At 35.5% G+C, this 123,949-nt stretch overlaps 3 protein-coding genes across 18 annotated transcripts in view; 1 reads left to right on the top strand and 2 right to left on the bottom strand.

Moving 5' to 3' along the window:
* Positions 1-2,241, bottom strand: part of LOC141398278 (rhomboid-related protein 2-like) — an 18,469-nt gene extending 16,228 nt beyond the window's left edge. Inside the window, exon 1 of the mRNA XM_073975559.1 lies at positions 2,095-2,241. Within this exon, the coding sequence (XP_073831660.1) occupies positions 2,095-2,241 (147 nt within the window). The remainder of the gene's footprint in view (positions 1-2,094) is intronic.
* A 19,839-nt stretch (positions 2,242-22,080) lies between these two features.
* On the bottom strand, positions 22,081-42,621 carry LOC141397502 (rhomboid-related protein 2-like). Its single transcript, XM_073973862.1, has 4 exons — positions 42,036-42,621; positions 26,455-26,816; positions 23,227-23,569; positions 22,081-23,159 (listed from the first exon to the last, which is right to left on the bottom strand). Exons 1-4 carry the CDS (start codon positions 42,201-42,203, stop codon positions 22,851-22,853), a joined length of 1,182 nt encoding a protein of 393 aa, XP_073829963.1. The 5' UTR covers positions 42,204-42,621; the 3' UTR covers positions 22,081-22,850.
* Positions 42,622-60,872: 18,251 nt separating this feature from the next.
* Pfrx (6-phosphofructo-2-kinase/fructose-2,6-biphosphatase) lies at positions 60,873-118,337 on the top strand. Of its 16 annotated transcripts, none has more exons than XM_073973906.1 (3): positions 87,837-87,974; positions 88,409-88,635; positions 114,573-118,337. In XM_073973906.1, exon 3 carries the CDS (start codon positions 115,148-115,150, stop codon positions 117,845-117,847), a length of 2,700 nt encoding a protein of 899 aa, XP_073830007.1. In that variant the 5' UTR covers positions 87,837-87,974; positions 88,409-88,635; positions 114,573-115,147; the 3' UTR covers positions 117,848-118,337. The 16 variants fall into 16 exon arrangements, with proteins under 16 accessions (XP_073830022.1, XP_073830020.1, XP_073830009.1 ...); XM_073973907.1 differs by having other exon boundaries at positions 87,910-88,291; XM_073973911.1 differs by having other exon boundaries at positions 87,914-87,974; positions 114,800-118,337.
* Positions 118,338-123,949: the final 5,612 nt, after the last annotated feature.

Genomic DNA, 123,949 nt, shown 5'->3' on the forward strand with positions numbered 1-123,949 from the left:
GGTTCTTAATGATCAATAAACTTCTCCACCATAAATTATGGACATGGTTCGCTTTATTCATCTTATAACAGTTCCGCGCGATGTCAGGTATTTTGAGGGTTTTGGCTACATTTAGACCGAATTTCCTAAAATTTGACATTTAGGGTTATCAGTGATCAAGAAACTTATCCATTAAAAAATTATGGACACGTTTTATTAAAGCCCCATACAACGCACAGAGGGGAAATTTGTATTAAAAGTTGATCAAAAGCCCTAGAAAGCTCATTTATAGTCGGATTGATATAAAATTTTGCATAAATCATATATTCTGTACAAGGATTAATCCTATAGAAAATAATGAAAATCGGTCCAGATTTGGATGCAGCTTCCATATATATTCGCATCTGATTTGAGATAAAAATGCACCAAAATCACTGAAATTTGACACATGCAACCTGAACTAGCCTAAACAAAAATTCAGCCAATTTTCAAACAAATCGGTACAGACTTTTTCACTATTGAAATTGTAGTAATCTTACAAATTATCATAAAAATTTTTCATAAAGAGGATATTTAGCACCATTATTAAAGAGCAATGATGTAAAATCTATCTGAAAATTTTAAATGCTAATCTTGTTCGGAGACTGTACAAAAACAATAAATCTTGAAAAATATAAATTTTCGCGAAAATAATGTAATTTTAATGTTCACCTAATTTCTTAGTTTTCGAAAATTTACTTTTTGTTTTCAGTATGGCTGAGTTCAATCGACTGCTGCATTGGATTGGTTAATCTTACAAAGTCGAGGATGGTTATAGCAAATGCAGAAAAGAGACTGGTTGTCGTTTATGAACATTTTTTCCATAACAAACGATTTTCATATTTTGAGTTTTGAGCAACTTTAGGCCTATGTTTCCCCCCTTTGCAACGGTACCATAAGATTTCGGGCATTTTTACGGTTTTGGCTACATTTTTAGACTGATGTAGCTATAAATTGGCATTTTGGGTTCGTAGTCGTCAAAAAAACTTCTCTAGACAAACCAAAAATGTTGACATACATATGTACATCGGTTCATGGTTGATATAACCATCATATAACGATAATTATTAAGTTTTAGCTTACCGTTTAGCTAAAATTAGCTATTCGGGATTCCCAATGGTCAAGTAAATTCACCTAAAATTGTGGGCATAGTAGTACCTAACAGAAAGAAAACTAATTAGTCCATATTAACTCAGAATATTTCATCGTGGTGGATGGCGTAAAGCTTTTTTTCTTGTTTTTACTTTTGTTGTTGTAATAAAAATCTCAACATTATGGATTCATTTGCCTTAAAATAAGCACAAGAAAAATTCTGTAAGTTTTGCGGTTTTCGAACAGTTTCTTGGCTGCTAAAAGTATTATTCAATTTATAATAATTATGTATTTATTTTTTAATTATAAATTAAGCATTGAATATGAATAACTTTTTTAAGCTCGAAAAAAAAACAAATATTCACATTTAATACCAAATAGAAGGTAGAAAAAATCAAATACAATATGATAAATTAAGCAATATATGGCCACATAACATATTCTAATAAACTCCAATTATTTATTTAGAGGAGCTCAACTGATGTAGTAGGCAATTTGATTGAACCATTATGAAATTTTTTGCTGGATTATGTGTGGGACAGATCGATCATACTTTTAGTACAGCAAAGCAAAATAAAAAAAATTCTAATGGACCAAAATCAGCCTCCTGTCGTCAGTGATAATGATTATGTTGCCATACTTCTATCAACGTGGTAAGCCGGGACGTTCCCCTGTAGAATAGCACCCAGGAAGATATTGCATTGGCAGCGTAGAACATTAATCCTCCGGACATTAAGACGTGTATTTTACCCAACAAAAATATGTATTATATTTCCAATCTCTAAAAATGTTTAAATCCAAAAGCAGTTGCCCATTTGCCCCAGGAAATTTCCCTTTTTCAAACAAAGACGAATCATTGCGTTGTTATCAATGAATCATCTCAATGTCAGGGAAAACACCATGCCCATAACACACACACAAGCAAAGCTATGGGTATATGAATGAATGATGAAAACATCACGAAATTGGAAAAAAAGTTCTTACCCGTTCAAAGAAATCTCTGATTTTGCAACGATCCTCTGGTTCTTGTTTAGGAATTTCATGCAATGGTATTTCTTCCAGATCAACAGTACCCTGTCGTGTTGGCGATGACAGACTATTCTTCACACCTTGTTGACTTTGTGTTGACATTATTGTTGTTATTGGACTTTCTGATTCACAAAAAAACAAATCTCATTTGGCGGCACCTGGCGAAAAAAAATATCCTTAAACGAACTAGTTAGTCTTCAACGACAAATGCCAAATTTGGCTACAAATGTCGGGAACTAAACTAGGAATAAGCCTATGCCGCTAAAGGAAGACACGCATTAACAAATAATTACAACAACAAAAAATCACTTTTCGTTTCATTGGCCGTTACATTTAAAGACAAAAACACTTGATTGAATTCTTTTAAATCTGTTTTCGTTTTTCTTCTTTTTTTGTCGTTTTTTGGCTCAAAGATATATTATAGCCAATCACCGATTTTTTTTAAGATCGTAAATGTAAAAAATTCTCATTCAGTAGTTTTTAACAATTATTAATGTGTTTTTGTTAGCCTAAAACTTAACGAAATTATATTTGTTTACAGCGAAATCTTGCAAAGCGAACGTCTCGCATTCGAGTCCTACCCAATGAACGCTAACAAATGAAACCATTCCCGTACCAATCATACCCAGTCATTTTTTCTAAATCCGAAATAAACCAAAACCACAAACATTTCAACTGAAGATGAACAAAAACGATACAATTGCTGAAAAGCTTTGCAAAACTGTGAAATTTGACAAAAACAAGTAAAAAGCGTTAAGTTCGACCGGGCCGAACTTTGTTTACCCTACACCATAAAATATTCTGATCTAAAACGGAATAATTATTTTCTTTCCTCTCCACAATTTTATGCGGAGATATTTTTTGACCACTGATACCAAAATAAGATAAAAAATTCATATCAAAAAACTTCAATCGGTCGCCACCTTTATACGGGACTATATCAAAGTGTGGACTATTTTAGGTGGAGAAGTTTTGTGGGGACTTCAAACGGCAAACTAGAGGTAGTTCGTTCCTCTAAATACCGAAAATCGGGAGGTACCGTTATTGGCAGTTTTGGTCGAGTAGTTTTGTTACCACAGGGAACCTCAAATGTCAAATTTCAGATAGTTCGGTTAAAAAGTGTTGCTACGAGAGGAACCGTTTTATTGGAGCTGTACCGAAACATGGACTTGTGTTCACAGTTTTTGTTAGAGATGTTTTGTGATCACTAGGAACTTCAACTGTCAAATTATTAAAAATTGCAGCTAAAATCCTCAAACTACCGAAAATCGGGAGGTACCGATATAGGGAGGCTATAGCAAAACATGGACCTATGTTCACAGTTTTTGGTGAGATGTTTGTTGATCACTGGGAACCTCAAATGTCAAATTACAGGTAGTTCGGTTCAAAACTGTGGCTAAAATCCTCAAAATACCGAAATCGGGAGGTACCATTATATGGGGGCCGTACCAAAATATGGATCTATATTGACAGTTTTTGGTGGAGATGTTTTGTGACCACTAGGAACCTAAACTGTTAAATTACAGGTAGTTCGGTTAAAAAATGTGTAGATAAATACTCAAAATACCGAAAACCGGGTGGTATCGTTATATGGGGGCTATACGAAAACGTGAACTTATGTTCACAGAGGGTATAAAAATGTCTAAATATACCAATTTGGGGGAGAGGAAGCGATACCACCCATTACTACGTGGGTAGTAGGAACCATCAGATCTATAATCTATAAAACAAGTAAAAAAGGATCAGTCGGCTTTGCCGACAGAGATATACCCTCAGCCTGTGTATATTGAAACAAATTTTTCCCAAAATACATATGTATTTAGAGCGTTTTAAAAATTTTGGGCGTTTGAACCGACGAAAATGTTGATTAGGATTAAAGATCAAAAGTTTTGCAGAGGAGATACTAAAAGGAATGGATCGACATTGACCGTTATGGAAGTGGATCTCCAGCCACAACATATGGTACCATAGGGGGTTTTTACACTCTTCGGGCTGTTTGCTCAAGAAGTATGGACTTGCCACTAAAAAAACTTTTGCCATCGTAATTGAGGCAGTGAATGCAAGTTGCTTGAACAAAAATCAAAGTGATTCGATATCAGGTCTTAAAGTGAACTTATCGGAAATTTTGTGTGGGAGGTAACGGATGGAGTGGACAAATATAGCCCATATTTCAACCTGATCTATATCTGGTAGATATATTAGGATGTGTAAAGTATAGACCAATTCGGCCACTCCCTTCAAGAGTTACCGTACGAACAATTTTTCCGAACATGTTTGAAATTTTGTGGTGGAGGTACCTGAAGGAGTGGACCGATATGAGTTATGTTCAAACTTAAACTATGTTTGGACATATTTTGGACCGAATCGGCAGATTCGTTCGAGAGTTATCTTTCGCTCCAACCACCTCACACGGTGTCATAGGGGTTTTTTGCAAGTTTCATGCTATTTTCTCAGGAAGTATGGACTTGCCCCTGATGAAACTTGTACCGTCGTATGGAGGGCAGTGAATACAAGTTGCTAAAACAAAAATCAAAGCGATTCGAGAGATGGCCCTAAACTGAACTTTTCCGAAATTTTGTGTGGGAGGTACCCGAAGGAGTGGACCTATTGAGACCATATTGGAACCTCATATTACTCTGGTAGAAAGTTTACGCTATACAAAAAATGGACCAAATCGGTCACTCCCTTAAAGAGTTATCGTGCGCACAAACTTTCCGAACATTTTCGAACTTTTGTGGGGGAGGTACCGGAAGGAGTGGACCGATGTAGCTCATCTTCGAACTTAAACCAAGTTTGGGCAAAATATTACGAAAGCCAAAATTTTAACCGAATCGGTTCTTCAGTTCGAGAGTTATCGTGCGCTCCAGCCAGCAGGACAGACAGACAGACGGACGGACATGGCTAGATCGACTCCAAATTGTCTGAAACACATTTCGTCCAAACATACTTGGGGTCTAAAACCATTATTTCGATGAGGCACATTTTCATCGTATCAAAGTGTATATACCCTCCTTAGCCTAAAGGCTGAGGGTATAAAAAGTGTAGCTAAATACTCAAAATACCGAAAACCGGGTGGTATCGTTATATGGGGGCTATACGAAAACGTGAACTTATGTTCACAGTTTTTGTATAGCCCAAAATACCGAAAACCGGGTGGTATCGTTATATGGGGGCTATACGAAAACGTGAACTTATGTTCACAGTTTTTGTATAGCCCCCATATAACGATACCACCCGGTTTTCGGTATTTTGAGTATTTAGCTACACGCAAAAAAAATCGGCCTCTCTAACATATGTCCCAAACATATTTTGCAGCAAACATATATATGTTTGCAACAGTCCCAAACATAATATGTGTTTGGGTCTGCAAACAAATATATGTTTGGGTGGAAACTAATATATGTTTGGGTGCAAACATATATATGTTTGGGTGCAAACATATATATGTTTGGGTGCAAACATATATATGTTTGGGTGCAAACAATTTTATGTTTGGGTGGAAACAATTTTATGTTTGGGTGCAAACATTTTATATGTTTGGGTGCAAACATTTTATATGTTTGGGTGCAAAAAAAATACAAACCCAAAAGGCACAAAAAAACAAACACATGCACCAGTGAGCGCTTACTAAGAGCAAGGGAGCGTAAAATTCAATGTAAAACACTTTAAAATGTGTGCTCACTTGCTCTCAGTAAGAACTCACTGGCTATCTCCATAGTATACACACAAATGTTGAGGTTGTTTATTGGAAGGCAAAAGAACAACAAACACATAGGTACATACAAAATTCCAAAGAAATACATAACACAATTTAATAAAAGAAAAACTGATTAAAATAATTTGTAAATAGTCACACTTTTAAAAAGAAAAAATATATAGAAACGTAGTTGAACGCTTCTCCTTTGTTGTGAAATAAAACAAATTGTCCTCATAGTTGAAATCATCAGCGGGGAATCGGCATCTAGAATCAAATGATTATGTAATGTAATAAATAAATATGGATATGCCATATTTCAAATATACATAAGTATGTATGTAATTACCAATATTAAATGCGATTTCTTCCTTGTCCAATAAAATAATTCCATTCAACTTTCCGATTCAATTATAAAATGTATTGGGCATTTAATTTACTAAAAAGCACAATTTTTTTAAGAAAACACAAAACACTGATTTATTCACTCACTTTACCGTCTTGACTCTACAAAGGTATCTAAAACACTGAAGAAAGAAATAAAATAGAATTCATATAATTTCTTCATTTCTTCTTCTCCTCCTAAGTTGGTTAACAACAACAAAACAAGAAACACACGGGTTTGTCACATACACGCCACCAAAGCCCCCTTCTTCGCTTCTACGTCTTCTATTATACAATACACTCAACTCTTCATTATAAAACAGCAATCCACAGCCGCGAGAGCACTGTTATTACTCTCGTTGACAAAGATCCTCTCTCCACCCATGAAAAAAATTTTCTAACATAAAAAATATGTTGGTACCCAAACATAGCAAATTGAGATATGTTACAAAATGTTGCAAACATATATTTGTTTGGACCCAAACATATTATGTTTGGATCCAAACATTAATTTGTTTGCAACCGGTCCCAAACATATATTTGTTTGGATCCAAACATATTTCTAACATAAATTTTTCTGCGTGTACACATTTTTTAACCGAACTACCTGTAATTTAACAGTTTAGGTTCCTAGTGGTCACAAAACATCTCCACCAAAAACTGTCAATATAGATCCATATTTTGGTACGGCCCCCATATAATGGTACCTCCCGATTTCGGTATTTTAAGGATTTTAGCCACAGTTTTGAACCGAACTACCTGTAATTTGACATTTGAGGTTCCCAGTGATCAACAAACATCTCACCAAAAACTGTGAACATAGGTCCATGTTTTGCTATAGCCTCCCTATATTGGTACCTCCCGATTTTCGGTAGTTTGAGGATTTTAGCTGCAATTTTTAATAATTTGACAGTTGAAGTACCTAGTGATCACAAAACATCTCTAACAAAAACTGTGAACACAAGTCCATGTTTCGGTACAGCTCCAATAAAACGGTTCCTCTCGTAGCTACACTTTTTAACCGAACTATCTGAAATTTGACATTTGAGGTTCCCTGTGGTAACAAAACTACTCGACCAAAACTGCCAATAACGGTACCTCCCGATTTTCGGTATTTAGAGGAACGAACTACCTCTAGTTTGCCGTTTGAAGTCCCCACAAAACTTCTCCACCTAAAATAGTCCACACTTTGATATAGTCCCGTATAAAGGTGGCGACCGATTGAAGTTTTTTATATGCATTTTTTATCTTATTTTGGTATCAGTGGTCAAAAAATATCTCCGCATAAAATTGTGGAGAGGAAAGAAAATAATTATTCCGTTTTAGATCAGAATATTTTATGGTGTAGGGTAAACAAAGTTCGGCCCGGTCGAACTTAACGCTTTTTACTTGTTTTTGTCAAATTTCACAGTTTTGCAAAGCTTTTCAGCAATTGTATCGTTTTTGTTCATCTTCAGTTGAAATGTTTGTGGTTTTGGTTTATTTCGGATTTAGAAAAAATGACTGGGTATGATTGGTACGGGAATGGTTTCATTTGTTAGCGTTCATTGGGTAGGACTCGAATGCGAGACGTTCGCTTTGCAAGGTTTCGCTGTAAACAAATATAATTTCGTTAAGTTTTAGGCTAACAAAAAAACATTAATAATTGTTAAAAACTACTGAATGAGAATTTTTTACATTTACGATCTTAAACAAAATCAGTGATTGGCTATAATATATCTTTGAGCCAAAAAACGACAAAAAAAAGAAAAACAAAAACAGATTTAAAAGAATTCAATCAAGTGTTTTTTGTCTTTAAATGTAACGGCCAATGAAACGAAAAGTGATTTTTTGTTGTTGTAATTATTTGTTAATGCGTGTCTTCCTTTAGCGGCATAGGCTTATTCCTAGTTTAGTTCCCGACATTTGTAGCCAAATTTGGCATTTGTCGTTGAAGACTAACTAGTTCGTTTAAGGATATTTTTGAGGCTGATAGACTTTGCAGCTGCAAAAAACATGGTAGTTAGCAGTACCAGATTTAATCATCTCGATATTCATAAGGGCACCTGACTGTCTCCAGATCAAAGAACAAGTAATCAAATTGATCATGTTGTGATAGATGGAAGACATTCATCCAGCGTGTTGGATGTACGATCGTTCCGAGGCGCAAACATTGATTCGGACCACTACCTTGTTGCAGCAAAGGTACGTACCCGTCTAAACGTTGCAAATAAAGCACGAACAGACACAACGCGGAAGTTGGACATCGATAGGCTGCAAACACAACAGATGGCCACAGCATATTCCACTCAACTAGCCCAATTGCTTAACGCGAGCACTCCTTGTCCCGATAACATAACAGCACAATGGCAAAATACTGCCCACTCCATACAAACAGCCGCAAAATCCATACTTGGATTCCAGAGACCTTCACAAAGGAATTCATGGTATGACCAGGAGTGTCATACCTGCTGCTACCGAAGTTAAAAATGTAGCGCACGAGAGAGATATCGGGAGAAAAGGAGAGAAGAGAAACGTCTTTTCCGCAAGAAAAATAGAGAAATGGAAAAGCGGGAGTGTGAAAAAATCGAGATGTACAGGAGCCAGAATGAAGTCCGAAAATTCTACCAAAGAGTGAAACATCAAACAGATGGCTTTGGTACAGGCACATCCTCCTGTAGAGACCAGCAAGGTAATCTGGTAACAGACACAGATAGCGTGCTCAGGATATGGAAAGAACATTTCTCCAATCTGCTGGTATCCAATAGTAGCGAAGACGATGATACCACAGATCCAATCCCAGAAGATGGTATAGAATGTATACCACCCAGCCAAGATGAGGTAAAGGCAGCAATCAACCGGCTGAAGAATAATAAAGCAGCAGGAGCCGATGGCTTACCAGCCGAGCTGTTTAAAACCGGAGGCGACGCGCTGATAAGGTGTATGCATCAGCTAGTTAGCACCATCTGGCAGGAAGAACGCGTACCCGACGATTGGAACCTGAGCATCCTACGTCCCGTTCACAAGAAAGGAGATAAGACTGTATTCTCCAACTATAGGGGCATAAGTCTTCTCCCTATTGCCTATAAGATATTGTCAGGGATATTGTGCGAACGACTAAAGCCAATGGTCAACGAAATAATTGGACCATACCAATGTGGCTTTAGACCTGGCAAGTCCACCATTGACCAGATATTTACCCTGCGGCAAACCCTAGAGAAGACCCAAGAGATGCAGATCGACACATTTCACCTTTTTGTCGATTATAAAGCAGCATTCGACAGTCCCCTCCGATCAAAGGTATTCCATGCAATGTCTGAATTTGGTATCCCCGCAAAGCTCATCCGGCTTTGTAAGATGACTTTAACTGATACTAGGTCCTCAGTTAAAATTGGAAAGAACCTCTCCGAAGAATTTTGTACCAAAAGAGGTTTCAGACAAGGAGACAGCCTTTCGTGTGACCTATTCAACATTTTGCTGGAAAAGGTAATACGAGATGCAAATGTCAAAAGAAATGGCACAATTTACACCAATAGCCACATGTTGCTTGCCTATGCTCATGACATAGACATCATGGGACGATCAGTAAAGGAAGTAACTGATACCTTTAGGAAGGTCGAAGCAGAGTCTGCGAAAGTGGGTCTGGCGGTAAACGGCGAAAAGACCAAATTGATGGTGTCGACGCGCAAAGCGTCCATAGAGCTCGGACCAAGTTGTGGAAGTTGGACCTACAATTTTGAGGTAGTTAAAGGCTACGTCTACCTCGGCACTGCCATAAACACAACAAACAACATCAGTTGTGAAATAAGAAAAAGAATTGTATTGGCCAACAGATGCTACTATGGTCTAAGTAAGCAATTTAAAAACAAAGCCACATCTCGTCAAACAAAAATAACACTATACAAAACGCTGATACTACCCGTGCTAATGTATGGCTCCGAAGCATGGGTACTTGCGCAAGCAGATAAGGCAGTGCTTGGTGAGTTTGAGAGGAAAATTCTTCGAAAGATCTACGGGCCGATTTGCGTTGACGGTGAATATCGACGTCGTATGAACCACGAGCTATATAAGCTATACAAAGTCATGAATATAGTTAAACGTATCAAGATGCAACGATTGCGTTGGCTAGGCCATATCATGAGAATGAGCGATGATGAACCCGCTAAAAAGGCGTATGAATACATGCCACATGGCGGTGCACGCAGAATCGGCAGGCCTAAGCTTCGATGAAGAAATGGAATGAAGAAATGGAAAGGCGCGGTATTACAAAAAGTCAAGCGAAAAACAGAGAGGAATGGAGATCTTTTCTTAGTTCGGTCTATGGAACAAATGTTCTGTAATGGGCCAACTAAGTAAGTAAGTAAGTATGTCAGGAGGATTAATGTTCTACGCTGTCAGTGCAATATCTTCCAGGGTGCTATTCTACAGGGGAACGTCCCGGCTTACCACGTTGATAGAAGTATGGCAATAGAATCATTATCACTGACGACAGGAGGCTGCTTTTGGTCCATTAGATTTTTTTTTTTGATTTTGCTTTGCTGTACTAAAAGTATGATCGATCTGTCCCACACACAATCCAGCAAAAAATTTCATAATGGTTCAATCAAATTGCCTACTCCATCAGTTGAGCTCCTCTAAATAAGTAATTGGATATTATTAGAATATGTTATGGGGCCATATATTGCTTAATTTATCATATTGTTTTTGATTTTTTCTACCTTCTATTTGGTATTAAATATGAATATTTGTTTTTTCGAGCTTGAAAAAATTATTCATATTCAATGCTTAATTTATAATTAAAAAATAAATACATAATTATTATAAATTGAATAATACTTTTAGCAGCCAAGAAACTGTTCGAAAACCGCAAAAATTACAGAATTTTTCTTGTGCTTATTTTAAGGCTAATGAATCCATAATGTTGAGATTTTTATTACAACAAAAAAAGTAATAACAAGAAAAAAGCTTTACGCCATCCACCACGATGAAATATTCTGAGTTAATTTGGACTAATTAGTTTTCTTTCTGTTAGTAGAACCTATGCCCACAATTTTAGGTGAATTTACTTGACCATTGGGAATCCCGAATAGCTAATTTTAGCTAAACGGTAAGCTAAAAACCTAATAATTATCGTTATATGATGGTTATATCAACCATGAACCGATGTACAAATGTATGTCAACATTTTTGGTTTGTCTAGAGAAGTTTTTTTGACGACTACGAACCCAAAATGCCAATTTAAAGCTACATCAGTCTAAAAATGTAGCCAAAACCGTAGAAATGCCCGAAATCTTATGGTACCGTTGTATGGGGCTATAATAACACGTGGAACTATGTCCATAATTATACCCTACACCACTATGCACAGTGGATCCACCCATTGGCCAAAAATAAAAAAATGAATGTCAACATTTTGGTACAACATCTGGCAATTCTGACAGCTATGACATGGACCTTTTTAAAAATATATTAGTTTTTGTTTCATTCGCCCGCGATCTTCTGAAGAATAGCTTCAAAAGTCGGAACATTTGGTTGATATTTTTTGTTATGAGTACAAACTATATTTTAAGTGCAAAATATCGCGAAACTAATACGTATAGCAAAATATTATAGTGGATTTTGAAGGGGGAGGTAATAGCTTAGTTTTCATTAATAAATAGTGTTTTAGCGTGTTGTCGAATTCTAGTTAGCTGCATATTGTCTTAGTGTATTTTGTAATGCCAATTCGATCATATACTTAAATTTGACCTAAGGTTTTAGTCATGATGCCCACCAGTGCCCACCTCGGGAATAATTTTCCAAAGTAGCTCATGGGTTTAAGATTATTCATTATTAACATCAGCTGCCATCTAGTGCCAGACTATAAATGGTGGGCCGCTGACTAAAGCTGCCCTAGAATAGGGTTTCTATGGATATAATAGCTTATAACTTTGTTATATGACCACGTACATTAACATAATTGGTATCAGTGGCAAGATGAAGAAATCTTCTTCCAAATGTGTCTTACGTTAGCGGTACGTGCCTTCCGGGAAGAACGCTATAAGATCTATATTAAAAATTTTACCAATTTTCAGGCAAAAATGTTGATATTTTTAATCCGCTAAATTGGTGGGATTTTATGATGTTTTGGAGATTGTTTTGTTTCCCCAAGCCTATTTGTGCATCATAAGATAATCGGGACCTTTGTTCACGTCATTTTGTATTAATAGCATAAAACAATTCTTACCGTATACCCCCTCCAGAGGGGAAAGGGAGGAGAATGTTACGCTCCTGGTTTCTTAAAACAATCTTAGCAGCATCACAAAGCTGTAACCAGCGCATTAGCTTGATATTTAGACGGGAAATATTTTTGGCCACTTTCTCCATACAAGTGGATCCACTGTGCTATGTGGGGAGGGTATTATAAGTTGGTTTTGCCCAAAAAGTTTGTAACGCATCGAAATAATGGTCGTAGACCCATACTTATGTATACCAAAATGAATGTCTCGACGAGCTGAGTCGATCTGGCTATGTGTGTCCGTCCGTCTGTCCATCTAAACCTTGTAATCACGCTACAGGTCGCAATTTAGATCGGATCGTCACGAAATTTTGGGTGTTGATGAGGGTCCCGGAGGGGAAGAAGCCTATTGATTTGGTGATGGTCGGATAATGTTCAGGGGTCGGAATGGGCAAAAAACTTATGTGGATAAAAAGACAACGTTTTTTCCAAAGCGAATATCTCAGCTTCTATATGGGGTATACCAAAAGCAAGACCTGACAATAAAAGTAGAAAATATCTCCTTTCTAATGATGTAAAGTAAGTTCTCGTAGGTGATCAAACAACGGAGATATTACAATAGTGGTAAATATCACAGCTTTGGTTAGGGACTTTTCAAAAGGAAAGCCTGACTATGAAAGTAGAAGATCCCATCTTTACAATGATGCAAACTAGGGCGGCGCACAGTGTCACGACTGTGGCCAAAAATGGTAAAAACTAAATACTTCATTGAACAAATTTATTGATGGGGAGTGATAGAAAACATATTAATTAAGAATAATCTGAATTTTGGTACTGATACGTGAAGTAGTTTTTGCTATATGAGGATTTAAATCCCACAATTTTAGTTAATACCTACTTTTGTGTGTTTTTTTTCTGAAATTAATAAATTATATTATGCGTTAATATTTAAAATTTAAAAGTAGCGGTCGCTAAAAAAATGGTTCCTAAGTTCTCTTGGAATGTAATAAACTTGGCTACACCTTTGTTTGCATGTAAATATTAATCATATGGTATTTACATTTACCCAAACATGTATTACTAAGTTTATTAATTTTCTGAAGCAAATTTTAAATTGAGTGGAGTGGGAAAAAATTGTATAAAAGTGTATATCGATATTTTTTGCTATATGAGTAGTAAAAAGGGAGTACTTCAAATATATAAAGGTCCCAGCTGCAGAGGTTTGCAGACGAATGTGTCACTTCTCTTTTTCAGCGACCACCTCACTGAGAGGATACCCCCTTTTTTAACAAATCGTTTTGCGGTGTTGGCTATAGCCCGAAAACGAATGAACCGATCATCATATATTTTTGTGGCTTATTAAGTACCTAATAGTCTTGCTTTAAAACGAGAGAATTTTTAAAAAAATTGTGAACAGCGAAAATCAAAATTCGATTTTTTACAAAAAATTGATCGTTTTTTGACCACTAATCGGTCAAAAAATTGTTTAAAGGAAATTTCTCATATATAAAGACAAGAGTTTGATATATTCAATATGCTCAAAAACAATATGAAGACTAAACACCAAATTTCAGTCATATCGGGTGGATATTGAGGCCACAACACTCAAAACACCGAAAATGAGGAGGCACGGTTCTATGGGGGCTATAGGAAGACGAGGACCTATACGGACATATTTCTGGTGGAAGGTTATAAGTCCCCCAACGGAGACTTAATACCAATTTTCAGCCATTTCGGTGTGATAATCAGGCTAAAACCTCCAAAATACCGAAAATCGGGAGGTACCGTCCTATGGGGGCTATATGAAGGCGTGGACCTATGCAGACAAATTTCATGGTGAAGGTATAATGCCCCGTGCGAAGACTAAATACCAAATTTCAGCAATTTCGGTGTAATAATGAGGCTAAAATCTTCAAAATACCGATAATCGGGAGGTACCGTTATATGGGAGCTATATCAAAACGTGGACCTAAGCCCACAATTCTCTGTTGGAATGTTTGATACCTCTGCCGAAGACTAACCACAAAATTTGAATACTTTCGGTTGGTCATTGTGTCTTAAACATTCAAAATACCGAAAATCGGGATGTACGGTTCCATGGGGGCTATATCAAAACGTGGACCGACCAACCCAAATTTTTGTCCTGAAGATTGTAAGTCAATAATAGGTATGTGTACCAAAATTAATGCACCTACGACAACTCCTTCTATTTTTGGCCACAGTTAATATGAACTCGCGACATAGTGCGGCGTAGGTGACCAAATAACGGAGATATTGCAATAGTCGATATTACATCCCATTTTTCCACTTTTTTGGAAATCAGGCTACAGGTCGCAATTTTGATCGGATCGTCACGAAATTTTGGGTGTTGATGGGGTCCCGGAGCGGAAGAAGCCTGTTGATTTTGGTGATGGTCGGATAATAATTAGGGGTCGGAATGAGCAAAAAAGTTATTTGGTGAAAAAGTCTACATTTTATTCCAAAGCAAATATCTCAGCGTCTATATGGGGTATATAAAAAGCAAAACTTGGCAACGAAAGTAGAAAATATCGCCTTTGAAACGATGTAACGTAGGTTGTCGTAGGCGGTCACACAACGAAGATATCGCAATAGTCGCTAATAGAACCCAACTTTTCATTTTTGCGATTTTAGTTATAATGACGCATATTACACCTTTGGTTGGGGACCATCTAAAAGCATAGCCCGACTACGAAAGTAGAAAATCCCATCTTTAAAATTATGCAAAGTAGGTTGGCGTAGGTGGTCAAATAATAGAGATATCGCAATAGTCGGTAATACATCCCTTTTTTCCACTTTTTCTGTAATCACACTACAGGTCGGAATTTTGATCGGATCATCACGAAATTTTCTCACAGAGATAGAAGAATATTGAATATTGTCGATAGTAGTCCAATATAAAATTAAATATTAATTATTTTGGTTCAGTTCGCCTTAAGTCATTTGGTATAAAAGCCAGATAGGTGAAACTTTCGTATCTCCCTAAAAGAAATGTGGTGTAGGGTATCACATAGTCGGCCCAGTACCGACTATAGCCTTTTCTCACTTGTTTTTTAATGGATAAGTTTCTTGATCACTGATAACCCTAAATGTCAAGTTTTAGGAAATTCGGTCTATATGTAGCCAAAACCCTCAAAATACCTGACATCGCGCGGAACTGTTATACAATGACTAAAGCGAACCATGTCCATAATTTAGGGTGGAGAAGTTTATTGATCATTGAGAACCCTAAATGCCAATTTATAGCTAATTTGGTTTAAAAATGTAGCCAAACCGTCAAAATACCTGAAATCGCGCCGAATCGTTATATGATGACTATAACAAACCATGAATCTATGTCCATAATTTTGGGTGGAGAAGTTTTTTGATCACTGAGAATCCTAAATACCAATTTGTCGCTAAATTGGTTTGGAAATGTAGCTATGTCCACTCAACCTATGTCCACACTTTTTGGTATAGAAGTTTTTTGACCACTAGGAATTATTAATTTTTGGCGTAGAAGTTTCGTGATGACTGAGAACCCTAAATGCCAAATTATAGCCTGAGACAGCTAAGTCGACTTAAAATTTTACACTGATCAAGAAAATATACACTATGATGGATCTGAAATGATTATTTCGATGAGTTACAAGCGGAATGACAATCTTAATATACTCTTCATCTTACCAAACAAGTTGTGCTGCTAGCCAGACTGATACTGAAATTCATGTAGATTGAATATTTCTATGAGATCTATGGATGTTAGGCAGATAAAGAGCTTAAGCCTTAAGCTGTCATCCTTTATCACCCCACATGATAGTTATAGATCTGATGGTTCCTAATGGTTCCTACTATCCACGTAGTAATGGGTGGTATCGCTTCCTCTCCCCCAAATTGGTATTTTTAGACATTTTTATACCCTCATGCTAAATACGACAAAAATGTCAGAGGGCGGTTCGGAAACTTCTTAGCCTATCAATGAAAGAGAATAGTTAATTTTTCAAAAATATTTTTATTTTTCAATATAATCTCCTGAAACTTCAATACACTTAGTCCAACGCTTTTCTAGCAATTCTATCCCTTGATTAAAATAGTTTTCCTCAAGGTCTTCAAAATAGTGGTTTACAACTGTAATTACATCTTCATTTGAGGTAAAACGCTTGCCAGCAAGGAAATTTTTTAGATTTGGGAACAAGTAAAAGTCACTGGGAGCTAAATCAGGAGAATAAGGTGGGTGGTCAAGCAACTCGTACTTTAATTCGTTGATTTTAGCCATTGTTAAAACACTCTTGTGCGCTGGTGCGTTTTCTTGATGAAAAATTATTTTTTTGTGTTGTAAGCCAGGACGTTTTTCTCGAACTTGTACATTTAATTGATCCAAAAGTTTGCAATAGCACTCTGAATTTATTGTTTAACCCTTTTGCAGATAGTCAATCAATAAAATACCTTTGAAGTCCCAAAAAACCGTTGCCATAACCTTACCAGCCGATTGAATTGTTTTTGTCTTCTTTGGGGCACTTCCTCCAGCTTCAGTCCATTGTTTGGATTGTTCTTTTGTCTCTGGAGTATAGTGGTGGATCCATGTCTCATCAACAGTTATGAAACGACGCTTAAAATCCATTTTATTTCGCTTAAAACGAATCCAAACAAGCTTGAGAAATGTTCATACTATGCGTTTTTGATCGACTGTTAACAAATGCGGCACCCATCTTGCAGAAAGCTTTTTCATCTGTAGTTCTTCATGCAAAATTAAATGGACTCGATCATTTGAGATGCCCATGATATTAGCAATTTCACGCACATTTATTCGTCGATCATTTAATACCATATCATGCACTTTGGCTACAATTTCTGTTGTTGTTGCTATTTTTGGACGTCCACTACGTGGTTCATCTTCAATGCTTGTACGACCACGTTTAAATTCAGCAACCCAATTTTTTACTGTTGCATATGAAGGAGCACTTTCACCTAACACATTCACCATATCATTATGAATTTCTTGTCCCGATAAACCTTTTTTATGTATATATTTAATGACAGCACGCATTTCTAATTTTTCCATTGTAAAAAAATTCCGGATGCATCTTTTTTGAACACCTGTTTCTATATGAAGGAGTTGCCAGATCGAAACAAAATTTAACATGTGTTCATAACAGAGATGGCAGTTTCCAAACACTTAACTTTTTTCTGTTTATACCGCGCTTTTTGTGCTAGGCTAAGAAGTTTCCGAACTGCCCTCGTATATTTATGATACATATTTCCTAAATCTGGGGCCTAATTATGTGATTCGATATCGAGTTGTTTCGACCTGAGTACTCAAAGTTGGGATGACAACATTCGTTATCGAGTAAAATTATCGAGTAATTGAGCATAAATTTGCGAGTAATTTATCGAGGCCAAATTGCCTATCGTAAACAAATAAAATGAAAGATTTCTTATTGTCTTTTTGTTTAAAATGTAAAAATTGTTGTTTGTTGTCGTTTTATAGAAGAAAAACGATGTTAATAAATAATTGGCAGCATTTTTTAGACAATATAACAAGAGAAATTGGGAAAAGTCCTTTGCAGTCGTTTTTAGAAATTGTGATAAATTTAGAATCAAAATGCAAGCAATCATTAAACAAAAACTAGTTTTGCAGTTGTTAAAAAATAAATTGAAAAATAAACATTTCTGCAAAACAGAAAAAATATTTAATATTAATAGCCTTTATTTTATAAGTGAAGTACATTTTAAACATTTCATCCCCCGTTGTTTACCAAAGGAAATATTCTCTCAGAGAGGCTAATGCAAAACACCCACCAAACTCTCTCTCATTTATTTTGAGAGAGGATTATTAAGGTAGATGTATTAGCAATCCGTTACAACAATGTCAAAAAGATTTTGCAAGAATTAATAATTTTCTTATTTTCTTAGCACAACTTCATACCGAAATTATTATTCAATGTATTGTTCAAAAAATTCCACAAATATTTACATTTTTCATTCATAATTTTGTTTTTTTGGTTCTTGCTTTCAAAAAAAAACACCTTTTTTACATCTACCTTCATAATATTCCCTATAGTATACATAGGTTTTCATAGTTCGACTACCGGTTACTCTCGAAACATTCGATCAATGATTTCGATCGAATCTCGTCATGCCGCTTTTTTATCGTGTCGAAATCTTTTTCACGAGCAAATACTCGATCGAATCGAATCACGTAATTAGGCCCCTGACGTTATTACCAAATAACAACAGTAATCTTAATTCTAAATCTCACGAATCCAGGTCTATTCGTTAGTCCAATACAAAATTGTACCACGCATTGAACCATCTTCGTACCCCTAAGACTACCAAATCCTAATTGTACCAAATTTAGTACTTTTTGTAAACATAAGTACGAATTTCCAAGACAAAGTCCAACAGTAATCTCAATTCCAAATTTCAAGTTTACAGCTCTAGCCGTTCGCTCAAATCCAAATTTGGTACCATTTAGTACTATTCGTATCCAAAGTACGAATTTCTAAACCTACCTATATCAACACTCCAACATCAGTTTTAATTCCGAATTTCACGATTCCAAATGTATCCTATCACTGAAATCCAAATTGTACCAAATTTAGTACGATTTAGTGCTTTTCCTACCCATAACTAAAAATTTTCAAAACTTTATCAATCCTGCACTCCAACAGTACTCCTTATTCCAAATCTCGGGATTCCAGCTATATCCGTTCACCCAAATCCAAATTTTACCAAATTTGGTACCATTTCGTACTTTTCGTACCCATAAGTACAAATTTTCAAAACTACCTCCGTGCTATGTTCAAACAATAAGCTTAATTCCGAATTTCAGGATTCCAGATACATCCGATGACTCAAATTCAAATTTGGTACCATTTAGTACTATTCGTATCCAAAGTACGAATTTCCAAACCTACCTCTATCAACACTCCAACAGCACTTTTAATTCCGAATTTCACGATTCCAAATGTATCCTATCACTGAAATCCAAATTGTACCAAATTTAGTACCATTTAGTACTTTTCCTACCCATAACTAAAAATATCCAAAACTTTATCAATCCTACACTCCAACAGTACTCCTTATTCCAAATCTCGGGATTCCAGCTATATCCGTTCACCCAAATCCAAATTGTACCAAATTTGGTACTATTCGTACCCATGAGTACGAATTTCCACAATTACCTCAACCCTACACGCCAACAGTAATCTTAATTCCAAATTTCAGGATTACAGCTGCATCCGTCACTGTAATCCAAATTGTACCAAATTTAATACAATTTAGTACTTTTTGTTCCCATAGGTCCGAATTTCCAAACCTACTTCTATCCAACACTGCAACAGTAATCTGAATTTCGAATTTCAGGATTCCAAATGTATCCGATCACCTAAATCCAAATTGTACCAAATTTGGTACCATTTAGTACTTTTCGCAGCCATAAGTACGAATTTTCAAAAGTATCCCAATCCCACACTCCAATAGTAATCATAATTTCAAATTTCACTATTCCTGCTCTATCCGATCACTCAAATCCAAATTGTACAAGATTTGGTACCATTTAGTACTTTTCGTACCCATAACCAAATTTCCAAAACTACCTCAATCCTACACTCCAACAGTAATCTTAATTCCAAATTTCAGAATTCCTGCTATATCCGTTCACCAAAATCCAAATTGTACAAAATTTAGTACCACTCAGTACTTTTTGTACCCACAAGTACGAATTTAGTACTTTTCGTTGCCATAAGTACGAATTTCCAAAAGTATACCAATCCCACACTCCAATAGGAATCTTAATTCCAAATTTCACTATTCCAGCTCTATCCGAAATTTGGTACCATTTAGTACTTTTCGTACCCAAAAGTACGAATTTCCACAATATCTCTATCCTACACTCCGACAGTAATCGTAATTCTAAATTTCAGGATTCCAGCTCCATCCGTTCCCCCAAATCCAAATTGTACCGTATTTGGTACTATTTAGTACCTTTCGTACCCATATGTACGAATTTCGAAAACTACCTCCATATCTCAAACCTACACTCCAACAGTAACAGTAATTCCAAATTTCAGAATTCTAACTTTATCGGTTCGCCCAAATTCAAATTGTACCAAATTTAGTACCATTTAATACTATTCGTACACATTTTCAAAACCACCTTCTTATATCAACTCATCTTCTAAACCTTGATTTTCATTCCAAATTTCAAGATTTTACCTCTATCCGTTCATGTAATACCAAATGGTACTAAATTTAGTAACTTTTCGTACACTTATAGTTCGAATTTCCAAAAACCCTTTGGTACACCTTGCTAGCTCTCCATCAGTGACCCACGTTCCAAATTTCAGAATTCTAGTTCTTCGCATTTGTCTAATACAAAGGGTACCATATTTAGTACCTTTTAGTACTTTTCGTACCGTTCTAGTTCGAATTTCCAAAAATCCAGCCTTATCTGACACCTTCGGACCAAGAGTGACCCTCACCCAAAATTTCAAGATTCTAGCTTTAGCCGTTTAGTCTGGGCGTTGATTACACTGGTCAACAGGACTTTTGTTTCAACCGAAGTTGCAGTTGTTTCTAGATGAAATCGGCGAGTTATTTTCAAATCCGGTCCCGGTTTTTCTCCATCAGCTCTTGTTTTTGAGATATAGCTCAAAATCGGTTTTACGAGTTTAACCCAGACTTTCGTTATTTTCGGATACAAACAAATATTTTTTGTGGGTTTTTCGACATTAATATATTAAGGAGATGTTGTACGCTCGATACAAATCGTTTTTGAAATAGTTATGGTGAGTATATACCAGAAAAATATAGAAAATATACGACGGACCTTGTAAAAATTGCATATTTTGAGTACTTTAAGCTGTAATTACGTCATCGGGGGATGTCATAGGATCTTCATATGGTACTCCGGATATGCTTAGGGTGTCTACTATATAATCCAGTATTCAAATGTATAATATAAAGTTCATAGCCCCCATGATTCGGCCATAACCTAAAAATCGCCATGAAGACTGCTAAAGGGAAATAATGTACCAGTGATATCATTACCACACAAGCCATTTACTTTTCAATGGCAGTCTTCATGATGATTTTTAGGTTATGGCCGAATCATGGGCACTATGAACTTTATATTATATATTTGAATACTGGACTATATAGTAGACACCCTAAGCATATCCGCATTGCCATATGAATATCCTATGACTTCCCCCGATGATGTAATTACAGCTTAAAGTACTCAAAATAAGCAATTTTTACAAGGTCCGTCGTATATTTTCTATATTTTTTTGATATACAGTCACCATAACTATTTCAAAAAGGTTTGTATCGAGCGTACAACATCTCCTTAATATATTAATGTCGAAACCCCACAAAAAATATTTGTTTGTATCCGAAAATAACAAAAGTCTGGGTTAAACTCGTAAAAACCGATTTTGAGCTATATCTCAAAAACAAGAGCTGATGGAGAAAAACCGGGACCGGATTTGAAAATAACTTGCCGATTTCATCTAGAAACAACTGCAACTTCGTCTGAAACATTCAACTTTTTTAATTTTGTTGAGCAGTATTATCAGTCAGTCATCATTACTCAACTCTTTTATAAGTATAGAAATGAATTTGTTCATTTCATGTGGATATGTTTAAGTAATTCTAAATAGGACTATGATTTAGAAGATCCAATTCCCAATTCCATGTATTTTTTGGTTTTTTTACAAAAATAAATGTATTTAGAAAATAAATGTATTTAAAAAATAAATACAGGAGGGTAACATTTTGTGAAATTTTACAGAAATATAAATATATGACTAAAAAATATTCTTAAAGCTACAATGTCATACAGCGATGAAACGTAAATTGCAAATTAGAATTTACAGTTATAAAGTTAGCAAAGATTTATTTGTATAGCACAGAGCTTTTATAGGTAAGGTTTTTTCTCTTCCGATAAGAAGTATAAAGATTTCGTTGGGACCGACACTTTTATTTATTTTAGCAGTCCAAATTGTCATTCGTTGTTTAAATCCAAAGGCACTTTGGTTTTAAAGACATTCATTGGGATTATCGAATCTGTTCCGAAGCAATGGTAATATTTTTGTTCATTTTGTGTTTGGGTAATTTGGTATATAATCTCACACATTTCTTAACATTTGGAGATATTAGGAATCCATAAAAAATTATGCTTTTTCGATTTTGCCAATAAAAAATTGACTTCGGAACAGTTTCATTTAACTTAAAATGCTTTAGCTATTTGTAAATATTATGTATCAAAATATAATTTTATATAAATAGATATATCTGCGATGTACATTAATACATATGTATATTTCAATCTTATAATATAATGGTAAAAAATAAAATACATTTATATTTACTGTCGGGTTTTGCTTATAAATATTTAAATTTGTGCAGTGTTGTTGTTAAATAAATTAATTTATTATCTTAATAATACTCTTGTCGGGGAAAATAGTCCGGGAGAAATATATGTATCAGTGTGCCGGTCATCATTAGGGCAAAGAAGAATATAACAGCAATCCACCATAAAATACGTTCCCAACGGCGTACTTCAAGATTCCTTAGAACACCTATACCCACCAAAAGCCCGGCAATGGCACCCGATAAATGAGCCATATAACCAATCTGATCATGCTGATCGGTAATGTGACGATAAATCGATGTACCCAAATCGGTAAGACAAAAGATGAGAAAGACAAACAACTGTACAATGGCATATTCCATTTCATTCCAATTCTGAAAGGGGAAAAGTTCAAAAATTAGTTTTCTTTTTGAAAGTATTGAAAAAACGTTCACATCTTACCATAATTATAGTGGCAATATGCGCCGTGATCAAAGCATAAACACCACCCGATGCACCGGCCAAGAAAATGCGAGGACTTGTCAATGATGTACCCATAGAGCCGGCAACTACACCAGCTAAATATACCAAGGCCACACGCCACCAATGATGTACCAGCTCTAAAGCAACACCCAAGAAAATCTGTATAATCAAATTCATGAAGAGATGCATAAGGCCCACGTGAACAAACATATAGGTTACAAAGCGCCATGATTCGTAACGTTTGTATGGATTGTAGATGAATAAGGTGGCGGCAGGTCCATTAGTGTTCTCACCAATACGTCGATTATTGTCTGGATCATCCCTAAAAAAGAATAACGGAAATTAATAAACCTGAGCTCATTAAAAGTTGTTAGGATAAAAAGTCTAAGGGCCATTATTACATGTTCCCTTTTACTATTGGATGTCATTTAAGATTGGATACATTTCAGTTGTTGCTCCGGTTATATCATCTGTTATGTTGCGCTATTTTATTCCTCAACACTTCTTTATGTTTAGCAGCATCTTAATCCTCAAGAGAGAACGAAATTACTTCTCCGTCACATGCAGCAATCGTATCTGCGCTCCGAGTCCATCCATGTGGCCAGGAATTTCAAGTCGGATACAAATATATTTTTAAGATACTAATCTATATATATAAAAATGGTGTAAAAAATGTATAGTAATTCATAAAATGAGAACGGCTAGGCCGATTTCTGTAAAATTTTTTGTCAGTTATTCGTATTTCCGAGGAGAAGGTCTTTACGGAAGAAAATTTTGAAAAATCTCTCTGGAAAAGTCGGAAAATTGGAAAAATCGAAAATTGAGTTTTTGTATGAAATTTTATTCCTTAATAGCGAGACGAAGTTCGCCGGGTCCGCTAGTATTTTATAATTATCATCATGGAGTAGTTCAATTTGCAATTTAATTGTAATCGGCCCTAGAGCTTAAAATTGCATTATATGAAAGAAATAAAATAAAAAATAAATAAAATAAATATATCTTCGGAGCTCCTTTCATAGGTGAACAAAGTATAGCGTTAACTTTGACCGCTAATCTTTTAATCCGAACAGCCAAAATCTATCTGAGTAAAATTGAACATTCGGAAAACATGCTCGACACTCACATCAGCTTTAAAAATATCATAGTCAGCTGTTACCAGACACAAACAACAAAAGAACATGATCTGCAACCTATAGCAATTCCATCTGCTCGCTGCAAAGTATGCAGGGTTTCTAGTTTACAGAGGTGTAATCCACAGAAACATACAGTAGGATAGCTAGTAAAATGGTGCTAGATGGAGAAATGCACCACCCTTCACTTGAAAAAGGACCAGGGTCCTAACCCGCATGTTCCACATCTAACTTCTATAATCCCACGGCAGCGGGTTCTTTCGTACCATATGGTTTCGACAAACGGCTGCCAACCTAGCATCAAACCTATGCTTCTACGTAGGTTTCTGAGAAGACACCCCTCCGCACCCTCCAGATCATAATGTAAGCGGATGATTGTACGATCTTGGCGTCGGGTCTTATCGTTGATGGCATATGTTATAGGTTAAATGTCTACATAGCTGACTATCCGCCGCTAAATCCACTGGCACACTGTAAGGTATAAGGCTTCCACTGAAGATATTGGTCGATGGTGTATTGATTCCTACCACTAACTACCCCAAAATAGTGGGTGTAACTTTCGATAGCATGTTTAAGTAGTCCGCACAAGCCACAGCTATTTGCGATAAGATCAGAAGAAAGAACAAGGTCCTCAAGTCGCTGGCCGGCAGAACTTGGGTTGCTGACAAAGAAACCTTATTGTTACTACACCATTTTCACATGTAATTCGAATAATTTCAGTTGTAATTCGAAACATTTCACTTGTAATTTGAGAATTCCAATTGAATTTCGAATTATTTCAATTGTAATTTGAGAATTTCATTTGAAATTCGAATTATTTCATTTGTAATTTGAGAATTCCATTTGAAATTTGAATTATTTCATTTGTAATTTGATTTTTTTCATTTGTAATTCGAATTATTTCATTTGTAATTCGAATTCTTCCATTTGTAATTTGAATTTTTTTCATTTGAAATTCCAAATAAAAAACTTCGATTTACAAATAGAAAAATTCAAATTACAAATAGAAAAATTCGAATTACACATGAAATAATTCGAATTACAAATGAAAAAATTCAAATTACAAATGAAATAATTCGAATTTCAAATGGAATTCTCAAATTACAAATGAAATAATTCGAAATTCAATTGGAATTCTCAAATTACAAGTGAAATGTTTCGAATTTTAAATGAAATAATCAAATTACAACTGAAATTCTTCGAATTACATGTGAAAATGGTGTAGTTTTACTTAAATTTTTAAAATTTGTCACTACAATTTTTTTTCTTTATACCAGTGTAAAACGTTTGTTATTTTGTCAAGGCCGGAACCGTTAATCACAAAAATCTGTGATCACCACAGCAAAAAATAGAGGAAATCAAAAACCTCATTTGAAAGTGTCCAATTTCACTCAGAAATCCCCATACATACATATGTATGTCGATAGTCAGGCGGCCATATCCTTCCTGAACAAATGTAGTTTGTTTATGTGTGGTTTGTGGTTAAAATAAATTGAGGAGACACAGCTTGAAATCGTACTTAATCATCACAAAAAAATATTTTTTTACCTTCCAAATTCCAGCCAAATATCGTATCCCCATTTCCACAATATTTGAGTATGCCATTAAGGATTACCATTAATTATTCTTAATTCATGAAATTAAACAATTAAACCATTCCTCCTATTTGACAAAATGCACAATCTGACATGTACGTACATACACATATACTCATTGCGATCACGCAATTTTGTTTCAAATATTTATCTGATATTTGGTAGTAAATAAATATCGCAAAATTGCACCCGCACATGCCCCCTAAATGTAGAAAAACATTTTCTGTGCCTCCATTAAGATTCATTATCTTGTTGCTTACCTCCAAGCAATTCGAATTTGGACTCATAAAAAAACCAAACATTCACAGACAGACAAATGGCCAAAACAAAAAATAATTCAATGAACACCGCATGAATTCCTAATAAGATAAACAATACTCACAAAAAACTCGCAGTTATTCAATAACAAAAACAACAACAACAATGTACATTAAACAATAAATAAAAAATATTATAAATCTTTCTACAATCGTTTAACTTACTGAAAATGTATTACATCAATGAGAAACATTATAATTTCCACCAGCGAGAATATAACCATGGTCAATGGTGGCGGACATATGGACATTTGTTTCTCATAGGCTCCATCCAATTGATCACCTTCCAAGGGTTTTGGTGGAGGTACAACCATACGACAATATGATGCCAGCAGATTGCGTATCATCCATTTGTGACGTTTTGACATTGCATAGAATTCTTCGAAATCCAAATAACCATTATTATCATTATCGGACATTTTCAAAATCTGTTGGGCCACATTAGGTGGAATGTCACGACATAGACCGGCCTCAATTAGACCCTTTAGTTCGTGTATGCTAATTTTGCCATCAGCATCGGCATCATGCTGCAAAGAAAAAGAAAATCTAAATTAAAATCAAAACAAATATCGCATATGGGCAATGTTGATGAGTGTAAAGAGAACGAATGAATGGATTCCATTCAATCGCAGAGTGGTAGTTCATTGAACTACGAATTTTTGATGTCTATAAAATTATAGTTTTTATGCTAATTTATGCATAAAATAAGTTTGACTTTTATTAGTATTTAGTAAAACGCTACAAAAGCGAAATCGGAAAGTGAGAAAAGGAAACAGAACTAAAATGACAATAATGGAAGACGGAGTCTTTATAGGCAAACTAAAGGGAGTCTTTATTAACGAGCTAAAGGTAGTCTTTATAGATGAACTAGCGGGTGTCTATCAATAAAAACCCAGAGGGAATCTTTTCAGATAACTTAAAAAGAGTCTTTATAGGCGACCAAAAAAGAGATTCTTTATAGTCAATCTGAAAGGATTTTCTATAGGCAAACTGAAGGAGTCTTATAGAAAACTTTAAAGGAGTATTTATAAAAACCTGGAAGCAGTCTTTATAGACAACCAAAAGGGAGTCTTTACAAACTACCTAAAGGGAATCTTTAGAGGTGATCTAAAGGGAAACTTTGCATGTAACCCGACAAACTAAAGGGATTCATTTTAGACTGATTGAAAGGAGTCATCATAGATGAGCTGAAGGTAGTTTTAATAGACATCCTGATAGTTTTTAAGTCTAATATATGACAAAACAAGCACACACCCAATAAATTAAAATTAACAGATAAACCAGTTCTACTAATTATTCACTTCTATTTTTTAAGTAGGTCAAATTTAATGATTGAAGAAAAAAAAACAACTTTTTGTAATCTTTCCAAAAAAGATTTGTTGAGCTTCAAACAATATTTTATTCGTGCAACTAGTATTGACTATATTTGGATATAAGTCAATCACAATTATTCAATCCACAATTCGCTGGTTAGGAAAAACATTGTGTGTAAAATAATAAAAAAAAAACAACAATAGTTGTCGACGGAATGGAAAAGACTACTTACTACAATAGTATTCGGTTAAAACTACAAATATGCCGATGTATGCCGTAAAATGGTTTAGGCCATGTTTATATTATAGTCTTTTGCAGGGTTAACCTTCTTAATGAAGATTTATTTGACGTATACGCAAAGGAATTGGCTTTTGAAACCCAGTGGTTTTGCTAAATCCGGTTATATATAAACGTACTATTAGTATCTTTACACACATAAATTCTAGATCCATTACATATAAATGTTAAGGGGTAGTTTACACTATATGTAAATGTCATATGACACGAAATAAAAACATTCCACTTAAATCGAAGACCAGCGGTCCAACCGTATCCCAAGGACTCCAAACTGATACCTGGGCAACCCAACAAATAGCGTTAAAGTACCTAACGTGGTAAAGAGGCTATGTCACTTAGATGAAGAAAAGGATGAATAAAGGCATACAAGCTTAACAGTAATTTCAGCTTTTTTCCAGTGTATATTCCAGCCATCAGGAAATCAGATGAACAATAAACTAGAAAGCGATCCATTATTAGACTATGTTAGACCCCGCGTGGCTCTCAGTAGATTTAGGTTACGATTGGCAGCTGCGATTGATTATTAACAGCCACTTTAATCGGAGACCAGCGGTCTATTGTGCTCACCCTGAAAAGAGGTAAAAAGGGTAGGAGGGAAAAAGGAAGTGAGAATCTAGGATGGCCCACCCAATATCCACTTAAGGCTCCTAACGGGGCTGCAGGGTCTTTTGATTGCCAGTCTAGGACACTTGCAGAGAATGTGGTCAATTGTTTCAATCACTTGGACATCCTCACATAGCATGTAATACACAATGTTGGTGTCCTCCCACTTACTTGTCATAGATATAATGATTCAGTGACCATTAATAACCCCTAAAGCGATTCTGATTTCTGATTTACGTAGTGAGAGAAGAGAAGCCGTTCTATCCGCTGATATTGCCGGCCAGAATGTCTTCGATACCTTACAACCAGGTACGTCTTGCCAAATCCATACGGTTTTCTCTGTGTATAATTTACCTAGTTGGTTGAGGAAGAAGCAAAACAATTGCTTGACGCACTCCTTCACCCGGAGTTCAGAAGGTTGGGAGCTGCTACCCAGCAAAACTTAATGGCTATATTACAACTTTTTAAGATAGACCTACAACTTTGAACATTCTGGAAGTAGTCTGCACTGCGCCCACTCACTCCTATCAGGTATTATTACGTCAGTTGTGTCAAAGTACAGGATTGACGAAACGTAGTCGGGAATAGAGACTCTCGAAATGCTATCAGGTTGCGCGGACTTTGATGGTGACCTGCCTACATCAAGTCATAATCAACGCCAAACTATAGAGGATGAACAGCTGAGAGACAGATTTTATAATTTTCCAAGACTTCAAGCTGTTAAACAGCTTTCAGCCTTAGAAATCACCAGCTCGTATAATACTAGCAATGCTTCAGAATGTAGCGGAACCAATGCTAATGATCCTGGTGGAAATTTGTAAGGGTCTATGCAAAGAGATAAAGGTGATCTACGTCCCTAAAGACTATAGACCAATAAGTCTTTCTTCCTTTCTATTAAGGACAATGCAAAGGTTACTGGGCACAATTAGATTTTAAAAACTTCAGTAGATCTCAGCACGCTTACATCAAATGGGCAAATCAGTAGAAACCGTCTTACATGAGGTGGTTGAACACGTTCAGAAGAATATGGAAAATTCAATCTTCCCGGCCTTTCTCAATATAGATTGGACCTTCAAGGTGGTGGCTTAAGCTTATGATGACAATGGTCTTGAAGTCAACGCGGAGAAAACCGAACCCACCCTATTCACAAAAAAAAACTCCAAATTCCCGAATTCCAACCACCAGACCAGCATTGGACGGTTGCATTGGTACTTGCTGACAGGACCGAAGTCTTGGACTGGGACTAGTAAATGGAAGATGGGGAAGTGGACTTGGTAGCACGGCTAACGGAAACCCATGGCTACAACTGTTCCTATATCAACACCCCACCTTTTGGGTCAGAAGAAGGAATAAATGCACACGTAATAAAAAATAATTAAAAAAAGTTTCAGTGTTTTATTTATAAATGCACTTAAAACTAGAAAATAATTTGTCGATTAGCCACAATCGTTAGCCGTTTAATTTTGCCACCATTTTAAATTTAAATGCAAGCGTTTTATTTGAGAGATTCCATCATGAAGAACAATATACTACTTGATGCTAAGCGAAAACTTATTTTCTAGCTTTAAGTGCATTTACATATAAATAAAACACTGTAGCTTAATTTTTTAATGATTTGTTATGCATAAAAATAAATTATTTAAACGATAATGATGAGCTGCGTGCAAACAAACTTTTACCGAATGACATTTTAGAACACAAATGCGTAGTATGAGAAACGTGAGACAATCTAAAAATAAAAAAGAACTATACTAAATGTATGTTTGTGTTATCGGAGTGCAATTAATTATTTCAACCTAACAGATGAATTAGTCATTATTACGGCTTGCACTAAGTTCCCATTAAAGTAAACACGTTTCTTACAAAAACCGCAGATTAAATGAAAACTAACAGCTAATATTATAAATATGCTGGCAAAAAAGTCTTATCGCAAAGTGACGGCGGCTATTTAACCACATTTGCACCGCCAAGGGATCAAAATATTGCGAATTTGTAATGCATTGGTTCACAGAAGCAATTGTATGTCATTAATGCTGAATTACTCAGAAAATGAACTACTGAGCTTGAAATAGATCAGATCTTTTATCACATAACAGAGCTTATATGGTATGTACATCAATCAACACACACACAATTATTCACAGGGGAAAGCAAATGGTTGCCGACAACTTGTTGCAACAAGAACTACAGACCTTATATAGGTTTTATGTGTGTAAAGGGCCTATCAAAGCCTTTTTATATCACGACAAATTTCCTATGCCAATCGAAGTTATTCAAGAAAAAATATCTGTTGATTCATACACGAAACACATAATTGTTGAGGTGAGGGCCCCTTGTCGAAGATTTCTCCGAGTCAATCCGGTGCATAGAACCGGCCGGCGTCGGATTGTTGATTCATAGTTCTCCTATACTACTATAGCATATTGCCTAACACTTGGCAAAATTAACTTCTAACCTAAAGAAATGTTTCTACAATCAGCAAAAAATTCAATTAAAATATACCAACTATTTACTGTGTGGTATTAACACACGTACAAATATTTACTTTAATTGCCGTAGTCATATTGCAGCTGCTTGACGAAAAGAAATTAGAAACAGTAACGAAACCCCCGCTTTTGATTCAAACAATTGGAGTACATTCCACACCTATGTATTTAATTCTATTATCAGGCTTCGCACTTGACACTTTTTTGTTTGTTTTTGAAAGCGGCAAAGATGTCAAACATCAACGTTTGATGGTCTTAGTCAGCTGTCGTGTTTTGTTGACTCTTAGATTAAACTAAAACCCCCTCCCAAGGTAGTACATATTTCTCTATTTATTCATGGTTATCTAAATATTTACCTCCTTCAACACTCTCTCATCGCCATCGGAGTTGTCTTGCATGACGATTTTTTCCCTGTTACCGTGTGCGTTAGAGGAAACCGGTAAAATAAAATTGCGTTTGTATTGAATTTGTTTTCTTTTTCCAAGAATACCTACAGTTTTAGAAAATACAGTGCGAAAGGAAAGTACATATATGCAGAAAAGATCTGTTAAGTATGTTAATAAAAAATAAGTTAAAAACTATTTTATGTCAATAAACAACTTGGCGGAGGAATGTAAACCAAATATACAAACGAACATATTGCATTGCTACAACAAATATGTTTGTTCGTATATTTTAATCTGTTATCTGGTTCAAATTCGCCTGTATCTAAATTAAAAAAAATCTGCAACATGGACTGGCTTCGTCCTTAAAGAATTAGGAGACAGGCGTAAACCGAGCAAACAAAATAGTTAATAAATAATAGGCTTTAAAGTAATTTTTTGTAGCCGTAACTACTTACATAACACATTATTTTAACAAGGGCATGTGGCACTGAATAGCTAGTTATTCTATAACCACTAGATGAACTAGTTACTCTATCGCCACTAGAAGTTGAAAAATAAGCTAAAATACATATGGCTGGAAAAAAATAATAGCACCACCTCACACTTATCGAAACCACTGATATAGCGGCGCGAAAGTCAAAAAATCAAACTATAAAACTGAGAAATGTTTTCCATTGTATCCATTACAGACACTCTGGTGGCTAATATTTTATTTTTACATTGTTGTTGTTGTTGTTGTTGTTGTAAATATTCTCTCAGCTATTCACTATCCAATGCAACAAACTTCGCTGCATCAGATTTGTTTAATTCAATTCAATTTATTTAACTTGTAATTCAAAGCCAACCGGCCCATCAGTGTAAATTACAAAATGCATAAGAATTGCTTAACGAAATAAAAAGGAAAAACTACTCGAAAAATATAATGTAAGACCAAGAAACTAAAAACTAATATAAAAATATGCATACCAATAATATATACAGATTTACTTTGAAGCTAAGCAATTCTTAATAAAACTAAAATGTAGCTTAAATACCCTAAAATACTGAAAATCGGGAGGTATCTATAAAGGGACCTACACCCAAACGTGGACGTATGTCCACAATTTTTGGTGGAAAGGTTTAGTGACCACTAGAAACTCTAAGTACTAGATTGAAACTAATTTGGAAGGAAAGGATTGCTTAAATCCTCAAAGTACCGAATATCAGGAGGTACCGTTACATGGGGCTATACCAAAATATTGGTCGATGTTGTTCATATTTAGTCCATTATTACCCACGGACACATACTACGTTTGTGCAAAATTTCAGAAACATATCTCCATTCGTTTGCAAGTTATTAATTTCGCGCCATTAGATCAGTGATTTCGACCACTGTGCACCTCAACGAAAATATGTTGGTGGCATTTTTATATAAAAGTACACATTTTGGGGACCGTTTCAGGCGTATTTAGAACTAAACGACTCACAGAGGGGAAACCTAGGCCTAAAGTTGCTCAAAACTCAAAATATGAAAATCGTTTTTTATGAAAAAAATGTTCATAAACGGCAACCAGACTCTTTTCTACATTTGCTATAACCATCCTCGACCTTGTAAGATTAACCAATCCAATGCAGCAGTCGATTGAACTCAGCCATACTGAAAACAAAAAGTAAATTTTCGAAAACTAAGAAATTAGGTGAACATTAAAATGACATTATTTTCGCGAAAATTTAAATTTTTCAAGATTTATTGTTTTTGTACAGTCTCCGAACAAGATTAGCATTTAAAATTTTCAGATTGATTTTACATATTTGCTCTTTAATAATGGTGATACATATCCTCTTTATGAAAATTTTTTATGATAATTTTTAAGATTACTACAATTTCAATAGTGAAAAAGTCTATTTCCCCGTCGTTTCCCGACCATAGTTTCTTCTAATGTTTTATGCGCTTGAGTCTCAAATAACAGATTCAGTCATAAAAAATTGCGCACATTTGCGCCATTCCAAAAAAAAATCGAATTTTTCTTAACTAAAATAGGAAATATTGTTTTATGGAATTGCAAGGTTTACTCACACTAAATTTTGTTCCGCCTTATAACCGGGGCTCTTATTTATCTGACTAAACCACTACCTACCAAATATGTTTGCATTATTCAGAAACATTCGCGGCTTTTCCCATGTGAATTGAGAAAAATTTAATTGAATTAAGTTTCAAAAAATAAAATTTGGAATGAAATATATGTATATGGTATCTGTACCGATTTCTTTGAAAATTTGCTCAATGTTTTTTTAGGCTAATTCAGGTTGCATGTGTCAAATTTCAGTGATTTTGGTGAATTTTTATCTCATATCAGATGCGAATATATATGGAAGCTGCATCTAAATCTGGACCGATTTTCATTATTTTCTATAGGATTAATCCTTGTACAGAAGATATGCTTTGTACAAAATTTTACATCAATCCGACTGTAAATGAGCTTTCTAGGGCTTTTGATCAACTTTTAACACAAATTTCCCCTCTGTGCGACTCTAAAAAAAAATTAAAAATAACAAAAATCATATTTATATTCGTCAGTTTTTTAAAATATAAATCAATTTGTACAAAAACTCCAAAAAGTGGGCGAAAAAATAATAGCACCACCATTAAAAATTCTTTTAAAATTATAGAAATTGGACAAATATCTACACTTTATCACTCAAGAATAGAAGTACATCAAAAAAACAATTGTTTACTGGTTTGTTCTTAAGCTGAGGGCGATAGAAATGCCTAGGGATAGGCTTGGATATCGAACCAAGCGGATTCTGGTATTGGTTTCAGGACTCTTCTTCAAGGATTGCCAAATATGATTTTTTGGTCGTTGGTTTTGATGCTGTAGTTGCCTTACTGACCTTAGTTCACAATTTTTTGATTTGTCATAGTCTAGGGACAACGCATAAGCCTAGAGAATGGCCACAAAACTTCTATACCACAATTTCTTCCAGATTATAATTGTTTTTATTCTCTAGGAAGGACCAAACTATTACCAACCTATCTTTTAAATAAAATAAAGTCATATTTGCTAGGATTTCAACGAAATCAAGTTAATTCTTAACAGTTTTGTTGCCATGTTTAGGGCTCAGTCTCTAACGACAAAGTCAGCTGCACACTATTACGGTTAAATAATCTTGTATTAATGGGTTTTACTATATATATATTTTTTGGGTCCATTACGAGTTTTTGACGACATCGAACTGAGAAATGAACATAGTCCCACAACTACATAAAACATTGTTCCACAGTTTTTCATTGTGGTCCTATTATTGTTTTCGCAACTGTATGTTCTATTTTTAGAACAGTTGAGGTGGAATTTGTTTTCAATTTCAAAACTATTCATATTTCCTTTTATTTTATTTTGCTCTCTGCTGGATTTGATCATGCGAACTTCTGATTTGTAGCTGTACACACTGTGCCGCATTAAGGGTTGTTTAAACGCTTATATGTGCACCACTAACTGTTCTTTATCGCGTGCTGCGTTGAGCGTTGAACATACAACCCTGGGATTTGTAGTCGGATACACATGCTCCGTGCCACCGTACTCATTACTTAGTAAGGAGTAAAATAAGCATACTGTTAATGCAGAAAGTAGCTTGTTTACATTACTTTGTAATGGGTTACATAATGACTAATCCGAATTTTTTCTGGTGCGGTTAGCTGGGCAACTAAACGAAAGGAGCGTGTCTTGTGGTCTCAATTCACAAGCAGGTACTAGGAAAGACCTTAAAAGGTGACCAGTCTATTAGGGTAGACCTCATAAAGGCGGTCTGTTTATTAAAGAAAACCTTAAAAGGTATTCTGTGTACTAAAGAAGTCCTCAGAATGTTTTCTGTATGCTAAAGAAGACCTTAAAAGTTCTTCTGTCTACTTTAGAAGGGCTAAAAGGTCTAGGAAAAACCTTAAGGCGTCTTCTGTCAGCTATAGACGACTTTAAAAGGTCTTCTGTCTACTATAGAAGACATTAGTGTGTCTTTTTCTATAATAAAATACCTTTAAAGGTCATTTGTCTACTAGGAAAAGCCTTAAAAGGTCTTCTGTCTACTAGGGAGAACCTTAAAAGGTTTCCTGTCTACTGGAGAAGACATTATAAAAACAACATAAAAATGTTGATTTTGCCGATAAAATCATCTTCAATGCGAGGCCCATTTCCATCTTGATGGCTTCGTCAATAGGCAGAAATGTCGCATTTTGCGTGAGGAAAATCCTCGAGTGATTCACGAGAAGCAAATGCGTCGTAAACGTGTCACTGTGTGGTGTAGTTTTTGGGCTGGAGGAATCAGTGGACCTTTTTTATGAAAGTGAGGCAGGTCAAGCGCAAACAGTCAATGGTGCACAGTATCGTGAAATGATAACCAGTTTTTTTTTCTTGCCTAGAATTGAAGAAATGAATGTGGAGTGCATGTGGTTTCAACAAGACGGCGCCACATGTCATACAGCCAGAGAAACAATTCAATTGCTGCATCAGTCATTTCCCAGAATTGGCAACCTTGATCTTTGGGGTTTTTTGAAATCGATGATTTACGCGAATAAGACGGCGACGACTCAAGCCTTACAAGAGGAAATTGGACGCTTCATTAATGAAATACCGCAGCATTTATGCAAAATGGTCATTGAAAATTTCTTTAAAAGATCGCGTGTGTGCCAGCAAAGCCGCGAGGGTATCTTGTTCCATACATAACTTCATTCTGTCTACTTTACGATATAATAAAGTTTTACGATTTTTTTTTTTTGGCAGGGGGTCCGATATAACTTTTACACACAATTTACTTCATCCTGTACCAATGTTGCATTTTTTTAATTTTTTGTATTTTTATGGTTTGTTTATTGGTGCTTTTTGAAATAGAGCATATGAAAAAATCAAAAACACTCATATTTTGATGCAAAAATGAAAAATGATGAAAAACTGAAATTTAGACCGATTTCAAATGATTTTAATGCATCAGAAAGCTGATTGTTATCTATCCTTTCAAAATTTACAGAGTTTTGACCGGGAAAAACTATTTTGAGCCACTGTGCGGAGGTCAGAGGATACGAAGATAGAGAACACGTCGAAATTACGCGCGACCTGCCTCTTTTTTGTACTTTGAAGGCTCATATTTTGGGAAGTATGAACTTTCCCCAGATAAACAATATATTTTTGTGTTCAGTACAATAACCACTATATGTGAAAAAATTCAAAGAATAGCAGGACAGTGCCTAAACCCTCTTAAGCCTAAAATTATTTTAAAAGCTGGAATTATATCAAAATAGACAGCCTTCGGCCGAGGATTAAAGCCTTTCACCTATAGACAGGTGCAAAAGTCGGCTACGCCAACGAAATTTTCTTATAAAATATAAGCTTATCCCAATAGCCGGATTTCGGACGGGGATTGAAGACTTTCTCGGCTACGCGAATTATTGGAACTTTGAAGGCATTTATCTCGGGAAATATGGACTTCCCATAGAAAAAGTATATACTGCTGTTCCCATAGAAAAAGTATATATTGGGAGGTCGCGTGTAAATCCAACGTTACTAGTCACTGTCGATTTCGATATGGTAAAGCATCATAGCTTAGGACACAAAATCTTTTATCAGTCTAACATCTATAGATCTTAAGAAAAAAAAAAGAAATATTTTTTTGTTTTGGAAAATGATTTGGTAAACACTTTTGCCGTTAAGTGTTACTGTTAATGAACGCATGCCATGCTATTATGGTTTATATGAAAGTTGGGAAGACAGAATTCAGTCCACATGAATTTCATTATCAGTATAGCGAGCAGCACAACTTGTTTGGTAGTAGGGGTATGTTTCCATTTTTTTATTGTCGTGGCTGTTGTCGATACTTTAATTTGCTTTCTTTCTATGACTTCATTCTGACCATAATACAATGGCAGATAAAATAAAAAATGTTTACATTATGCATCATCAGCTTTAAAATAACCACAAGAAATGATTTTTTGCAATATTGCGTTTATCAACAGTTTGTTGACTGTTCAAAAATAGTTTCGCTCCTTTTATTAATTAAAAACTTATGAGTTATAAACAAAGCCACAACTCAAACAAAAATAACGCTTCACAAAACACTGATACTACCGTTCTGATGTATGGTTCCGAAGCCTGGGTACTTGCGCAAGCAGATAAGGCAGTGCTTGGCGTGTTTGAGAGAAAATTCTTCGAAAGATCTACGAACCGATCTGCGTTGAATACCGACGTCGTATGAACCACGAGTTGTATCTGCTATACAACGACATCAATATAGTTAAACGTATCGAGATGCAGCGATTGCGTTGGATAGACCATATAATAAGAATGAGCGATGATGAACCCGCTAAAAAGGCATATAAATTCGAGCCCCATGGCGGTGCACGCAGAATTGGAAGGCCAAAGAATAGATGGCGCAAACAAGTGGATGAAGAGATGACAAGGCGCGGTATTCTAAAAAGTTAAGCACTAAACATAGAGAATTGGAGATATTTTCTTAGTTCGGTCTATGGAACAAATGTTCTGCAATGGACCAGCTAAGTAAGTAAGAGTTATATATAGATGGGATTCTAACCGGTAAATACCTGTAATGCGATTCTCTCATTTTTTGAGTTACTGACAAAAAATCGGTAAAATAAAAAATTATGAATAAAAAGTTCAAATACAACACTATTCACGGTGTGCCTTAACCAAATTTAAATGGAAGGATCTTACACCTGGGATGTTTCTGCGGATTCTGAAACTGCAATGTTCATAGATGGGAAAAATCAAAAAATTAAAAAAAAAATCGCCGGAGGGGATTTTAAATAAATCGAAAAACATCGCTAATCTCCGAAATTACAAACATTTTAACTTTACCGACATTTGTCGGTAAGACCTTGTTTATATTATAGCCATTTGCAGGATTAACCTTCTTTATGAGGATTTATTTGAAATAAACTCAGTGGGTTTGTTAAATCTGGTTATATATAAACGTACTATAATTCAAAAATTATGTTAGAGAATCGCACTACTGGTAGGGTAAGTGCACCTAATGTCGGCATGTACCAGTAGTCGGCACCTTTTGAATTTGAACTCAAATAACTAAAAATTAAGAAAACAAAATAGGAAAATAATCTTAAAAATTCTTCAACAATATTGTCCGCTAACTTTATATAAAATTTCATTGAGCTAGGACCAATTATTATATCGAAATTTAAGTTTTTGTCAGTGAGTGTTTTTCACCACAACCGAAAATACATGTTTCTTAAGAAAACAAGTAAAAAAGTATCAGTCGGCTTTGCCGACAGAGGTATACCCTCAGCCTGTGCAAATTGAAACACTTTTTTCACAAAAAAAAAAAAAAAAATTATGTATTTAGGGGGTTTTTTCGTATGAACCGACAAAATTTTGATTAAGGTTAAAGTTCAAAAAATTTGCGGAAAAGGTACTTAAAGGAATGGGCCGACATAGACCGTGGGGGTGCAATAGGGGGTTTTTACACCCTTCGGTCTGTTTCCTCTAGAAGTATGGACTTGCCCCTGAAACAACTTTTACCATCGTAATTGAGGCAGCAAATGTAAGTTGCTTCAACAAATATCCAAGTGATTCAATTTTGGCCTAAATCGGCATATCCGTTCGAGAATTATCTTGCGCTTCCACCAATAAACATGGTGTCATAGGGTTTGTTTTTCAACTTTCAGGCTATTTTTTCAGGAAGTATGGACTTGCCCCTGAGGAAACTTGTACCTTCGTATAGGGGACAGTGAATACAAGATGCTACAACAAAAACCAAGGCGATTCGAGTGCAGGTCCTAAACTGAACTTTTCCGAAATTTTGTGTGGGAGGTACTCGAAGGAGTTTACCGATTTATAGTCCATATTGGAACCTCATCTAAGTCTGGTAGAAATTTCTTAATGTGCAAAGTATGGACCAAATCGGTTACTCCCTTCAAGAGTTATCGTACGCACAAATTTGCCGAACATTTTCGAACTTGTGTGGGGGAGGTACCGGAAGGAGTTGACCGATATAATTCATCTTTGAACTTGAACTAAGTTTGGACAAAATATTACGTAAGCGAAAAGTTGGACCGAATCGGCAGATCCGTTCGAGAGTTATCTTGCGCTCCAACCACTACACACGGTGTCATAGGGTTTTTTGTAACTTTCAGGTTATTTTCTCAGGAAGTATGGACTTGCCCCTAATGAAACTTACAGCGTCGTATAGAGGACAGCGAATACAACTTGCGTAAACAAAAATCAAAGCGATTCGAGACCAGGTCCTAAACTGAACTTTTCCGAAATTTTGTGTGGGATGTACCCGAAGGAGTGGACCGATTGAGTCCATATTGGAACCTCATCTAAATTTGGTAGAAATTACACGATGTGTAAAGTATGGACCAAGTCGGTTATTCCCTACAAGAGTTATCGTGCGCACAAGTTTTGCGACAATTTTTGAACATTTGTGGGGGAGGTACCCGAAGGAGTGGACCTATATGGCCCATCTTCGAACTTAAATCGAATCTGGACAAAATATTTCGATCCACAAAATTTGAACCGAATCGATTAATACGTTCGAGAGTTATCGTGCGCACCAGCCAGCCAGACAGACAGACAGACGGACAGACAGACAGACAGACGGACGGACATTGCTAGATCTACTCAAAATTGTCTGAAACGGATATCGTACAAACATACTTGGGGTCTAAAACCATTATTTCAATGAGGCACATTTTTGGTCGTATCAAAGTGTAAATACCCTCTTTAGCCTAAAGGCTGAGGGTATAAAAATTGTGGAGATGTTAACCTTATAAGCTCTGTAATTATTTTAAAATGAAGTAATTTTCCACAACATTTTTGTTATATAGGTAGAGAACAGTTAAAAGAACACTTTAGAAAAAGAATTTTTTAAAAAATATTTATAATTGTGCAATTTTTGCTGATGCCGACTTTAGGGACAAAAAAATATAAAATTTGCCTGAAGTCTGCATGGGGTTATAAACATTGATTTTTATCGATTACTTTTAGCTAAAAATTATAAAAAATACTAAAGAAATACTTTAAAGGCTAATTAATAAAATATAGTTTCAATTTGAAAGGAACTTTAGCGATTTTAGCCATGATTTGAAGTACGTACGTTATGGGGTTATCAGAAAAAATAGTAGATTCTTGTAGTTCTGGAACATACCAAGAAATTCAAAAAGAATACAAGAAGAGCGTATTAACCACGTGGACTAAATTTTTAATTGTCAAATCGTGCCTTGGAGTTACTTGTGGGAAAAAGTCAATGTAGACTGCAAAAATTATAGCATTGTCGAAAAGGACCCAAATCTCAAGATTATAAACTTAACCCTCGATGGCATGAATCTGGATCCCGCATTTATGTTTTTCTGCAAAGATATATTCAACCGAACGCTGTAAAATCTCTCAAATATCAAAAATAAGTGAGCAAAAGCTATGACCGGCTTTTATTAATAATTACTTCTCTTTCGAGTTGAGCTGTTATGACCTAAGAGATACACGGGTGGTTAGACCGATCATCAGGCATATTAGAATGTTATTTTAGTGGGTGGACGAAGGCTAAGCTTGGAATGTAGCATTTATACCACAAATCATTCGAAAATTGTATATTGGAATTATTTATTTTAATGATAGTTATTTGATTCCAAACCTTTCCTATAGTTCGACTTCAAGCCTAGCTTTTTGCCCAAAAAAAAAAAAAAAAATAAAATAAAACCATATTTCTATCAGGGACAAATTGAATTGAATTTTTTTAAATTGTAAGTTTTTCTTAGTAGCCGGCCTTCATCCGGGGATTTGAGACTTTCTCCTATGGACAGGAGCCAATTTATGGCACGGGAACAAATTTTTATTTAATTTAATTTTTTTCTTACTTTAACAAGGGAATTTTCGGAACTTCAGAGGCCCATATCTCGGGAAGTATGGACTTCCCCCCAACAAACTTTATATTTTTGTAATCAGGACGTAAAGATCTACCTGTGGTAAACATTTCAGATTTTTCCGCCAGCTGGTAGAGTATTCAATTTATGCCCACAAAAATTGCCTTTTTTCCAAAACAAAGACAAAACATTGTCATCCCTATGTTACCCAATGATTACACATGCAAGTAACTTACAGACAGTTGTGTATACATATTATAGTCGAAACTTCAATTTTTTCGAACTGACACTTGCATGTGTAGACGTTCGGAAAAAAATTGAAGTTACTTTCAAAGCACTTACATTGATTACTGACAAGAAAATTTTGTCGGCAGTGAGGTTGTTAGTTGGTGTGGCAATGAATATGTGTGAGTGTATTTGTGTTTTTCGAACTGCCACTTGCATGTGTAAACGGGGGGTTATACGTTGTCATGAATGAATCATTTCAAAGTCAGGGAAACACCATACCCAAAACACACACTGAAACAAAACTATATATGAAAGAGAATACAACTTAGCCAGATGGGATGGGGGATATGAATGTCTGTCTGCCACACTGTTTTTCTAAGTACACAAAGTCATTATCAAAACATCACGAAATGCAAGTATTGAAACAACAGCAACAAATGAAAAAATGCACAGCCGATACATTGTTATGTATGTATGTCTGTTCATATGCATTATACAGTATATACAATGTCTACTGGACAGAGAAAACAAAGAAAAAGAAAGTATATACATATTAACTTAAAATGCTTGACCTACCCGTTCAAAGACATCTCTTATTCTACGACGATCATCTGGTTCCTGCTGGGGCATTTCACGCAATGGAATCTCTTCCAAATCCACAGTATCTTGACGTGTTGGAGGTGGTCTACTATGTCGTAATTGTGGATACAGGCCATTCTCCACATCTTGACGTTGTGTAGACATTATGGTTGTTGTTATTGACCTTTCTAATTCACAAATAATTAACAAAAACAATACACCACTTCGTTTTGTACCCGTTTACGTTTAAAGGTAAAAGGCACTTGTTGGTCGGTCAAATCAAATTATTTGCGTGTTTTTATTCACAACACATTTTATGTTTTCTTCTTTCTTAATGACAAGGTTGTGTTTTGTTGTTCTTTTCCTCAAAGATAAGATAAATTATAGCCAATCAACGGTTTTTATTTATGATTGTAAAAATTTCCGCATTCAATAGTTTTTAACACTTTTTTTAGTTCGTCTAGCCACTTATAACGAAAGTATCTTTGTTTACAATGAATTCATCCAACCGAACGTCGCATGTAAGCGTCCTTTGTCAACCTTTGACAGCTTTCAACTGAAATGAATGAATCTCAATGGATCTACAGATCGAAATGTTATTGCTTCTATAGATCCCTACAGATTGTTTTCACTGATAAATCGATGAATATGTTATCGACTTTTCGTGCACTGTATAGAGCTGGCAAAAATTCGATGGCACTATCGATAATATCGATTATTTTTAAAAAATAAAAATATCGATAGATAGTTTTGTCTATCGATATTATCGGAACAAAAACCCCCAACCTAAAATTCATTGAAATAAATAGAAAATTCGCTGTTTTTCCGTTTTGTGTGTGTGAGAAAGTAAGTCCGTAGTCACACGTACACATTTTTCGGAAAACTAAAATGTGTTTTTTTAATATTTTTATAAAATAAAAACAATTGTTTACTATCCTTTACATTTCTGTGAACTACTTGTGCAAAGTGTCAAGAAAAGCATTGACATTTCCGCCATTTTCATCTCCAAATTAATGGTGCTGACAACTTAACGATAATATCGATAGCAATCGATATTTTAAAATATTATATCGAAAATATCTAATGTTGGGAATATCGATGGTTTGCCAGCTCTAGCACTGTAGATAGAGCTGGCAAAAAATCGATGGCACTATCGATAATATCGATTATTTTTTTAAAAATACAATATCGATAGATAGTTTTGTCTATCGATATTATCGGATTAAAAACCTTTAACCTAAAATTCATTGAAATTAATACAAATTCGCTGCTTTTCGGTTTTGTGGATGTAAGAAAGTAAGTTGGTATTCACGTACACATTTTTCGGTAAAATAAAATGTATTTTTTACATTTCATTTCATAAAAGCAGTTGTTTATTATCCTTTACATTTCTGTGAACAACTTTTGCATAATTTCAAGAAAATCATTGACACTTCCGCCATTTTCATCTCCAAATTAATGGCGATGACAACTTAACGATAATATCGATAACAATCGATATTTTAAAACATTATATCGAAAATATCTAAAGCTGGGTACACATTGTCAGTTTTGAATGACAGCTTTGTTGTTGCTTGCTAGTGTGGCCGTTCATTTTTGTCATTCATCATGCAACCGCAAAATGTTTTGTGGTTGCTGGACGGTTTGACAGTTATCGATAATTGCGAAATATCGACATTCAAAACTGACAATGTGTACCCAGCTTAATGTTGGAAATATCGATGGTTTGCCAGCTCTACTATTTCCACCATTTTCATTTCCAAAGTCTTATGTCAGACTATGAAGGATTGTCAATAACGTGAAAACGAGTTTGTAGGTAAGAGGTGTGAAGGGGGTGAAACTCTGTACACACGGTTCTGTAATCTGAAATTATTCTTTGTGTTTATATTCGTAACTCTCAAACCAATTCAAAGCAATGAAAATATCAAAATGTTCATATGATTTCAAATATGTGTATAGATGTCAATGAAAATTTGGAAGAAAATGGCAAAACGTTTTCAATGAAAATTTTCATAGTCTGGCATAAAGTACAGTACACATTGTCAGTTTTCAATGACGATTTTTGCAATTATCGATAACTGTCCAACCGTCGAGCAACCACAAAATATTTTGTGGTTGCATGATGAATGACAAAAATGTACGGCCACACTAGCAAGCAACAATAAAGCTGTCATTCAAAACTGACAATGTGTACCCAGCTTAAGACAAAGTAATGGTGATGACAGCTTAACGATAATATCCATAGCAATCGATTTTTTGAAATGAAATATTAGCTTCGTTCCAGAACTAAAAAGTTTTTACACATTTAACACATTTTGAACATTTTTCCCCGAAATGCGTTCCCGTACACCAAAAAAGTTGCAAAATGTTCACTATTCTTTGAACAAAAATGGCGCTGAATGTCTCTCTCTTTAGAAACTTTTTACACGACAAATTTGAGCGAGCAAAATTGTGCAACATGTTTGCCGGCTTCCGATTGGCTGACACGCCGACTTTGACATTTGTTCCAGTTTTTTTGACGTTTCTGCCATTTTTCCGTTCCCGTACATTTTGGAAAAATGTGTGTGTTGGACTCATTTTCAACAGATTGCTCTTTTGACACTTTTATCATTAAAAAAGTACTGGAACGAAGCTATTGAAAATATGTAATGTTACATGGCAGAACTACCAGGTAGTGGTATCACACCAGCTGATCGAATATGAAAAGTCAAATCCCTTTATAAAAAAATTATTTTTGTTGTAATTTCTCCAACAACATAAAGAAAGTTTTGACATAACATATTCAAAATTTTACGATGCCACTACCTGGGTAATTGTGCCATGGTAATGTTATGAATATCGATAGTTTGTCAGCTCTAGTGCACTGTTTAAGTGGGGTACACACGATCAGTTTTGACTGTCAATTTTGCTCAAATAATCGGTTGCTTGGCAGTGTGGCGGTTTATTTTCGTCAGTGATCAGGCAACCACAAAATATTTTGTAAGTAAGTAAAGTGGGGTTCAGACGATCAGTTTTGACTGACAGCTTTTGGTCAAATATCGATTGCTTCAGTTTTGTTGTGCTGTTCGCAGCGGCCAAACAGTAATTCAAGTTGGATGACAAACCAACAGTCAAGTTGAAAAATTACTGTGTTCACATATCTATAAAATCATATAAATAACAACTTTTATTAACAAATATGGATGACAAAAAGATTGGATGTGCATTTTTGATCATTTCGCTTTTAGAGGAAGAAAATAAAGTGACAAGAAGAAGGAAATGGGTAAAAAATGGATAGCCTCCCGAAAACAATATTCACATGTGAATATTTTAAAAGAAATTCGAGATTCTGAGCCAAACACTGTCCACTCCAGCTCCAGAAGATTCAGATTGCTTTATTTTTTTTTTATTCCCTTCTGTACGATGAGCGGATTACGTTTATTTTCTTCTTGACGTCGTCAACAGAACAATCCTTCTTGTATTTCTTCATAACATTTAGTAGTTCTCCATATGCCTTTGTTTTAATGTCGCGCATCATATTGTTACGAACGTAACTGATAGGTTTAAATTAGTTTAGTTTAATTTCCGTTAATTTAAAAATTTGAATTGTAACGTAAAGTTTTTATTACGCAGTTACTTTATTTAAGCAACAACAACTACCATGTAGAACTCTCTTCATTATTCTAGATGTTACTTTACCTTTCATTAATGTGCTTTTATTTTGTTTTGCCATAATCATGTAATTATTGTTTAGTTTGTTGTTGTTACGTCATTACTGTGCTTGTCGTCTAATTGTATTCCCCCATGTATGTATGTGAGTATGGTTGTTCGCTTAGTGCGAATGTGCGTCTGTGTGTTCGCTGCACAGATTCGAGATGTGGCCAGATTGTGTAGATAATTCTAGACCAAGGAGATTTTGGGTATAAATATGAGATGCCGGCCAAACAGTGAGCAGTTGTGAATTTTATACCGAAGTGTAAACATCGACTAGTAAAGAAGTAAAGTAAAGCTGTGTACTTAGCTATAACAGTCAGCTCCGAATAAGTGTAATAAAGTAAATAAAGCATTGTAGAAACGTAATCTAAAACGAACCCTGTTTTATTTGGTACAAATCGTATCGGGGAATAAAACAACGTCTACACGGACATTAGTTAAATCTAATTCCGTAACAATTGGTGTCAGCAGTGAGATTACGATCATCCTACAATGAAGTTTAAGGATCTACGAGTGGAAGACTTGAAGAAGGAGCTAAGTAAGTTGGAGTTGTGTTCTACTGGCAACAAGGCCGAACTACAAAAACGCTTGTTGGAAGAGTTCGAGCGCCGTGGAATGAACATCGACGCATATGAGTTCGACAGTAAGGAGGAAGTCGAGTTATCGGCAAAGGGCGAATCCTCCGTTGAGGAAGTTTCATCGGTAGCTGCCAGTGGAGACGATTTGAAATCAATGCTGGCTATGATGATGCTGGAAATTAAGAAAATAGAAGGTAGCTCCATGGAAATGAATAAGAAAAATGAAGAAACTTCCAGACTTATGCTGGAAATGAAATCTGACAACTGTAAGATGTTAGAAGAGATGTCTAGAAAGAATGAAGAAACTTCTAGACTTATGATGGAAATGAAAGCAGAAAATTGTCGAATGAGCGAAGAAAATTCCAGAAAATTAGAGGAAAAGTTGGAGGAGAACTCTAGAAAAATCACCGAAAACTTAATGGCAGAAAATTCTAGGATGTTTGAAGAAAATTCAAGAAACTTAAAAGAGGAGTTGGAAGAGAATTCTAGAAAAATTAACGAGAAACTCGAGAACATCACGATAGTGATTGAAAAGAGAGTAGAAAACATGGAGGTGCAAATTAAAGAGTTGGATAAAAAGATTCTGTCTGTTGACGAGAAATTTCTGGCCCATGACGAGAAATTTGTGAACCTGGAGAAGAAAATGTCGGAACTGGAAATCAAAGGTGGCCCAGTGAGAGCTACTCATAACACCTTAAAAATCAAGACTCCTGTGTTCGACGGCTCAACCTCTTTCAATGTGTTCAAATTACAGTTCGAGACCGTGGCTACTAGAGATTCTTGGAACGACAATGACAAGGCTGTATCACTACTTATGGCATTGCAGGGCGGTGCTGCTGAGGTAATACAGACTATTCCCGCCGCTTCTAGAAACAGTTATGGGGATATAATGGCTGCTCTCGAACGTAAGTACGGTGGCGAACATAAGCAAAACATCTACCTAATGGAATTAAGGGGAAGAGTACAGAAGCCAAATGAGACCTTACAGGACTTCGCAACGGAAGTAGAACGTTTGGTGCTAATGACGTATCCAGGAGAAAACCATCCATTGTTGGACCGTATGAAAATCGAAACATTTGTGAATGGTATACGTGACGCCGAGATCAAACGTGCAACGTATGCGTCACCAAAATCGTCATTTGCTGAAACCGTGTCGTACGCCCTTACACAAGAGACGGCAAGAATAATCACCAATCCCCAGACTCACAAGGTCCGCAAACTGGATACCGAGTTCGATGAACCCAAATCTCTTACTAACGAGATGGTGGCAGCATTGAAGCAGGCATTAAGGGAAGAACGTTATACGGCAGCACCAACTATGGCCAGGGGTAGGTGTCACAATTGCGGCAAAATGGGTCATTTTGCGCGTGATTGTAGAGCGAAGCGCAAGCGATCGAGGTCATCGTCACCACCCCCGTCAAGGGAAAGTAAAAGAGTGGCTCAACGTTCTGCAAACGAGTCACCGTTAAACTAAATCGAGCCAGTCCAGCGGGGCGTGAACTGGCTCCCATCGACGACGGCCCCACAATCTCCATAGCGATAGTACAACAGAAAAACCACAACCTTACAACAACTGGTTATATCAATGGCGACAAGCGAATTCTGACCTTGGATACAGGCGCATCAAAGTCAATCATCAGATCTGATCTGGCAAAAGGAAAGATAACGCCACTAAATGGAGTCAGACTGCGCACAGCAACGGGGGAGCCTGCGGCAGTACATGGAAAGATAACCGTGAGACTTACTATTGCCAGTAAATCGGTCGATTACGAGTTTATAGTGGCTGATATCGTCGACGAAGTTATCATAGGCGCAGATTTTATGATTGCCTTTGGTCTTAATCTGGATATGAAAGAACGTGTGATGACATGGTCCAATGTGGAAATTCCATTAAATATGGGCTACGATGAAAACACACCTATTAGACGTCTGACTACGGAACATCCAGAGATTATACCGCCTTGTGCCGAAACATTGATATGGGTACCAATGGATGGAGATTGTGGAGTCGGGAAATTGTGGGTGGTGGAACCAGCAGAGAACAAAAATAGTAACATCTTAATAGCGAATGCCCTGGTGAAAAGCAACGATGATGGATTGATTCCAGTTAGAGTTTTGAACCTGTCAGACAAACAAGAACAAATTTGTCAATTTTCCGATGTTGGACAATGTACACCAGCTGAAGCTGTAATTAATTTGGAAAATAACACCGAAAAATCGGCAGCCATGGAGAAGAAGCACCTCGATTGTTACATCAAAGAGTGGACACACAACTTATCACCTTCCGAGAAGAACAAGGCCAAGCAGCTGTTATGGAAACATGCCTCTACCTTTGCGTCTACAAAAGGGCATCAAGGAAGAACATCGGTGGTGAAGCATGAAATAAACACGGCAGACGCAAGACCAATAAAACAAGCCCCAAGAAGCGTTCCACTGGCAAAAAGGGACGAAGTCCAGAAGTTGATAAGCGAAATGGAGGAGAGTGGTGTGATCGAACCATCGTCAAGTCCCTGGTGTTCCCCAGTAGTTCTGGTCAAGAAGAAAGATGGAAGTACCAGATTTTGTGTCGATTACAGAAAACTAAATGATGTCACCAAGAAAGATAGCTACCCGCTCCCAAGAATCGATGACACACTAGACACCTTAGCCGGGACGTCATGGTTCTCTACCCTCGATCTGCAGAGTGGTTACTGGCAGGTAGAGATAGCCGAAAAAGATAAGGAAAAGACAGCGTTTGGCGTTAACGGCGGTCTCTGGCAATTTAATGTCATGCCATTCGGGCTCTGCAATGCCCCGGCCACCTTTGAAAGGCTGATGGAGCGGGTGCTGAAAGGGTTGCAGTGGAAGTCGTGCCTTATATACTTGGATGACATCATAGTCATGGGACAGACCTTCGACGAACACCTCACGAATTTAAGAAATGTACTCCAGCAGCTATCGTCTTCGGGTCTAAAACTTAACCCGAAGAAGTGTAACCTCTTCCAGCGAGAGGTGAAGTTCCTGGGGCACCATGTGACGACGGAGGGCATATCGACGGATAGCGAGAAGATTAAAGCCGTCAGAGACTGGCCGCAGCCACGAAACCTCCATGAGCTTCGAAGTTTTCTGGGTCTCTGCACCTATTACCGTCGGTTTGTCCCCAATTTTGCCAGCATTGCCGCAAGCTTACACCGATTGACTCAAAAAGGGCAGAAATTTCTGTGGAGCAACGATCAGGAAGAGGCATTCCAAAAACTCAAAGACATGCTCTGCACAGCCCCTCTTTTGGCGTACCCTGTACCCGGCGGTAAGTTTGTGTTGGACACTGACGCCAGTGCATACGGGATCGGTGGTGTCCTTTCCCAGGAAATAGACGGCCAAGAAAAAGTCATCGGGTACTACAGCCGAACATTGTCAAAGCCTGAGAGGAATTACTGTGTGACGAGGAGAGAGCTGCTGGCAGTTGTGGAGAGTATCAAACACTATCACAAATACCTGTATGGACAGCCCTTCCTGCTAAGAACCGATCATTCCGCTCTGCGATGGCTGCTCCAGTTTAAGAACCCGGAAGGTCAATTGGCCCGTTGGATAGAGAGGCTTCAGAGTTATGACCTAAGTATCGAGCACAGAAAAGGTGGAAAACACGGTAATGCTGATGCCCTGTCTCGTCGGCCATGCAAAATTGAATGTAGACATTGCTTGAAGGCTGAAAGCAAAGCAAGTATCGTCGATGTCCGGCTACTACAGGTTGAGTCCGGCGAGGATTGGTCGGCGGAACAAAGAAAAGATCGCACCCTAGGCAAAATAATTTCTGCTATGGAAATGGGCGAACGCCCTAGTCGCAAAGAAATAGCGCCCGAAAGCCCCCTTTTGAAATCTTATTGGGCCCAGTGGAACAGTCTACTTCTAATAGATGGGTGCCTACATCGTAAGTGGGAGAGCGACGATGGAAAAACACACCGTAACTTGATCGTCGTACCAGACTCCAAAATAAAAGACGTCTTGTCAGAGTTTCACGATGGGCCAAGTGGAGGACACCTTGGTGTAACAAAGACTGCTGAAAACATAAAGCAGAGGTTCTACTGGGTCGGCTGTCAGAAATCCATTGCAGACTGGATTGCCAATTGTGAGAGGTGTATAAGAGCTAAAGGTCCAACCCGGAAGAGTCGAGGCCACATGCAACAGTATAATTCAGGAGCTCCATTTGAAAGAATCGCAATGGATGTGGCTGGGCCGTTTCCAATAAGCAACTCTGGGAACCGGTATGTCTTAGTGGTCATGGATTACTTCAGCAAATGGCCAGAGGTTTATGCCATTCCCAACCAGGAAGCCAAGACAATAGTGGATGTGTTCAGCAAGAACTGGATTTGTCGCTATGGTGTCCCATCCGAGGTTCATTCCGATCAAGGAAGAAATTTTGAGTCAGCGATCTTCAAAGAAATGTGCGACACCTACGGAATCAAGAAAACGAGGACAACGCCCCTGCATCCACAATCAGATGGCATGGTGGAAAGATTTAATCGCACCCTGGAAGAGCATCTACGAAAGGTGGTAGATAGCGGCCAAAGAGACTGGGATGAGCATATTCCAAAATTCCTACTAGCCTATAGGACGGCCATTCATGACTCCACATCTCGAACCCCAGCCAGAATTTTATTCGGCAATGAATTAAAGCTGCCTGGTGACCTGATCTTCGGTGCCATACCAAACCCCGAAATTGATAACGATGAAAACAGTCAAAACTCTTTCAGTGAAGTCCACGATGCAGTACGCCATCGCATAAAAATGGTCAGCAATCGCATGAAGGCGAGATACGATCGAGCGGCAAATACTGATGGGTTCCAAGAAGGGCAACTGGTACTATTGTTCAACCCACAACGGAAAAAAGGACTATGCCCCAAATTACAAACGCACTGGGAAGGCCCCTACAAGGTAGTCAAGAAAATAAATGACGTCGTGTATCGCATACAGAAGAGCGACAGCCCTAGATCAAAGATGAAGGTGGTACATCTAGAACGGTTGGCCCGCTATGGAACGAGAACTGTGCCAGGTCATGAGGAACAGGCTTAAGCGGGAGGCAGTGTGTTACCAATGCCCATACCACAGAGAGGGAACTGTGCCTATTCGGGACGAACAGGCTTAAGCGGGAGGCAATGTTACGAACGTAACTGATAGGTTTAAGTTAGTTTAGTTTAATTTCCGTTAATTTAAAAATTTGAATTGTAACGTAAAGTTTTTATTACGCAGTTACTTTATTTAAGCAACAACAACTACCATGTAGAACTCTCTTCATTATTCTAGATGTTACTTTACCTTTCATTAATGTGCTTTTATTTTGTTTTGCCATAATCATGTAATTATTGTTTAGTTTGTTGTTGTTACGTCATTACTGTGCTTGTCGTCTAATTGTATTCCCCCATGTATGTATGTGAGTATGGTTGTTCGCTTAGTGCGAATGTGCGTCTGTGTGTTCGCTGCACAGATTCGAGATGTGGCCAGATTGTGTAGATAATTCTAGACCAAGGAGATTTTGGGTATAAATATGAGATGCCGGCCAAACAGTGAGCAGTTGTGAATTTTATACCGAAGTGTAAACATCGACTAGTAAAGAAGTAAAGTAAAGCTGTGTACTTAGCTATAACAGTCAGCTCCGAATAAGTGTAATAAAGTAAATAAAGCATTGTAGAAACGTAATCTAAAACGAACCCTGTTTTATTTGGTACAAATCGTATCGGGGAATAAAACAACGTCTACACGGACATTAGTTAAATCTAATTCCGTAACAATATATTCTGGACTGGTTATGTCCCAGAGGCATCTTTGCATTTCGTAGCAACATAAAAATTCATTTTCGTTGTCCATGTTTGTCGTTTTGTTTGCAATTTTTTGCTTGGCCGATATTAAAATGAAGGAAAAGATTTTTGTCTGCTATTTTTATCTCTTATTTGCAATAATAATCAATCAAATTAATTAAAACACACGACTTTTTTAACTTTTATTTGATATTTACTCTGCTAATTTATTCCTTGACTGGCGTTGTTTCGTTCACACGGTCAAACAAACAAACAACCAACAGCTGACTGTCCAACATCCACAAAAAATTTTGTGGTTGCCTGATGACTGACAAAAATGAACGACCACACTGGCAAGCAACCGATTATTTGAGCAAAGCTGTCAGTCAAAACTGATCGTCTGAACCCCACTTAAGTAAGTAAGTAAATTTAGGCGGCCATCAGACCATCTGCTTTTTCACATGTATGTTGTCACTTTGGGTATACTAATACTACAGAACAGCTGATGTCATACATGTAAAAAAGCAAATGGTCTGATGGCGGCCTTATTGAGTCTCTTCTTCTTTTCGATAACAATTTTCATATGTATAAAGAATGATTAGCTTAGTTAGAACTATTTACGTCTTAAACTATGTTTACATTTACGAAATCCACTCGATTTCAACTGTCAATTCCTTTGCGTATACGTCAAATGAAAACTCAACTGAAATCGATTCGATTTCATTTGACGTTTGAGCAATGGAATTGACAGTTGAAATCGAGTGGATTTCGTAAATGTAAACATAGCAAACAGTATTATATTGTATATGTTTACATGAAAACATAAATGTAAAAGTGAAAAGGCTTGCTCCCGGCCTAACTTCAGCTGACAGAGCATTGACGTCTGTCAATAATAAATAGACTTAAAACAAAATAACAAAAACAAAAATTGTCTGTTTAGAAAATGATAAACAGAGCGCTTAAAAAAGTAAACAAAAGAATGCTTTTAAAGCTAGTCGATAAAAATACATTGAATGATAAAATTTATGTGTAAATATCACAGTAATAATTAGAGATGTAAAATAGTGTTAATTAATCGCTCGCTTACAGTTGCAAATAAGCTAAGTCAAACGTAATTATGTGTTAGCATAACGAGTGTTTAAGTATTAAGATGCAGAATACATATGTTTATATTATATATAAAAAAACGGCTACTCTCAGCCCCGATGAGTTCCTGGGGTGGATTTGCAGTAAAATTCTGGAGAAGCTAAGTCTGGAGGAATGTTGAGGTTTTCGTTGAGAATACCAACAGGCGACAGATAAGATACATCGGACCACGTAAAATTGTTTTCTCGCTCATATATGTCTTTCATTAGGGCATTATCATGGATGGAAAGCATTTCGATAAATTGTTTTTGCAGCTGGAGTGCATAGAAGCAAAAAGGCTGAATTGTTGAGACGTCGTATATGTAATTATTGGTGTACATTTTGGTTGGGTTTTCGTACTTTTTACCAACACATTTCCTTAATATCTTCCGCTCAAAAATTTCTATTTCCTTTGCCACTGTTGGTGAAATAGAAAACCATATTGGAAATCCATACACAAGGACAGAGCGTATTGCAACTTTGTAGAGGAGCAGTTTGGTTTTTTGGGGTAAGTGTTTAGTATTGAACAAATAAGCAAATAATCCAGCATATTGTTTTGCTTTTTGTAGTGTATTACGTCCATGCAGATTGAATTTATGGAGCTTGTCAAATGTGATGCCAAGGTATTTTATACTGGATTTAAATGGAATGCTTACTCTGGGGGACAACCATTCTCGGGCACTTCCCTGAAGCATTTCTAATACAAATGGCTTCGGATTTGGCTGCGTTAATCTTTATTCCCCATCTCTTATAAAAATGGTTTATGCGATCCAGATGAGTGAATGCATGTCTTAGAGCTTGCTCTGGGGAGACGTCGTGCGCATAGATCAAGCAATCATCTGCATAAAGTATAGCTTTCGAATGACATGTTGTGTGAGGAAAATCATTTAGAAAAATGTTGAAAAGAAATGGAGCCAAAACACTTCCCTGGGGGACTCCACTGCTGACTAATCCATATCTAGATATGTTGTTGTTGATTTGGACGAAGAATTTACGATCGGACAGATAGTTACTTATAATATTGATAAGAAATGGATCAACACCTAACTCGATCAACTTGTAAATATTTCCTTTGTGACAGACGGAATCAAACGCCTTCTCAATATCCAAGGAAATTGCAACTGTGCAAATTTGATTCCTCAAATTTGCTGTGATGTCACTATGAAACTTGAGAGCGCGTACTGCGTTGAATGCTGCCGTTGAAATCCAAATTGAAAGTCTGATATAGGATTTATAATAAATTAATTTTCTATCTTTTCCTTTAGGATATGTTCAAGAATTTTTCACACATTCGATAGAAGTGAAATTGGGCGAAAATCAGTGACGAGTTCGCTAGTTGGCTTCTTTTTTATTGGAACTATTTTTGCTACCTTCCATGCCTGAGGAAAATAACCATTGTTGATGGAATTATTAAAAATGGTTGTTAAAATTTGTATAGCTGTATCCGGGAATTTGCGCAACATAAAATTGGAGATGCCGTCAATGCCAGATGACTTCTTTTATAGTTTATTTTCAGAATAATAGATTTTATTTTTTCAGATTTGGTGAAATGGTATTCATCTGGATTGCTGATAGAATTAAATTGGTCGTTGAATGAGTATATTCGAGGAGGTATTGTAGAGGCAAAAGACGCAGTTCGTGAATGAAAGTCCTCAACTGGCGAATCGAGAAATGATTTACTAAAAACGGATGAGTAGTGTTGGTGAAAATGATTTGCTATTTCAGACGAGTTAGAAACAATATTTTCGTCTACCTTAATATGCTGGCAAAATGGAGATTTTTTCTTCCCGCCATGGTACAAATACACAGGTAGCCGCATCGGCAATTGTTGGTAACATAAGGCGTCAAAATTTGACATCAATTCAATGCAGTTGACACATTATGTTACCATCAGCTGGCATGATAATTCTACCTGTATTATTGTACCATGCTTCCCGCTAAATTGATAGATCTGTTTAAAAGCAGACGGACCTGGCTTTATATTTTGTAGGCGAGAGTTAAACAACTGCGCTTGCTCTAATCGTATTGATTCTTTGATGATAATTTTCAACAGACTTATTTGTTTGGAGATAATTTTATACTCACGACTTATTCTGTTTCCAGTTCTATGAAAGATTTTTTTTAACTCCTTTTGCCATTGATGTTTGATCTTATAAAGTCTTTTTGATCTTTCAGAAAGGGGAAACTTGCCGTTGCTGACCACTATCCTTTGTGAATGAGCATCATGAGTTGTATTGAAACAGGTGTTAAAATCCTGGATTATAGCGTCAATATCTTCATTCTCCAGGTTTGTATCTGATGATGGTATAATATGCTTCAATGAGGATTCAAAATCTGTCCGGAAGTCGTTCCAATAGGTATCTTTATAAGAAACAAAGATTTTTGGTGCATTCAAAATTATTTCAGAACATTCAATTTTAGTTTAAGGGGAAAGTGATCCGAGAATGTTGGCAATGACGAGACGCTGAAGTTGGGTGTGAAGCCGTCGACTAAGTTTTGACTGATTAGAAAATGATCTAAATATGATGGACCATTTGGGTAAGAGGGAGAGGTGTCACAGATACGTTTGACATCCAGTATATTTGTTTGCAGCCAAGCACTTAACACTTTCCCATTTGAATTTTCCACGGGATCCCCCCACGCAGGACTCCTTGAGTTCAAGTCTCCACCCAGAATGAAGCCATCGAAACTTGAACACAATTGCAGACGTTTTTCTAAATCTGACTCCAGTAGTAGCGAAGGATAATTGCACGGTATATATATGGATCCGAAAGCATTATGTGTGGTGTTTAATTGTATAATACATGTATTGATTCCCACATCTTGTAAGACAACTCTAGTATATTGGATAGATTTTTTAATAAATATGGCAACTCCAATTGTTGAATCGTCAAAAATAGCATTATACCCATCGATAATTGCAGTTCTCTTTCTCCTCAGATGACATTCTTGGATGAAACCAACATCAATGTTATTGTAAAGAAAGGTCTTATGCAGGTCAATTTGCCTACTTTTATCGTTAAGGGGTAGTTTACACTATATGTAAATGTCATATGACACGAAATAAAAATAGTCCATATCTACCCACGGAGGCAATGTGGAGACGTAGTTTTTTACATTTTTGCTGGTGTGGACGCACAGAGTAAATCGCATAAGGAAAATCTCCAATATTGCACATATTAGCGAATATATAACGATGGAAAATTTCATGTCATATGACATTTACATATAGTGTGAACTACCCCTAAGCGATCTGACATTGTACGTTAATAGATTTAGAACTCTATGGTCCATATTGTTGGCGAACTTTATTTAGAATTCTTAAGAATTCTGCTTTTGCTTTGGATTTTTCCATGTTCTTGAAGTTATTTAAAAACATGGAGATTTCTTGTTCAAGTGTAATTTCCTCTGGTTCCAAAAAATAATTGGCATGGTTTAAAAAGTCATCAACTATTGATGGCTTTTTTTGTGAATTGTTATTAAAACAATTCGCAAATGATTTTTGGGGTGTAATGAATGACATGTTAACTGCTCTGCTGACATTCTTTGTGGCAATGTTTTTGTCTTCCCGATGTTTGGCGATATTTTTTTGCTTAGCAGCGCTATATTTTTTGTATACAGGACATCCTTAAAGTTTGCTGGGTGACCAAGGCATTACAATTTTTGCAAAATGGCTGTGTGGTATCAGTACGCAATCTTTGGCATTCACCTGTCCCGTGTCGAGTTGCAGTTCTTTGAGATATGACCCCAACGTTGACACCGATGACATTGTACGTCACCGTCCTTCTTCTTAGGTTTTTCCCAATATATGTCCTGGGAAAACAATTCCTTGATGTGGGAAATATCACCCAATTTTTTCCGGGGAGTAATGACACCAAATATAATCCAGTATCTTCACCGCTCTTTATGGATCTGGGCGTTGTAAATTTTGTTACTGTCGCCACCGTATTAGGCGCAACAATGTCCAGTTCGGTCTTGATTTTAAGAGGATCGCTATACGAGTACAGACCTCTCAATACCAATCCAACTTGCTTCATTTCTTTTGGGGTAAACGAATATGAATGTATTCCTTTAGCTCTCAAAATAGCCATCATTGATGAGTGCACTTTTGTATCAGCAAAGTATAGCTTGCTTTTGTTTTTGTTTATGTTTTTCACTCTGAACTCCGAATCCTTAACAGTGGATCTGAGAGATTCAACAAGTGCTTCGATGTTCGCGTTAAAGATGAAAATGGGTGGACACCATTTTGTTTTGTTTTTGGTTGCAGCAGTCTTGCTACTTGGTATTTCAGTAGTGGGATTCTGTAACTCATTTTTGCTGTTATCGATAATCGTCGGTAAAATGAATATGCTTATAATTTCGATAATTAACGAAATTTTTCGGTAAGTTAACGATGAGTAGAAAGTAGTCGCTAGCCTCTACCGACACAAACAGTGATGCCAACTTTTTTTATGTTTTTAGTCATAATTTTGCGATTTTATTTTACCGATTTTTGTCGGTAACAGCAAAAATGAGTTACAGAATCCCACTACAGGTTTACGTTTAAAGGTAAAAGGCACTTGTTGGTCAAATTAAATTATTTGCGTGTTTTTATTCACAACACATTTTATGCTTTTTTCTTTCTTAATGACAAGGTTGTGTTTTGTTGTTCTTTTCCTCAAAGATAAGATAAATTATAGTCAATCAACGGTTTTTATTTATGATTGTAAAAATTTCCGCATTCAATAGTTTTTAACACTTTTTTTAGTTCGTCTAGCCACTTATAACGAAAGTATCTTTGTTTACAATGAATTCATCCAACCGAACGTCGCATGTAAGCGTCCTTTGTCAACCTTTGACAGCTTTCAACTGAAATGAATGAATCTCAATGGATCTACAGATCGAAATGTTATTGCTTCTATAGATCCCTACAGATTGTTTTCACTGATAAATCGATGAATATGTTATCGACTTTTCGTGCACTGTATAGAGCTGGCAAAAATTCGATGGCACTATCGATAATATCGATTATTTTTAAAAAATAAAAATATCGATAGATAGTTTTGTCTATCGATATTATCGGAACAAAAACCCCCAACCTAAAATTCATTGAAATAAATAGAAAATTCGCTGTTTTTCCGTTTTGTGTGTGTGAGAAAGTAAGTCCGTAGTCACACGTACACATTTTTCGGAAAACTAAAATGTGTTTTTTTAATATTTTTATGAAATAAAAACAATTGTTTACTATCCTTTACATTTCTGTGAACTACTTGTGCAAAGTGTCAAGAAAAGCATTGACATTTCCGCCATTTTCATCTCCAAATTAATGGTGCTGACAACTTAACGATAATATCGATAGCAATCGATATTTTAAAATATTATATCGAAAATATCTAATGTTGGGAATATCGATGGTTTGCCAGCTCTAGCACTGTAGATAGAGCTGGCAAAAAATCGATGGCACTATCGATAATATCGATTATTTTTTTAAAAATACAATATCGATAGATAGTTTTGTCTATCGATATTATCGGATTAAAAACCTTTAACCTAAAATTCATTGAAATTAATAAAAATTCGCTGCTTTTCGGTTTTGTGGATGTATGAAAGTAAGTTGGTAGTCACACGTACACATTTTTCGGTAAAATAAAATGTATTTTTTACATTTCATAAAAGCAGTTGTTTATTATCCTTTACATTTCTGTGAACAACTTTTGCATAATTTCAAGAAAATCATTGACACTTCCGCCATTTTCATCTCCAAATTAATGGCGATGGCAACTTAACGATAATATCGATAGCAATCGATATTTTAAAACATTATTGCTCTGTTCCAGAACCTGCAAGAAGCTACTATTTTTTACTACGATAACATTTTTTCCTTTATGTTATCGAAAAATATAGTAAAAATTAGTAGATTCTTGCAGTACTGGAACAAACCATATATCGAAAATATCTAATAGGCCGTTTATATATAACAAGGTTAACCCAGTGGGTCTGGGTTTCAAATGTCATTTCCATTGTATATACTTCAAACAAATCCTCATAAAGAAGGTTAACCCTGCAAAAAACTATAATATAAACGCCGTATTAGTCCATATTTACATTAGGCAATTTTCCTTGCGGCATTTGTCAGTTTGATGGAGAGAGGGATGAGGCATATGGTAACCCTTTGCCTCTCAACACCCTCTCTCACCTACAAACTGACAATTGCCGCAAGGAAAATTGCCTAATGTAAATATGGACTAAAGCTGGGTACACATTGTCAGTTTTGAATGACAGCTTTGTTGTTGCTTGCTAGTGTGGCCGTTCATTTTTGTCATTCATCATGCAACCACAAAATATTTTGTGGTTGGTGGACGGTTGGACAGTTATCGATAATTGCAAAAAATCGTCATTCAAAACTGACAATTGGTCTGTTCCTTTACTTTTAAAAATGGTAACAGTGGCAGAAAATGGCAAAAGTGGTAAACTGCTATCATATAAATTGTGTGCTATTAAAAGTAAGGGAACACTTTACAGGTTAAAAATTGTAAGAAATGGTAACCTCAGGCACGTAAAGGAACAGAGCAAATGTGTACTGTACTTAATGTTGGGAATATCGATGGTTTGCCAGCTCTAATCAGCCAAGCTGATGTACTGCGAGCTAGAGCTGGCAATTATTTGAGCAACCTAGTTCTAAATTGGCTCGGCTGTCTTTATTCTTTTATTGTATGAAGCAGAAGTGAAGGAGGAACGCAAGGCAACCAGGCGAGGCAGCTTAAGGTAGAATTAGACGTGACATAACCATAATGCCATGAGACCATATCAATCAGCTGATTAAACCAAACCTATGGAAATCAATGTATTCAATTAGTAGTAACTTAACATAATGCCATAGCCATAATAAACCAATTGGGTTTTGGTTTCCTATGGTTATGGCGTTATGGCTATGTCACGTCTAATTCTACCTTTATGTACCCAGGGGCTCAATTCTGTTTCTATGAAAATGTGAAATTAAAACTTTTATAAAGGAAAAAAACTGTCAAATGATAAAAATTATAAAGGGAATATTTTTCATTTCAAGTTTTCATAGAACAAGAATCCAGCCCCAGGCCTTTAATTTGGCCCCTTATTCACTAGAAAATTGTCCCTAAAAGTACGTTGACCGTCAGTTTTGAATTATGGTGTGTACTCTAGAGCTGGCAAAAAATCGATTGTACTATCGATAATATCGATTATTACTTAAAAATTCAATATCGATAGATAGTTTTGCCTATCGATATTATCGGAATAAAAATCCCTAACCTGAAATCCATTGAGAAAAATAGAAATGTCGCTGGTTTTTGGTTATACCTGTGTAAGAAAGTAAGCCCGTAGTCACACGTACACATTTCTCGGTAAAATAAAATGTATCTTTTACATTTTTTATAAAATAAAATCAGTTGTTTATTCTCCTTAACATTTCTGTGAACTGCTTTTGCATAATTTCAAGAAAATCATTGCCATTTCCGCCATTTTCATCTCCAAATTAATGGCGATGACAACTTAACGATAGTATCGATAGTAATCGATATTTTAAAACATTATATCGAAAATATCTAATGTTGGGAATATCGATGGTTTGACAGCTCTAGTGTACTCCCCTTAAGTTTGTATGTTGTCAATTTTATTTACATTTCACTATGTTATCGAAAAAGAAGAAGCTCAAATAAAATTTTACTTCTACTGCTTTGCTGAAAGAAAATAATTCACGGTCTAATTTTTCGTCAACAATTCTTGTTTGTTGTGGACAAAAACTAAACAAAATAACAAAGGCATTTGTTATCGTATCACAAAATAATGTTCAATTAATTAAAATTTGATTAATGCAAAATCAAAATCAAGGAAAGAAGAGAACACTCTTGAGAAAACTTTGTGTACGAAAAAAGTAATCGTCGAATTGTGTCAATTTGCGAAAGAAGGATTGGATTTTTTTTCGGGCTCTTGAATCGTTTAAGTCAACGCTTTGATATTTAGTGGGCAAAATATAAAGCAAATGAGAATATGACAAAAGAGAATTGAATTAAAAAAATAAAATAAACATTCATATCCACAGTGAATTAATACGAGCATCGCCGTTTTGTATTGCCTCTTTGTTGTCGTGTTGCCAGACTTAAGGAAAGTGGCGTGTAAAAATTTGTGTTATTGCGAAGTGTTGGTCGTCGTATTGCACACTCTCGAGAAACTTGAAAGTTTTTTTTCGTGCAAATTTATTAATCAAATGCAAATGTTGTGAATATTTGTGCAATTAAATATATATTTAGTTGAGTACAATAAAATTTGCTAATGAAAAACCAAGATTATCATTAAGTCTCCCCAAAAATGTTTACAAAGATGGGATAGCCCTTTGTATTTTTGTGTATGAAAAAGTAATAAATAAAAAGAAGTGTTATTATTGCCATCGTTGTTGTTGTTTTTATCGTTGTCGGCGAGGCGACGTAACTCTGCTGGCTGGCTGGCTGTTTGTAGTGCGTGGTGGCGCTGGTGACAGTGTTTTGTTGTGTCTGCTTCAGCCTTAGTTTATTTACTGCTTTTGTTTTTAAACGGAATAGACAAAAAAATTAATAATAAATTGCAATTTTTGAGAAATTAAAGAGCATTTAATGGCAGAAAGTGTGTAAATGAAAAAATGTGAAAAAGTGCTATTATAATAAAAGAATATAGTAAATGAAAGAAAGAAGAAAGTATAAAATAAAGAGGAAATTAACAAAAAAATTGAATTCTCCTTCAATTGTCACCAAAACTACTACTACAACAAAAAATATAAAACACTTGTTCTCTTTATCGCACTCGTTTTCTCTCTCCGTGTGACAGCAAATAATAAACACAAGTAACAAACAACACTTAAAGGAATTGAAAAATGTTTGCAAAATAATTAATATGTTAACAATAATGGTAAGTAGTTAAAATATATTTATTTTTTACACAATTCAGCATCTTTTCCAAGCTAGTCTCTAAGTACTATTTTTATGCATTTACAATGCAAGATGGGACATTCACAATAGTCACTAAATTGCTTGTTCAGGTGACGAGGAAAACGAAACTATTGGAAAACAAAACTAAAATTATTAAATAAGTGTTTATAAAAAAGTGTTGTTAAAAAAATACAAAAAATAGATCTCAAATTGTGTTGTTACAGTGATTTGTGTTCATATTTGTGTGTGCTTTTCCTCATATTATTGTGAATGATTAAACGAACGAATATAACGGGGTGGGGCGAAATATCAATCCCTTATCTAAAAGTGCATTGTGAGAAAGGATTATACCCCAATAACGGCGAGTGCATTTCAATTGTCAAGATTTTGTGTTAGAAATGTGAAGTGTAATATATAATAAACATGGACATGACTATATTCTTAATATCATTTTAAGGGAAAAATCTATTTTGTTATTGTAGTACGATCTTAGGTTAGTTACCCAGCAAACTGTTTGTAGCCGAAGAAGTAGATGAATCGTGAGTGCAAGTGGTTTCGGACTACATCTTTTTGTGTGAAAGAAGTCATGCTCTTTACAAGGGCATGGTGCAGCGAGGATGCAGTCAATTTTGCTTCCACACCACACGTTTAGGATGCACTCCATTTTAGATCCACGGCACGTCTATGTGCTTTGGATTGAATATAAATACATTCTTAGCAGTTTAAATAGGTATGCAGTAAAAGTTCTAGCCATTAATAATATCCCAGAATAAATAAAATGCATTTATTATTTGTGTTAAAAAGGAGTATTAAGAACCTTATATTAACACAAATTATATTATACATTAAATTCAATCGCTATTGTGTTTACTTCCTCTGCTCTCCGTCATCATGTTCCGCTCATCCAAAATGTTTTTTATATTGTCTTCTCATCCCCAGTTCAGCCTTCGGCATGAACTTTAAATCTACTCCATTAATCATTTTCGTCTCTTGGATTACGGCAAAAAGGTCGCAAATTTTAATTAAATTAATTGTTTATATTTTTTAATTAACAAAATGTTAGAAAAGAAGACACTCTTTTTTGCTGCTTGTATGTAGGGATCGACAAACTGGCTTTTTTATTTGGGATCTCTATGCAACTGCTTCTAAGTTCTATGGTCAAAATAATTATCCTTTGTACAGAGTTATGCCTAAAAATGGTAAATATCGCTACATCGGGCAATATTTTTTATAGATTTTATTAGCTCAGAGGATAGCTGTCTCTATAAGCTTTCCAATGGTACCCATGTTGTCCTGGCAGAATTTTCCTTAAAGGATCTATGGTCAAAATAATTATCCTTATTAAAGGGTTATTCCCAAAAACAGTAAATATCGCGACATCGGCTAAGATTTTTAAACATTGTATTAGCTCAGAGGATAGCTGTCGATAAGCTTTCAAGTACCCATCTTGTCCCGGCAGAATTTTCCTTACAGGCCCTAAAAAGAGTATTTTTTCCATAAAAGCATTTTTGGATAGCTCTGTTAACTTTAACAGTGCTCTGCTAACGCGCTGTTAGCAAAAGCCTTAACAGAGCGCTTTGTGTCTCCGCTAGAGTGATTTGTGTCTTCGCTAATTAAATACGAATTTATCTTAATGGACATTTAAGTATATCGTCTGAAATCGTTCTGAAATGCCCAAAGACGTAACCCTTCCTATGGTAACACCCGAACAAATACTGCACTGCGACCATGACATTGTGTTGATGTACTGGAAGAATCTGTGTCTCGTCATGAAGAGATAATGCAGTTTTCAGACAGCATTGTGACAGTTTTGAATACTTTTCCATTACGTTGCACTTATATTCGCGGACCACACTGTAAATCTCTGAAACTAGAATAAATAGCGTCCCATGACTGATGAAAGTGTGGCGTTCAGAGGTGTTGAAATCCGGTGGTCTGCTGCTGGATACAATTATGAGGGAGCTGATCTAAACCAAGAGAAACGACGGGTTGTTTATATCTGGGGAATTGTGACACTCTCCTCTAGGTAAGAGAGTCCTCATTTATCGTGCAAAACGTAGAACTATTAATCTGCTCCTCTGGTCATTTCCGAGGACGAAATGCCACAACTCATGTTGGGCAATCAAGTCCTCCAAGACCAGATGGCTTTGACCTTCTAAAAGGGTATACAGAAGAAACCTTTCTTTGAGAAAGGGTCTATACAAAAACCCTTTCTTTCAGAAAGGGTCTATAGAAGCACTCTTTCTTTCAGACAGGGTCTATAGAAGCACCAATTCTTTCAGAAATGGTCTTTAGAAGCACTCTTTCTTTCAGAAAGGCTCTATAGAAGCACCCTTTCTTTCAGAAATGGTCTACAGAAGCGCACATTCTTTCAGGAAGTGTCTATAGAAGCACCCTTTGTTTCGAAAAGGACTTTTTCGGAAAGGGTCTATAGAAACATCATTACCTTCAGAAAGGGTCTATAGAAGCATCATTACCTTCAGAAAGGGTCTATAGAAGCATAATTACCTCCAGAAAGGGTCTATAGAAGCATCATTACCTTCAGAAAGCATAGAAGCACACTTTCTTTCAATCCCACGACAGCGGGTTCTAACGTACCGGATTGACCCGAAACCATAGTGTTTCGGACAGCGGCTGTCAACCCAGCATCAAACCTATGGTTCTACGTAGGTTTCTATGCTGTAACAACAACAACAACAACAACAACTTTCTTTCAAAAAGGTCTATAGAAGCACACTTTCTTTCAAAAAGGTCTATAGAAGCACACTTTCTTTCAAAAAGGTCTATAGAAGCACACTTTCTTTCAAAAAGTTCTATAGAAGCACACTTTCTTTCAAGAAGGTCTATAGAAGCACACTTTCTTTCAAAGAGGTCTATAGAAACACCCTTTATTTCAGAAATGGTCTAAAGAAGCACCCTTTCTTTCAAAAAGGTCTATAGAAGCACCCTTTATTTCAGAAATGGTCTAAAGAAGCACCCTTTCATTTCTAAAGAGTCTATAGAAGCACCCTTTCATTTCTAAAGAGTCTATAGAAGCACCCTTTCTTTTAGAAAGAGTCTATAGAAGCACCCTTTATTTTAGAAAGAGTCTATAGAAGCACCCTTTATTTTAGAAAGGGTCTATAGAAGCACCCTTTAAAAAAGGTCTATAGAAGCATCATTTCCTTCAAAAAGATTCTATAGAAGCATCATTTCCTTCAGGATGGGTCTATAGAAGCACCTTTTCTATTAGAAAGGAGAATATAGAATCACCCTTTATTTAAAAAAGGTCTCTTAACATACAATTTAAAACAGTGTGAGGCAGAGAACATTTTTGGGTCTCTCTTGTGCTCTCAATGAGCGATAACAAATTTACGCTCACTTAGAGCCATAGATGGGCTTTCTTGCACGCCAGCGTTGCTATGTTTTGTTTCTCTTTTTCGTTGTTACAACATAAATAAACATTTACGGGTAATTTTGCAAATTTGTTTTTAATATAATAGTTTTTTGGACTTGTTATGATACCGTCCGTGTTTAAAAAATATTAAAAAAGCAAAGAAATTTTAACAAAAACCACGTTCTAATTTTCCCTTAATTTCTATTTAAGAGAAATTTTGCCCATCTATGCTTAGAGCACATGGGCTCTCTTGTGAGTCACAATGCCTTCCCTGATTTAAAATATTATCACCTTTCTCGGTGTTGTTATTTGTTAATAATAGTTATAAAGAAAATTGTTTTAATAACAGCATTAATTCACTTAACTTTCCACCCAACCAGAAAGGGTCTAAGAAGCACTCTTTCTTTCAGAAAGGGTCTCTCAACATACAATTTAAAATATCACCTTTCTCGGCGCTGTTATTTGTAAATAATCTGGTTCTTACAACCACAACGTATGCCTTTTAATTGTAAAAATTTTAATACCAGCATTAATTCACTTAACTTTCCTCCCAATCCCTCGTTTGTTTGTTTTTTTTTTATTTATTTATCGGCATTACATATGTTGGTCATTCACAATAACGCACAATTCATTTCCTTCGCATATCTGTCAATTGGTAAAATTCCCCATTCGCTCTCCCAACATGAAATGCTCTCCCCCTCTCTGGGGTATTGTTATAACAATATATTCTCCCCAATTGTAGTGTTGTCCCTTTTCTCCCCATTAGCATGAAAGGTAAACACAAAAACACACAACATACCCCCGAGTCAGCCAGTCTGTCTGGTGTGCAGAAAAATATATTGAAGACAAAACGTAAAGAAAACCTGCGAAAAAAGAGTAAATTAAAAGATATAAAATAAAAATATCGCCATTTCTTCTTGTACGTTCGTTGTTTTGTGGTGCTGTGCTGTGTAGAAAAAGAAGATATAGCATTTGTCTGCTGCTTATTATAACTTTTCTTGGATAAATATCAACAAAACGAATCGACAAATCTCTGGGATTACTGTCTCTTATACGGCGAATGGAAGGAAGTCTACTTATCCTGGAAAAATAGAATTACCTATTTGAGGTGAGAAAAAAGTGTGTAAAGGAAACTAAAAGGATTTTTTTTTGGTATCATCATATACAGAGGAAATTCTATGCAAAATAATAGTAAAATAATGTTGCTTTTTTAACATTACTAAGAAAAAAGTAATTAAAATCGAAAGCTTATTTTTTGTCGGCTTCTCATTTGTTAGGATTGACTAATTTTTTGGTTCTTTATACAATTCCCTAACAAGTTTTATGCAAGTCTTCTAAATGTTGCACAAAAGAAATAAGAAAAACAACAGTGAAAAAATATCTATTCCTCCATGCAAAGCAAATATTCCTTCCATCCATATTCACATTATTCATAAAGCTTTATTTGCTTTTCTTATTTTCTATTATTTCTTCATATTCTCAACCCCCAAAAAAAAAACTACTGAAATGTTTTCAACAAAATCCGTTGTAATCTTTTCGGCTACTTTTTTGTTGATTTCTGGGAATTGATGTAATAATGTGAGTGAGCGTGTGCTTTTGACGGAAATGAAAAAGGAAGTGCCAAATAGAAAGGGTTGCCCAAGTTTACCAAAAAACAATAGTCTGTGGACTTTTGTACTCAGGATGAGTACCTATACATTCTCACCTTTGAACAAATTCAATTATTATATTTTGTTTGTTGTTCTTCCTCCACCACACGTTCCCTCTAGCCTTGTTCAAAATGCAAGTCATTGACTGTTGTGAATGCCAAAGTTAAGCGAAAAAAAAAGCATTTTAAACGAAAGTCAACTCAATATGTTAGACATTTCCACGTGTAGAAATTGTTTGTTTTTATCTTTTCTTTCTTATGTGTAGATGTTGAGGGGTTTGTGTACCCCTTTTTCAACCTCCCACTTTTCTCACTATTTGATTAGTATTTTTGTTTTTTCTCTTGTTGATATTTTTGTTTGAACAATATTATGGCTGGTGGCGTTTTGTAGCTTGTCATTGTGTTTATGCAAAATTAAAGAGGGTATTCTAAAAAGCACTTAGGGTTGCCAATATAATTTCCCAATAAATTAAATGGGATTTTTAATAAATCCCCACTAATTGTTGCATAATACATATTTAAAAAATTATTGGGGATTTCTGAGTGAAATCGGACACTTTTTCAAAAAGTGGTTTTTGATTTCCATTATTTTTTGGTGTGTTGATGCTGCTCATCAGCAAAACATTTCAGTATATTTCAGATTTTTTTACTAACGGTTCCAGAGATATCGCACCTTGGAAAAGTCGTATTATGTAAAAATATTGTCCCAAATAAAAAAATCTTATAGTATTTTTTGTTGTTTTATTAGCTAATCTAATAAAAAATAAAAAAATTGCACAGTGGTCTTGGATGCAATTTTCGCGATTTAAAATTAATGTTTATCAATGATTGTACTTTTCGATTTTTTTGAATGTTTTGTATTTATATTAAACTACGATTAATTACAAACATTTTAAGTCCTATTTGGTAGTGGGATTCGAATATATAGATACTATTTTTCTAAATTTTTTAAAATTTGTTAAGAATTTTTTTCCAATATACCACTGAGCAAAATTTGTTTTTATACTAAAAAAGACAATTTTTTTAGGCAATCGCTCAGGTGGCCCTTGTTAATGTCAACCGAACGCCATAAAATATCATATATAATATTTTTGGATCAAATGGAAAGGCCTACCCCCTACCCTTTCAAAAAAAATCTTTTTTATGGATAACCCTAATGTCGATCCTTTCCGAGATTTGAGAAGATATGTTACTGTACAATATGGGCATCCTTTTAAAGCTTATAGAGAGTACTTTTACGCGCGTAGTCCACTTTAGCACCTGTCCATTAGGGAAAGTTTTTAATCCCCGGCCGAAGTCTGCCTACTCAAGGAGTACTTAAAATTAAAAAAAAGTTTTGTTCGCGCAGCCAACTTTTGCAATTTGTTGTAGGCTCTGCGGCCGAAGGCCCGCTACTTAAGCAAACTTTTAAAGTCGATTTAGACTTATTGTTGCAACAGTATTTATATGTATGTTCGTCTTTCTTATTAATTTTATTATTTTATTTGACTATGTTTCTATATATCTCCAGTTCTATGTATGTTTGTGGCTGCTTCGATGAGTTGTAGCTCAAAGCTACTGGAGTTAGTTGAGTAGGTTTGGCAGGGCAGTTGAAAATTTCAGCCCAAACCTAGAGGTGACCCAAAACAATACTTGTTGCATTTTTTCCCACGGATAGAAATGCGAAGTGAATTATATATTATGGGTATTTTACACGATATGTTTTTTTACATATCGACGCCTCCAAACAATAGTATGCTAAGTCGAATTAGCATGCTTTCAAGTTCTTTACATTTTTATATTTAACGTCCTTTAACTTAAATTCTGTCAAATTTTGGTAAAGATCGGACAATCCGAACAGAAGTTATGAACAAATATTTACTTAGCATAGTACTGAAGGTCAAAGAAATTTCTAAACTTTTAGAGCTTGTCCTGCAAAACTCGCTTTTCAGAATTAGCAAACTATTATTTGGAGGTGTCGAACGTCCTTTAACTTAAATTCCGTCTAATTTTGGTAATGATCGGTCAATCCGAACAGAAGTTATAAACAAATATTGACTTAGCATAGTACTGAAGTTCAAAAAAATTTCTAAACTTTGAGAGCTTCTCCTGCAAAACTGACTTTTTAGACTTAGCATACTATTATTTGGAGGTGTCGATATGATGTCCAAGGATTGTATCAGACTATATTACAAGACAATTCAATGCCTTTCTTTTGTAATTTGCGCCAAGAATTCCGCGTAATCTATTAACTTCCTGAGAAATCTGAGGTAAAAACGTGCATTTATCGACGTCCAGGAAGGAATATTTTGCACAAGAACAACTTCAAAGCTTTCTAGGGTCTCAATTTGACAGTAATTTTGTGCTTTTTATAAAGTACAATAACTAAAAACGCAAAGAATTAAGCAAGGGTCAGCTTTAATGAGATATACAAGAAATCAGACCTTAAATAAATGATTTTTTTCTCTAAAATATATCTCAGACACCCAGAAACATTCGCCAAAACTATAAAATGTATAAATTTTGCTGCTAATTCCATAAATTGTACGGTAATACACATATTTCCTTGGGGGGTATGTAAACTTTTGTCCCCATCATTTTTTGGTTTTTGTAAAATTTACCGTTATTTGTATTATGGAATATACTTTTGTTGCATTAAATATTGTGTTTTAGCGAGAAGAAATAAAACTGTATACTTGTAATTTCATAAAAATCATTGCTTACCCTAAAACCCGAGATTTATGGGGTGTATGTAAACTTTTGTCCCTGACTGTATACCTACATAATGGTTCTGTTCATTTTTGAAAACGCAGAATCTTTTAACCTTTTGAAAACTTTAATGCTTCTAATTTGGCAACAATGGTGATTTCAAGTTTTTTTTTGCATTATTTTTCTTTGTCCTGCTTTACATAAATAGGTCTAATACAAAAATTAAACAAAAACAAATATTCTCTATATGAAGTGATTTTATAAATAGCCTTCTCCTCCATACACTCTATTATAACTTTATTATTATGTAGAATTTGAGTGGCGTGACTAATACGCAATATCAACAACAAACAACAAAATCAAAACAAAGCAATCTATTTTCTATTTTCAAACCCATGTGCGTTAGATTTTTGCTTTACACACGCTCACGTGCAAAGTTTGGAAAGGTGGTGTGTTGTTGTCAATAACCTGTTTTTATTAAAAATAAAGTACACATATGAGCAACTGATTTATAGATAACACTGGTCAACAAAATGAAAAAAAATTGCAGTTTTATTTGATTTTTGTACCCTCAGCATTTATGCTAACGAGGCACAGTGTCACGACCGTGGCCAAAAATGGTAAAAACTAAATACTTCGTTGAACAAACTTATTGATGGGGAGTGATAGAAAACATATTAATTAAGAAGAATCTGAATTTTGGTACTAATATGTGAAGTAGTTTTTGCTATATGAGGATTTAAATCCGACAATTTTAGTTAATACGTATTTTTGTGTTTTTTTTCTAAAATTAATAAATTATATTATGCGTTAATATTTAAAATTTAAAAGTAACGGTCACTGCAATATGGTTCCTATGTTCTCCTGGGATGTAATAAACTTGGCTATACTTTTGTTTGCATGTAAATATTAATCATATGGTGTTTACATTTACCCAAACATGTATTACTAAGTTTATTAATTTTCTGAAGCAAATTTTAAATTGAGTGGAGTGGGAAAAAATTTGTATAAAAGTGTATATCGATATTTTTTGCTGCATGAGTAGTAAAAAGTGAGTACTTCAAATATATAAAGGTCACAGCTGCAGAGGTTTGCAGACGAATGTGTCATTTCTCTTTTTCAGCGACCACTTCACTGAGAGGATACCCCTTTTTGTAACAAATCGTTTTGCGGTGTTGGCTATAGCGCGAAAACGTATGAATGATCATCATATATTTTTGTGGGCTTATTAGGTACCTAATAATCTTGCTTTCAAACGAGATAATTTTAAATAAACCAATTTTTAAAAAAATTGTGAGCAGGGAATATCAAAATTCGAATTTTTACAAAAAATTGACAATTTTTTGACCACTTATCGGTCATAATTTTTTTTAAAGTAAATTTCTCATATATAAGGACAAGAGTTTTATATATTCAATATGCTCACAAACAATATGAAGACTAAACACCAAATTTCAGTCATATCGGGTGGATATTGAGGCCAAAACACTCAAAATACCGAAAATGAGGAGGCACGGTTCTGTAGGTATTCGAGGACCTATACCGACATATTTCTGGTGGAAGGTTATAAGTCCCCCAACGGAGACTTAATACCAATTTTCAGCCATTTCGGTGTGCTAATCAGGCTAAAACCTCCAAAATACCGAAAATCGGGAGGTACCGTCCTATGGGGGCTATATGAAGGCGTGGACCTATGCAGACAAATTTCAAGGTGAAGGTATAATGTACACTACGATGACTAAATACCAAATTTCAGCAATTTCGGTGTAATAATGAGGCTAAAATCTTCAAAATACCGATAATCGGGAGGTACCGTTGTATGGGGGCTATATCAAAACGTGGACCTAAGCGCACAATTCTCTGTTGAAATGTTTGATACCTCTGCCGAAGGCTAACCACAAAATTTAAATACTTTCGGTTGGTCATTGTGTCTAAAAAATTCAAAATACCGAAAATCGGGAGGTACGGTTCTATGGGGGCTATATCAAAACGTGGACCGACCAACCCAATTTTTTGTCCTGAAGATTGCAAGTCAATAATAGGTACGTGTACCAAAATTGATGCACCTACTACAACTCCTTCTATTTTTGGCCACAGTTAATATGAACTCGCGACATTGTGCGAGGGTATATACACTTTCATACGGACAAAATGTGCCTCATCGAAATAATGGTTTTAGACCCCAAGTATGTTTGGACGAAATGTGTTTCAGACAATTTGGAGTCGATTTAGCAATATCCGTCCGTCCGTCTGTCTGTCCGGCTGGCTGGTGCGCACGATAATTCTCGAGCAGATGAGCCGATTTTTCCCAAAGTTTGGCTTTAGTATTATTTTGTCCAAACTTAGTTTAAGTTCGAAAATGGGTCATTCGGTCCACTCCTTCAGGTACCTCCCCAACAAAAATTCGAAAATGTTCGGAAAATTTGGGCGTACGATAACTCTTGAAGGGAGTAACCTCTTTGGTCTATACTTTGCACATCGTGAAATGTCTACCAGACTTAGATGACATTCCAATGTGGACTCAATCGGTCCATATTAGAAAATGTTCGGAAAATTTGGGCGTACGATAACTCTTGAAGGGAGTAACCTCTTTGGTCTATACTTTGCACATCGTGAAATGTCTTAGATGACATTCCAATATGGACTCAATCGGTCCACTCCTTCGGGTACCTCCCAACCAAATTTGGGATAAGTTCAGTTTAGGGCCTGCTCTCGAATCGCTTTGGTTTTTATTGCAAGAGCTTGTATTCACTGCCCCCATACGAAGGTACAAGTTTCATCAACGGCAAGTCCGTACTTCCTGAGAAAATAGCCTGAAGTATGCAAAAAACCCCATGACACCGTGTGTAGTGGTTGGAGCGCAAGAAAAACCTCTACAGGATCTGCCGATTTGGTCCAAAATTTGGTCTTCGTAATATTTTGTCCAAACTTAGTTTAAGTTCGAAGATGAGGCACATCGGCCCACTCCTTTAGGTACCTCCCCCACAAAAGTTCAAAAATGTTCGGAAAAATTGTGCGCGCGATAACTCTTCAAGGGAGTGACAGATTTAGTCCATACTTTACACATCGTAATATATCTACAAGATATAGATCAGGTTCGAATATGGACTCTATTTGTCTATTCCTTCGGGTACCTCCCACACAAAATTTCGTATAAGTTTACTTTAAGACCTGCTCTCGTATCACTTCGATTTTTATTAAAACAATTTGCATACGCTGCCTCCATCACGACGGTAAAAGCTTTTTCAGAGGCAAGTCCTTCTTGAGAAAACAGCCCGAGAGGTGTAAAAACCCCTATGGCACCAAATGTAGTGACTGTAGAGCACGATAACTCTCGAACTGATCAATCGATTCCAAAAGATGATTACGATGACCCACTGAAATGACTAGTGGGAGCGATATCTATCGAAAGGATATAACTCTCAAAATAAAATCCACTTCCATAATGGACTATGTCGGCCCAAACCTTTAAGTACCTCCTCCGCAACACTTTTGAATTTAAATCCTAATCCACATTTTTTCGGCAAGTTCAAATGTCCAAAAAGGGCCACAAAATTCTGAAAGGGCCTTAAAAACATTCGATCTGTCCGTAGAAGAAAGTTTCAATTCACATTGGCTGAGGGTATATCTTTGACGGACACTTTCTTACTTGTTTTCTTTGTGGTTCTCAAAATAAAGTCCAGTTATTTTCAAATCTACAGGGGCATCTCTTAAATAAAGGGATGACGGGCTTAACGAACCTGCGGACCCCAGTAAATACGTGGGATGTCAGGGCCCCCTAGGGAAATTTTATGCGTCCTGCGGATATACGGCGGGCACCGTTAAATAGGGTATTGGGAACACTTTCAGAAAATAATAATCTCAATACATGATGATTGTAGAAATTTTGAAATATTGACCGTTTGTGAAAACACCTCATATTTGTGGGTGGACCTATTGATGGGCCCCCTAGGAAAAATTTGTGCGTCCTGCTGATATATGGGGGCACCGTTAAATAGGGTATTGGGAGCACTTTCAGAAAATAATAATTTCAATACATGATGATTGTAGAAATTTTGAAATATTGACCGTTTATGAAAACACCTCATATTTGTGGGTGGACCTATTGAGGGGCCCCCTAGGAAAAATTTATGCGTCCTGCGGATATATGGCGGGCCCCGCTAATTAGGGTATTGGGAGCACTTTCAGAAAATAATAATTTCAATACATGATGATTGTAGAAATTTTGAAATATTGACCGTTTATGAAAACACTCCATATTTGTGGGTGGCCCTATTCGGGGCCCCTTAGGGAAATTTTATGCGTCCTGCGGATATAGGTCGGGCACTGTTAAATAGAGTATTGGGAGCACATTCAGAAAATAATAATTTTAATAAAGAATGATTTTAGAAATTTTGAAATATCGATCGTTTATGAAAACACCTCATATTGGTGGGCCCCCTAGGAAAAATGTATGCGTCCTGCGGATATACGACGGGCACCGTTAAATAGGGTATTGGGAGCACATTCAGAAAATAATAATTTCAATAAAGAATGATTGTGGAAATTTTGAAATATCGACCGTTTATCCCTTTCCGACCGTATACGCACAATTGTGCGGGTAGGATTAAATCAGTATAATTTCATCAATGTTTGACATTATGTGATGAGATCGGCATAAAAACATAGTGTATACCCTTTTTTCATTAGTCTTTTAAAGATCCGTCATTAAATTTTGTCTTTTCATATTAATTTCGTTGTTCAAGTAGTGTACTTTTTGAAGTTGCAAAAATCAGTCGAAAGGGTAAGATTGGATATTAATTACAAATTATTTAAATTGAGAAATCTTGTATCAAATAATTATCGTCACTAAAAATAAATAGTAAATATCGTGTGTAAAGTGTTAACTTCGAAATTTTTTGTGATTTTTTATATTTTTACGTCAAAACTATTTAAGGTACCACAATTGTGCGTGTTCGGACTAGATTATAAAAATATTTTTACTTTTTTGTTCTTGTTCTGAAGAAGATTAACTGAAGACGGAATCTTAGATCAGCTTTTAGATTAAGGTTTGGAACACTTTAGCGGTGATGATAAGTGCGTAGATGCAACTTGGGATTAACCCATAGCTGCAAACCATTTATCGGATCAGGAAAGCGTCAATAAAGAAGAGCCGAATGTTCTACCAGAGACAATAGGAAATGTAAGTCAACCAGAGCTCCGAATACTCGCTCTAAATCGCTCGAATTCCACTCGCGAGTGAAACGCTTCTTGAATCCGAGCAAGTTGAGGGGGGCAAATTACCCTCTTTCCCCACCCAAACAAAAAATTACACCATCCTCAAATAAACTTGCCCTACGTCCACCAAAAAAATTGCACCCAAAAAAAAAACTTACAGACTCCTCCCAAATTTTCACTCGCGAGTAAATCTGAGCTCTGAATTCAACTGGCAATAGTCGTGATATTTCTGAGAAAAAGTCAATTTGAGACTCAGTTGGAAAATTTGTGCGGCTGAGGAGACAATCAAATGTAGTTTGGAAATAAATCTATTACTTGAGCGTGTGGGACCTACTTGTAGAGATATTCTACGAAAATGTAATGCTAATTACTTAATAGATGAGCAAATGATACCAGTTACTAGTCGGTGCCCCGTTAGATAAAGCCTTCCATATAAGCCTAGAGGAGTAGAATCAAAAAACGAAGTTTTAACAACTTCTGAGGGGCTCGTCCTTGATTTTAAAATTTTACAGGGCTAAACTTCAACAGTTCCAATTATGAATTTAGTCTTAGGATCAGGCTTTGTTTTTCGTTGTTCATTTTTAAACACTTCCTGAAACTCCCTTATTTCACGACAATACCACTACTACAAGACCAGTTGAATCGTGAAATCTTTTCTACTTGTACAATGAAGAAGAACATAATAAAAATGTACACGAATGAAAAGCACATGAAGAGCGGTGATGTGAAAAATTCTGTCATAGTGAATAAAATATTGTCGTTGTTCAGTGGAAAGTTTCAAGTCCGTAGTTCTTGCATTTTCAGCGTAGGACTGTAAACACGTGAACCGCCGAAAGAAGAAGCGCTGGGAAAAAAGAGAAAATGTATGTTGAAGTTCTACGGCAGAGAACCGAGAAGGAATACAATAACTGTATGGGTGACATTGATATTTGCTATCAATTAATGGAATCATACAGGTCAGCTTTTAAAACCCAAAAATTTACTTTAAAATAGTCATCAATTTCATTGTCCTTACTTGCTACAGTGCATGGATGCAATATCGTGATAGTTGCAAAATGAACTCCCAACTTTAGAAAGATACCCATGACTTTACTAAGGTTTAGATTGGCGTTACTAAACAACTAACACCTATAGATAAATAAGAAATATTGAGTATAAATCTGAGGGTGAGGATGAAGAAGAATGTTGCCCAAACTAACGTTCATCCGAACAGCCACGTAAAAACAAAAGACTTAACTATCCGTCAAACTCTGACCCCTTGAACATGATTTGCCGTCAGCAAGATGCTGCCGACGTGTAGGGTGGAAATCAAGAACGTAAACTTATTACTCATATAGTAAATTATATTTATGTTTAAGTAAAAAACAAATCTGTTTCTTTAAGTATTACAATGAAAAATACAAATAAATAATAGTGTTTCAAAGAAATAGATTTTTTTATTTTAAAATTAAACCGGACTGCAACAATTGTGCGTATCCTGGAAAATAAGGATAAAGGGTCTTAGTGACGAAACTTATTAACTTAAAATGTTTTGTGTATACATAAACGAAAAAATTCAAAAAATCAGATAAATCGGTCACTAGGATAGGCTATAGGTCGGAAAGGGTTATGATGTCCTCTACTCCATTAACTTTGTTCGACTTGTTTCAATAAATCTTGGCCTTATCGTAGTCCATTTTCCGGACCATAATCACAGGATTTCGATGACACATGACCCACACTTATCGCCTGTACTGCACTTTACCCTAAACATGATAATGGGTATCATATCATAACCAACATTTCTTAAAAAATACAAAACCAATCTCTTATTGCCTTGGAATTTCTCTAAGGCAAGAAAATTCCTCAAGAATCGCTGACCATAGTACTGATGTTTCTCCATAAGTCTTTCCATGCCAATACTTGTATAACCGTAAGTCTAGATAGTCAATTAATTTATTCCTTTATGAAATCACAGAACTTGTTGCCTGCCATTGACTTCCATTGTGTCACGGAATGTATTTCTAATCAAGAACACTTGAGTGATTGTCTGTCTGTCTGTCTATTTGTTGTTGAGCGTCATCATCAACTTATTGAAGTATTTCTGTAAACGATGTTAACAATTTCTAATCAAATAACTGCTGCAGCCGCAACAGGAACAACAACACCAACCGTATCGTATGATGCATTGCAGATTCGGTAGTGGTGCCAGCGAAAAAAATACGCATTTAAATTAGAAAAGGAGGGTGTGTTCTGGGTGTAAATGGACATTCACAAGTGGGTATACATATTCATGTGTATACAAATTTAATTAGTATACAGTGCTTCGTGGGGTTTCTGTTTAATATTTTAAATCTTTAATTCTATTCTATTGTAAATTTTGTATAATTTTGCTTAATTTTTTCTGTCACCCACTGTGTATTGATATTGACCGATAAGCCATAATAGCAAATCTCAGAGATTATTTATTTATTAATCGATTTGAAATTCCACATTTATTTCATTACAACGTCGATTACTGCCGGATCGCTGTGTAACCATATACAATCTATCGGAACATTCATTTAATTTTTATTTTTCGTTTTGAAAGACAGCGCCATATTTGTTTGAGATGTCAAAAAAGTGTAAGTGATAAAAATCAGAAAACAATAATGAAAAACACTATTGGGGTGAGGAAGAATATATTTTAGAATACCAAACTCAACTGTCATTCATTATAATAGCATTTCTTCTTACAAGTAACAAGCATCGGAACCAAGTAACATACATTCATATACATTACACATTATACATATACATTACATTCGATATAATTAATCTCATCCTCAAAAAAAAAAAAATAAAAAATATTTCTCCATTTACATAATGCATCTTTGCAATTTTTTGAGTGTCTGAAGGGTAACATGTTTGTTAGCATGCCCTCCAAATCTTCGGAAATATTACAGGGCACTAGAGCTGGCAAACTATCGATATTCCGACGTCCGTTTTGATTGCTGTTATTAAACAAATGTTACGTCGGTTACAAAAACAAGTTATTTTGCAAATTATTTAAAACGCAATACCCCGGTAACACTTAACGGGATTAACCCAGTGGGTTTGGATTTCAAATGCCAATTCCATACCGCAAATGTCAAATAAATCCTCTCGAACTGGGTTAACCCGGCAAAAAACTCTAGTGTAGACTTCCGTATCGTCATTTGCTTTGTGTTGTTTAAATTTCGTCAAAATATTTCATTTGCACACTCATGCATTGTTCCAAGAAAATTCAACTAAATGCATCGGAATTAAAAATTATAAACGTTTGCTTTTACCTGCGTAAAAAAATTCGTATTTTTGACATTTTGAAACACGTAGCTTCGCAGTTGTTAAGTACTATGGCGTTAAGAAACATAATACATCACACATTTGCAGTCATTTGCCAGGCAATTGCGATACGGAAGTTAGCCATAATTTATTCTGAGTCCGATATAAAAGAGTTTCGCAAATTTGGTACCTTTTTGGAATCGCAGGGCTTTAGAACACATCGTTTCGGCTTTCGTTCGGGTACAAACAATCAAAACTGATTGTCAGTTTTGCTCAAATAGTCAATCGCTTGCTTGCCGGTATGGCCGTTCATTTTTGAAAGTCATCGGACAACCACAAAATGATTTGTGGTTGCTGGACAGTTTGCCATTTATCGATATGATGGTATTCACCCCGCTTTATGTTCTAAATGAAGACTTGGTCCTTGACTATCTTTGACCAGGTGGTTTTATATTCTATTGAAGCCTCCCACGGAGGCTTTCTATTCTATATAAAGCTCCTATGGAAGCCTCCTACGGAAATCTTCTATTCTATAGAAGCCTCCTATGGAAATCTTCTATTCTATAGAAGCCTCCTATGGAGGCCTTCTATTCTATAGAAACCTTCTATGGAGACGTTCTATTCTACAGAAGCCTTCTATGTAGACCTTCTACTCTATATAAGCCTTCTATGGAGACCTTCTATTCTATAGAAGCCTCCTATGAGGACCTTCTATTTTATAGAATCCAACTATGGAGGGCTTCCATTCTATAGAAGCCTCCTATGGAGGCCTTCTATTCTAAAGAAGCCTCCTATTCTATAGAAGCCTCCTATGGAGGCCTTCTATTCTATAGAAGCCTCCTATGGAGGCCTTCTATTCTATAGAAGCCTCCTATGGAGGCCTTCTATTCTATAGAAGTCTCCTATAGAGGCATTTCCTTATATACAAGCCTTCTATTCTACATTAGCCTCCTGGGGGGACTTCTATTCTATAGAAGTGTTACAGAAGCTTCCTATGGAGGCTTTCTATTCTATAGAAGCCTCCTATGGAGGCCTTCTACTCTATAGAAGCCTCCTATAGAGGCCTTATATTCTATCGAAGCCTCCTATGGAGGGCTTCCATTCTATAGAAGCCTCCTATGGAGGGCTTCCATTCTATAGAAGCCTCCTATGGATGCCTTCTATTCTAAAGAAGCCTCCTATGGAGGCCTTCTATTCCCTAGATGCCTTCTATGGAGTCCTCCTATTTTATAGAAGCCTTCTATGGAGTCCTTAATCAATAGGTTCCGGTGCCTCCCCACAAAGTTAAAAATGTTCGCTACAACGGTGCGCAATATAAGTCTTGAAGGGATTAGCCCAATTGGTTATAACTGTTGCGAATATGAACTACACCTATTTCAGATGTAATTCGAAACATTTTGGTTGTAATTCGTAACATTTCATTTGTAATTCGAGAATTGCATTTGTAATTCGAATTATTCCATTTGTACTTCGAATTATTCCATTTGTAATTCGAATTATTCCATTGGGAATTCGAATTATTCCAGCTTTAATTCCAAGTATTCCATTTGAAATTCGAATTATCCCATTTGTAATTCGACTTAATTTCTAAAATGTCCCATTTTTATACCCTCAGCATTTATGCTAACGAGGGTAATACACTTTCATACGGCCAAAATTTGTCTCAATGGACGAAATAAGTTTCAGAAAATTTGGAGTCGATTGAGCAATGTGCGCGCGATATCTCATAAACGGATCAAGCGATTTGATGTACACTTTGTATCTAGAAATAGCATATGTATAAATTTATCCATTAAATTAAATTAAAAACATGTATTTTTGTAGATTCCCTGAAGATAACATGTAATCCATTGCGAAATATCGGAAAACAATAAAAACAAAATCTGGGCTCAAGCTCAAAAAAACTCTGATTTATATTAATAAATTTGAAAAAGGCCGAACAAAAACAACATTGAAAAAATTTGAAATATTTTGTTCAAACTTTTCTTATGTTCAAAAGTGCACCCTATCGGTCCACTGCTTGGAGTACCACCTACACAAATGCTCAACATTTTTGTGCGGTTGATAAATAGTCTCTTCGAGGATCCTTTAGACATTTTTACCGAATGTACCCCTAGTGGAATGATTCCCAAAATAATATCTACATTCCTTTATGTACCTCCCCGCAAAACGTTTGAGCTTTAATCCAAATCCCTATTTTACTCAATCCATACGCCCAAAGCCGACTGATACTTTTTTACTTGTTTAATTCTACCGTTACAAATCGGTATACAAAATTATAATACTATGGTTGGTCAGTGCTTTGTTTGTGTATGAAATAAGTTATGATTTGGGATCATTGTACCTTTAATTATATTATCACCATTTTGTTACATGATTTCAAGTAGAAATGCCTTTTCCGCTTTATAATGGCAAAAAAACAATTCACTCCCATCCCCAAAAATTCCATAACTAATGATTACAGAGTTAAACAAACTTACCTTACAGGTTTTTTATTTTTCACGTGTGGGTATCACATGCTTTCTTTTTTGTTTTGTTTTTTGATTTTCTTCTTTACACTTTTACAACTCGCCAAAATTAATCTCGAACAACAAAAAATTCACCTTTATAAAGCTAAACAAAACTTTTGATAATATTCCCATTGATAAATAAAAAGAAATAATAGGTGTGTTCGTTTACGTTTTCCCATAACATTTCTTGGTAACTTGAAATAATACAAATCAAAATTGCGAATGACAAAATTGCAAAAAAAAACACTCAATTTACAAAACCGCTCTCCCTTCTCTTGATATTTGCATTAAGCAACAACATCCAATAACAGTTTGTAAACATTATAAAAAAAATTTAAGTATATGAACACACCTAATATTGATAGTACCTTTTGTATGTATGAATGTTGTTTTAACCAGTGACGATGAGAAACATTTTCTTATCTGATTATCCATTGTTGTGTTATCTTTTGTATTAAAACTGTTTCTCTGCCAAAGGCTCTCATAAATTTCTGCAACAGTAATGCCAATTTGGCGATTTTTTACACTTAAATAAAAAACGATAAATTGAGTTCTTAATAAATTTTCCATTGAGGTCAATCAATTTAAAATATAGTCTCATAAAAATAAAATATTTTGACAAGAAAGAACAACACAAAAAATGCATTTATTCTATAGACGCCTTACAAAGAAGAACTAACACTAAGATTTTATTCTCAAGCTCAAAACGATAAATCCCCTTCGAATAAATAAGATTGGTTGATTGATTGTTGACATAAACACCTCGTGTAGTGAATCTTGACATGTGCTAATCTAAAAATAATCTGAAATTTTGAACAAACTTTTTTGGTCAATCACAACAATTTTTTTATTGGCATATGCAATGGTTGTGAAATCATGCAGCGGGGGAATTAATACACCCCAGAACATGTGATGGCGTTAGTATTTCTCAGCAAATTAGCCAAATTTAATGTGCCAACCAAATGTTTACTACAGATTTGTTTTTTTATCATTCTAGACCTGTATCACAGAAACTAGAGAGGCTGGGATGCGTTGGAGTGTGGTGGGTTTTAAATAACAACTAAATGGGGAAAACACATTTGGCACTGTTTTGTGATACTGTCTCTCTTGGTTTTTCTGCTTAATCTGCAATCACAGAGGTATTAGAATTTGTTGAGTAGGTTTGTCAGGACAGTTGAAAAGATGCAGAGAGACGTCCGGGCCTATCCCGCATCTTGGGCAGAAGTTTTGTACGGTGTCATCGGTCCTTGCCCTTTAGGAATTCAGACGCATGTACCATCTCGAGCGTAGTTGAGCCAAAACTACTCTGGATTGTCGTGGCAACTGACGCTCCTCAGCTGCGATAGATGGGGGATGTTCTCCGAGGATCGCATTCACAAGATAGTTGTTTATGACTTCAGCGACTGCATCCGCGTGAATGCTATTTAAACCTGCTTTTGATAGGCTTGTTGATCTAGTGGTTCTCTCTTGTAACGTTGGACCTCTCTTTCCAGATCATGAAGATCCCTCTTGACATGAGGGGGGTCTTGTCCATCCATGGTAATTAGGATGACTCTCACGGTAACACTCGAGCAAGTACTGCAACTAAAGCATGTCATTGTGTTGCTGTACCGGAAGAATCGTTATCTCCTCATGTAGATGCTCCACTGAAAATAGGCACCCTGTTGCAGTTCTCAGGGCGGCATTCCGACAGGTTTGGATATTTTTCCATCGCATTGCACTTAAATTCGCAGACCATACTGGCGCCGCATAGCTTACCATAGACCGAACTATCGCGTTATATGTTCCTACATCTAACTGAAAGTGCTGTCGAATGTTACCCTTATAATCTTGGGATAGTTTGTAGTCGGAATTCCGTCACCATCGACCACGACATTCAACTCAGTTCTCACCTCTGCCATCCACGTGATGAACAGAGTGGCCGTAGATTTAGTGGCGGATATTTGCATATTCCTTACGTGGAAAAAGGTGCTAAGATCGGTCAAATAGGAGTTCAGCCTTTCACAAATGAACTCAGGGAAGGTTCCTAACGCCAAGATCGTACAATCATCCACATACGTTACAATATCAATGCCGTCTGGAGGAGGGAGGAATAAAGGAGAGTTAGGGGTTAAACAGTTCCGGAACAGGAAGTCCAAACCCCTAGAATGAAACAGGGACTTCCCCAATATGAGGTGATATCTCCGGAACTGTTTAACCTCTAACTCTCCTGTATTCCGCCCCCTCCAGACGTCGGCATCGAGATTGTAACGTATGCTGATAATTGTACGATCCTGGCGTCAGGTACCCTCCCTGGTGACATCTGTGAAAGACTGAACTTCTATTTAAGCGATTTTACCACAATTTTCCCACGTGAGGAATATGCAGATATCCGCCGCTAAATCTGCGTCCACTCTGTTCATCACATGGACGGCGCAGGACTGAAGTAGGGATAGATAATGTATCGCAATAATGATGTGATTTTTCGGTCTGGCGATTATTTCAGTTGTCTTAAAACTCAACTTTCGACTTTTTCATAACCGCAGAAAATCGAATATAATCGACTATTCGTCGATTTTCGAGTTTTCTTTTGAAACTGTAGAACCGCCAAAAGTGTAAAACCACCAAGTCAACAATCTTTGGGCAAACTCGAAAATCGATCACAAGATAATCGATTATGCGATTTTCCCTCCAGACAAAAGTCGAATACGGTTTAAGACTTTTGACTGCAAAAAGTCGATTAATCGTTTAATTGAAAGTCGACTTAGCTATCCCTAGTCTGAAGAGAGTTAAATGTCGTGGTCGTTGTTATCAGAATTTCAACCTCAAATTGTCCCAAAATTCTAGGTGTCACATTCGACACTACGCGCATTTTGCAGTTATCTGCGACAAACTGAAATGTAGGAACAAGGTCCTCAAGTTGTTGTTGACCACATATAACGCGATAGGTCGGGCTGTGGTAAGCTATGCGGCGTCAGTTTGGTCCTCGAGTTTATGTGATACGCAATGGAATAAGATTCAGCAATAGGGGGAGACAAAGATTCTTCCAGTGCAGCTACACTATGCTTTCGTTGCAGTACCTGCTCGGGTGTTACCGTGAGAGCCATCCCAATCACCGTCTGGTGGGTAGGCCCGACACACTCAAGCACATCAAGAAGGATCTTCACGTTCTAGAGGAAGAGGTCCAACGATACAGGAGAGAACCCCTAGACCAACAAGGCTATCAAGCAGGTTTAAATAGCATTCACACGGACGCAGTTGTTAAGGCCATATGCAAATAAAGAGTGAATAAAGTCCTCGGAATACATCCCCCATCTATCGCAACTGAGAAGAGTCAGCTGCCACAACAAACCAGAGTAGTTTTGGCACAACAACGCTCGGGATATTGCAGTTGCCTAAATTCTTACAGGGCAAAGATCGATCGCACCGTGCAAAACATCTGCCCCGCATGCGGCATATGCCCGCACAACACACTGCACCTTTTCAACTGCCCTGCCAAACCTAATCATCTAACTATAGTGGATCTGTGGTTACATCCCATCGATGCAGGCACATTCATGGAACTGGAGATAGACCCAGAGCTAGATTGAGCAGAAGCACGAACACACAAACCTTCAATAATAACTACTGTTATAACAACAATACAAATCATGTGTAGACTGAGGTGGCAGCCGCTGGCCGCAACACGGGTTTTGTGAGGTTCCGGGTCAATCCGGTAATTGGTTGATGGCAGCGAAGATTCACTTAAGCTTGGCGTTGTTGCTCATAACCTTGCATTGACATCATGGATAGTGGGATCAAAATGGGTATGACATTCAGTATTAATTACTATACCTACATACACTGGTGTGCGAAATAATAGAGCCACAGAAGTTACAACACATTAAACGTTTCTAAATCACTTCTGAAAAGAGTTTTATGGCGCAAATTGCATTTTTATAGTGGAACATTATCCCATAAATAAAATTCAGTTAATATTTGTCCAATTTGGGGGTTGACCTTGTATTAGGCTGGGCAAAGCCTGTAAAGAGCTGTGCGAAATAATAGAGCCACTTTAGGTAAACAAGACAATTTCTTAAGGAAATTTAAACTTGACCGTCAAAATCATAGGGAAAATTTTAGTTTTCCTTCCTAACATTATTTTCCTGAATGAACCTGCACCAAAAATTAAAATTGTAATACCCCTTCTAGAGTTAATGGGGCTGAAAACCCATATGGACCCAGAATCAAAGATAATGCCCCATAAAGACATCCAATATATTGCAAATATCAATAATATTTGTGATTGTGAAGAAAATGTGCTAAACTACTTTCAAAAATAAGAAAACATCAAAAACCGTTCGAATAAAGTCAATATTTTTATGATTTTAGAGCAAAAAATGGGAGGTCCTGTAAGGTATATTACGCTTTGTAGCTCCTCTGCTCCAGTAAACGAGTAAATAATGGATTATTATCAACTCTAACAGATCTTAGGTGTGTTATTTAAGAACAGCCTAAAACAATTTATGGGTACAGAAATCACGAATCTTAAACATTAAGAAAGATTACAGGAAAACTATACGTTTTAGAAAAAATACTTATTTATTAAAAAATTCTTAAAAATTTCAAAAATAACGTTTTCATATAAAATTTAAAGTTTTCCTGCAAAAAATTCTCGACGCTAAGTGGTTTAAAATCTTTGCAAAAAACGCAAAACGCCATGATTGTGGCGGTTCTTTTACTCTAAAATTTCTCTCTTGAAATCAGCGTTGCCAGTATTTTTTAGCCTCTTTTCCCCAACTTGTCCAAAACTTTTCCCCAAAATTCCCCAAATTTTATTGAATTTCCTCAAAAAAAATCCCCAAACATTTTTTAACAAATAATTACAAAAAATCTAAACTAGTTTTACTTTACTATTGAAATTCATATCATTAAACTTGGAAAGTATTCTATACACTTATATATTAATTAAATTAACGATATTGAAAACTTCACTTTCAAGTGATTCAGAATCATTAGTCTCATTGGATTTATATAAATTTTTATAATGAATGAGTTGTAACATTTTTTTTGGTGGGTCAAAATTTCTACAACAAATGGAGTTGTTAGAAAATCGATTATTTATTATAGTAACTCGTACTGCATTTTATTTCTGAATATGGTTCAATATAGGAGATTCTTTCTACTTAAGAATTACTTGTTGGAACAGAAAGCATATTTAATACCATCTACAATTTACGAATGATAAGTTTCTCCATTGCGATTCGTAAACATCCGTGGATATTTTTGTGTTGACAACTGGTTCTAAAAAGGTCCGTATAGAGCTAAAATTGTGTTGGCCCAGTGAATTGCTGCAAATATTGGGATAAATTTGCTTGTAAGTTTGAAAAATTGCATATTTGTAGGCATCGGTTTCAGCATTTGTATTAACAGCGTTTAAGATATTCAGCACTGGTCTTTTTAACTTTAATAATTGTTTACTCAAAAAAGTACAAGTCAAAATTAAAGCCTAAGTCCATGGCTCCTCATGGGAAATTTGCCGAGTCGTTTTCGATCGATTCCACTATTTTTTCAATATCTACTTAATTTTTTTATAAATGGTTTCAATATTCGAGTGTATAGGGAAAAATGCATATTAGCAATGTGCATCGGTTTGAAAACTTAGATTAAGGCCCGTTCTTACATCTTTTCTTTAAAATCCCATTTTGTTATACCTTACTCTAAGAAAAATAAGGAATAAAGTTCGCATTACCAGGTATTTGTTATTAGATCTTCCATTCCATTTCAAGCAAAACAGTCCGTATAATTGAATTTGCTCTCAAATGTTTCTTGTTGTTGGCACACTTTAAATTTTAGAAGGAACACAAAGTTCCTTTTAATTTGTCTGACACTTATTATTAAAGCAAACTTGTAGGAATAAAAAAAAACGGGTAATCTGTCCGATATCGGCCAACATTTAACTACAAAAGGATATAATAACGGGCCTAAGCATATTTATCTCTTTTATAATTGGAGCCATGAATGTTAAATAAAGTTTAATACCCCGTTTATATATAATCGGATTTAACAAACCGACTGGGTTTTAAATGTCAATTCCATTGCTTATATTTCAAACAAATCCTCATAAAGAAGGTTAACCCTGCAAAAAGCTCTAATATAAACAGCATATAATTTCCTCATTGCCCATCAATCCAGAAATCATTTCTGCAGTTAAGTCCCCTTCAGCAGTATAAATGATGGAAAATGTTATTTCAATTCAACCCACTGTTCTAGTACGATGTCAGTCGTCGAACCGCATGATAACACTTCAAATCTGTCATAAATTATTACTGCTGCGACCAGTAAGTATATGATGCATGTTATTTGTGCGTCACGCGTGCTCTACTACTATAGACGTACTGAAATTAAAAAAAAAAAAAAAAAAAAAAAATCAGATAATCTGAAGTAATTAGTCAAAAAAGAAATTCCCCAAAAATCCCCAAATATTTTTCAGATTTCCTCAACATTTTCCCAATTCCCCAAGTCGAAATTTTTTTCCCCATTTCAAATAAAAATTCCCCAATTTGGGGAAAATCCCCAATACTGACAACGCTGCTTGAAATTAAACGAAAACCATCCCGAAGATAACGAAGCATAATCTCCTATCTCCAGAGTAAAATAAAATCATAAATTTTAACATTTCTTTCTTTAAAAATTTAACGACTAACCCTGTAATTCTGTTATTGTATACAAAAATGTAATGAATGATGATAAATGATGATGATGAAGTATGCCGCCAATGGAGACCGGGTTCGTGTTAAATTTCTCAGACGCAAAAAAAAACGAAAAGCCCTCCAGGAGATAACGACGAAGCATATTCTCTCTAGCTCTCCATTTGAAGAGTAAAATAAATACCGCAATTTGCAAACCATAGTAGAAGAAGTCCCCACTTTTATTTTGATGAGTGAGGAGAGTACTCGTTTTGAGTACCACATAAAAATAAAGAGTATTCAAGAGAGATGAGTGTTTGACCTGCCAACAACAGATATAATGTTTTTGTGTTTGCAAATTTCTTTCTTTTTGCTGGTGCTGCTTGGCCGCATATATGAATTTATTATTTTCACATTTAGTACTCATTCTTGTTTTGGCCGTCTACGTGTTGAAAACAAAATACAAAAGAATTGTGTTGCTCTGAGGTTTGTCGTCTACAATTGGCAATAGTGTCAGTCACTCGGTTATCGTTTTTGTCGTTTCTGTTATACGATTTAACCATCTGTTGTCGCGAAAAAATTCAGCGCAGTTGTTGTCGGTTTACGGTCGACGGCCTATACGAGTGTCGTCTTTCATATTACGTTTTTTTTTTTGTGTAACTCTCTCCCAGACAATACACGACAAAATTTAAACAAAATATAATTCATTGTTAAGCATACATCTGTCGGATTGTTTAGCTTCGTCGTCGTCGTCATATGGCACAACATTCGTGGCGGTGTCGTCGTTGCGTTATTTCCTTATCGTCGGTTGATGCAATAGTGGATAAAATAAACATTTCTATCCATTCACGCGGTTATTACATTTGTTTAATGTGTGTTTTTGTTAGTTTGTGATTTCTTTTTTTTTTGCTATCTTTTAGTTTACATACATAAAGAAACAAAAAATCCAATTTGTTTACAACAAAAAGGAACAAAAAACATAATCTGCAAAACAACAAACGCGTGGAATTTTGCATCACTTGAAATAACCCTTAAGAGCACTTGATGTGCGTGTGATACTGGGCTTAACTGCGGGACCCCTAATCAGCAATCATTATCATATTTTGGGTTTTATTATCCATAAATTCAATGGCAACAAATTCAATTGGTAATTATAAAAATAAAACACCAAAAATATTTACAATCTACAAAAATGGAATCTATTATCTTGAGAAAGAGAGAAGATAAAAAAGAAGAAATAGAGAGAAAAATACAACAACAGCTGAATATAATTTATTACCAAAAAGGAAATACCTGTTGATCTTTGCAAATGATTCGTAATAAAATAAATCAATAAAAGTAGAAGAACGTAAAACAAAACCAAATGACGGTTTGTTGCTGAGAGTAACAGCAGCAGATGTTTGCTTGGCAAAAATTTTGATTTTATTTATTATAATTAATGAAAGGGTTGAGATTTTTTAAAATTGTTTTTTTGTGTTTTTTTATTTGAGGAAGAAGAAAACCCCATCAAAACAACTTTCGCGTTTATAGCCACCAAGCCAGGCAGCCAGCCAGCTAGTTTCAGACAGAATGTTTTACATGTGTTGATGTTGTGATGACAGACAGACACATGCCATTTTTGTTATATTTTTATATTTTAGTTTTCAAGTTCGTGTTTTTTTTCTAACTAAATTCGTAACTATAAAATTGTAAATATGAAAAATAGAAATTTAATGACTTGCGGATTACTTTTTTTTTAATAGAAAACAATTAAAATTCTTTTGAATATTACGTGTTTAAGAATATTCATTAGACGTTATTATTAAAGAAATTGGAATTTCCTGAAAATTTTCTTGAAAATTTAGTTTTTCATATATGTCGTATGATCGATATGGCTTCGCATAACAGTTATACGCCACAATGTCCCCAATTATAAGTTTCATGAGATGCAAAGTACACAATTAAACATTTTTATTGGGCCATAATTTGGAAATGGGCGAAATTTGTTTTTTTTTATTATTTTTTTTTTTATTATTTGTAGGCACTAATGATTTTTCAAGTAATTATGTTGTTGCAAATAATTTATTTTTGGAGTAATGTTCCTTCAAGTTATTAAAAATAGGTTTTATTTTTGAAATGCATTGGGCTTTCCTTAAAAATAAGGTTTATTCATATGGGTCGTATGATCTATAAGGCTTCGTAAAATAGTTATACGCCACAATGACCCAATTATAAGTTTCATGGGATGAACATTATTGTCTGTATTGGACAATAAAACATTTTATTGGCCCATAATTTAAAAATGATACGGTTATTTTAGTTAGTATTGTGAAGCACTAACGATAATTTTTTTTATAAACTTATTCATAGTTTGTCAATAAGTGTTTTCAAGTAATAATGTTGTTACAAAAAAGTATTTTAGTCTGTTTTTAATGTTCTTTTAAATAATTAAAACGATTCGTATTAAAGATAATTAAAAAAGATTTTCTTTAAATTTGCCTGCTAGGGCGAAGATCATTTTAGACTTAATAATACCCTCAGTATTTATGCTACGGGCAAAATGTGCCATTACGACTGTGCACATTTTTTCGGGGGCAAGTCTATACTTCCTGTGAAAATGGCCTGAACGCTGTAAATATTTGAAGAAGATTGAAAAATTTTAATCCTGGTATAATGATGCTATCGAGAGGAATGACTCCCAAAATAAGACACACTTCCAAAATTGACTATATATTAGGTACCTCCCCGGCAAAACTTTTGAGATTTTATCCTAATCTATATGTTTGTCGGCAAGTTCATAGGCCCAATCTGAAGACCTCCTATATGTATATACGTTTTAGGGAAAAAGGTGTTTCAATTCACACAACTTTAAATATTTTTCCATAGCGTTGCACTTATATTCGCGGACCAAACGGGCTCCGCATAGCTTACCACAGACCGATCTATCGCTATATACATATGTTGTCAAAAAGGTTTCTTTACTGCATCCCAAGTGCTGCCGGCTAGGAATTTGAAGACCGTGTTCCTACATCTCAGCGTATGGCAAATAACCCCCTGAACCCTAGAATTTTGGGGTAGTTTGTGGTTGGAATTCTGCTACAATCGGCCATGGCATTCTCCGCTGTCCATGCGGTGAACAGTGTGACCGTAGATTTAGTAGCGGATATTTGTATATTCCTCGCGGGAAAAAAGGTGGTAAGATCGGTTAAATGGAAGTTCAGTACAAGAGAGATAGAGCTTAACCAGTTCCGGAGATATCACCCCACTCTGGGGAACTCCTTGTTTCACTCTACGCTATTGGACTCCTTGTTCCTGAATTCCACGTACGACTGGGGTTTGCACATATAATTGTAAATCCAACGTTTCAAACTTAGCCGGAGTGTTGTCTACTCGATGTCTTCAAACAGCGTGGAGTGTATGACAGTATCAAAGGCTTTTAATAAATCAAGCGCTACCATCACTGTTCTATCACACGGCTTGCTCTGCTTACGGAACCCATGTTGGGTCTTTTCTACGTGCGACAAAATACATTTCATGTACACGTCAAGTTCAAGTGAGGCCACAACCTTCAAAATATCGAAAATCGGGCGGTACGGTTTTATGAGGACTATACCAAAACGTGGACCGATACAACCCATTTTCAGTAACAAGCATTCTAGGAGTAAACGAAACGTCTGTACCAAATTGTAAAGCTCATAATTGAAGGGATTATGGCCACTTATTGAACACGAAAAAGAATTCTCCCAAACATTTTTAGAAGATTTTGTTTTAATTTGAAAGGTCACACCTTGAACTACGTTCGTTTTTATACCCTCAGCATTTATGCTAACGAGGGTATATACACATTCATACGGGCAAAATGTGCCTCATCGAAATAATGGTTTTAGACTCCAAGTATGTTTGGACGAAATGTGTTTCAGACAATTTGGAGTTGCCATGTCCGCCCGTCTGTCTGTCTGGCTGGAGAGCACGATAACTCTCGAACGGATCAACCGATTCGGTCCAAAATTTGTCTTTCATAATATTTTGTCCAAACTTAGTTTAAGTTCGAAGATGGGCTATATCGGTCCACTCCTTCCGGTACCTCCCCCACAAAAGTTCGGAAATGTTCGGAAAATTTGTGTGCACTATAACTCTTGAAGGAAATAACCGATTTCGTCCATACTTTGCACATCGTGAAATTTCTACCAGACTTACATGAGGTTCCAATATGGACTCAATCGGTCCATTCCTTCGGGTACCTCCCACACAAAATTTCGGAAAAGTTCAGTTTAGGACCACTTCACGAATCGCTTTGATTTTTGTTGTAGCAACTTGCATTCACTGCCCCCCATATAACGGTATAAGTATCATCAGGGACAAGTCCATACTTCCTGAGAAAATAGCCTCAAAGTTATAAAAAACCCCTATGACACCGTGTGTAGTGGTTGCAGCGCAATATAACCCTCGAACGGATCTGCCTATTCGGTCCAAAATTTGGCTTTCGTAATATTTTGTCCAAACTTAGTTTAAGTTCTAAGATAAGCCATATCGGTCCACTCCTTCAGGTACCTCCCCCCCAAAAGTTCAAAAATATAAGAAAAAATTGTGCGCACGATAACTCTTGACCGATTTGGTCCATACTTTACACATCGTAAAATATCTACCAGATATAGATCAGGTTCGAATGTGGACTATGTTTGTCCATTCCTTCGGGTACCTCCCACACAAAATTTTGGATAAATTCACTTTAAGACCTGCTCTCGAATCACTTCGATTTTTGTTGAAGCAACTTGCATTTGCTGCCTCAATTACAGTAAAAGTTTTTTCAGGGCAAGTCCATACTTCTTGAGAAAAAAGCCCGAATGCTGTAAAAACCCCTATGGCACCATATGCGTTCGTCCACTCTTTGGATATTGTAATATTTCTTCGAATATTAGATGAAATTCGAAGGTGGTGCTTATAGGTTCACTCTTTCCGGTACCTCCACCACAAAAGTCCCAAAATATTCGCTAAAACAGTCCAGTCCTTATGGTACCACCCACTCAACATTTTTGTGTGGTTCGAGGATCCATTGGACATTTTTACTGAAGGTTTTTCTAGTGGCCCTGTTTATAGCGACATTATGTTTTTCGTAGGCTAGTATGATTAAAAAAAACCTTTAATCCTATCCATACTTTGGTCGGTGTATACGCCCAAAAATTTGGAAACCCCCCTAAATAATAAGTTTTTTTCCACACAGGCTGAGGGTATATCTCTGTCGGCAAAGCCGACTGATACTTTTTTTCTTGTCTTTTTTTTTAATATGCACATGTTTCTGACAAATGCCCGCCTACGAAACACTGTGTTTACTAAAGCAGTTTGCGGTGCCCACTGCAGCTCGAAAACGAATAAACCTATCAGTAAATGTTTTTGTGGAATCAAAAGAATAATAGTTCGTTTATATATAACGGGATTTAACAAACCGACTGGGTTTCAAATGTTTCAAATAAATCCTCATAAAGAAGGTTAACCCTTAAAAAGGCCATAATATAAACATGGCCTAAAACCTAGTAATATTGTCCTTAAGCGAAATGGAATTAAAAAAGTATCCATTTAAAAAAATAGTGAACTGTCCTTTCGAAGTCAACATTTCGATTTTAACTGAAAAAAATTGATCGTTTTTTTGCCATAAAACCGTAAAAAATATTTTTTCTAAATGGATCATCCGTTTTCGAGCTACAGTGGGCACCGCTTTCAAAAATGCCATTTGGAGAAAACCTCGTTTAAAACTTTACAAACAAATAAATAATTCGAATATACAATTTTCGAATGATTTGTGGTATAAATGCTGGTTTCCAAACTTAGCCTTCGTCCACCCACTAAAATAACATTCTAATATGCCTGATGATCGGACTTAACCACCCGTGATAATAATAGTTGAATGTGGTGATAACAGGTAATAAAAGGTCATTAGCAAAAGTTCATTCAGATGAAGAAGAGCAGAATAAATTGGGTATTATTAAATTCTAATAGAAATTCAATAAAAATAAATAAACGAGTACTGGGTTTGAATTATTGTTTTTTTTATTATTGGGTATTTGGAACACGATAAAAGTAAGCAGACAAAAAATTCTAAACAATATGTAATTACCAACAATTAACTGATAACAAAACATGTGAAAAGTATCAATATTAATTCTTTTTTTATCTAATTATCATAACTTGTATAATAAAATTAAATTACGTATTTATAGAGATTTAATTACAAGAAATTTCTTTGTAAGCAACAATGAATTCATTGCTAACAAAAAAATAAACAAGTTTTGAAATTCTATGAAATTATATCGAGTTGCAATGCAAAAAATACCCAAGAACTTCTTCTCACCACTCAAACGCCCCTCCCCTTCCATATCTATATTTTTGCTACATGACTAATGTGACAAGTTTTGAATTAATAGTATCGAATATAAACAAATAAACCAGATTCTTTGCATATTTTAAATATAAAATGAACACATTTTGATACAAAAGAAGAAATTTCATAAACAAATGTTGAGAGTCTTAGATTACATTGTTGTACTCATATTGAGATTCGAAATACATAAATACATATGTATGTATGTATATGTGCATTGTATTCACATTGTGCGAATAATGATGACTGCGGGGTAAAATAATAAAATTACATATTAAATCTAGTCATCATATTCTGTATTCTGAATATGGGTCATTTTATTAAAATGCAGATACGGTGAATATATTTTAGTGCAGTAAGCGCCAAGTTTACGTTTATGTATTGAATTTCTGTTAAAACGTTGTGGTTGTTACTTTGGATGAATACGTATGTTATCGGTTATCGTTAACATCGTTGTACTCCCCTGAATGATCTTTATTTCCATAGTAAATTGTATGGGGCCGAAGCCAATTTTCCCCCAATTGCTTAGATAAAGACAAGAATGACATAAAAACATTTGTGTAAATCTACTCGGATTTTAATATTACCTACGTTATAGGGCCCAAATATGGATATATATATATGGAGCACAATATCCAAATCTGACCCTATTTTCATAAATTTGTTGTTAACGGTAGCGGCTTACGGTAGTAATTGATATGTATACATGTACGTTCTTCTGCATAATCTTTGCAGTTCCAGAATGTGGCTGTTTCGATGGGATGTAATCACAGATCTACTTGAGGTAATTTAGTCGGTTTGGCAGCCGAAAATGCCGCATGCTAAGCAGCTGTCTTGCACGGTATCATCGACCCTTGCCTATAGGAATTTTAGCGGCTGAACCATCGCGAGCGTAGTTGAGCCAAAACTCTTTGATTTGTCGTGGGAACTGACGCCCCTCATCTGCGATAGATGGGCAATGTTCTCCGAGGACCGCATTCACACGATAGTTGTTTTTGGCACCAGATATTGCATCTGTGTCAAAGCTATTTAAACACCTGCTTAATAGGATTGTTGATCTAGGGGTTCTCCCTTGTATCGTTGGATCTCTCTTTCTAGATCATGAAGATCCCTCCTGACATGTCTGGGTGGAGACATCCACCATTTGGTGAGCGAGCAAGCATGCCATTATGTTACTGTGCTTGTCTCCTCATGTATATGAACCACTGAAGACATGAGGAGACATCCTGCCTGTTACATTTCGCCGGACGACATTCTGACAAGTTTGGATGCTTTTTCAACGCGCTTCACTTACATATATTCCATACCACACTGGCGCCGCATAGCTTACCACAGACTGATCTATCACGTTATATATAGTCAACAAGTTGCCTTTAAATGCACACAATGTGCTGCGGCTAGGTACTAGAGGACCTTGTTCCTACACATCTCAGCTTGTCGCAGTTGGTGGTCTGACCTGGTTTCTTTACCTGTACCCCAAGATCTGCCGTCTAGGGACTTGAGGACTTTGTTCCTACATCTCAGCTTGTCGCCGATAGCTGTGGTATGCGTGGACTACATGAACATACTGTCGAATATGACCCTTAGAATTTTGGAGTAGTTTGTGGTCGAAATTCTGCTCCCAAAGACCATGACATTCGGTTATGTGATGAAAACCGAATCGACTCGATTTGCAGAATCGAAATGGTATATAATCGGAGTGCCGCTGATGATATATATAGTTTTGCTTCTCAAAAGCCCCTTATTTGAATAATATTTTTAAAATCCATTTTCAATTTCATTAAAATATTCACCAAAATTAGAGATATACGATTTCGATTTATGGCAAAACGAGTCGAATCGTTTTCCATCACATACCTGATTCAAATCAGTACTCACCTCTGCCATCCATGTGATGAACAGAGTGGCGGATATTTGCATATTTTTGGGCCTTTTTAAAAATGGCATCAGGGAAGGTACCTGACACTACGATATCAATGTCGTCTGTAGGGGGTGGAATACAGGCGAGGTAGAGGTCAAAGAGTTCTGGAGATATCACCTTGTGAAACTCCCTGTTTCACTCTACGGGGCTTGGAGTTCTAGATCCTGCCGGTCACATATATAATTGTTTAGTCAACATTTCAAAAATGGCCGCAGGGTAGTCTGCTCGATGTCCTCAAACAGCTTGGAGTGCTTGACAATCTCAAATGCTTTTGACAACTCAAGAGCGACCATCACTGTTCTATCGCACGGCTTGCTCTGCTTGAGTCCTCGACTAATATGTATGGAGATGGTGTGCAGAGCTGATGATCGTTATCTGGATAGATATTTCTAACGCTGGGCAGGATTAAAGCCTCAAGGGTCTTTGCTACGGGCGACAAAAGTGAAATCGCTCAGTATGATTCGCTGACATCTTTGCCTGGCTTCGTAGTAGGCAGGGTGGCCCATTGTCCAGACATCGGGGACGATGTGGGTGGCTAGCGACAGGTTGATAACTTTAGTGACATGCTTTGAATGATTTGAACGTTCTTGATGACATTCGCAACATCATCCATTGTAAATTTTGGTGCTTCATCCTCGGCAGAAAAAGATCTGATGCGACGTTGTACTTTTCGCTTCGCCCTGTCATTCTCGACAAACTGTCGATTAAAATAACTTGCGGATCATTCAGCGTAACGTCACCAAACGTGACTGAGGTCCTATCTTCCTTCTTTTTAGGGTTCCATAGTGACTTAATCGTTGACTACAATTCACTTATTCCGAATCCAATGTTGCAATCTCCTCCGCTGAGCTTTCTTTGAAACAGTTTTTAAGTTTATAGAATCCCGAATTTCCAATGATACCGCCCGTTATAACTTAAATACGTCAGTAGTCATCATTCTAATAAGGGCACAATCACCACGCTCATACGTTTTTCGAGACTTCTTAATTTTGCTAATGAACGATATAATGACACTCTAAAGTCTGATTTTTTTTAAATCAAAAACAGAAAAGTGGAGAAATTTCTGAAGTTTCTGGACCTTGCCAGTAATAATAATTGCAAGAAATTGCCCACTTTTACTTTCAAAAAAATTGAATAAAATTTTGTAAAACGTGCAATTTGGTTGCAAATATATTGGCCACCACTGTATATCCCGACACGAAAAGGAGCTATACGTAGGTCTATCACGTTCCTTTGCATGTTATATAAAATTTCCCAAAGACATACCTTATACCTCAGTGTGGTATAGTTTAGAAAAATTTAGTGGCAACATTGGCATAAACGGATTGAGAGAGACACTGAGAGTACAATTACACATATACAGTGATGGCAATTTGGCGTTTTTTGCGACTATTTGTGTAAAAATTGTTACTTAGAAAAACTTGAGATTTTTTTACATTTAAAATCTTTTTCTGAAGCTGTAGTCTTGTCTCCCATATCATCTTAGGCTTATATCTCTGCGGACAGATATACTCGTAATGTGCTTGTTTTTATCACATACATGACCTTGAATATATAAACAAACAAAACAATAAAAAAAACGTGTTTATAAACAAATATTAAATATTTCGGAATATATATATATATATATATTTGGTTTTAATTAGTTTAAACCTTAATAATAGGTGGTTAAGTATATAACACTGCAAATATTTTATTTGAAATATATTTGTGTGTGTTTGTTGTATATACAAAAGAGCAGTATCATTGCAAACACGGAAAGTGAAAGAGAGAAGAGCAACCATGGAATTTTTCGGGTTAAAGGTACATTTTCCCCATACACATCCGTAGAAATAGTTGCATTTAAGTTTGTTTTTTATTGGATGAGTGCCAAATTCCGACAACTGTCAGCCAGCTAGCCATCCTGCATGCGTCACAAATATTCATAACGAAATAGTAGAAAAAAAAAAACAAAATTCTAAAGATGAAAAATAAAAAAGAAAAATTCTTATCAAAAGCAATTTTAACATTTGTACCTAAATGTTAAATACATTTATATAAATCTGTGTATGTATATTAGGGTGATGAGTTTTTACAACCTCGTATTCTTGTATTATATTTTGATGAATTTTTTATTAACATTACATAATATTTTTTTGATATAAGGTAATTCGATAAAAGAAAACCTCACGCAGAAAATTATTTGGAAATTTTTAGTTTAATTTTGGGCACTTTTGTAAGGTCACTGTAAGCAGATATGTCATTGAACACAATATCACAAGACTTCCAGCGTGTATTGCAAATGTTTGGGATGTGCTTAAACTTTAGAAAAGGGATCCCACTCCTCTTAGTGAAGTCGTGGAAGACAGATACAAACAAGTGAAGTGGAAGAGAAACTTAAAGCCGTTCCTCCAGACACCTGTTTCTTTAACATCAGTTTTACCATTGATTGAGAATAATTTTTCATCAAATCCTGCACAAAGAAGACTTCGATACTTGGCATTTATTCGAACAATGGAATATCCCTGAGGGGTGTCTTCATTCTGCCCATATATATGTACTTTAGTTCAAGTCTGTTTTCGTAAATGGTTTTTTAGTTTTTATATAAAAATGATCTCTACAAGAAAAATCCACTAGTATTTATTATATTTCTTAAATTCTACGTTAAAAAAAAAAAAAAAACAAAAAAAAAATTAAAAAAATTTAAAATTAAAAAAAAAAATGTGGGAAATTAAAAAAAAAATTAAAAATTCTTAAAACGAATTAAAAAAAATGTCTAATTAATTTCTTGTTAGAGTCGAGCTTAATGACCGACGATTTTTTTTAATAAATCGCGGTCAGCGTTGACATTTTTAGAATTTTTTAGATTATCACGATTTTGCAAAATTTTCCCAGATGTAAGCGGTTTTTATTTATTTAATGTTAGTTAAGGGCACCGTACATGACATCGTTTTATAAGGAGGCAATACAGTGAGTGCATTGTCCCGATTTGAACTTCTATATCTCAAAAATTGTAAAACCATCATAAAGGTCAATCTTGTAGAGAATTTTCACAGCTACAATCTAGTCCTATTTCTATAGGACTTGCTGTTTCCAAACAAAATCGTGAATACCTAAAAATCCCTAAAAATGTGAACTTTGATCGTGATTTATTAAAAAACGCTTTGGCGACTTTTTGTTCTTTTATTTTTCTCTTCAGAATCCGCAAAAACTTCCCTGGTATAAGCTCGTTTCATTTAAATTTGGTTCAATTTTGTTTTTTAAATGGTTTTTAGTTTTTAAATAAAACTTATCTCTACAAGAAAAACGCAGGTGTATTTTTTTTTTTTTTTTTTTTTTGATTTCTTTTAATTCTACGTTAAAAAATAAAAAAATTAAAATATGAAAAATGTTTTTGTTAAGAAATGGGAAATTTAAAAAAATTAAATAATTTAAAAATTCTTAAAACAAATTAAAAAAATGTCTAATTAATTTCTCGTTAGAATCTAGCTATGATTTTTTGCAATTGAAAAAGGAAAGTCGAAGATTCGAACACACACAACCACCATTATGTGACATGTTTCGCAGTTGGTAGCAGCTCATCAGACATATCGGTTGTGAATTGGCTTCTCTGTCATCGAACTTTTCATTTCTCAAATGCGCAATCGAACTTTTCATTTCTCAAATGCGGGTTTTTTTACAGTGATGAGCTTTTTTCTCATTCAACCTGTATGACTTTCCACGACAAACTTTTTTTAGCGCAGCCTTCGGAAGTTACGAGTTTGCCTCTGAACGCAACCACTGCACCACTGTAGCTCCCCAAAAAGGTAGCAAGTAAATGGAAAACACATACATGAGTAAAAAAATTCCCTTTTCATTCCCCCCTCAAATTGAACGTAAACGACGGAATAGCAACCAAAAAAGATCACGAGCAGTGTGACCAGATTTAAAAAAGTGTTGCAGCTAAATCAGCATTAAAATAATGCTAAAAAATGCTAAAATAAATATTAAAATGCTAAAAAATAATGCTAAATTTAAAAACGTTATTTTTTTTAATAAAATGTACCCTCCGCCATAGTATAGTGGGTATATTAAGTTTGTTTTTCCGTTTGTAGCGCATTGAAATAGTTATTTGAGACCCTATATTCATAATAAGAGTAAAATTCTTAATCGATCTATCCACATCCACAAAAATTGAGATAGGACACTGAATATTTGGAAAGATTCGTCTTTTGTTTGCAGGCAGGTCAAGTTTGAAGGTGGAATATATCATTCCATATTTTGATACAGCCCCTATAAAACGGTATCGGCCGATTTCACGTATAATGCTGTTTTTGGCTACATTTTCAGGCTGAACGGGCATGATTTGGTATTTAAGGTTCCAAAAACCTTCTCCACCAAAAGTTGTGGACACAGAGTCCACGTTTTGGCATATTTTTTAGCTACATCTTCAGACCGATTTAGTTATAGTTTCGTACTTAGTATTCCTTGTGGTAAAAAATCCTATCTACCAAAAAATGCGGAACCATCCGATTTCGGGTATCTTTTATGTTTTTAGCTACATTTTCAGACCGAACAAGCCGTAATTTAGAATTTAGGGTTGTCAAAAAACGTCTCCATTAAAAATTGGGGACATAGGTCAATGTTTTGGAATAGGCCCCATAAAAAAGTACCGACTGATTTAAATTATTTGGGTGTCAATTAGGTTCAAAGTGGTTAAGCAACTTCTTCACCATAAATCACAGTCACATACCCATTTTTGGGCACCATCGGATTTAGTTTGTATTTTACATTTTCGGGCAAAATTGGATGTCATTTGGTATTTAAAGTTCGCAGTAGGTAAGATTTTCCCCATCGAAAATTTAGTACATATTCCCATGTTGTGGTAGAGCCCCCATATATTTCATGTAGTTTCAAGTTTTTAGAAGACTGAATTATTAGTATTTGGGGATGCCAGTGGTCGAAAAACTTTTCCACCTAAAATAGTGACATTGGTACTTTTGTAACAAGAAGAAAAACTAACTATTCCATATCAGTTCTGAAAATTTCATGGTGGAGGTGGACGTTTTTTACTTGTTTTATTGTATTTGCTTATTCACATTTCCATACCTTTAAACCAGAGCAAAGACGAAAAACTACGTTGGTTTGAGCTGTTAAAAGAGCTGTTCTATTCAATTCAACCAACATTTATCAGATTTTTTATAAAAAAAAAGTACTAAAATATCTCTGATTTCGTGGATAGAATAATGCTAAATTAATATTGAAAAATGCTAAGAAAAATGCTAAATGCTAAATGGAAATTTTGCGGCTAAATACAAAAAAATGATGCTAAATTTAGCTGCGAAAATGCTAAAATGGCCACACTGATCACGAGGATCAACTCAGCATAAATTTAGGAGAGTTAATTATTTTCCTAACACAACCATAAAAAACATATCCTTTTGTCATTCTCACTAGTTTTCTTCAATTTGTGGGAATCATAAAAAATCGTCAAAACTTTTTTCAAATAGATTCGATTCAAAATGGAACACCTTCACTTAATTGTTTCTGCTACAGGAACAAATTTCGAGAAAAATGATAACCCTAATGTATATTGTTATGTGCAGAAACAGATATGACAACAATTTTGTTTTGATACAATAGGCTAATGCAGAATTTTATTTTTGATAAAAATAATATTTGAAATATACATATTTGTTTTTAATTTGGCAAAAAATGCCTTGTTATGTTTTCCCTTATATATTAGAAAAATACATAAATTTGTTTAGTGGAAAAATATTGTTTTGTTATTTGTCAAAAATATATAAGAAACTGATGCCAAATATTTCTAAAATGAAAACAACAAAATAATTTTACTTTTTGATAATAACATCTATTTTGATTGTCAAAATGGAGAACATTTTTTATTTTATGTAAAAAACGCTTAAATTGCCACATTTATCACTTGCCGTACAACAGCTGATCATCATAACAAACAAAAACATTATTTTCGTTAACAACAATTTAAAATACATACATATAATAAATATTGATATTGACTAAACACTACTGCCCTTTTGAACATATTGTATGATGAATGGATGGATGGCATGACAGACAACTTGTACTCAATAGCAATGTATCTCAAATTATTGTTAACGAAAACATTAGTTGTGTCTTTTAACTTTTTTAGTAAGATTTACTCAGTAACTTGTTTTCAGAGAGTAAGAACAATTGTACGGAAAAAGAGAAAAAGTAAAAAAGACAGCATTTAGAAAACTTTTGCAAATAATATACATATATAATATATGAAAGAAAAACTAAATTGAAAACAATGGAAAAGTTCCACAATTTTAAGTATAAATAAAAAGATAAATGATAGATTAATAAAATAATTAATAAGTAACGGAATCGCTATATTTGTAGTGTTTTTTTGACAAAAATAAAACAAACATGGTGATTGAAAAACAGCTGATCGAACTTGCTAAGGCGGCCATCAGACCATCTGCTTTTTCACATGTAGTTCGTCACTTTGGGTATACTATCTATTACCCAGCCAACAATTTTTGCCGAGATCGTACCGAATTCGGATGTATTTTCTGCACAAGTTTCCATTTCTGATGCCGTAATCGCATGCAAAACAGTTCCGAATTTGTGTGAAGCGGTTCGCAGAATTCGGAACGTTTTGTCGAGGGAAATTCGGAAAGAACATTCTAGTTTCTACACGAATTCGTTTAGAATTCGAAAGATTTTCTGATAACACTCTGAAGAAATATTCGAAAATCTGAAGAAAAAAGAATTCTTTTCGGAGATTTGTTTCGAGATTCTGAAAATTTTCGGAACAAATTCTAAAAAAATTCTAGATATTTTCTCCGTAAATCGGAAACTATTCTGATGTTTTATTAGATATTCTGAATATTTTCTCCCAAAATTCTCAATGTTTGTTAGGATACGATTCGAATTCCTCATCGATTAAATTGGAACTTTATTTAAAATATTTGTTGAACTTTTTATTATTACAATGATGATGAAATAGTATTCGTCGCTGCTGCCCACTGAATTGCACATTTATAAAATCATAAAGCACAGTCCTTGCGTACAAATTTTCCATTTGATTTATCTAAAATAGAAATAACAATATTATAAACAACGTTTTAGAAAATGTGTATACAATCTTACACTTTCATTTATTGTAAAATATGTGCCAATTTCATCACAAAATAACTTGTTCCTTTACGTCTTATTCACTTAACAGCTGCAAAATAACTAAAAAACAAGCAATATCGTGAAGACACAAAAAATCTCTCCCTTTTCTTTAAATCAACTCTCGACGAATGTTCGGCAATTTTGTTCCCGAGAGAGAGAGAAACGAATCAAAATTTCCCATTAGAGTATGTGCAGATTACTCGCAACATTTTCGAAAACAAGCGCACGAAAGTGTGCAGAAATTCTTAAACGAAATCTTGCTGAAGATCACTTCAATTTCTGAGGGAAATTTGGAGAATTCCGTACATTTTCTAAACAAACTTTGGAAAACCTCTTAAAAGAATCTAATATCAGAGCGCTCGGCAACAATTGTTTACTGGGAAGCAAATATATTTGCTTCTTATGACAAACAGCTGTTGTATCGCAAGAAATAAATGTGGCAAATTCAGCGCTTTTTAGTCAGTTTTAATGACCAAACGAAACCCTTTTTTTTTTGTTCATAAATATATTACAAAAGTGAAACCGTTATACTTCCACATTATTTAAAACTAGTTTTAAATCCATTGTGTATATTCTAATATGGGGTTTCAAACATTGCTTTCTCATATAAAGCATAATCTGTATTTAAAAGATCCGGTAATGCTACAACCAAACCACTTATGGTTGTAGCATTACCGGAATTTTTACTTGTTTCAAATTCAGCCTTATCACATTTTGTTAATGTATCTTAAATACTTTAGTCAAATAACCAAAGTCGCCGACATGACCGTGACGACGACTCTTGTGTTATCAAAATATTTAATTTCTGTTGGCAAAAAAAAAAAAATATCGCCTTAAGTCCAAGGTACAAGTGTATGCAAAAATATTTTTTTTTTTTGTTTCAACATTTAATTTCTTTTTGCGTGAACGCAGGCTTTTGCTGTAGTATTTTTCCAAAACCTTTAACTTTTGATGGAACAATTACAAAATATAAAATAAAATATTTTTTTTTGTAAACAAATTCAAAGTCTAGGCAAAAGATCAATATTAACAAAACAAATGAAATCAAATGTAAATTCAGTAGTTTTATAAATACTCCGTAACTACATATGTACATAAATAAATAATCATGATATTGGCAAACGCCTATATAATTCATACAAATGTTACATACATATGAGGGTATTGTAGATTCAAATAATCTAATAGTTATTTATTATTATTATTATTTTTTTTTTTTGTTATCAAAATTTGCGTGCTTTAAATGACATTCGTCATTAACACCTTTTTTTGTAGGGAATTGACTGGCAGATGATGATTGCTATCAGGTGATTTTGTTTATCAAAACAAACGTTAATACTTAAAATGCATAATGATTTTGTTTTTAAATTTGATTTTCTAATAATAATCGTATAAAGAATGCTCTCCCGGTAATCAACGCATACAAACTGAACATTATAAATGCATATATTTTTTCTCTTTTATAAAAAATTTCAATATACGTATTATATGTATATGCAGACATGTTTATGTTCTTATTTACTGTGTTATCAGTTAATAAAATAATAATATTGCTATTATGAATTGAATTTCAATAAAAAAAATAACACAAACATTTCGAAATTGTCTGCTTCTCTTTGTTGTTAAATGGTCGGTTCAATGCATTGTATCATCGGAATTTGTCAATAAAAAGTTGTTTTTGTAGGCAAAATATGCAGGACAAAGTTCTACAAAAATTTGATTAAATGCCATTACATTTCGAAAACATTTGTGCACAAAAATATACCAAACACTAGACAGCGGAATCCTATGCAAATGCATATATGGTTAGGATGGTCGTAGTAAAAATCTGATTAGACAGAAACTCGTTTTATCAACAAATAAAACTTATTACGCCCAGATTTGTTTGCATATTTTGCAAATCGTGCATATTTTGACATATTTTTACATATTTGCATAAAATGAGCATATGCAAAAACATATGCATGGATTTGTGGCCTGAATATCCCACTGACATGGCTGAAATTTGGTATTAAGTCTTCATTTGGTGGTATGAAACTTTACACCTGAAATTTGTTCGCACAGGTCCACGTCTTCATATACCCTCCATAGAACGGTACCTCACGATTTCCGATATTTTGAAGGTTGTAGCCTCAACATCACACTAAAATGAATGAAATTTAGTATTAGGTCTTCGTTGGGGGTATAAAACCCCCCCTTAAATTTTTTGGTATAGGTCCACGTCTTCATATAGCCCCCATAGAACGGCACCTCCCGATTTCCAGCACTTTGAAGGTTGTGGCCTCAATATCCTTCCGAAATGGGTGAAATTTGGTATTAAGTCTTCCTTGGGGGTAAAAAACTTTCCACCTAAAATTTTTCGGTTTAGGTTCAGGCCTTCATATAGCACCATAGAACGATACCTCCCGATTTTCGGTATTTTGAAGGTTGTGGCTGTGGTTATAAATTTCTCTATTTTATTGACTTGTCTGAAGAGAATTTTAAATTATGCCCAGTCCCAAAATTTGACATCAATTGGACCAAAAATATGGGATGCATAAAATTCCGCTATCTACCAATCACCAATAAATCAATGTTTGTATTAATGACACTTCCACAAATATTTTACTTTGATACAAACATATGTTCCCGCAAACATCCCAGAATGGACAAGGAAGACTTTTCTCAAGAATGACCACACCACCCCGATTAATATTACCTTAATAATATTGGACCTGTTTTTTTATCACCGAGACTGAAAGGCATGCCTGAAGATACCATTAGTAGAGAAGTTTTACATGGCCAGGAAATACTCAGGAAATGTCTGTCACCAACATTACGCAGAGTTGTAATTTTGCCACGGTTGAAAATGTAATGTTATGGGAATCGAACTCGGATATTCAGTGTGCACGATGGGTATTTTCTAGTGACACGAACACGACAATGGCCCACTTCTAGCTGTGCTCTAATCTCTTCTGTCGATGATAATTTTAACGATTTTACCATTTTACATTGTTTTAAAAACAGCTACATTGACAATACTGTTCACTGAAAAATTATGGTTCTTGCAGTTCACTTGTTTGTATTGATCAGCTGTTTTAGATGTATTGCCATTGTAGGATTTTTTAACTTAATCTAAGTTTATTTCAGGTATCGGCATCATATTTTCTATTGCATACTTTAGGGGTTAATTGTGTCATTGTGTGAGTGCATTTCATAACCTTTTTTTTCCGATTATTTTCCGAGTTCGTTTTCGTTCCGATTAATTTTCGAGTACTCTGCACATACTCTGAAGTGCAGAGTATTTGCAGATTTTTCGATTAGTTCCCGAGTACTCTGCACATAATCTGCAAAGAAATTTTGATTCGTTTCTTTTTCTTGCGAGCTAAATTCCCGAACTTCGTTTGAGAGTTGATTGTCAACTATTAACGGCAAGGGAAATTTCTTTGCTTTGTTGACATGCTGCAGCTTGTGTTTTAGTTATATCGCAGCAGTTAAGTGAGAAAAACGTAGCGGAACAAATTATTGTATATTTTAAAACAAATGAAAATGGGAAGTTTGCTGCATACACATTTTGTAAACAGTTGTTTGTGGAACAGAGCAATTGTTAGTTCTATTTTAGATACTCAAATAAAGAACAACAGCGTGATGGCCTATGGAAACTTCATTAGGAAAGACTGTGTTTTAAAATTAATACTATTAAATCCAATTTATAAAGTTCAACAAATAAAGTTCAACAAACATCCGAAAATTTTACGAATTTTGTATAAATCACCAGAATTTGTTCCAATTTTCAGATATTTTCAGATATCGGATCAAACATCTGAAAAAGTATACGTAATTCATCCTATTTTCTGTCCATTTTCGAATGTTCTTTTAGGGGTTTTTTCCGAAATTGTGCAGAAAGTCGAAAATTCCCTTTTTTCACTCGAATTTTTTACGAATTCATTCAAAATTCGGAAGAAACTCAAATGTTCCTTCCGTTTTTTTCCGCAAAACTTTCCGAATTCGTGGGCATCTTCACGCAATTTTTTCCGATTTCGGAACGAATTCGGCATCAGAATCGGAAACTTGTGCAGAGTTTCGTTCCGAATTCGGAAAAAATTGTTAGCTGGGAAGTTGCTTTTAAAATTGTTCAAACGTATCTGACATCCGACATTTGGTTTGCTGGGTACACATCTTAGCAATGTTAATTGTTGTACATAATGCATATTTTTAGGCGTCGAAAATGCTATAAAATATTTTAATAATAAAAACTAAACTAACGGTTTTCAGCTATACAATTGCTAAGAGGAGAGTAGTTTAGTACATTTGCAACTTGTCCAATGTTGGGTAAAGATACAATCCATTCACCATAGCGTTCGTTCAGAGCAGATTTTACAATGACGTTTGATTGAGTTTAATTTCCACTTTATACCAACAACGTAATAGTCTAACAATCCCTATAATTAACGCAAAATGACCAAGGCCAAGGAATGCGCCCTATTATTGAACACAATTGCATATGTACACTAGGGTTATAACTTTTTGACTTTTTTTCTCAAAAATGATTTCTTGTATAACTGAACTTTTGCAGATTAATGACTAAAATAACGTTTATTTACATACAGTACGTATTAAAAATGGCCATGCACACACAAAAAACTTTAAAATATGTTTTTTTAATTTTTTGAAAAATTCTATGAAATAAAAAAAATATTTTTGGAAAAATAAATATTTCCTATTGCAACAATAAATAAATGACATTTTGCCTATTATTGACTACAATAACTTTTATTCCATATAAATATTGAGAAATGTCTCGCACAAAATTCTTTTAATTAATATGATATATGAAATAAAATTATATATGATATAAACTGATATATATGTAATTATATAAATATATACATTTTGTGAGAAACAAAAGGCTATGCCATTTTGGTTATGTCGTATAGCTCCAAAGCTTATTTTCAGTTATATATCTGATTATATTGACTTCAAAAGTATGTCAAAAAACTCACATAGTAAATTTTTCAAAAATGTTTCTTATAATAAAAATTATATCTAATCTTAGGTAAAAAAAAAATCATCAAAATATGATACAGGGATACGATATTGTAAAAGAGTTATAACCCTAATGTACATATATGTATATGATGACTATGCCTATTGTCATAAGCATCCAATTAATTTTTGCGATCAATGTGTGTAATAGAATGCACTTTTTTATTTATTTTTTCATTCCTTTTTTTGCATTGTTTTTCCTTGTGTAATTTGTATTAACTTTACCAATCAATTGAAAATGTCATATATGGAATTGTTTCTAACGTATGTATGTACGTACGCACATAGATATGTATGTATGTCTATAATTAATTTTCATTCTGATTGTTTGCTGCTTCTGTCCCCACTTTACATTCATTAAACTGGGGGTTTAGATTTTCTATTTAGTTTTTTTTTCTGCTATTGCCTTTTTATTGGAAAATACTTGGAAATAGGAGAATACATTTAAAAGGAGGAGAAGGGGAGGGGTAAGGTGTATCGGCTTGGAATTAGGGATAGGCAATGGAAAGCAATAATCGATTTTTCGACTTTTCGATTTTGGTCTAAAACTAAAAATTAGATTTTTCGGTCTGGCGATTATTTATTTCATTTGTCCTAAAGCTCAACTTTCGATTTTTTCATAACCGCAGAAAATCGATTATTCGTCTATTTTCGAGTTTTCTTTTGAAAAATTATCGGACGAAAATGTTCACAAGTAAATTCCATTTTTTGTGCAAAGTGATTTTTTCAAGACACTATAAACAACCCAACACATGGTCGTATGTAAAATTGTCCTAAGTACGCTTATGCTAAAAACTGTCAAACTTAAAAGAAAAAACAAGTAATAACGGTGTTAAGTTCGGCCAGGCCGAACTTGTTATACCCTCCACCACGAGTTGCATTGAAGTAAAGTGGAACAATTAGTTTCCTTTCGTTTATTAAGAAAACTAAATACCAAATTTCAGCAAGCTCGGTAAAACAATGTGGCTAATGTTCAAAATACCGAAATTCGGAAGGTGGCGTTCCATTGGGGCTATATCAAAACGTCGATCTATACCTACAAAATTCTGGCGGAAAGTTTTTAGAATCAAAGAAGACTAATACCAAATTCCCGATGTTTCGGTAAAACCTTCAAAATACCGAAAATAAAGAGGTACGCTTCTATGGAGGATGTACTGATAAATTTCTTCTGATATAATTTATAAACCATGGACCACTAAATAACAAATTTCAGTCTTTCGGTGGGATATTGACGTCACAACCTCCGAAAGTACGAAAATCGGGAGGTATTGTTCTGGGGGCTATATCGAAACATGGACCTATATCGACGAATTTCAGTCAGAAAGGCCTTCACCTCCAACAAAGACTATATACCAAATTTCAGCCAATTCGGTGGGTTGCTGTGGCTACAACCTTCAAAATACCGAAAAACGGGAGGTATCGTTCTATGGGGGCTATATGAAGGCGTAGACCTATACCGACAAATTTCATATGGAACGTTTAATATCTTAAATGAAGACCAAATACCAAATTTCAGCCATTTCGGTGGAATATTGAGATCCCAACCTTCAAAATAGCGGAAATAGGGAGCTACCGTTCTATGGGGGCTATACTAAGGCATAGCCCTATACCGATAAATTTCATATGAAACGTTAAATACCCTAAATGAAGACCAAATACCGAATTTCAGTCATTTCGGTGGAATATTGAGGCCGCAACCTTCAAAATACCGGAAATAGGGAGGTACTGTTCTATGGGGGCTATACTAAGGCGCAGACCTGTACCGACAAATTGTTGGGGGAAGGTTTTATATCCCCAACGAAGACTAAATACCAAGTTTCAGCCATTTCGGTGTGATAATGAGGCTAAAACTTTCAAATTAACAAAAATCGGGTCGTACCGTTCTATGGGGACTATATCAAAACGTGTACCGATATAGCCCATTTGCAATACCAAACCTCCTAACAGAAACTTCTGTATCAAATTACAAAGCTCTATCTTAAAAATTGCGAGCTGTATCTTGATTTCTACAGACGAACAAACGAACATGCTTAAACCTCCCAGTCCACTTGTCGATTAAATTCGACATTAACCAATGCTTTTATATGGACAGAAATTATTAGAAATACTTTATAGAGCCTCCGATGAATATTTCGTCGTGTTACAAACGAAATGACAAATTTAATGATACCCTCCATATTATGGTGGAGGATATAAAAATGTCAAATGACGCTTGGCGACACTGCGTGTTGCCTTAGCCAAAAAGTTTTCTAGTTCCACTCGTACCCTCCCTCATTAGTCTAAGGGCTGAGGTTATAAAAATTGAATTTTTTGCGTGTCCTTTTTCAATATTTTCAAGGTTATTCATTCGTGCAACAGGAAATAAATGTTGGGAAAAGGAAAACAATTATTCAACCCAATAATAAATGTTCAATTGAGCGAGATTTCCCACTACCAACCACGACCTATTCAAAATATTAAGCAAAGAGCTAAAATAATGGATATTATGCTGGTATTGTTAAATACTTACTTAGCTGGCCCATTACAGAACATTTGTTCCATAAGCCCAAGAAAGAAAAGATCTCCAATATCTGTGTTTGCTGCTTCGCTTTCTGGAATACCGCGCTTATTCATCTCTTCATCCACTTGTTAGCTCCAACTAAGCTTAGGCCTGCCAATTCTGCGTGCATCGCCATGTGGGACGTATTTATACGCCTTTTTTGCGGGTTCATCATCGCACATTCTTATGATATGGCCTAGCCAAAAACCGTTACATCTCGATACGTTTATCTATACTAATGTCGCAGCGTAAATATCTGGTCAATGGTGGATTTGTCAGGTCTAAAGCCGCATTGGTATGGTCCAATTATTTCGTTGGCCATAGACTTTAGTCGTTCGCACAATATCCTTGACATTATCTTGTAGGCAATAGGGAGAAGACTTATGCCCCTATAGTCAGAGCATATATTAATTTCAACAATTTTAAATTTCCACTCTTATTTGGGCTTCGATCCACCCCTCCCCATTTATTTAAAATAGGAGAAAAAGTGAAAGTGAGAAATCTCCCTCTAGCGAAAATTTGTAATTGGACTGATTGTCTACTACCACTTCTTTGCACAATTTCTTTCAGTGTATTTCCCGGTTACAAAATCCCCCTAAATATTGTCGGTGTGTGTGTGTATGTCGTGGATTTCCAATGATGATCATCACGATTAATATTCACACATTTATTAAACAAACGGGGATGTAATCAAATCAACAAAAATATCACAACTCAACTCAACGGCTTTTTGACACTGAACTTGATTATTTGTAATATTTTGTTATTGTTGTTTTGTTTATATTAATAGATTAAATTTATGGCGCAGTGATGTTTGTCTCCCTTTTAAAAAATTCCCTCAATGCACATTGGAATCTAAACAAGATTTGTTTTGTTTGGAATTCGAACTTACTTATATCATTTCATTCATTGGCACTTATATCATTTCATTCATTGGCTATAATCTCTGGTTTCCCCTTTTTAGTTGGGAAGTTCTATGACAATGGAAGAATCCCAAATATTAGCCATCAAATATTCCCCTTTTTTGCTCAACAACACAAACAACACATTTCGTTTTATAGGTCTCCCGCCTCTAGTTATTAATCTACGCAGATCACAGGCAATTCTAAATTTAAACAAAAATGTGTGAGCGTTTGCAAAGCGTACACAAGTTAATGTTTGTTGTAGCTAAAGGAGAAAAAAGTCGCGCAGCAGAGGACAATTTATTGATAGTCGCCGGAGACAACTATCATTCTTCTCTGGCAATAGAACAGTATTTTGAAAAGTAAAACAAATTGAAATGTTACAAAAAATGAAAGGGGATTATTTTGTATATGTGAGGGGGATGATGCTAAACACTTCACTTCAGCGCAATTATTTTATAGATTCTGTGCGATACCCACAAAGGCCATACAAGTTAAATAACGATCATTTTGTACTTTAATCCAACTCATGTAAATCCATTTCAGCCAAATCAGATTTGATTTTATATTTACATTTCTATATTATCTTCTCATCCATCCACTGTGCCTAATCTAGGGCTACGGACACATAGTATATTATGTGTGGTGTTGCTACTCTCCCCAATAATATTTTTATTAGCTGTGTGCGCTAGTGAATCTTAAGAGTTGGCCAGCCTGCTGCTCTTTTTTTTGTCAGCTTGCTTTGTGACAAACACCAGGCAGTCAAACGCACCACTTACCGAGACGCCGCCATCAAGCCACTAGTTCTAGCTTTGCTGTTGGTAGTTTTTAGCTAGTTTAGCATAGGGTCTCCACGTCTTCCATGCACTTGGCTAGAGTATCCATAGTTTAGTAGGCAAACAAACATTTCACCGTCACCACATGCCGATTACAAACAACACAAGAGGAGCGCACACTTATAAACTGGAATAGTTTTTGCTTTTAATTTAAATATATTTTGTTTCTAACAAAAAATATATACATATAATCGCAAGTGAGTAAAGAAGAACTAAATTCAAAATCAAAAGAAAATTAATAAAAAAAAGAACTGACAAACGGGCAAATGAATGTGGCCAATGGAAAATTATGGATGAGTTGGTAAAAAGTGTATTGGACAGCTTTGCTTGCTTGCTGGCGGCTGGCACATGGTGGCATTAATGCTGATGTGAAGACTGATTGGTGGTGTTGTAGCATTTGTTTTATAATTTTGAGCCATACGAAAATGTTGAAAAATAGTGTAATTTTTGTTTTGTAATATAAGTGAAGTGTTTCGATAAAATATTTATTTGGGTTAGGGAGTGTGGGATTGGAGGTGCCACATCCATGTTATGTCGATAATGAGCTATTTTATTTAAGTTGGATTCATTATGTTGGTTATTTGTACTTCTTAGTTACCTTATTCACGAATAACGTAGATAGTGTTATAGACAAACATGTTTGGATAAAAATTATACAGACTATTAGGATAAAGTGGACACTTTAATTATGAAGTTTAAATGATTTGGATACGTTAGATAACGTGGATACATTATCCATATTATATACATATATAACGTATATACATTATCCACGTTATTTACATAATGTAGATACATTATCCATGTTATTTATACAACGTAGAATCATTATTAACGTTATTTATATAATTTAGATACATTATTCACGTTATTTACATAATGTAAATATATTATCGGCTTTATTTATATAAGGTAGACACATTAATACCGTTATTTACATAACGTAGATACATTATCCGCGTTCTTTATATAATGTTGATACATCATCCATGTTATTTTTGTAACGTATGTAGATACATTATCCACGTTATTTATACAACCTATATACATTGTCCACGTTATTTATATAGCGTCGATATCTTATCTACGTAATTTACATAACGTAAATGAATTGTCCACGTTATTCATATAAATTGGATACATTATCCACGTTAGTTATATAACGTAAATAAATTATCCACATAATTTATATAACGTAAATGAATTGTCCACGTCAGTTGTTTAACGTAGGTACATTATCCACGTTATTTAATTGAAGTAAATTAATTATCCACGTAATTTATATAACGTAAATGAATCGTATATGCATTATCCACGTTATTTATATAACGTAGATACATTGTCCATGTTATTATATAACGTAAATATATTATCCAACTTATTTATATAACGTATAACGTTATTTATATAACGCAGATATATTATGTATCTTATTTATATACCGCAGATAATTTATCTACGTTATTTATATAACGTAAATACAGTATACCGTAAACGCACGTTATATGCACAACGTAGATACATTATCCACGTTATTTATGTACCTTAGATACATTATCTACGTTATTTATATGACGTAGCTATATTATCCAGGTCATGTATACAACGTAGATACATTATTCACGTTATTTATATACCGTAGATACATTATCTAAGTTATTTATGTAACGTAGATACCTTATACGCGTTATTTATATACCGTAGATACATTATCCACGTTATTTTTACCATACATACATTATCTATGTTATTTATTTAACGTAGATAGATTATTTACGTTATGTATATAGCGTAGATACATTATATACGTTATTTACATAACGTAGATACATTATACACGTTATTTGTCATTATTATTATATACAATATCCACATTATTTGCATAACGTAGATACATTATCTACGTTATTTATATATCGTAGATACATACATTATCTACGTTATTTATATGACGTATAAACATTATCCAAGTTATTTATATACCGTAGATACATTATCCATGTTATTTATATACCGTATATATATTATCCACGTTAATATACTGTAGATACATTATTTATGTGTTGGCATTTAATGTTTTCTACTTTTTTTGCGCCTTCCAACTTAAATTTTTTATCGGCTGTTTGTAGTTATGACTTCTTTTCTTCGTTATTTATTGAATCGAATTTATCGGTTATCGAATTTTGCAAAGATCTTTATTTTGGTTTTAGATGGTGTTTTGCGCACAAAAGTCAATTTTGTTCAAAAGAATTTCTCTCTCAAGATATTATGATTCCGCCATAACAAAGTTCTCTCTTGTGAAATATCATAATTTTCATTTTTCTTTTACATTCTCTCTTTTTTCTTATAAATTTTACTTGCAGAATTCTAAAGTTGAAGTATTGTCTAATAAAAAGAACTATAGAAAAAAAGAAACTCTTTCAAACTCTACACAATATCATCCATAACAGATAACAACTACACTACTTTCCTCCTCTCTTTCTTTTTCTACACTAAAACTACTGAGAGCCTGGGCTGTGATAAAACTACTCTTTTTTTAGGATACGAAACACAAAGTTCTTCTACTCATTTTTCTGGGGTTTTATTGTAGTTGTGTGGTGAACGGGTTTTGTGTTGATTGATGACTCCGGGAGACGTCTTACAGCTGGACTGAGAGAACACAGAACAACTAACATTTATTTTGAATCTTGAGAGCTTAAGGCGGAGAGACGCAAGAGCAAACTAATCAGAGAGAGAGACGAGAGAACTTTTGTGATATAACATTGAAGAGAAACGTGATATTGCCGAGAATTTATATAGAGAATAACGTTATATTTAGTGATTTTTTTTGTATTAAACATAAACAAGTCTTGCCTTTGCTTAAGAAAATTTCGGAAATTTTCTTATCTCCTTTTTATTATTGTCTTCTATTGCTAAAGTTTAAAGAAAATCTTTATATATGAATAATATTGATCAATTAAATGCTAAAACATCATCATCACCATCATCATCATCACCATCTTCATCATCATTGCCATCACCGTTGCCATTAACATTTCCATTAACCACGGCTAACAACCATTTAACATTTTCATCATCAACAACAACAAATGATTTAGCTAAAGACTTACCATCCACAAAAACAACACTAAATAATGATGCCTTTCCCTTAACAATAGCATCTTCAGTAGCTGCATCATCTTCATCATCATCGTCAACATCATCATCATTGACCACATCACCGGTATCATCCACCAAATATTCATCACCATCTTCATCGTTGACAAATTCACCTTCATCTTGTTCTACGGCGGCTACATTACTGTTACAAGAGACGACCAATACTAACATCACCAACACCACTTCCACTATACCCAATCATTCATCATCAGCCGAAGCAGTGCAGCTATCATCCAATACGAAATTATTTTCGGGTAATTCACCAACTCCACCACCCACACCACCACCATCAGAAACCAATTCTAATAATTCATCACCCTGTACCACACCATATGGAGCGGGTGGTGGTAGTGGTGGCGGTGGTGGCATTTCATTGACATTTACACCGGCCAGTGCCGATAATTCATGTAGTACACGCACCACACCCGACACTGACGAATACGACAACGACTACGTGGACGAAGACGAAGAGGAAGAATACAATCGTTCCGTTAACAATTACCACAATTCCAATAACACCAATACCACTATCCATAATTCCAATTCCACGCCCACCTTGCCCACCACATGCTATCCCTCCTCTTATCAACCAAGTTTTGAACAAATCAAAGAAAAATTCAAAAGTCAAGAATCACAAACCCAACTGACCCTCTTAAATTCCCTACTACTTTCCTCCGCAGCTAACGCCGCTGTTGTCCAGCACATCCCTCACTCCACGCTAGTACGTTCAGTAACAGCGACCAGTATCATGGACATGCCCTACAACACTTCACCTTCGCTACGTGTACGCACCACATCGCTTAATCAGCTCAAGAAAACTGCCGATTTGGCCATTGAGAATGAGCTGCATGTCTGTCCCAGTGTTATGCCGGATGAGTTGCGCAAGCTGTTGCCACCCACCTCCGAAACCGTAATGACCAAACCATTTCCCATACGTGGTGAGAGGGCGATATCGGATGTCTCAACGCCGCATGTGATTGCCATGGTTGGTTTGCCGGCCCGCGGTAAAACGTTTATCTCGAAAAAGTTGGCTCGGTACCTGAACTGGATTGGTATCTGTACGAGAGTCTTTAATTTGGGTGAATACCGGCGTCATGCCACCACCGCCTATAAATCGCATGAATTCTTTAGGGCCGATAACGAAGAAGCAATGGCCATACGCAATCGTTGTGCCAGCCAGGCTCTACACGACTCCTGTGAATGGTTGCTAAGTGGCCAAGGCAGTGTGGCTGTTTTCGATGCCACCAATTCCACCTACGAACGACGTCAAATGATCTACGATGTCGTCGTAAAACAACATGGCTTCCGCCTCTTCTTTGTAGAATCCATTTGTGATGACCCTCAAATAATTGAACAGAACATCAAAGAGGTCAAAGTTAGTTCACCCGATTATATAAACATGAATACCGATTTGGTGGTGCAAGATTTCCTACAACGCATCGAACACTACGAGGAACGTTATCAAACCATAGATGAGGAAAAAGAATCCCACTTGAGTTTCCTAAAGGTCTACAATGCCGGCAAAAAGGTTGTCGTCTACAACAATGAAGGTCATGTGGAGTCACGCATTGTCTACTACCTGATGAATATCCACATTACACCACGTACCATTTATCTAACCCGTCATGGTGAGTCAGAACATAATCTTAAGGGTTTAATTGGCGGTGATGCCAATCTAAGTGAACGTGGCCGCTTGTATTCCCAGGCTTTGGCCGCCTATATTGATCAACAACAAATTGAAGGTTTGCGTGTATGGACCTCATGGATGAAGCGGGCCATACAAACTGTGGCCACCATTAAAGCACCCCAAGAACGTTGGAAGGCCTTGAATGAAATCGATGCCGGCCACTGTGAGGAGATGACCTATGAACAGATCAAGGAGCGCTTCCCCGAAGAGTTTAAGGCAAGAGATCAAAACAAGTTTGCCTATCGTTATCCACGCGGTGAAAGTTATGAAGATTTAGTGGCCCGCCTTGAACCCGTCATCATGGAATTGGAACGTCAAGGTAATGTTTTGGTGGTATCTCATCAGGCAGTGTTGCGTTGTCTTTTTGCCTACTTCTTGGATAAATCGGCTGATGAGTTACCCTATTTATATGTTCCCTTGCATACGGTCATTAAGTTGACACCCGTGGCCTATGGTTGCAAAGTGGAACACATAAAGCTACCCATCGATGCTGTGGACACACATCGTCCCAAACCGAAAATACCCGGTGATGTATCATTGGGTCTTGATGGTTTGAGCGGTGAATTGGTGGCACCAGATGGTGTTGGTAAGGTGTTGATTGTGGGTGATGATGTCTCAAAGGCTACGGCTACAAATGGTGTTGGCATCTGCGGCAGCGGTGGTGGTGTTTTAGGCAATGGACTTGGTGCAGCCATCAACAATAGTAATGTAACAAGCAGCACCACTGTTGCAGGCGGCGATGACAATGCCAATAACATAAAACTACTACAGCAACAAAAAATACAACAATGACAACATTATTGCCATCATTATCCACCAAACAGAGTTTTATTAAGACGTGGACTGCTGGCTCAGTTCCATTTGAATCGTTTTAATACATTGTAAAAAAACAACAAGAACAAAAACAAAACTTACATCAAGAAGAAGCCAGTCAGCCATCTTTAAATTAAATACATGGTGTACTCTCACGGGTGCTCACCCTCTCTCTCACACACTCGAAAAACTCATGTTGTCTTCATAAATTCGTACGTTATTTTTAAATTATAATTCGCTCTATTTTCATCTGGGCAACATAAACAAAACATTGTTTTTACATGTGGTGTGTGATGGCGGCATAAGAAAAACGCCTGTTGACAGTGTAGAATTAAGTTGGCTGCAAGTCAATGTATTTCTTACCAGGCCACACACAAAGTTAAATTGTCAATATATCACTAAACATACTTTATTGTTAGTTGTAAGAATAAACTTGATTTTTTAATAAAACAACAACAAAAGAAAGAAATTTAAAAAGAAGGAAGTAAAATTAATGTGAAACAAATTGGTTTGTAAATGAAAATCTTAAAAGAAATCATAACAAAGAAACATTGATCATTTTACTAACCCATTGTGTGTGTGAGAGAGAACAACTTTACGCTCTCAAAAGAAAATGCATTACAAAGTTAATGCGACACCAATTGGTTTGTAAAGTCCAGGTCTACACTAGAGTGATTTCATTGAACAAAAAAATTATCAAATTATGAGTTTCTAGATCGAGTTCCATAGTAGAGTAAAATCATGAAATTGCTGTAGTGAGAAATTCGATCTAAGAAAGCCTAATTTAATTAAATTTTTTAATGAAATTCACTCTAGTGTGAACCAGAACAAATGAAAATCTTTATAACCCAACTCATTGTGTGAGAGAGAGAGGGAGTCCTTGAGATAGAACACTTTTACGCTCTCAAAAGAAAAATCATTATATTGAATCAGGGTTAAATATACCCTTACCTTTAACAACAACACTATAACATAAGAAAATTTTCACCGTTTCATTTAAAAAAAATTTCTCGCTCAGTTCAAAAATGTTTTTCTTTTTTGCAATTTTTTTAAATACTTTAATTTATAGAGAATACATACATATATTTTTTAAGGATGTTAAAATAAAGCAAAGACAAGACTTTTATGACTGATGAAAATTGTAAACTAAATTTATATAAAAAATAAATATTTTTTGTAACTTTATTAGTAATATAAAAACCGATAAACATTTATGCTATTTTATTAGTCTATTTAAATACATGTAATACTTTTATAATTATTTAAAAAATCAACACAAACAAACATTTAAAAAAATAGTTTTTTGTAAAATTGTATGTCATTTTTTATTCTTTTTGTTTTGTATTTTTTTAATAAATCGTAATTGTTTTTTTTTTTATTTGTAAAAATCAATAAAAGCAAACTACTACTTATATATTTAATATTTCTTTCAACACAAAAACAACTACTAAAGTCTGTAATATTAATAAAAAATATATATTTCATGTATGGAAAATAAATAAAAATAAAAAATAATGGGTTTTATTGCATTTTTAATTTTTCACATTTTAGGCTAGCTATAGTATTGGTGGCGTAAATCGCTTTTTGTTTTTTACGAAGAGTATCTAAAAATTTAAGACATTCATCAGATTGAGTTCCTTTAAATTACAGGTTAGGGTCTTCTACGAAAATAAATAAGTCGTTTAGAAATGTTCCAATTAATGATACGCTCTTAAATGTTCTGTTTGAAAGTTATATTTTAAAGATCTTCAGGCCTTCCTTTTTTAACTAGTGTCGGTAACGATTGAATTCATTAAACAAGTTTTTCACAGTACTGTAGGACGGTGTTTCATTGCCCTGCAAATCCACGTCGAAAGTTGTGGAAAATGAACGGACGAAAATGTTCACAGGTAAATTCCATTTTTTTGCAAATTGATTTTTTGTAGGTACAATAAACAATACAACAATGTACGTAAACCAAACTGTACGTATGCTAAAAAATGTCAAACTTTCCAATGGAAATGTCAAATGGCAGTGGCACCAAATTTAAGCCATTTCAGTTGAATAATGTGGCTAAAATCATCAAAGTATCGAACATCGGGCAGTACCGTTCAATACGGGCTATATCAAAACGTAGACCTGTATCGTCCATTCTCTGCGGGAATATTTGTATACTCCCGAAGGAAACTAAATCCCAAATGTACGCATTTCCGTTAGATATGACTAAAACCTTCGAAATTCCCAAAATCGGAAGGTGCCGTTCTATGGGGGCTATATAGACCTACAATTCGCTCCAAAAATATTTCGTAAACCCAACGAGGACAATGTACCAAATTTAAGCCATTTTAATTGAATAAGATGGCTCAAACCTTGAAAATACCTAAAATCGAACAGTGCCGTTCTACGGGCTAATCTCAAAACGTGGACTTGTACCTACAATTTTCTGCGGGAGTATTTTATGCTCCCAAAGACTAAATACCAATTTCTGACATTTTCATTGGATAATGTGGCTAAAACGTTTAAAAATCCCAAAATCGGGAAGTATATCAAAACGTGGACCTGATCCGAAAATGTCTGGGGAGATGTTTTGTAGCCCCAATGATGACTTAGCACCACATTTTATCAATTTCTTTGAATAATGTGGCTAAAACCTTGAAAATGCCGAAAATCGGGAGGTATGGGGGAATATGAAGACATAGACCTATACCAACAAATTTCAGCTGGAAACTTTTATACCATCAACGAAGAGCTAATACCAAATCTTAACCGTTGCGATGGAATATTGAAGCCACAACGTTTAAAATACCGAAAATCGGGAGGTACCGGGGCACTATTAAGGCATTTTCCTACACTGACAAATTTCAGCTGGAAACTTTTATAGCCGCAACGAATTCTAAATACCGAATTTCATCCAATTCAGTGGGATATTGACGCCACAACCTTCAAAATAACGAAAATCGGGAGGAACCGTTCTATGAGGGTTATACGAGGACGCGGAAAGTTGGAAAGTTTTATACCCCAACGAATACCAAATACCTAATTTCAGTGGTATATTGAGGCCACAACCTTAAAAATACCGAAAATCGGGAGGTGGACCTATACAGACAAATTTCAGATGTAAACTTGTATACCCTCAACGAAGACCAAATACCAAATTTCAGCCATTTCGGTGGGATATTGAGGCTACAACCTCTAAAATGCCGAAAATCGGGAGGTACCTTTGTATGCGGTTTATGCGAAAACGTGGACCTATAAAATTTATAAATTTTATACCCCCAACGAATACTAAATACCAAATTTCAGCTATTTCTGCGGAATATTGAGATCACAACCTCCAAAATATGGAAAATCGGGGAGTACCCTTCTTTGAGGGCTATATGAAGACGTGGACCTATACTGCCAACTTTCAGGTGGAAAGTGTTATACCCTGAACAAATTTCAGTCATTACGATGGGATATTAAGGCTACAACCTTTAAAATGCCGAAAATCGGGAGGTACCGTCTATACGAAAACGTGGACCATACCGACAAATTTCAGATGACAAGTTTTATACTACCAACGAAGACCTAATACCAAATTTTAGCCATTTCAATGGGATATTGAGACAGTGGTATATTGAGGCCACAAACGTTCAAAATACCGAAAATCGGGAGGTACCTTTCTATGGAGGCTATATGAAGAGGTGGAACTATACCGAAAAATTTCGGCAGGAAAGTTTTATACCACCAACGACGTCTACCAAATTGCAGCCCTTTTGGTGGGATAAATGAGGCTAATGAGGCCTTCAAAATACCGAAAATCGGTAGGTACCGTTCTGTGGGGCCTATATGAAAATATAGACCTATACCGACAAAATACAGGTGGAAAGTTTTATATCCTCAACGAAGCCTGAATATGAAATTTCAGCCAATTCGGTAGGATAATAAGGCTAAAACTTTAAAATACCGAAAATCGGGAGGTACCGTTCTATAGGGGCTATGTCAAAACGTCGACCGATATAGCCTATTTTCAATACCAAACATCTTAGGAATAATAGAAACTTCTATACCAAATTGTAGAGCTCTATTTGGAATTTAGAAGACAAATTATATCCTCCATTTAATGGTGGATGGAATAAAAATATGAACCTGCCTGCCTACAAAAATATAGAAACTTTTATGGATGTTCCGAATAAATGAGGACATTTTGCTAATAAGTTTGGTTTGGATTAAAAGGCAACCGTTTTAAACTTTTGCGGAGAAGGTACCTGAAGTATGAACCGACATTGTCCATTTTTGAAGTGGATATAATTTTAGGAGTCCTCTCCCCCACTAGTTACCGTGCGAACCGGCCATTTTAGTTGGTCGCAGTAGATTGGTTGGAAACATGGACTTGCCCACGACAAAAGTTATATCGTTCTAATCAGAATCACAAGGACTACCATCGATGAAAATTTCAAAATAATTCTCGATCAGCCCTTAATCTACACTTAGCGAAGATTTGTATCTGTCCAATATAGTCTGTGTTTGAACTTGTTTTAAGTTTGAGAGAAATATTACGAGGTACAAATGTTGGACCAATGTAAGTCACTCCTAATCGTGCTCACCAACTATTTTTATTGGGGAGGACAACTTGATAAAAAAAAATCAACACGATCTGAGAGCTGATCTTAAACTGCACTTTTGTACAATTTTGTGTTAGAGGTACCCAAGGGAGTGGACCCATATTAGATCCTAATCTATGTCCGCAAAAACTATTACGAGAACCAAATTTTGGACCAAATCGGTTGATACGAACATTTTTTATATTTTGTGGGAAAAAGCCAGAAGGGGTGGATCGATATGACCCCATCTTTGCAGTTCGAACTTGATCTATGTTTGGGCAGAACAATAAGAAGACCAAATTTTAGATCAAATTGGTTGATCCGTTCGAAAAATTAGCATACGGACGGACAGACATGGCTAAATCAACTCCAAATTGTCTGGAACAGATTTGGAACAACATAGTATCCGGTTCGAAAGATGTCGTGCGTGGGGTATTTTACAGCTTTCGGGCAATTTTCTCAGGGAATATTGACTAACCCCAGTAAAAACTTGCACCGTCGCATTTTAATAAAATTATGAGGGTCTCATATACTGAAAACTATACTCCAACTGAGACCTACGTACAGAGAAATTCAGTCCATATAACTTATTACTGATGTGGATTCGATTGTGACAAATCATTGCGCACATAGTGTAGGGTTTATCCAAGTTTGTTACCGCCGAAGACGGCCCCAAGCCCGATTGAAAAAGATGAAGATTTGTTGCAAGCCGATGAGATGAATTCCATACATCTCTGGGGCGAGTGACATAGAATCAGGTAGTGGTCTCCTACCCTAAATGAGATCCCCGCGGTGTTAAAGGTTAAGAAAGCATATCGGAGGACAGTAAATTACCTCAATGGGTATGCAAACAAAGATGCAAGCACCCACCATCAGCGTAAGGGAATTACAACTAATGTTCATGAGGAATTTCGACGGGAGAAACCTCCTGTTTGAAAATGAATACTCCTTCGTTCAGAGCGGCAACGTCAACACAGCCTTCGAAAAAGGCTGAGGAAAAGCCAACAAAAAAGGAAAAGAAGGTGTACAAATCCTCTGGTAAGGTTTTACATGATCCCTCGGCTGTCTCAACTCCAAAACTCCGCAAAAGGTTGATAGAAATGAGTCCGCTGATAAGAAAAGAGAACGCAAACAAGCTGAGCTATGATGGGTCTGTGGGAGCGTTAAATGCCTCAAACGTCGCCGGTCCTCAGTCAACCAATCCAAAATCACGTCCACTGATGATATGGGAACACTTGTTGATGCAACAGTGTTTATTATATGTTTGTGTGTTCGTTCCTCTGTTTAATCCGGTGCACGATGTGATCGATCTTTGCCCTATAAGAATTTAGGCGACTGCAATATCCCGAGCGTAGATGAGCCAAAACTACTCTGGTTTGTCGTGGCAGCTGATGCTCCACAGCTCCTATAGATGGGGAATGTAATTCGAGGACTTCATTCACACTATATCTAATTATGGCCTTAGCAACTGCGTCCGTGTGAACACTATTTAAACCTACTTGATATGCCTGTTGACTTA

Source organism: Musca autumnalis, unplaced genomic scaffold (assembly GCF_047663935.1).
Source record: "Musca autumnalis isolate F117 unplaced genomic scaffold, ASM4766393v1 scaffold_3, whole genome shotgun sequence".
In the NCBI taxonomy this organism is placed as follows: domain Eukaryota; kingdom Metazoa; phylum Arthropoda; class Insecta; order Diptera; family Muscidae; genus Musca; species Musca autumnalis.

Excerpts from the sequence above, each read along its gene's own strand:
- LOC141397502 (XM_073973862.1), bottom strand. The coding sequence starts at position 42,203 with ATGTCTACACAACGTCAAGATGTGGAGAATGGCCTGTATCCACAATTA. Across the intron at positions 26,817-42,035 it reads TAAGAGATGTCTTTGAACGG|CATGATGCCGATGCTGATGG; the intron begins GTAGGTCAAGCA and ends TTTTCTTTGCAG. Across the intron at positions 23,570-26,454 it reads ATTGATGTAATACATTTTCA|GGATGATCCAGACAATAATC; the intron begins GTAAGTTAAACG and ends ATTCTTTTTTAG.
- Pfrx (XM_073973908.1), top strand. The coding sequence starts at position 115,148 with ATGAATAATATTGATCAATTAAATGCTAAAACATCATCATCACCATCA.